The 144,179-nt window shown below is 37.1% G+C and overlaps 6 protein-coding genes and 1 long non-coding RNA gene across 8 annotated transcripts; all 7 read right to left on the reverse strand.

Annotated features, from left to right (window-relative positions):
- Nucleotides 1–2,591: 2,591 nt before the first annotated feature.
- Nucleotides 2,592–31,992, reverse strand: LOC124165575. Its single transcript, XR_006866260.1, has 2 exons — nt 31,338–31,992; nt 2,592–4,379 (listed from the first exon to the last, which is right to left on the reverse strand). It is a non-coding gene; the product is annotated as an uncharacterized LOC124165575 (long non-coding RNA).
- Nucleotides 31,993–55,285: 23,293 nt separating this feature from the next.
- LOC124165380 (pupal cuticle protein G1A-like) lies at nt 55,286–56,809 on the reverse strand. Its single transcript, XM_046542764.1, has 2 exons — nt 56,742–56,809; nt 55,286–55,993 (listed from the first exon to the last, which is right to left on the reverse strand). Exons 1-2 carry the CDS (start codon nt 56,745–56,747, stop codon nt 55,646–55,648), a joined length of 354 nt encoding a protein of 117 aa, XP_046398720.1. The 5' UTR covers nt 56,748–56,809; the 3' UTR covers nt 55,286–55,645.
- A 10,077-nt stretch (nt 56,810–66,886) lies between these two features.
- LOC124165381 (pupal cuticle protein G1A-like) lies at nt 66,887–68,427 on the reverse strand. Its single transcript, XM_046542765.1, has 2 exons — nt 68,356–68,427; nt 66,887–67,622 (listed from the first exon to the last, which is right to left on the reverse strand). The coding sequence occupies exons 1-2, from the start codon at nt 68,359–68,361 to the stop codon at nt 67,275–67,277; spliced, it is 354 nt and encodes a 117-aa protein (XP_046398721.1). The 5' UTR covers nt 68,362–68,427; the 3' UTR covers nt 66,887–67,274.
- Nucleotides 68,428–83,931: 15,504 nt separating this feature from the next.
- On the reverse strand, nt 83,932–86,266 carry LOC124165292 (pupal cuticle protein G1A-like). The gene is made up of 2 exons (XM_046542635.1): nt 86,159–86,266; nt 83,932–84,630 (listed from the first exon to the last, which is right to left on the reverse strand). The coding sequence occupies exons 1-2, from the start codon at nt 86,162–86,164 to the stop codon at nt 84,283–84,285; spliced, it is 354 nt and encodes a 117-aa protein (XP_046398591.1). The 5' UTR covers nt 86,165–86,266; the 3' UTR covers nt 83,932–84,282.
- A 10,766-nt stretch (nt 86,267–97,032) lies between these two features.
- LOC124165808 (histidine-rich protein PFHRP-III-like) lies at nt 97,033–100,449 on the reverse strand. Of its 2 annotated transcripts, XM_046543332.1 has the most exons (3): nt 100,282–100,449; nt 97,524–97,824; nt 97,033–97,481 (listed from the first exon to the last, which is right to left on the reverse strand). In XM_046543332.1, the coding sequence occupies exons 1-3, from the start codon at nt 100,423–100,425 to the stop codon at nt 97,294–97,296; spliced, it is 633 nt and encodes a 210-aa protein (XP_046399288.1). In that variant the 5' UTR covers nt 100,426–100,449; the 3' UTR covers nt 97,033–97,293. The 2 variants fall into 2 exon arrangements, with proteins under 2 accessions (XP_046399288.1, XP_046399287.1); XM_046543331.1 differs by having other exon boundaries at nt 97,033–97,824.
- A 10,065-nt stretch (nt 100,450–110,514) lies between these two features.
- LOC124165841 lies at nt 110,515–116,301 on the reverse strand. The gene is made up of 2 exons (XM_046543369.1): nt 116,136–116,301; nt 110,515–111,095 (listed from the first exon to the last, which is right to left on the reverse strand). The coding sequence occupies exons 1-2, from the start codon at nt 116,139–116,141 to the stop codon at nt 110,769–110,771; spliced, it is 333 nt and encodes a 110-aa protein (XP_046399325.1). The 5' UTR covers nt 116,142–116,301; the 3' UTR covers nt 110,515–110,768.
- Nucleotides 116,302–118,871: 2,570 nt separating this feature from the next.
- Nucleotides 118,872–121,956, reverse strand: LOC124165449. Its single transcript, XM_046542878.1, has 2 exons — nt 121,852–121,956; nt 118,872–119,309 (listed from the first exon to the last, which is right to left on the reverse strand). The coding sequence occupies exons 1-2, from the start codon at nt 121,855–121,857 to the stop codon at nt 119,079–119,081; spliced, it is 237 nt and encodes a 78-aa protein (XP_046398834.1). The 5' UTR covers nt 121,858–121,956; the 3' UTR covers nt 118,872–119,078.
- Between the last annotated feature and the right edge of the window lie 22,223 nt (nt 121,957–144,179).

Below are 144,179 nucleotides of genomic sequence, written 5' to 3' on the forward strand. Positions count from 1 at the left end.
ATTGAGTACCGGGCATCGACGAGGGCGGAGGAATGGCTGCGCGGGTGGCAGCGACCTGGAACGGCTCTTGTTGTTATCGGGAGGACCGGGGGAGGTTTTGCGTTTCCTCGCGAGAGGCGTGGCCCGGGGGAAGTGAAGGGAGAAATGCCTGCGTAAGGCTAGAGAGTGCAGGGCTGTAAGGTTCAATGCAATCGGGTGACGGGAATTTAATGCGTTGCCTTTGCCAAGGTGGGGAGTCATTCGTTCACAGCAGCCGCAGGAGTATTCAGACTCGCTCAATTCTTCGTGAGGCCATTATGAAATCTCCCTTTTGCGCCATTTTTCTAACTGTTCCCCCTGAGGAAAAAGGCGTGATGATGTTTTATTACTGACACGGTTTAAGCCTACTTGCATATGACTCGAGTTATCTCTAAGATCTCGAGTTGCGGGAAAGGCCTGTAAAAGGTTATCACTATCATCGAGTGATTCATGCTAGTCGCTTTTGCAACATTTTCTTGGAAGTCGCTCATCAATTGTCATGCAAAAATCAAAGTTGTTTATATTCAAGCTATATGGTGCAAATGTATGTACATATCTATTCTGAAGGAAAGTGAAACTGCTATGAAAATGAGGGTTGTATGGTGGCGGCATTGTTAAAAATCTTTTGTTTAGGTGTTAGGGCCCATAATAGTAATGTGTTCTTAGTCGGATTTACCAATATCTATCGCCGTATCGATATGCTAAAGAGTCATGACCAGACTTCCTTAAATACCGCTGATTTAAATTAAAAATTTTACCGAGGTGTGTTTTGCATGACCATAACCCATTACTCCCAGGTGATCTCATATGAGATCACTTAAAAATTAGATTTCAGGCGAAAGCTTTTATATCTATTAATTAAGAGAGAATTTTTTCAAAATTTCATATGGATATCAGAGAAACATATCTAATAGATATAGTAGGGAGGTTAGATATGCAATTGTACTGACAGATAATTACGAAATCTGTTAATATTTAAGTTATATCATTTGAGATCGCCGGGCGTTAATCGGTAAACTTTTGCTAAAAATTTTTACATTAAAAACCTTATTAAGCAATTTTGCATTATGTTCTAACCTAGATGGATATAGTTTTTACTAAAAGAATGAGCGTAAGAATATCACCGTGGCCATTTTGTTTCCACTCAATGGTTTTGGGTATATTATCCTCAACTCAGTGGGTGCTCACTCGAAATTATTCTCAAAAGTTCCAGAATCTGGATAATTACGGAAAAAAATCGGAAATCATCTATAAAACTCTTTAATCTCGCTCGCTGCAAAATGCAATTAGTATCTCGGTCGTAGAGCTCCTCGGAGATGCGAAGAACTTTCTTGCCCGTCGCGAGCAGTCCCAAAATTCTAATGCGCTTCTTATCATGCGGCAAAGTTTGCACCTCTAGGTCGTAATCGATTTATGGTGGAGTATTAATGGCATGGGCCTTACTAATAACCTTGACATGAGAGGGTGGACGTAAAAATATTTCGGCATAATTGCACGGAGGAAATATTACCATTCCTATAAAATTTTCCTTTAAAAATTTTATCTGCTAATTGTGTTTTCAGAGATTACTGGAATAATTAAGGGAATAATCTTGTTAGTGCAACTTCTTGTTAACGGCAGGGGTATGGGAATATGAACTTAATTTTAATGTAAGTTATATTTACTTACCCTTGTGGTCACTAATTACTCATTTGGTTTTGAGCCTCTCAGACAACCTCCCATGTCTTATGCCTTTCACAGCTCCAATTACCACTCCAAGTTTCCTCTTGCTCTTACTTGATCTCCCGAGCGGAGAATAGTCTGGTGCCCTCTTGTCTTTCTATTCACACTTATTTGATTCTCTGTTCCTTCCTTTTCATTTGCACATTATATGCACTCATGTATATAAGGTCTATTATAAGGCTTTTTATAATATATAACGTCAATTATATGGCTTTTTTTTCAGGTATATTTCGTTTAGATCCTTGTATAAATGCATAAGTTCTCTATTTTTCCGTGTTCTCGATGCCATATTTTCCCGGATTGATCCTAAAACTTTCAATATTTCATTACCAAAATCTATTTATTTTTTAATAAAGTTATCCTACTCGTATGATGCGAAACTAAACTCATACAGATATAATGTATTTAATAAGGCATGCCAAATTATATTTTACAGTGGTAATTTTGTCAGTCATATTAGTCGGTGAGAAAACTCTACTAAAAAGTTTACTTCCAAGATATTATATTTTTGAGAAAATCCACCTCAATATATCATGACGGAGTCAATTTTATTTCAGGGAAGTATATGGAGACAAATGGGTGAAAGAGTTTTACCCCGTCATTACTCCGACTTCAGCCAGTACTAGTTAGATAAAGGTGTAGTTAAAATGTTTTCAACTTTTGTGATTTTCAACTAGGGAAAATTATATTTAGTTGTCAGCTGTCAAACAAAGACATAAAAAAGTACTAATCCTTAATATTAAACGGGTTTCGCGCAGAAATAGACAATGAATTGTTTCATTTTTTCGGTCAAGGAGGCAATACAACTATTGCCACGTTTTAGGGTAAGTTGGTTCTAATGAAAGTGGAGATCACAATTAAACAGTCTTTATTGGGTGTATTGGTTAAGTTACAACACCTTTTATGCAGTCATTTAAATTTGAGGTAATGTAATTGATTGATATATAATCAATTGCAATCAAACTCACATTCACTTTTTGCGATACATATTTACAAATTGGCTTCATTCTTGGATTTTGCTTTCAAGATAAAGAATGGCGAATATTTTCTTTGAATGTATACATGTCTTTCACTTTCGCATTGATCATTCACGACTTCACAAATGTTCCATTTGCACTCGTATTCATCGGCGCCTTGAATATTTATTTCTTCTTACTGGAAAGAAATTGTTGTGATGGCACCATAATATATGAATTGATCCACACGCTAGTTACGTCATTCGTGGGTGTTTGTCTTGGCTTCCGAAATTTTATCGGCCTCAGGAACGTGATGTGGCTACTGAAGAATATAAGGATGCTCTCATCTTTCCAACGCCCCAATGTGATTCTACATTTCCCAAGCATCGAGGGTAACTTGGCTCGTGTTCAATAGTTTCTCAACCACTATTTTCATCTGACACGTGCTGAGGAACCGCTTATGTTTGGGTAAACGTACAAATAAATTCGATGAGATGGCGACCTTTTCATTAGAAAATGGCTTACAATTTGTGTATTATAGTTTATCAGACAGATGAATACCCCCATGAAAAAATTGTATAAACCTGTTTCAAATGTTTATGCATTCTTATACATTTCCATGGCAATGTATAAAAATTTGAAACAGATTTATATAATTTTTTCAAAGGGGTTCTAATAGCTGTCGGATGAATAAGGTACGGCATACATATACACACAATATTAATTTCAAACTTGGAATCCATTCCTTCGCATGCTTTCTTATATGCATCTGTCAAACACAGCCATCGACAGTCATATTAATAGAGGCATACATTGAAAACCGTTGTTTGCAAGATGTATAGTGAGAACTAAATAAGTTCTAAGGAAATTTTTCTGGCCTAATTATTTTTGGAAACTTAGAAGTACCCAGGAAATATATTATCAAAAAACAGTAGTTCACGGAAAAATTAATGCGCAAGAAATTTTAATGACAGAAGATGGAAATACAGTGCAAACTAGAATACTTAATTAATTCTATTCTGCATAAATCTGTATAAGTGGAAATTCCTGAAAATTGTTTACTTTGGCTTCACATGTCTACTACGATTGTTAAAGGCATACCTTAACCTGAAGGAAAATCATGGCACTGAGATCGCTGATATGTTAAGTCCTCCGTATTTTACTCAACCGTGAAAAAGTCACTCTTGAGTCCACTTTGCGTAAGGTTTGTTGGTAACGAGGGTGTTCGTAGCACGACTCATGATTTTTGTGGCCACCGTTTCTTGTGGGGACCTTTTACATGATAATAACCACCAGAACCTCTCCCCCTTCTCATCTGCGATGAATGTGAGCAAAGTTTTACATTGCAGTCGAAACTTTCCGTGTCATATTGATTCAATTGGTATTGCTGATATTCGTCGAATCAGAAGAATAGGAAGATTAGGGAGGCAATAGAGTATCATGAACAGGAAAATGGGAGAGAAGAGGATGATGAGAGATGTGTAGACTACAGAGAGCCATAGGGGCGTTGACAATGTCCATAAGGAGAGCAAAGCCATTTTCAAAGTCGTGACTTGTATGTGACTATTTTACAAATTTTATACGCTCTCTTCTCACTGCCAATTTGGATATGGTGTCTTCGGACAGGTATCTGGTTGATGGCAGCAAGGCAGCAAATCACGATCCTCTGAGGTGGAAGTAATTCTGAAATTGAAAGATATAGTGATTAGATATCATAGGTACCCGTATCTATCTATATATTAACCCTCCGTTGGTCGCGTGGCGTCTACCATACGACAGACTATTTTATTTTCTTGGCTCACATCGTATTTTCATAGTTAGGAAACTTAGTCCTTGTCTCTCATTAATTTATGATTCTGAAGTAGGCACCAATATGATTATATGTTTTGTCACATTTATTGAATTAACTTTGATATTTTGTTGTTTTTGGAGTCTGATAGACGCCTAGCGACAACTTGAGTTACAATTCGTTACATGCTAAAAGGTTCGTGATATTCATCGCAAAGTTTTGAAATACGTTTATAATTTAAACTAACAACTGTTAGTAATATGCATTAAATTTTGTTCATGCGTCTTATTGTTACGAATTTTTTATTGTAATCAATTTAACGCCTGAATAAACCTATGATTGCGAAGAATTTGCGATGGTTGTCTTATTATTTGAGTGATATTTTGCGTTTAAACACCGTTTTCCCCTGTGCTACATACGTTTATGGTGGCTTATTACATTGATGTAGATGCATGAATTAACCGTAAACATACACATAACAATTTTGTGTGTGCATCGAATAATAAGTTTCCAATCTGATAGGAGATATTTTGGTTCAAGTTCAACTGAACGCGCTATCAATTTGAAACGTCTCCCAAATCAATTATTCCCCCTGTAGTCAAAATCATTTGTTAGATTATTAGCAAAATCATGACTGCGAAATTGTGAAAATTGTGTTTGCATTTACTGTCCAAATTGAACATGTTCTTATAATTTCGATGACAGAAACGTCAATATAGTCAGTCAATTCAGTATTTTATTAGTACAAATATCTCCATCATTATTATGCGTGGATATGTTGTTCAGTTATGAAATTAATTATTCACTGAATGATTTATTGTAGTTCAAACAATTATTTCTTCTTTAACGCATTTTGTGTAACCATTCTAAAATGGTGTCTGTGAGACGCCGCGCGGCAAATAGCGTTCCAAAATGTGACGCGACTGACGGAGGGTCAAGTTTTTTAGCGTGCCAGTATGCCTGCATTTCGTGCAGTCACACTTTAGGGTCTATCTCAGTCGTTGCAAGTGCAACAGGGATAAGGTTTGGTGCGTTCGACGCGGAATCTCTGCACGCAGATTTTAGGCTAGGTCCCAGCGCTGTAGCTTGACAAAACGTTAAGTTGCGATCAAAATATGTGCGAAAACGGACCAAAAACGGACTTCCCACAAGACGGCAGTCAAACAGTGGTGGGCCACTATTAATTCCTGTCTCCCCACTGCAGTTCTTCTCCTTTGCAAAACTCTAGCAAATAAGAGCCAGGCACTGGCATGCCACAATTAATTCTATCCCCCCAAACCCTCTGTGACCTTTTCTGGCAATTGGCCCATGATTCTCGCGATTGGACCACGACAAGTAACACGGTAATAACCACTAGCCAGGCAACGTCAACCTGGGGCTGAGCACGCTAGTGGACTCTGCTAGTCAACTATCATTATTTTTAGTAATATTCAGCGATACACTGGAGATGAAAATTTAAACGTGTAAATCAATATATTTTTAATTTTAAACGTGGGAAATATAGCAGGTATAAATTTGAGTGGGTGAGAAGCCTAGGGGTACGAGTGATTTTGTTTTTTAGAAAGAGTTAGCTACAGTAATTGGGTATAAAAAACAAACAATATCGATTAGATGTTTAGTAGTGCATTTGATTTTCCACTCGATGTTAGCTCAAAACAGAGACTCACTCGTATCCATTGGCAACCTATTTTTTGTGTATTTATTCTAACAATTAACTTTACCTAACACCTAAACTAAAATCACTTGTACCCCTTGGCTTCTCAACCTTCAAGTCATATTTGACAATATTATTCCCATTGGTTTATCATCAAATTGCGGGAGATTGAAAAAAATGCTATTTCCTTGTGTTAATTTCCTCCTAGTGTCAAAAGTCCTGGATTTATTAAAGGGTTTAAAATTTAAATTTTGGTTCGAAGTTGCCTCACAAATAAAAAAAATATCGGTTATCACATGAAATATTGAGTTGATATTGTTTTTTGACAGTCAATTAGAAGATTTGCAAATCGTATTACTCTCTGATTATTTTTATTTTAATATATAATGAAATCGTTTTTAAATAAATATTTTCAAATATATTCGAAGCTACCATTCCAATTATGAATGTTTAATTTCATTAATATTACGTGATTTAGATGAATTTTATTGGATCCAATTAAATTTATCGCTTTATTTTAAGCCATTGATATTGCGAAAAAACATAATCGGGCTGATTTTAAAATTTAAATATCGTTAAAAATGCTATAAGGTTTAAAAAATTGATTCATAGTACATGAGAATCGCATTTTTTCTTACCAGGAAAACTGGGTGGCGTCAAGTTGTTCGATTTTGGGGGTAACTTGCGAAAGCTATGGTTAGTGAGCAATGGATTTTAATTTACGGTGATCAAATTTTATCCTCAAGCTTATTAAAAATAAAAGTATATAAGTTAAGAAATGGGAATATCAGATTTTTTCACTTTAAATTGCAGCAGCTGTGACTAATTATCGGGAAAATTTCTTTTTGCAACTCTTTCCTCTTGATGCAGCGATTTAGTTTATTGTTATTTCTCATGTATCCAATTGTAAGGATACATGAGAAAGAACAATATCAAGTTCTTCAATATCAAAGTTGGAATTGCATTTAAGTTTACGTTTTATAATTGTTGAAATGAGCCATTCCAATGTTTTAGAAGCAGGAATAAATTTTATTTCTAATTGGGTAAAAACAAAGCTTTACTCATTTATAAAATTATACAAGAGTACCTGTTTAGGCTAACGCAGGCCAGAAAGTATTTAAACCAAATCAATACTCTAAGATTCCATCATTATTGGTTTCTTAAATATTTTAACGCAACATGGCTGTTGAAGAAAATTATTTTACCCTACTTATAACTCATTATAGTGTTATACTTTTTCATTATAATTCCAATTCCTAAAGGTCCCCACATCTTTTTGAAGTATAGCAAGTACTAGTATTGCGCCAGATATGAATTAAATACTTGCTACGAAATTATTAATGTACTTCCTTGTAATCTTTCGACGCTCACGATTTTCTCGTGATACGTCACTAAGCCCAATTTTGGAGGTAAAATAATATCCCATCGGGCTTATCAGCTTACTTTAAAAGAAAGTGGGCGTGTTAAATGCTCAACTTCAAGTTGGCCTGGTCGGATGCGATTCTTATTTTTTTTAATCAGGAAGAAGGCGGCGACGAAGCGAAGGAAATAATACGCGTGAAGTTTTTGGCACCTGACGTCGGGATCGTGGGCCGCTAAGTGGAACAAGGTCGCTGTCGCGCGATTTTTATCAGTCCCTCCTTTTACGTGGGAGGGACTTTCCATTTCAAACGCATTCTTCATGGGAACAACAAAACCTGTCGTCTACTACGTTTCTTCCTCCCGCGAATCTCAAATCCAAGGGGACTACATGGAGGAGACCCCATTTCACCCCATAGGAAGTTCTTTTCTGTTGCCACTTTGGTTGCTTTTCAATCCGTTTTCAAAAATATCTGCAGCGCAGCGAGAAGTGCAGTGCGATCCTCTTTATTTCAATACTTGCAGGTCACCCGGCGTTGTTCATAGAACCCAGAGAAGTGGGTAACTTGGAACTTGGTATTCTTGGTTAAAAGGCAGAATTATTACGAAAAGGCTCGAATATTGTCAATGTTGAAACACCCGTTGTTAAGGCGATTCTGAGCTGTTTACGGGGAAGTGAGAAATAAATAAATAAATAAATAAATTACAAAAGAGGATCCTCAAGTAGGCCTCAAAATGCGTTTTCACCTACCGCGCATTTAAATTACTTCCAGAAGTCACCACTCGCGCCGCTCACGGACAAATCGATCCGAATTCTACTGGGAAATAAGATGTGATAAGGGGTGTCAACCGAAATTTAAATTCATGATGATGTGATGCATCAAATTCATATCATTTCAATGCTATTCCTCGCAATTGCAAACATTATAATGCAAAATAATGGGAAAGGGGATCGCATTGCACTCATCACCGCGCCACGGGTAATTTTGAAAGCTGATTAAAATGCGACCGAATTGGCAACAGAAATCAGCCTTCTATTGGATGGAATTGGGCCTCCTCTATGCAGTCCCCTTGGGAAAAGGAATATAGTGAGTTTCTGAGTAAATAAAAGAATAAAATAAATTTCTACGAGTCCGACAGAGTCTCTAAATTATTCAATTCAAGTACAAAAAAACGTTGAGAGTTATCATTCCACTGTAACACTCAATTTATACTTAATATCATACGATAACGAATTTATTAAATGCAATGAACTAAAGTTAACTACATTTTAATTGATGAAGCATTACATAAAGCGAGTAAGCACTGCAAAAACTATAGTTAGAAATAACAGTTTCTTATCGAACTAATCGTAATTTGTATTCATATAAGAATATAAGCATTGAATATTTCTGCCACTTTTACCAAACAAGTTTTTTAAATTAATTTCGATAAATACTGTCAACATGGCACCCACCAGTTCGATAAAACAACTAAGATCAAACGCTCAGTTAATCCGATGTAGCGTGCGCCGATGAAAGATTTTCCAACCAGAAAACCGTTGTTCTCATTGGAATTCATAAAATTAGAAGTTCAATGAAGGTTTCCTCAAAATAAATAAAAAAAAGCGGAGTGTGCCTGCACAAGGTATTGAACACGGGCCCCCCACGCGTAATAAAATACTCTATTTACCAGGCTAATCGGTTGCCATGATAAATATTATAAACACGTTTATTAATTATTTTTCACATTACTCAACCAAATGTCTCGTTCACTCCAAACATTTGTATGAGTAAGGGAGTGGTCGGGAGTTAGAAGTTGACCTATAGTACCATGTCACGAAGCTTTGATTTATTTTTCTGTCTACCCGTGGTTTCGTAAATTTTTGGCCCTTTCCGAACATTGCACCACATAGATTATGGAGTAAAGTATTTTCAATTGCGATAATAGCAGTGAAAAGCTATGAGTTGAATAGAATATATCATCAAGAATATATAAATTTTGAATTTTGATGAACAGCCCTGATTATAGCCAACTTATTCGTGAAATTCGAATCGCTTCGCCCGTCAGCGACGCGAGTGGCAATGTTTGTAAACCCATTTAAATGCGCGATGGGTGACAGCACATCTAGAGCCCTACTTGGGGATCTCTTTTGTAATATTCGTGCCCAATTCCTTCAGTCTGTGGTGCAATGTTCGGAAAGGGCCAAAAATTTACGAAACCACAGGTAGACAGAAAAATAAATCAAAGCTTCGTGACATGGTAGCCACGACATGTCACAGCTGATACCTCTGAAATGTCGCGACAGTTTTGGGGTACCAGCTGTGACAACTTTTGGGGATGTAAATTTGTAAATTTTAAACGGTCAGCGTTCTGTAAGCCTTTGAAATAACCATCTAACAAGAGATAATAGGGACATTATAGGGCAACGAGGATTTAGAGTATCATTATTTGCCATTCAGGAATGTATGATAATTCTTAAATCGTGCCGTAGTCATAGTGAGGTATGTTTTATCCTTGTCCGGAAAAATTTCATTAATTTCATTGAGTATTTCAACTGATGGCTCACAGAATTCGTCAAAAAATAATAATTGATTGCAGGAGGAAATCATCACTGGAGAGTAAATGTGGAATAGCGGTATTGGAGGAAATTAATTGAGTATTTTCAGCGTAAAAACAGTGATATGCCATCTTGTCCTCAGTTATATCACGATTCAGAGATCCACGTAAATATCTCGCAAGAATTAATTTATCGATTGGATTGTCGAGGTCTTTGGCAATACTTTTGAAAAAAATTATTTGAGCTATCAGCAAAAGTTTTTAAATGAAAGTATTGAATAATGTCGGGGCAGGATTAAAATTAACTTCAATTTGACTACTGATTGATTTTAAAGCCAACATAAATTCATTGATTAAAAATAATGATACCATAAATTGAGAATAAACTGAAATTACAACATTTTGTAAGTTTGATAATACCTTCCCTATTGTATTTCCTTAATTAGAAGCTGATGGATTAATAGATGTGGCTGACAATGAATTTAATAGTTATTAATGGCTGTTGGGTTCTGAAAGAACAAATAAAATTGTCTTGGAATTTAAGTGAAATGAAGAGAAGTGCTGTGTTTGCGTCAACTACCATGGAATACCCTGTTCATCACTACATTTTAGCTCAAAGTTATTATAAAAGTCCATCGGATGGACGAGTACATCACCTAAATAACCATTTAATAGCTGATTAAATGAAATACGTGTGAGTTATATCAGGAACCACTAAAACATTTACTAATACCCTCGGTTTTTATAAACAAGACAGGAGGCTGGCTATCTCGTTCAAACTACGCAATGATGTACTTTTTCATTTGTGTATTAAAACACAGATTTCAGTGAAGTTGCTCAGATAACTATTTCTCAAGAAATGTGCAGAAATTTGCTGGCCTAGAATTGCTTAGAATGAGCTGGAAATTACAACATTTCGCTCATTTCATCGTTCCAGCTCACTTCAAGGCCAAGTTTTTCTCGAAACTTTTTTTTTATGGAATTTGGCCAATCCATTCCATTCCGGATACAGGCGATTGCAAGTCCCTTCGAAATTATTTCCACGAAATCCGTAATGACATTCGCTATCTCGCTACCTCTCCTGATGAGGAAAAAATCACATGGTAAGGTTCATCGGTAATAATTCAAAAGTGATGGGCTGTCTCTAGAGTCGAGAGGAAAAAGTCATTCGAGAAATGCTACACTTGATGTAAAACTTAAGACTGCGGAACTTAATGTTGGGGTTTAGTTTAGAAGGTGCCATGTTTTTTTTTATTTTCAATTTTAGAGCAGCAAATATTTTTTTCATGGCCTTCCGAAACAGAGAGATGGGTGCATTTATTTCATAGCTTTGTAAAGATTAAGGCCACATGCTAAATTATTTACTGACCATTTTGGTTGAGCAGCAAAAAAAAAAGATGCAGATTTTAATGAGTAAAAATAATACAAAAATTCCACCTCAATATTCTTGAAATGTGGAAATCGAGTCCTCCGCACGCTCTTCAACGATCATGAGGAATTTTATGTGATCCGGTATTTCTTCCGTTGTATAATTCACAATATGTCTTGTACTGAATTTTTGTAAGTTTGTTACTGGCAACATTTTATTTTGGGGAATATTGCATGAGTATGATAGTAAAAGAATAAAAAAATATTATTGATGTTGGGGTCTCATATTGGTTTTAATCACAGCTTTTATTAAATCCAACTGACCTAGCCAATAAAATCTCTCTTAACGAATGTATATTTCCATTTCTCGATAAATTATTATTACTACTAAAATTGGTTTCATTGAACGATGATGATCGAACGAACTGTCTCCTACCTAACTCTGAGGAAGGTGGTAATGCGCCACCGAAAATTTAGTACTGTGACTGTTTTTTATATCTTTTTTGTGACCTGTGATTCTTCCCAACCTGGGGTATTTTTATGTTATTTACCTCGTCGAGGAACATTTCGAAGTATACTATTTTGGAAACGCCGGTTGGTCTGCCAGTATCGAATAAAAACATGACATGCCCTTGGGAGATAAAGTTTAAAGTTTATTGTCCCCATATGGATATAATGTATGGTGTGATTTTCTTCTACTAATTTATAGGTATTTGTTAAGTATGTCAATTACTAATAAAAAGATATTATTGCTTTCCATTCAATCGATTAAAATATTTAACTGACCATAAACAAAAAAATACTTTCGTGAGGAGATGTATCTCATTAGGCAAATTCAATTATGGACAGCTACTATAGCATTAAAACTCATTACTCGTCATTTGTAAAAACTCTTATGTTTTTATTGTAATTGTAATATTCATCCATTTCTCGAAAATAAATTACTATTACAACCAAAATTGGTATGATTGGACGATGATGATATCGAATAAATGACATGAAATATCTTTTGGAAGTAATTATTAAACGATTGCAAAATCTATTGCCCGTAAACAATCTTGAAATGGAGGCATAACTACTTATTTTGATATTTTTATTGATTTAACTGTAACATCATCGTAAATAAATATGCAGCCTTTAGCCGTGAACCGATATATCACCCGCAACATGCTTTTGGTTTTACTCCTCTCGATTAAGTGGACTTTCAAATTTCGTTGTTTTTTTGTTTCCGGAAGCAGTTTCGAGAGGGAATGCGATAGCTATCTTTCTTCGATGAAAGAAAAGGAAAAGAATATCCTCGGTCCAATACTAATCGATTATTCTTCGAAACTGTCGAGGAAGCTATAATAACTCTTATGCTGATACATCTCTCGAAGTCCAAGGCGTATCAGTTTCCAAAAGGTCCTTGGATATCGACCATAACTGAAGGAGAGTCAGTTCATAAAAAATCTGTTTTGCATCCATAGCTGTCAATCAGAGTATCTGACTCACGTTTATTTTCGATGAAATATTTGTACCGGAAAGAACTTGTTGGGTTAAGCTTCGTCATATTACTAATCGGTGGCCGAAGAAAAAAAAATGGAATCTTGGACTCGATACGTGTAATCGATAGCGAGAAAAAGGCCTGCGTCATTCATTATGTTTTGCCACGCCCTGTTTCGCATGAATATCTAAACGAAGATCTGTTGAGTTTTTTCTCGAGAAAATAGGTCCCGACTCTTAAATCTCACAGAAAGCTAAGTGTTTATTTAATTTTTCTCATACGCTGTTGTTTCATCGACTAGCCGTTCTACATTTTTAGTAAAATACTCTTGTTCTATTGAGTTCATCACCATCCAAGCGTCACAATTGTTTTATATTATTTTGAAAGATAATGATTTTACAATTGCCCTCCCATTAGGCAATTGTTTTTGATGAATGAAAGCTAAATATATTTTAAATTTCTAATCATGTAAAATATGATATTAAAATTAGGTGCCGCTGTATTCTTAAGCTGGAACTCAACGGGAACAGACACATAAATAATATGAAGAACGCAATTAGAACGAATTTTATCGTAAATTATTTTTTTTAAAGGTCAAGATTACAACTTGAAAGTGAAAAATGTACTAGACCAAATATGTTTTGTCATTGATTAGGAATTCGTTTAAAATACATTCTTTTCCGCCTACTTATCTGTTTTACCATAGGTCAATGCCAAGGTTTTGAACTTGTTTGTAAGCATCAGGTGTGAATAATCAGTTTGAAAACATAGCGTGCCTCTTAGATTGACGTGCGTGGCAAGCGCTTTCAGCTCCTATTCCATGGTGCCCTTATGATATCATCATCCACACTTCAATTACCGGTATAATCCGACAGTCTCCTAAGGAGAGGAGAAATTTAGTACTCATACCCATCTAATGGCATTATAAATCGTTAAAAAAGTCTAAATCGTATAAAAATACTAAAAAATACCATCAAAATTCAGGGACCTTAATCCTTTGAATTCGGGCATAAAAATGATTAAGTATCCACTTTACTTCTCAGTTATGATGTACTTATAGTGGCCTATTTTAAATTACGCTTGCTTAAGCGTCGCTAAAATATTTAAATTTTAGTTTCCTCCATTAAAACTGTCCCACTTCTTCGCCTAACGTGCAATTCCACAATAAAACATCTACACCAGAATATCTAACAAAGGAATGAATACGCCTGAGTATATGTGTATTTTCTTTGATTTTCATGGTTCTTATGGGAGAATTTCTTTCCAAAACAGGTCTTGAAGGTAGCCCTTTATTATGTATTGATTCTATGGATATTAAGCGCATCGCTGAAAAACTTCCTAAAGAAATTACTGGATACTCGTTAACGTATAATTTTGCATATTTTTAAATTCTCTGAGCGTCGAAGCATGCCATGAAAGTTTTCTTGGAACGTTGTCTTGTGGGTGAAGGATGAAATATGAATACGCCGCTTTCATTATGTCTGGTTTGTTTTAATTTTGAAATAATGAGGTATTTTCATATAGTTACTAGGGATTTATACTTACTAGGGATTCATCGAATCTTTAAAATATGATTTGGAAATGAAATTCAGTCAAACTACTGCATGACAGAGGTGACTTTATAAAAATTCACGCGCATGGGTGCAAAGTAATATACACCAAGGATTATGATGGTGACTTAGCTGGGATTGGAACCCGGATGGATATTTCTTCATGGAAAACTTCATCCTTAGTGTAAACGAAGTTTAGTCGTTGATTGGGATATTTTGAGAAACATTAACACCTGATTTTATGCCGTGAAAACGTTATGTTGGCATCGTAAAGGCGAGGTCTTTGATACGCCTTTTTGTTGCGATACCATCGATATATGGTTAATGCAGAACTATTCTTCGACTTTGGTTTCTAGTAAGTTCTTCACCATCAGGCGAACTGAACATTAATTCTCACATTGGAATGAAAATATCATCAGGAACTTCGGAATTGAATTTAAATAAGTTGAAATTATCACCTTGAACTTTTAGATCTTATGAAGTAGAACAGTGCCACCATTAGACTATTTCTCAACTGTAAAAAATAGCTGAGAAAATATTGAGATAAATGTTCATATTTAAGATGGAGGAAATGTTGATTCCTATCTAATCTTGATGCCCTAAAATTTTCAAATTGAATGCATAATTCGTTGTGTTGGGCGTGACTTCATGGAATCGACTTAACATAATGAAATGTAAAAAAACCTTGTAATTCCCCATAAATTCAATGCTGTACGAGCTAGGCTTCGACATGACATGTCAACATCTGGTACATTTGCATCCAAGTCTTGGATGGTCGTACAGTATTAAATTTATGTGGAATTACAAATTTAAAAATTATGTAATAGTATAGATTTTAAGCGATTAATACGTCAATACAAAAGACGGAATGCTGGCCGAGCGAGAGGTATGCGACCTCTTAACCTTTCGTCGGGCGCAATGGATATGACAGGCTCAGCGCGATAGTTTTTTCATGTCTTCGCGCCAATAGGCAACATAGGCCCTTTGTGCTCATTGTATTTGTTTGTTTTGGCACGCTCTTTGCAGCTTTTCTCTTTTTGCAACTATGCCGACAGATCAATGACGGATTATTTAGCATAGTTAAACGAAATATTCGTACGCTAAAGCAAAATAGGAGCATCATTAGCTAAGTAAGTTAGCAAAATAAAAAGAACTGATCTTACAGAATTCAATGCTAAAATACGCTATATATAATAATTCCTAAGAACCTAAAGAGCACGTTAAATTACGCCTTGCTGGATCCGTCTAGGGCCGTATGACGGCGTGTAACGCTGAATATGCATAGCACGCAAGACATCATTGAAGTGTTAGACTGCAATAATAATGATGCTTTAAACTTTAAAGGTGGGCCTTGCTAAGAGCTCAGAGAAATTTTTAATTTTAATCCATTTTACTTAATTGGACTGATATTACTGATAGAATAGTGTAAGGATTAATAAAATATCCTTCAGAAAGCCGTAAAACACCATTTTGAACCATTTATCTTTAAGATTCCCCAATTTATTAATCTCGCATCTACCGCATATCCTGGTGGGTATTCCATACCCCCACACACCCCGGTATTAGTTGCACCTAACCCCCCCAGCCTTAATTCCTAGCTGCGCCCCTGCCTGAACTCAGCAATTCCAATGTTGTGCCTGACGAAAGTTTAAAGAATTGGCAAGCTTTAAGGACAAGGGAAAAGTAAACGATGGTATACCGTTCATCCTATGATATGTATTTATGGAGGCGTAATCTAACCCACTAAAAGGATTAGTAAGTCTCCACCGTCTGAGACCCTCGATCAATCGGTAAACAATGGAAGACGAAGAGGAACTTTGCGGTGAGAATCATATCCCGGCGACAAAACTCCACGGAGGCGGTTGAAAGCATAACGGTATTGCTCCTGTGGCTTGCGGCGTGGTTGAAATTGATTTATCGTGAAGGGGAACGATTTCAACTCTTTTACGCCCTGATTTATTCATCAGCATACATTACGTTTCCACCACTAAGTCATCGAAGGAGAGATTTGTCCTCAAAGGTGCGATAGGTTACAAACGAGGATTCATACATGTTCGTATATACAGGGTGTGTTAAGAGGAATCTACAATACTTCAGGAGGTGGTAGGGGCGACAAAATTAAGCATATTTTGTCCTGTAAACATGGGGTCGCAACTCCTTAGTTACTGAGCCATGGCAACGCAAACATTTTGTAACTAAAGAGTTGCAATGCAACAAACAATGCTTCAAATTGTCTCCCCTATAACCCAATGAAATACCATATATTTATTTTTTCTGATTACGCGTATTAGCTATTGAATTTTAATATTTTTTCAGTTTCTAGTGGAACAACGGAGCAAATTACCGATAGGATAAATATTTTCCCCTTCGTGGTTTCCTGTCGCAAAGCCATTCATTCCTATGCAACCAACCCACTTCGCCTTAAATCGGCAAATTGGGAAAAGTCTACATGCTTTGGCATTATCTTCGCATGACTTACGATCCACTTGGAAGTATTTATTGTACCTTCACTGATTTACTCTCAGTATAGCGAGCTTTTTTGGACTCAGAGCAACGAAATTATTCATATTAATTTAAAGCGGATAAATATATATTTTCCAAGTATAGCGACGAGTAGTTGACTGGAAAAATATACTATCCATTCCACCGCGGTGGTACTAGTTGAATAGAACTAAACTGTTAGCATAGAATGTAGTTTTAGCGTCACGCATTCACTCTTAGAATTTTTATTTTCCCTGTATCACGTGAATTTTTCAACTAGATGATATTCCCCAGCATTCTATGCTTCTGAAGGGGCCCCTGGGGTACAACATAGATGCCGAGGCAGGAATATTAAAAAAAGTTTAAATCGTCACGTAAATGAGAGTCTTCAAAAGCTATAGCTCATGCGTGCAACAAATATTCTGGACCACTTTTTAATGATATGAAGGCATTTTATGGGCCTTTGGTTGATAATAAAAATAATACAAGTTAGGAGAAAGTAGTTGAAGTGCTGGTACTTTATACATTTCGGGTATAAGGACAACACCATTGACTTGGGCAGTGCCCAATGGGCACCCTTTAAAACCCATTGATCGACACCGTTGTTGGTATGATATTCTTTTTGCATGCCTTATGATCTTGACTGTAATCTTACTAGGAAAACGGTTGAATTTTCATGAATAAAAGTGTTATGTTCGGTTTTCTCGTGTCCGAAAACCTAAGAATTGTTGGTCAATGAAATTCAGACTTTTTTCTATCTCGACTTTTTAACATTGAAACCCCATAAGGCAAAATCAAATGTTTGGTTTGGACCCACATTGTGAGGTCAAAAGGTCAAAATTGTAAAATGCTTTGCTTACACTCAACAAAGTGCAGGACCTTTTCCCATAAGTATGCCAATTTTCATGAACTTTGTTCGATGCGAAGTTACTAAAATTAGAAGTCAAAAATGGCACACGACCTGTGGGACTGTCTGTATACTAGGGCAAAGTTCTATAATACTAATGAATTAAAAACAAATGGATTCTGTTTAATAGATTGCATAGATAACGATGAAAGACAGATGAAGAAAAAGCAAATAGTATTTACTGACTCATGTAAATGCTACTATTTTTGTGACTCACGAAGCCACATTCTGCTGAAGATAAATTGAAGAGTAGAAACACATTGTGTTTAATAAATCTAGAGAAATACCACGAAATTCTTATCATCCTTGGTATTTTGAACTAATATTGCGGTCAAACTAATCCTTACTCTGGTCACACAAATAAAAATTTGAAATATTTATTACATAAATTCCTAACTAGTAAAAAAGTATCGATTTATTTAATTTAAAATATATTATTTAGTTCAGTACTTCCTCCGTTTCGTGCAACTTGGATAAAACCTTCCGGTAAAGGAGTAACTCATTATTCCTTTCAATGATTGTTATCCATTGACATACATTGAAATCAATACCTAGGTTGCAACAGTAAAGTGATTAATGTTTATATTGAATATCGTCTTCTTATTGCTGTTCCTTAACGTAAATTGATACGATATGGCTTTGAATAACACATTTATTTTTCTTTAACCTAAATCTGGATAAACTATTAAAGGTGGCAATATGCACTACCGTAGGTTTTCAAAGGAAAAGTCGAATTGAGTTGTGGCCTAATTTATTATGCAGCCTTCATAATTTTCGATAATGGTTGAATAAATAACTCTGAAGTAAAACGAAATATTTCCAAGAAATTTTTCTATTTTGATTCTGATAATTTATGGTTCCTTAAACATATTCGATCTCATTATTTTGAAAGGTCGTTCAAATACCGATTATTTTTGACCTGTGTGTGCCTTTAGGCTTGGCAGTTTGCTCTACGCAATCTCTCGGATGCGTAAGCAAGGCTTAGGTGAATGACCTTTTTAAATAAATTCGTATCACATCATAACTTATCGAGCAAAATAATTATGGAGTTCCGGTTAACTGGAGTTGTGCAGCAGCATGGTCGCTGTCATACGAGCACTCGCTGAGCAAAGTGATTTCATAATCGGTACGGTGCTAGTTTTTTTTTTTACTAGCTTTCAGCTTGATATAGTAGTCGGAAGACTAGTCGCTTTACCTTTTACAGTCACAATGGGATCTTCCCGTTTTGAAATCCTTGCTTCTTAAACTTTCTTTACCTTATTGTGGATATTAGTAATTCTATCTTCGTCAGATAACAATGAAGGAGAAAGTCTCGACGTAACTGGCCGCATTTTAGAGACGGATGAAAACGTGAAGGTTTTTCCATTCACATTTAACGCTGTCGTGGGTTGATGCCCAAACCTTGTTATAACAATTCTGATCACAATTTGTGGTGGAGGGTCGAAATATTTGAGCAATATATTATTCAGAATGTGGGTGGACCTGGGACCATTTTGGCGGGAGACCCACCATTTCGAGCTGTTTCAATTTGTCACGTATTAACAGGAATGAAGTAACACAATTTTCAGCAAATTCATTTACAATGTATAAATATATAACTAATGCATTACAATCCAGGAACTTCCTTGATTTTTCGTGCTGTAAAATCGACGATGATGCCACTGAAATCCAATTCACAGAGTATGTCCGACTCAATGCTCATCAGAGCAAAAAAAAACTACTTTACTTCGAATCCCGTCGTATATGATGGGTTTTCCTATTTTGCGAGATTTGCCTCTATATTAGAAGTAGGCTCTTGCTTGGTTGATGGCCCTGGGTTGGTTGGTGGCCCAGGGCCCGGGTCCCTTGCTCCCCATTTGATGCATCTAATTATTAATGGATAGCGTGTTGGACCAGTGGACAGAGCGCTAGGAAGCAATCATCGAAAGGGTCCGGGTTGAAATCCAGGGTGTAGCCTTCGAGCACCCCTCACAAAAATCTTCGTAGTGCAAGGTGCCCCAGAAAATGGATTTGGACTCCTCAACCTGATTTTTGAAATTCTATCTCGTGTGGTTTGGTCTTGGATGAGCTCTTTCCTCACCTATCCAAATCTACCTTCAGATCAAATCACTGTATAAGTGGGTGAGGATCAATATTTTATTGGAATGGCGTATAATGTCAGCATAACCATATATTTACCACAATGAAAACACTTGTCTATTCCCACACTTCTTTATTTCTACCTACCCAGACATCGGCACATAATGCCATCGTCGAGGTAATGCCTTGAATAAGTGCTTTCATTAATTTAAGTATCAAATATTCCCTACGAATTACACAGGGAACTGTATGTTTAATCCAAAAAGCTACATAGAATATAAAATGGCGATTCCGTTTTTGAGCTTTCATATTTATCCAGTTACCCTGATAGGTAACATTTTATGCCATTTACCGGCCAGCGTACTTGATCACGTGTTCCCTTAAGTATCGTGCGATTAGACTAGCCTAAGGGGACGCATCACTCCCACTTGACCGGTCGTATTTTGTATTTTTTCGTGACGTATTAGTTATTTTAGGAGCTCTTATCTAGAAATTTTCAGGGTATACAGAGCTGACTGCGGTTATCATACGCCTCGGTGTATAGAAAATTTTGTAACGGATTGCCTGAGTATACAGACATAAGATTTTCAAATTTGAGATTAGTCAAATGTCGACTAAGGGTCTATTCCATAAAGTCTCTAAATTTGAAGATAACGGCTCAAGTTTTAATCAAGCAATAATTTATGAAAAAAAGATGAGATGAGTGGGAGTGATTGTGAAAAAATGTTACGTGAAAAAAATACGTCCCACTGAGAAAGGTTTTATTTGGGAATAAATTCAAGCTCGGTTTCCAAAGTATCAATTGCCCAAATTAAATATACACCAAGGATGAAGTTCACTTTGAAAAAGTCATTTCTTCAAGCTGAATTGTATCCTTAATATATATAACTTTTCACCCGTGCTTGTGACTGCGTACGAAGTTACTTCTTTCACGCAGTATCTTGAAAAGCTCAAATAAATTTTTATAAAAGAGTTTCTTTGGTTTATGCCAATGTACTTCTCTAAATATATGTAACTTCTTGCTGCCAAATGGAATAAATATGTATCGCAGTTAAGTTTATGAGAGCTTTTAATATAATAAGGTGTGCTATAGATTCCTTTCTTTCGCGAGTAAATTCATCTCTGCCCCTAGTGATATGTACGTACCATAATTAAAAATTTATTGTCGAAACGTAGCAAAACTGGATATATTTTCCCTTGCTATGATCGACCTTGCGTTAAAAATAATCAACGAGGCTGAGTTACAAGGTAGGTAGCAACCGTCACACTTAGCTGACTGTCATTTCTTGAGAGGAGGGCGGGGCTCGTGATGTGTGGTTTTTGAGTTATGAGATGACAGCTAATTGGAATGTCATACTAAGAACATGAAGACAATCCAGTGAGAAGCGTACAAGCCGGTTTTGAATGCATTTTTGTTGAAAACACTGTTTTTTCCCGATGGTATATCATTTGAAGTGACAATTGGAAGAAGGCAGTGTATAAAAAATAGTACTAATTTAGAAACACCACTATTTATCATTGGTGTCACGTAACTATGGAAATACTAATGAAATATCTCACAGCATATATTTCTCAGCTTCAAACTTCACCTCGTGGAAGTAGGTAATATACATATTAGAATGAATTTAATAGACTTTTTGTAATTCTGTTTTTTCTTCATTTTCTGGTGACAATTTAAATAAGTTTTAAGAATGAATTATTTTTATATATTTTGAAATACTGTTTTTCAGCGTATTTAATTTCTTTACCTTAATATATATTTTTTAATTTTTAGATGTTTCCTAATATAAAAACAGTATTCACAAAAAACGACAATTATCTGCTTCTAGCGTGTACGAAAAGGTTATCGTAATCCCCTGATAGTGCCATTAGCGGTGGAACGCGCGAGAAAATTATAAAAAAATATCGAATGCATCAAAATATATACTTATAAGAATTGATGTAACTTATTATGATATGATCACCCCATAACTAAAGTACCTGAAGAAAGAGAAAATTATAAAAAATATCGAAGGCATCAAAATATATACTTATAAGAATTTAAGTATACCGGGAGTAGCCACGGTGATAACTTTACGGGAGTCACCCGCAATGCACAATTGTGCGAAAATTCCACAGAGAAAAAATAATTCGCCTCAAAATATATACTAATAAGAATTGATGTAACCTGTTATGATGTGATCACCCCATAACTAAGGTATCTGAAGTAAGAGAAAATTTACTTCTATATATGGAGGCATAACGACTTTTGAGCGCATTAATGTTCCTCTTGCCTCCCGGTTTTGTTCTGCATGACTCCCTGTAGATAGGGAAACACTCTATAGCGCTCGCATGGAATGACCAAGAGTCTATCATTTATGAGCCATAACTCTCGGCAAATATTGCTGTGCCGTAAAGGGTTTGTTTAGAGGTAAATGAGCACAAACTATGCAACATAAAACGGTCGAGGGAGGCATTATCAACTCATAAATCAACATAGTGCCTTTCTGTAAGTCCTTTTAAGCTGTAAATCAGAGGAAACATTGAATACTACTGCAATAATTTCTGGTATATCAATGTTTTTTTTCAAATTAAAAATAATGGAAGCTGATATAATTTTAAATAGTTTAATATTAAATAATTTAATTCACATTCCGGTGCTGGAGTAAAGGCTGCAATTAATTATTTGCTTCTTCAATCACGATTAAATTTTACGGCTAAGTCAGCTAAATGCTGCATTCATACCTTTTTCTCTCTTTCGTTGTACTTTTTGAATGAATATCAATTGACTCCATTCGTGCTAAGTTTTTTCCATCATTTTTCCATCATTTATAATAGTAAAAGTTGTCTTCCTATCATACTGTCATCTCGATAATTTTTCTGTCAAAGCAGGCATATGTAAGACTTTACTTGGAAATAATCTGATGGCGACGAAAAAGAAACTTCACATCAGGGTCCTTAAAGAAAGACAACAGGGTGAGATCTACTGTCACTAGCGAACTCTTAAACCGCCGGATTAGTTAATATCCTGAATAAGCGAGAGCTCGTCAAGTAGATTTCGTATAACTGGAATTTGTTTCGTAGTGATTTGTAGCGATTCAAATTTCTTAATCACCGTTTTTGTTCTCCTTTCGTTCGTCTTAACCTGTTCATGCATGTTTCCGCTTCGTATGCAATCAATAATGTAAGAAGTTCTCTTTCTTTTTATTGATTAATATGCCCTCTAGTAGTTTTATAAAACATTGTTATGGTTACGCTACTATTTACAGTGGGTACCCATTATATTTTACATCTTTGATGTGTATTTGCTGTCCTTATGGAAATCGTAAAATGAACCAGGTCATTCTTGAAACTCAGCCCCTATTCACATTTGATGAGCACGTTAAACTGAAAAAAAAATCCTCTGAGGAAAAATAATTTGCCTCTATAGATACTGGAACCACAATTCCTAAAATTAGTGCACAGTTCGTTAGCCAGTAAGAATGTGCATACATTTTCCTGTATCGGAATTATCGGGTTCTTACTGAATTTGCTTGGGACCGCGTAATGCCTTCGTTTCCGTGGTTTATTTCTTTAATCTACACATAAATTAACAAAATATATAATTGTGACCAGCCAGGTAGCCAAATTCATTCTATTCGTCTTTTAAAAAATTGTTTGTGGTAATTCTATCGCACCATTAAGCTACCAATTAGGGGTAGGAATTGTAGCAAATTTAATTAGAGTAACCAAAAGAAAGAAAAACTGCAAATCAGAGTACATTTAAACTTTGCCCATAGTCGTTCTTTCACGGTTGCCCACGGAAGGATAAAAGTTCTCAAAATCATTTTTCCTTTAAGTTGGAACAATATGGTCAGCGTGGAAAAATTTTCAAGGATACTTAGTGTGATTTCGGAATGCCTTTTATGGTCACATAGCCTACGATGTCTTCCATGAGGCATTATAGGTATGGGTAGCTAAACGTTAAGATTGTGTCTTAAGGGTACGCTTAAGGTGGTATTTAAACTTCGACCGATTCACCTGCACAGGAAAATTGCTGATGCGTGACAAAAAATTTCCACATTTGAGCAACTCTCTCAAGTTGCAATGCGTGAGTGAAAGGCTAAGCCGAGTATTGCCTCACAAGTTGGGGGCAGGCTAAGGATAATGTCTGCGGGGCAAAATTTTTACTCTTTCTTGAGCAAGCACATTGAATGAGATAATCTACGTGCTGGCCAGAAGCCCATCGAATCAAGAGGTCAATAGAAAGACTCATTTCTTTCTTGATTACCAATCGAGCTCAAGATTGTTATAATTTGTTTGTGTAACTTTATTTCACGAAGGCGTTCTGGAATTAAAGAACAAAATCAGAAGGTTTTACGGGCTTGTTCGTTTATAATTTTGAATTACATGATAGCTAATATTCAAGTTCATTAACTAGCCATAGCTTTGTCATTGACTTTTAGCGGAGCTATTGAAATCTGTAAGCAGTTAATATTCTCCTTAGGAAACTTAATAAATCAGTGTGGATTTTCAATATTTATCCTTACCATCAGTAAGACTAAGAAAAGAATTATAGATTTCAATTTTTGATTTCGGTGCGAAATGTTCCGGCCGTTCTACCATTGTTAACTACTTTAATTCAATTGTTCTTTAGTTGATTACCTCTTTATGAAGCATGTGAGCACTCTATGGATGGGTGGGTGAAAGAATAACAGTTTGGGTTGCGGGGATGGGACCCAGATAAGAACGATTGGGTCGCAGATTTTTCTCAACCCTCCAGGAACACTCCACTTACGCTTATATATTTGCTTGCCCCCGATTAGCCTCAAACGACCGAAAAGGTCGAGCCAAAATTAAAATATAATAATGGATAATAATCGCAGGCTTTCCCGGCGTATAGAATCGTGGAAGGTTAATCGGTAATTCCACCGGGTCAGCTTCTCGAACTCCATCTCGGCCGACGTTTTGATGTACGAGTTGTCCATCGTCATTAGGGCATAACGATTTCCTCATGACGATGGACAACTCGTTCATCGAAACATCGGCCGTGATGGATTTGGAGATACTGACCCGGTGGAATGCCCCAGTACCCTTTCAAGATACTGATGGAATTCAAAAAGTTCGATTTGTGTTTTATTAACCCGCTTTATTCCTATATTTAGGAAAATTGTCACATCATTTATTTTTCTCATTCGACCATTTTCATTGCCTTGCCTATTTTGGAGTGTTTTTGGAGTATTTTCATTGCCTTGCCTATTTTGGAGTGTTTTTTATATTTTCAGGCATTTTAAAATGCATGATCGGATAACATGCATAAAGATGCAAAATGCATAATCTCTGGAATTATAAAAGGTTTGGCGTTAATTTTTGTAATTATGCCTTTCAATAAAGCTTTCCGTAATCGATTTATCAATGACAAATTGCTTAAATTGATTAGCTTTTTTAAGGAATGCCCCGGAAAATAATAAAAGATCAATTTAGACACCTAATATTTAATATCTCATGTACCTTTAACATTTATGGATTGATGAAATTCAAGTGATAAAGCCTTGAAATCGGCAATCGAACGCAGGCGAAGTGATCCTATGAAGTCTTGGCCTCTTTAAAAATACGACTCCGCACTTAGACGATCAAATATAACTTCCGTATGAGTAGGAAGTAACTATTTTTAGGATTTTTTATTTATAATCTTTCAAAAAGTTTTACTCGGTTAGAAATAGAATGTATAGAATATAACTTAATTAGTATTGTAAAGATGATTTTCTTAGGAATGAGAATCGATATTCGTTCCAAATAGTGAGGAGTAGCCGACAAAACGTTTTTATTGAGGAAGGATGACGGTGAATGCATATAAAAATTTGGATTGTTCAGTGTTTAAAAATATTTCATTGATGACAGATCTCGACTTTAAATCATTTCCACCCACGTCTCTAAGCCATAATTAACCCACGCTGGAAAAGGTCCACTTTTTTCATTTGGAAAAAGCTTTTCCGTTATTAAAAATCTCATTCCAGTGCAAAAAATGGCTCATTCGTAGTTTTGATATATCTTCATGAATGTCATTTCGTTAATGTCAGAAGTCATGAAAGTTCGAATTTCCGATACATGCGTCATTTTAATAGACGTCATGAAATCCCCATAGATTAACAGATACAGCTACGTATATATTCCTAGCGTTTTTCAGGGAGAGTTTATAGTACAAAATTTTTTCTAAGGGCTAAAAATACTTTTATCATTTTTTGATCTTAAAGTTAAATAATTATTAATGATAGAAGCAGGGAAAAATTGAGGACTTCGAAAAAAATAAGCTTACTTACACGATCGTTCAACATTGGTTTAGAAATAATAAAATTTCTATAAAATCTTTCTTTAGAAATTTTAATCAGGTGGATGTATGATCAGTTGATATAATTTGTTAATACACCCAGCATAAATTTTATTTGTGAAGTTGAGATGCAATTCATCAACTACCTCATATGTCATGGTTTTCAAGACTTTTCATGTTTACAAAAGAAAACACTCAATAAGTTGTTGCTTCAGATTTTATTTTCCTTTATATGCGTCGGAATTTATTCGTTGCTGGTCGAAGTTTTGACTTGTGTGTGTAAAAATAATCGGGGAAAATTTCCAAGAGATTTGAATGTTTGCTTTTGACGCCGCAAAGTAAAAGGAAAGCTTCTATGATAGTAGCAAAAGGGAGGGTGTAGTGGTCCAGGAATTGGTGCTAGGTATCGGTTTTGAGGGTTGAAATTCAGTTGAAGAGAAACCCATAGAAAACTTTGCAGTACCTGTATAATGTAATGCGTGTTAGAATGCTACATTGTTGGTGGCCTAGGAAGCAGAAATACTTCCATCCCTAAAGACGTTGTTAACATGTTAGTTCCTTACTTTGCGGAGAGCTTTGGCCTAGCCCTCTAAAAACCTTCAAGGTAATATACGGAGTGTATTGCAATCAGGTCTTTGGCCAGCTTGTTAGACTTGGAAACTTGCCAAAGGACCATACATTTGCTCTCAGGATAAGTAATATGTGGGAATGAACCCTAAAAGTAGCTATCTATATTTTTAAAATTATCAGAAGGAAAAGAATTATTACTCTCAGATACTTTTCCAATAGAACAGGGCATGATTTTTCGCAGTTCGAATTCTGGAATCTTTTTTTAGGTGCTACCTTTTATTATTTCATTCTTTATCTTAAAAAGTTTATTTGAAAATGCGTACAGAGGAAGGCCATGGTTCCCTGGTTTTGGAGAAAATAAAATGCCAATGAATATGAACAATTGGAGAGCGAGAGAACGGTAAAAGATAAAATATGAACTTGCATGTATTTAAGTACATTTGCATATTGCAGCCTAAACAAACTTCATGTAGAAGTAGCTGAGGGTACCACCTTTAATGGGCAAAAACTGGTCCAATATCGAAATTCTGATACAAGTACTGAAAAATAATTCCTTTATGGCGTCGAAATGTTTTGTCATCGTAGGTTGCGTAAGCTGAGGCCGAATTTCTAAAAACAAAGCCAGGAATAATTGTAATGAATACTTTTGGATGTACTACTTTCAGAGGCATGCATTAAACAGTAATTTTGCAGTATATTTTCATTCTTGTATCAGAATAGTTTTTATTAACTCGGAAGTGTCACAGTGACCGCAATGAAAACGGACGAAAAAAGGGTTTCGTTAATTTTTGATTTCACAGGCAAGCTAGAGTGGTGACCGTGGGAAGCCTAGTTGAAATGCCATTGAATTCTCTTTAAATACATTCGGCTTCTATTAAGGGGATTTTGTTTTGGTTTTGGATCCTCTGGGAAAAATAACTGGTGAATCTGCGACTCTACATCCTACAAAGGGAGTTTCATTGGCTTTCAGGGTCATAATATGTTGATACCCTCAATATTTCCGCCGATAACGGAACCTGTTGTTCAAAATTGGCTACGTATAGTATGGTATTTGGAGGAGGCGACCGACAGCTGAGGTCATTTGCGCCATGAGGGAAGGGTAGGTGAGGAAGGGTGGAGAGAAACCCGGCGTCGGCATTAGCCTGCTCTTAACAAAAGGCACCAAAGGGACCACGGCTTAACGTCCCATCCGACAGACGGAGTTTTGCACTTGAAATGTCGTCCACGCAACATTCAAGCAGGTATCGGGCAGTCTCTAAAATTCTCTGCCGCTGCTGGGATTTGAAACCGGGCCCACCGGGTGGGAAGCCAACACTGTAGCCACCACACCAACCCGATCCCCTAACTGGCTCCGTACATTTGGGTATTTGCTCCGTACGTTGGGCTCCGTATATTAGATGACAAGTAATATGTACGACTAGTTTAGTTTTTAATGAAATAGCTCAAGGAATAGCCTTTCCATTGCACTAAGTTCTGATCCCGTGGCATGCCTCATACTTTAAGAGCTATTATTTATAATATTTGCATTTATTTCGAGTCTTTGAGGAGCGAATGCAAAATAAAGTTCTAAATATTTTTCTTGTTTTCTGTTGGTGCGTATTGATATCAGTAGCATATAACACACAATAAGAAGATATAATTTTAAAGTTTGAAATATAGCAATCTATTACGATTTACTCAATTGTTGAATGCTATGGTAGTAGCCTTAGCAATTTCGGCATTCAGTATTTCTATAGTTATAATAAGATATGGTCTCGACTACGATAATGTGTATCTCTCTCGCTAAATTCTCTCATATATATAGCATGAATTATTATTCCTTACTTCAAATCCAATGTCATCATTACTATCAGAATGACACGAATTTTTTCTTCGAACCATGATGTTTTAGCTGCAAAAGTACGTGTAAGGGAGAAATACTCAAGTTAATACAAAGCTCGAGGGATGAGAAAATTGTATTGGAATACTATCAACGAATATGCGATCATTTATCCCAGTATTTAACCCATTTTGCATTTAACCCAGCTAAGCTTATTTCGATTAAGTTGGCCGTTAACGAAGAGAGCCTTTGCTATTTTAACATTAATAAGAAAAATAAATATTTTTCTTCGTGCCGATTTTAAAGAGGAAAATTACGGAAATTTACCTTCAACTTCGATTAGGAAAGCTAAAAAAGTAAATAAATATACTTGGTCCACGTGTAAATAGAAAGCAATGTTTTCGAAACAGGTGTGCCTCATTCCAAAAAAAGTTTGATTTCATCCTCACGGAGTATATATAAATACTTCATGTTAGTGATGGCTTATTTATAGTACATAAGAGAAAGTTCGTCTTCAGCGCAAAGCATGGAACTTGTGAAAGCGAGAGAATAGGATAGATGTATACATCCCATTGCTATCATGAAATCCTAAGTGACATATGTGTGCATGTGGAATAGTTCAATATCGAGAACTACGCAGCATTGTTCTACGCCATCTTTTGTACCTACTTCCTGCGCTTTCTTCCATTTTCCCCATAACCTTTAAAATGTTGTTCGTGATGATCAATCTCTTCTCTAAATGGTCAAATAAGCTGTCAACAATGTTTGATTTACTCGCGGCGTCTGAGATTCATTAGTATTCAAGGAGCAGGAAGGAAAAGTCTGCCGCAAGAGCCGTCCTTAAGCAGACAAAACTGCGGATGAAACAATTTTACTTCCGTGAATTTAAATGCACTCCTATGAAATTCAAGGTGAGCCACATTGTAGAGTAGACGGCAGTGGAGTTTGCGAAAGGAACTTCCGATTCTAACTTTATTGCAAAGATAAACAATCACACTCACATACGATAGATCCCTCCACAGCGAAAATGTATTGAAAGCAAATATTTTTTCTTTAAGGCTTATCATTCGTGAGTACGAATTGAAAATACTTGTTGCGTTTAATGATTGTCAATAACCTAATTTGAGCGTCATAATTCCACTTTTAGTTTCTAATAAAGCTTTCATAGCTTTATTAGAAACATAAAACGATGAAGTTTTTTGAGTTCATAAAATGCCATTCTTTATGACCTATACTCCAAGAGCATAAACATTACATTGTTGTTATAATAAGGAAGGTCAGGAGAAGAAACTTTATTCATATTCTTTGTTTTCTTCGGTGTTCTCCGATTCAAGAATTTTAAAAATTATAAAATTATTCATGCTCAGCACTATTTTGTGCACTTAGTGAGGATGTTTCTGGTTGAATGTTTTCTTCGAAAATTATGTCAAGGATTTCGGTTTATAAGGTACATGCTTTCAGTACAAATATGCTACTCCTCTGATATCCGAATAGAATTACAAAAAAATCCTAAAGCTTATATACGGTTGTTTTCCCTCGGCCGACCGACAGTAGTTGAAAGTAGGTCAGTAGCTCTCACTACGGGCATTTGCGGTAGCAAAATATATATAGCGAATTTGCTGAACATACATAACAAGTAAATTCTATACACTGTTTTTGTTTTTTAATGAATTGTTTTAGGTCATAAAAAAGAATCATAAAGAGTCGTGGGCTCGTTTGAAATTAATCACATCTGCCGACCTAATTGCTAAATAAAAGTGCGTAATTAAACGATCGTGCATACCGAGGGATTGTACGTGCTGATTGCTAATAGCGATTGGTGTGATTAATACCGACAAATATGTTTAAGGTAAACATTCTTAGTGACGAAACCGGTTCAGGTGTGAAACTTTTTCTTGTTTAAATCAGCGTCGCTTGATAAACTTCATTGTTGAAAAAATTGACGGGCTAAAACAAAAAAGCAGGTACTGGAATCTCTCTATGCTGCACACTAAGGAATTGTCGTTCTATCATCCGAACCAAAACGCAGTGTAGTAAATAGCCGGTATTGTAGGTAAAACTCTCAATTTCCTTTCCAAGACTGGCATTTTCTCTCCTGTTTGTACAATGGTACGTTAATTTCCTATCACATGAAATTATACACATGGTATAAAATAAGCGTTATTTGCGGCGTTCTGATTCATCGTTACGTTTCGTTGAAGGACACGATATTCTAATTGCCGTCTAAGAATCGTCCTCAAGGTCCCTCGAAGACGCAACACCGCGGAAGATTAGTGCTGGAGGCGCGTTTAAAAGAAAAGGAAGCTTGTGGTGAATTTGCATTTCTACCCTAATATCAGCCATAGAATGGATGCATTTCATTATCTTTTGAAACGCGATAAATGACACAGTAGTCCGATAATTCGTTACCCACGCGAATCCTGTATGCGGTAACCTTGACGAAATGAAATCATTGGTAGGGATATCATTTCATCGAGGAATCGCTTTGAATAATCACTAACTGACGCTTGGTAGCCTTTTGATAAGTGTTTGATTAATCCTTTCTTATAAATCCGAGGCCAAATGTTATGGAACACGTGGATGAAGCGATGTATTTCTACCGAGTCCAGAGGCCTGAGAGAGCGGTGAAAACATTGGGTAATTCTGGCTGAGGACGCGTGATCTGGCAACGTCGCACCCCATACTCTAGCGCCGCGGCTGTTTTGACTTTCCCCCACTCTGGCCCGCTGAATGTGCATCGCCGGCAAAGAAGACTCACCTTCTTAAGGTCACGATTTCCTCTTCCCTCGTCTCGATTTGATCGTCGAAGTCTTCTTCATCATCGAAATGGGCGGCGTATTCTTGTGGCAGTCCTAGTGCACTTTCCCAGCTGTGATGCCACGTTAAATTCTTCTCTTCTGCACACAAAGGGGATATTTGTGGGCGTCTCCAGGAGACGTGGTCGAAGTCCGAACGCGTCTGAAAGGTATCCTCAGGACGTCTCAGACGTTCAGGCGTCGATGTGATCCCATAGGTAGGCCGCAATACGCGACCAAAGTATCGGAAGACACAGGACACTGCATGCAACAATAGGACACGTGCGGTTTTGGGGTTGTGGACACGGTATGCGTGATGCGCCGATACCACAAGGGCCTTCGATATCACGATCACGGACACTGTTGTTGTGGGAGGAGGCCGTAGGAGAAGACTTGGCGCTGTTGCGGGTGGGAGATGTTGGGGGTGGGGGAGAGAGGGGTAACCTTACGGAGAATGGGGTGGGGGAGAAAAACGAGAGTTGGCGAAGTCACCTTTTCCTTTTCGTATGGGAGGGCCACGTGGTCAGCCGGGGTTCGTGCCCCCTTCGAACACACGACACGAAATAAAAGCCAATGGAGTCGAAATGATTCGCGTGCGGCAGGAACGCAGCCGTACGACCAAATGCTCTGCTCATAGGAGTTGGTGCTCGCGGAGGAGTCGCCTGTCCCTCCCCGCCCCCTCCTGCCCCCGCTCCCCCGTGAGCGAAGCGGTGAAAGGGAGTCGGAGAGCGCCTTCGACGGACTTCCCCCATACCACCATAGCGACTCTTTTCCCACTCACCCCACCCCTTTCACGCACTCTCCCTTTCCATATCACTCTCGCTCTCTCTCTATTTCTTTCTCAGTCTCGTGGGCCCGAACGCAATATCACTCATCACCTGGTGTTATTTTTACTCCCATGTCATCAAGTTCGCCCCATATTGCCCTCTATGTAAACTTACTCCCACCCATTAATACCCTCAAAATTACTCATCAATGATCTGCTAATCCATCATCGATTGAAATTGAGGAATGGATCCTGGTGTAGGATTAAAAAACAACACACTGAAGGAGTAAGAGTTTCATTATGTTCAATATGGGGAATGTTTTGTTACAAAACTGCATTTTCAACGGCACTTATTAAAATATGTAGTATTCATGATAAACTTATGATGAAGTAATGATAATTTGTCTTATAAGATTAATCCACCTTTAAAGTGCATATAGATTAATAGTAAAATACACATAAGAGCATAAGGGTATTAGTTAGTAAATAATCGTATGTTTACGAGTCTTGGATTTGTCTCCAAAGCTCTCATTGTAGGCATAGATCAGGGCTTTAAAATTCATAACTAGCTTGTGTTCAATATTTTAAAATCAAATGAATCGCTGGAGGATTCTATTGTTCCCTTCTAGCAATTGTTTCTTTTCTATCTCGTGGGCCCGTACGCAATACAACTCATCACCAGGTGTTATTTTTACTCCGATGTCATGAAGTTCGTCCTACATATATTGCCCAATATATCAACTTACTACCATTAAGCTGTCGCGGCTATTTCCGTTTTCACTCCCAGAAAGCTCAAGCCCGATTCTAGAACGCGTTTGGAAAGAGAGAGTAATTATTTTGTTAGTAAAGAACCCTAAATGCAGTAGAAATAATAAAATTTATTTAAGAGTGAAAAAAAATGTATATAATCTCCAGAATAAAATTGAAAATAACTAAAAATGTGGTAAAAAACGTTTTTCATGGGATTAAACACGGTCCAGATATATTGACACCTTGAGCGTCTAAGGGTCAATACTCTCTACCTCATAAATGATCTGTCAATTCATCCTACGGTCAAATATCGAGCAATGGCTAGTGGTGTAGGGTAAAATAACACACACTAGGAGTTATAGGTTCACTATTCTCAATATGTTTAGTGTTTCTGGAGCAATGACTGCACTTTCTAGGGTGCTCATTTAAAACAGGCAATATTCATCCCGAATGTAGTAATTTTAATTCATCTAATAATTGTAATCCACCTCAAAAGTATTTATAAATCTACAGTCTATGTAAAATGATATCATAACGTCATTAGTTTATAAGTAATGAAATGTTTACGAGAGAAGTTCTGGAATTATCTTTATTGAGTTATATCGATATTTCTCCCAGTATGTGACTTATTGCAGGCATAGATCAGGGCTTTAATATCCACAAGTAGCCCTGAGTTCAATGTTATGAAAGCAAATGTATCGCTGGGGTATTCAATTACTCCTTTCTCGCTCTAGTTCTTTTTATGCCACGTGTGCACGAACGCAATATCACTGATCCTCTTCATCGGGTGTCACTTTTTCCCCGATTTCAACATCGGTGGTATCCGAAAACTCGATATTTTAACTTAATCCCACCTATTAATCTCGTAAGGCTACATGAATGACGTATTAAGCCACGCAAAGCCAAAATAAAGTAACGAACGTTGGCGCAGTTGAGAACAATCACTGTAGTGAATGTATGTACTTAATTTGACAAAATATAGGCATTTTTTTATATTAACGTCTGTTCAAAATTTATGATTCATGATAATAATAAAAACTAATGATTAATGATAGGAGAAATTCAATTTTCATTGTTATATGCAGACAACATACATGTTTACGCATTAAAGGCGGGAAATAAATATTTTGATTTACATAGACTGGACGCCCATCGAGCGAATTTCCTTATAATATCTTTGTCCAACATGGCTTCAATGTTTTTAAACCCATTGTATCATTCACTGCAATTGTAGATCTTTGTACTTTTTGTACTACTTCGCAAGAAGAAGTGTAATATATTCAAGAGTTATTCCGCAACAGTTATTTTTACTCTCATGGCAACAAGGGTGGTGCCCGAAAACTCAACATTTCTACTTCATTCCGCTCTTTATTCTCGTTGCCTTCAATGATGACTTGTTGATTCATCTGCGATCCAATATTTATGGGCAATAACTAGTAATTGAGCTTAAGAAGACTATTCTGGAAGAGTTAGAGGCCGATCATCATAATTTATTTACTCTTACATTTTGATTTTACAGCTGAATAACAAAGATAACGAGCTTTAGGTGGTCTCCATGGTCATTGGACCAGAATTGTGCCACCACCAGATAACAAAAATGTATGCCAATAAAAGAAAATAATAATGCAGTAAACTATCCTTGAGTTTTTAAAGAAATAACATAAAAATAAATTTTCAATTTTTCTTGTGAGAAAAACCAGTATTTGTCAAGTTTCAACGCTATATTTGAGGATTTAATTTTTAAAATGTTAGCGGGCAGTAAATGAAATAACTTTGACTTCATGTAAAGAAAACAAAATTTATATAATGTTAACCTTGGTCTGTTTGTTACTACAATGACTCGCTCCTTAAATTATATTTATATATATCACATCCTCTCGGCATATTGCCACTTCTGGCATAAAAAGTTTTAGGAATTTGAATAAATACAATTGCCTTATTGTTAGTGGCAACAGTTTTAGGGCCACAAACCACGGAAATGAGTGTTCATAAGAATATTTGGACAATATTATCCGACTTAATTGATATTATGTTTTATGACTGGTTTGCCTGTGCTAATCGCTACTCAGTCATTGCTGCTTTTTGTGTAGAGATTATTCACCATAAAATAAAATGATTTTATATAATTACTTTAGCATTAAATATGATTATAATATGTTGGTTTTATTGATTGATAAATTTTGGTTAGTTTTAATGGTTAATCAATGCTAGAGCAGTTCTGGAATTATCTTCCGTGATTGAAAAGGATTTTATTCCCACCAAGTGCCACTCACGGTAGTGGCTAATGTTTTATTTCTGAAAATAAAATGGGATTAATGTTTCAAAATTCATTGTACGATGAAGGTGTTTTGTTAATCTTTTCTCGCTCATGTTTTTGTATCTCGTGGATTTCTGCAGAATATATTTCATCCGCATCATCAGGTGTTATTTTTACCCTGATGTCAACAAGTGTGCAATTCTATTTTTTCTACTTCTCCCGATTTTTAATCTCGCAACACCTCTTGAATGACGTTTTAATTCGCAAAAAGTCTGATATTGAGTCATGAAAATTGGTTTAAATGGAACAAAAAACCATTGTGTTGGAATTTAGGGCTTTCTATATGATAAATATGCATTTTTTATCGATCATAACCACTGAAACTTCAAGGCCGCTTTTGAAAATTTATCTCTCATGTCAAAAAATGAATAGCACTATAAAAGGAAAATTCATTTTTTTAACCATCAATTGATACATAAAATGCATGCTTTCACATTTAGTTCAGAAAATAGCTCTATCGAATCACATGGCTTGTACTCCCTCCAATCGGCTATTATTGTAAGCGCAGAACTTATAGTATATTTATTTTTATACATTTTATTTTTGCGTCTAACATATCTTAAATATTCAAAAGCCAACATTGCATCACGGGATATTATATTTATTCTCAAATTTTCAACCACGTGTGCCAGAGTATTTATGATGTTGGTTTTACACCGGTGTCAACAAGCATCACCACCGGAAAGTCGTTATTTTGCCTTACTCCTGCGTATTAATCTCGCGAACTCCATGAATGGCTTACCAATCCAAATAAAGTCCTAAATATTGCGATGAACATGGGCGTGGCTTAAAAAAATCACTTAGAAGGCGTGAGAGGTTTATTATGATCAATATTAAGCCTTTTTTGTCTCTTTCGGGGATAATAATTCAAAAATATTTAATATGTGATAATAATAAGCAATAGTATGCAAATCACCTGAGCGCTACTGTAACTGTGAAATAAAATTAAATAATTTGTGTGAATCAGCTTTTGATAGCTATCGTTTTGAGGTCAGTGATTGGTTAAATATTATATTTGTCATTGGTAATCCCATACTTAATGCATATAGCATGCCAAACTGTTTGATATATACAGCGCTACAAGATTTTTGGAATAATACTTATTTTGACAAGCATACCAGTTAGCCATTCATAACTTCTGGGGATGAATTACGAAGGATGAATTGTTGATGGAGGCTAAAATATGGAAGGACGTGAAAATTTTATGGTCAATCAAATTATATAAACATTAATTATTAGGCATTTTATTTTGACCGTAATTTTTTTCTTCCTGAAAAACAAAAAGGAAACGCAATTATTCATATGAAAACGATTATTTTTTACAGAAATATGCCATTATAATTCTAATAAGTGTTAGCAAATGATATGAAATTGAACTTCAATCGATCTGGTAACATGCTAAAGACACTGTTTAGTGTTTATATATCATCCAATGACGTTTATGAAGTCTTCGCGCAAAACGTGGCGATCGTGAAAGAAATTCATTTCGTTATCGGGCAGCTGTCTCTTTGTTGAATGGGTGGGAATCGTAAGAAATAATCGACGGGTAGTGAAAGAAAATGAGAGCGCATTCCGTCGGATGGATTACCCTAAAGTATAATTTAAAATGTAATGGGTTTAAAATGTTACACTAAGTAAAATACGCTATGCTCACCTTGCTGTTCACCGGTAGTGGTTTGTAGGATGCCTAACCCTAAAAAATTGTTCCGAGTCCCGGACTGTCTTTCTTCAATAACTATGGAAACACAATGACCATATCTATACCCTTGTCTAAGAGATAATGGAATTACATTTCCCTGCAGGGAGTAATTAATTGGCCACTCTGGCGGAGTAGTCAATTTTATCTCCACAGAAGTCATATCCTGTGACTGCCGTCGGGCTTCTCAATAATTTCCTAAGCATTCGGGGCGTTCTTAGGCATCTGTATTTGATGCCTAAGAACTCCTTTGCTTTTAAAATCACACCAAATCTCGCATCTCCTAATTCCATCGGAATTTTATACGCATCGGTGATCCAGTTTGGAGGTAACGACTGTCAGTATCCTGGCATTATTTTAAATCTCCTTATTTTAATATTATTGCTTATGAATATGGTAAACTTTCCCTTCCACACCCAATTTTGCGCTGAAATTAAATGCCATTGGTGTCACTTGATTTAGCTTTCCTTGTTCAAGCAGTCTGCGAGTTGTCTCCCTCCTAATGAAAGCGAGTTGTAAGCACATGTGGAGACCCACTTGCAGCACGATTCTTAGGAAATGCGTTACTTCGTAGTCCTGAGAGATATATTTTGAACTGCCTCATGGAATTTTTGTTTTTGCGCAACGGCTTCAATGGGATGAGCGTCTCGGATGTAGAAACTGCAGATTTGTAAATTCCCGATGATTCCCTCTTGGCTTGTCTATATATACTCAGCAAATTTAAGAGTAGAAGTCTTCGCGAGTGAAATATGTTTGAGAGAAAATACGCATAGGGGAAGCAACTCTCCTCTTAGAGTATTTCATGTCAATGCTGGGTGAATAAAGAATAGGAGCTGGTAGACCAGCTAGTTTTGGTTTCTTTAAAATGGACTAGACTTTAAAAGACTAATTAGTTTCTATCAGACTTTATTTTTTTGGTTGGTTGTCTTAATGATCTGATAAAGTATACTATTTATATATATTTCGTATTATTTAACTACCGTATCAATTGTATGACTTGCTATTTTACAGGAACTTTTAATTTTACTGAAACTTTTAGAATGATTAATTGTTTTTGCTGATGAGAGTTAAGTAATCAATTGACGACTTCACGAGCAAATTAAACGCTAATAAGGATAATTATTTCAGAATACCTCTGCATGAATGCTATACTTGGTGTCATGAGTATCTTGAGTGCTGGCATGTTTAAGGATAAATTAGAGTTGTTCTCATCATGATCAGAAAGAGAGGACAGTACAGAGCCAAAATCTTTATCAAGATTGATAATTCTCAATTTTTCGGGTTGCACCGCGTTCAGCTTGCCACAGATAACAGTTTCGTCTGATTCGTTGCCTATAGTGGGCAGATAGACAAAAAGGACTATATTAGACAAGAAAGAAACGATGAGCAGCACTTCCGACGTGAATACGCCTGGAGGATCACTGGCGATGATGTTATCTTCAGTAAAGCTGGACACAGTGCAACCCGAACTTAATGAATTTCCGCGGTAAGCTGATGGTATGGTATTTGAAGGAGGCGACTGACAGCTTAGATAATTTGCGCCATGAGGGAAGGGTAGGCATGGAAGGGTGGAGCGAAATCCAGCGTCGGCATTAGCCTAATATTAACGAAAGGCGCCAAGGGGACCATGGCTTAACGTCCAATCTGACGGACGGAGTGTTCTGCTTGAAATGTCCTCCAGACATCATTCAAGCAGGGATCGGGCAGTCTGAAAATTCTCTGACACCGCCGGAACTTAAACCTGAGCCCAGCGGGTGGGAAGCCAACACTCTAGCCACCACACCAATCCGATCCGAAGTAATCTGAGAAGCAACATTGTCAAAAATGTTTCTTTCAAATTCCAATTCCATTCAATAGGGTAGTTTCCTTCATTAAATAAAACGAAATGCATTGATTGCGATTCCTTACCCACCATTAGAGTAATCATAATATACAAATTATTTGGTTTTAGAAATTCCAGTTTAGACGAATGGCCACAGTCAATTTTAACCTCATTTGGAAAAGTCTAGATTGGCGCCCATGCGATTCCACTCCACGTGACGTCACAGGGGCCTAGTTTCTATACGAGTAAATAAATAGGAGTCTTACCTTGTCTGAGATTACTAATGCATACATGAGGCACAGAGCTCAGGGAAAAATCTCTTAATAATTACACATTAAAAATACCTAAGTTCGGAAAGTTTCCTTCGTTTGATAGGGGAATAATAATCCTTATTTTAGCAAAGCGCTACCTGCTAGCAGGGTACTCTGCTACCTGCTAGCATCCTGCGTCGTATCAGCGCTCAAGCCTCGCCCCAAGGTCACCTCACACGCCGACAGCTGGAACCAGAAATACGTCACACGGACTTTACCCATCATTCCTACTTAACCGGCGCGTTTTTGCGCGCTTGAAATTTTTCACTTTTCGTTTAATCGCGAAAAATAGATATCGTCATTCGAAAATCTAAGAGTGTGAAATGCGTACTCCAGGAGTAATAATCTTTCGATTTAGACAATAAAAAAATAATAGGAAACCACCCTACTGGTCATCTGTAAATAATTCTTTGTCGTTCCTGTGGAGGCCATAGTGCTAAAAATATGCTTGGGGTGACCCAACATGATTTGTTCTTTTGGAGAGGCTTTGCTTATACAAATATATACGGCTGTGTGTGCTAAAAGGTCTATTGTGCCAATGAAGCGTGCTTTCGCTGACTGGAAGTAAGGAGACGGAAGACCTTGACTCTCTCGGATCGCCTCGTAATACGAATTCCTCTATCGCATGCCTCTTTTCGTTGCCAGAATGTTTCGACGCGTGCTGTGTGCCATTTATTAGCAGGAACTGTTGCCTAAAGAAATGTCACAACTGCGTGCTGTGATACCGTTATAATTGGATGCCTATGCACATTATATGTACGCAGATGTAATTGAATTTATATTAAAAGTGTATTTTTAAGAATTCTAAGTATAACTTATACATAAGATTTATGTTATAAGGAGCTGGTTGAGGAAATTTAATGGGATTCTTATAGAAAGGCGGAAACTTTTTAACCCAGTTCTCGTGAAATAACTTGGGAATTAGATTTCGAAATGAATCATTAGTCGTGGGGTGGTAGAAATTCAAGATAGAGGAAAGAGGTGTTTTACAGTTAATGGTGTCGTTGAATGAGGTACTAAGTGTGTGAACGTGTGGATAGTTGAGAACTTATTTTTTATCTCTCTGGTATACTTGCGGTCATCCAGTTTAAACATCCTATCTCTTGCTGAGCTATTTCAGAGAGCTTTGTCAATAAAATTATAGTGAGCTGACGATTGACACTTAATGATTGTGGTGGTCATACAATGGTTTTATTTGTTGCTGAGGTTATATCGCCTGGAGGATTGCCTTTTCATTCTGAAACACAGGCGTTGAAATCTCCAGTCAAGGAAAAAAATAAATTTTGATTGTCAACGGGAAACGTGAATCAATTTTCGCCCTCCAGTTTTGTTGGTTTTATCATTAAGAAATGACAAAAAGTGTTTTTAATTCGTTGGTAGTGATTCTCATGGTCATACACATGGAGTGGCACTGATAGGAATCGCCTAAAGTAATTAAATTAAATCTAGCATCTTCGAGAAAATAATTGAGTTATTTTACATTTTACGCGCATAAAATTAATTTTTAACTATAAAATGACTGCTGCTTTTTATTAAAGGTTGTAATTGGTGCATATTTATTTCTACATTTTCCAAAGAATCGATATTTCGGCCCGTGGAACTTTTATGCTGAGAAGCAAAGGCCGATATATCGGCCCGCAGCAATAAGAGGGTTAAGAATACTTTTATTTGAATAAGAAAAGGATAAAAATAACTTTCTCAGAAGGAACCTGCATTGTGGTCGATGAGAAATATCTGTGAAAGTAGGGTAAGAATAACACTTGAATGTGAAGACACCAGTGAGGATTACCAGATCTTCATTACGATGACAACAAACGAAACCTTACGTCTGACATGAGGGTGCGAACGATAAAAAAAACTAGGTCTTTGCGTGGTGGGAAGAATGAGCAATAGTCCGAATCGTCCTCCGCCGTGACTGAGTAGCTCCACAGCCAGTGCGTTCGCCGCGATAATATTCCCTTTCAAGGCAGATGGCGGCTGGTATTGCACAAGATGAGACGAGACAGGTTTTGTTTGGAGTCGGGCACGGCTTGGGAAGGAGTGGACGGTGGTATGGGAAGGCCAGGAGTGTGGGAAGAGCCGAAAGAGAAATCTGTAGGCCAAGTGCCACTCGCGGTTGCGTAATCGGCCGGCGTGGTGGCGTTCCAATCGGTTTCACTTTCTTCCACGTACTCATGCTTTCGCTCTCTGCCTTGCTCATGCATTGCCTATTCCGTCCCCTCGGAGTTCTTCGCCGGCTGCCTGATTGAGGCGGGCGACCTACTGCACGCTGCTGCTCTTGCCCACCGGTCTTTAAGTACCGAGACCCCATTTCGTTAAATTGCTGGAATTCATATCGCTCGTCGTGTATCTACTGCCCCGCGTATCTCTTCCGCAAGTTTTTCTTTCACCCACGGTGGAATGTTTGCAAATGGGTCGATGATTTGCTTCTGCACCGTTCTAGATAATGACGTTTGTTCGTGAGTAGCGTTTCTCAAACTTCTTCGAGAGATCCCTCCTCGGTTTCTGTAAACCTATCGAAAACAGTATTTGAAGGTAGAATGTTTAAGTAAACGAGGGAGAGGATGAAAGAGAATGGGATTTTAATAAGAATGAAAGTGAATTGGCCTTATGATGATTTTAAGAGGGAAGTCAATGACGGGAAGTATTCATGGAATAATTAAGAAGTATTCTGACAATCCCCCCTGACTGCTAGAATTCTTCTTAAACACTCCATGAAAACCTAACTTAATCGGTTGAATCCTTTGATATTTATATTAATAGAAAAAACTCTTCCCCACCCGCAATCCTTAAAATCCGGGATGAAGTTCCAGATCTATACTATCCCCTCACAGGAACATGTATATGGAGGGTTCTATTTGGGATGAAGAACTCCCTCCCCGAAATTTGCTCAGTTTTACCAAAAGTAATTACTAAAGATAAAGTTAATTAGCGTAGGGACGTATTGATAACAAGGTTTTTGGTTAATTAATGCATATTTCAACAATTTTATTGATGAGTGGTCTATTTAAAAGCAATGGTCATCTTGTATTAGGTACCTCCCTTCCCCGAAATACATATCGTATGTCCCCCACACCCTTTCGAATTATGAATTGACGCCCCCCTTTTGCAGTGTAGCAAAGACCTACGATGCATTACAGGTAGAGGTGGTGGTGCCCTCTTAGAGAACCACTCTGCCGGAGGAATTGGTGTATAGTCAGGGCTGGGCAGTATTTCAAGTAAAAGTATTCTAAAATACACGTGTAATTTTTGCCTGGTTTTTCAAATACACGATCTGAATGTATCTTGTATATTGTTTTTCAAATACCGATTTTGTCATTTTCCCTTGATAAAGTAATAAAATACATTTCTAAAATAGCTCTGATGACACTTCTGTAACATCATATTTCACAGATTACTTTTCGATAGAATAGTTTTCTTCATGTTTGCAACTATCCATATCGTACCAAGGCAAGTTATATATTTTTTTAACTTAACTCAATTTCCACAAAAATTTATTTTGTATTTTGAAAGGTATTTCGTATACTATTTTTTATTTTGAATTTAGAATACATTTGGAGCAGCTTTTTTTATTTCAAATACTTATCGGCCTGTATTTTGCCCAGCCCTGGGTATAGTCGGGTACATACTAATAATTCGACCGCACCCACGGGTTTAGAATGAATGGGAAAGGTTTGATTGAGACGGGCAAGTATAGAATTTATCTTCTATTCTTCCAGCAACAAACTTTTCAACTTTAGAGTTGTGAAGGACGAATACTGAGTGACAAGGAGATACGCATTTTTTTCTGTGTTCAATGCCGTTGCACGCGACCAGAATGATTCGGGAAAATTGACGTCACTGAAGATTACAACATTAATGGTATCATAAGTAATCTAAACGTAACAAATGTACCCAAATCCTAAACGTGGCTAATAACCTTCAAACTGAAAAATTTCACATACTGCGTGAATGCGCAAGATGGAAAATAAAGTTTTTGACCGTGATTTATTTTCCGAAAAACCTGGATAATAATTTCATTACTGGCATTACCTTAGGATATCATATAATCTAAGGTTTTGGAATGAACTTCTTCTCTATAAGTTTTACTGGTGATAGCCCGGGCCGTAATATCTTCATTGGATGATGAAGATGAAGATCCCGCGATACCATCCGCGGCTCGTTCGATCAAACTCCATGTTTTCAGGGAAGAGGTAGTTGGTAGGGTTTACCACTTACATTACAACAGAGTTTTTTACGTGACACCATCACGTGTACTACCTTTCGTCTGGCTCCTACACTTCGACCTATCTGGCATGGGCGGCTCTACCGGGAATAATTGAGAATTAATCTCGCCAGTGCAGCTCCAGGGGTCGTAGGAACGCACAAGCTCATCCACAATTTTCTTGTGAATTGAAGAGGGAAGTACTTGATGGAATGGGAGGCTCACAAAATTCTTCTTAAGTACTTAAGTACTAATAGTATGTATTAATAGTAAATGATCGCTCTCACCTCATCGCCGCGCTGCGGAAATATGTTAAACTAATAAAAGTGCAAACAAAAGTCAAGTTTCAACGGGATGGACTGGTGCTTCCTTAATGTAGTTCTCATGGATTAAAATATGTCCTCAGAGAAAATTACAACGACCCGGTATGTTCATAACGCCTCAGTATCTTCGGCAAACTTTGAGTATTTCTTCTCGTTCACCGCTTTACATTGCTGAAAATCTAGTACTAGGAAATGTTTCTCAGTCTCCTCCAAAAGCGGTGCCGCGACCTTATCTGGGATTGCTTAGGAACCTCAATATTAAACACAAAAAAATTACCTCTACATGTGACAATTTATTTTAATTTAGCTATACTCAGTGAAGACTGAAATGCTCATTAGTACCCTGCTGTTCCGCAAGTTTTTCTTTCACCCACGGTGGAATGTTTGCAATTTTGTCGATGATTTGCTTCTGCACCGTTCTAGATAATGACGTTTGTTCGTGAGTAGCGTTTCTCAAACTTCTTCGAGAGATCCCTCCTCAGTGTTTGTAAACCTAACGAAAACAGTATTGGAAGGTAGAATGTTTTGTAAACGAGGGAGAGGATGGAAGAGAATAGGATTTTAATAAGAATGAAAGTGAATTGGCCTTATTATGATTTTAAGAGGGAAGTCAATGAAGGGAACTATTCATAGAATGATTAAGAAGTATTCTGCCGGAATCCCTGACTGCCGGAACTCTTAAAAAACACTCCATGAAAACCTACCATAATCGGTTTAATCCTTGTACCCTGTTAGTAATGCTGCTCCTTTTCCATTATACGAGGGTCGTTCGATAAGTAATGCCCCACATTTTTTTAAAAAGCCATTGATATACATAGATCAATGTACTTATCGGTGCTTCACAATTGATGTTTGTTCTCTGCGCTGATGAAGTTTGACACCGTTCTAGCAGATAGCAGAGCCGTAGTACAGCGTCAAAACGGCGTCTACATATGACTCACGTTAAGAACAGCGTGCTGTTATTGAATTTTTGCGTAGAGCAAAAGAAACCGTGGCGAACATTCATAAACGTGTGTGTTTGTGCAGTGTATGACATGGCTGCAGTTGGTAGGAGTGAAGATGGGCGATGGGTACAGAAAATTACAGCCTCAAGCAGGGACGCAGCTAGGATTTAAGGCTAGGGGGGGTTTTAGGGCTACTAATACTTACGGGTATGAGTTGTGGGGGCCCTCCTCCAGAAAAATTTTAAGAATAAAGGTTAAAAATGTCGAGTTTTACGGCTTTATGAGGAATATTTGATAAATCCTAACTCTATTCTATAAGTAATACTGATCCAAATATGTAAAATGGATTAAATTAAAAATTCTCTGAGCTCTGGGGGGGGGGGGGGGGGGTTTTTCCCCCAAACCCCCCCCCTCGCTGCGCCAATGGTCTCAAGAGATGCAGAAACAGAGCTCCATGATCAGCCACCCTCGGCATGGCAACGCCAACAACGAATACATGCTCCCCTAAAATGTTGTCGCTAGGCCTTAGAACGTAATGGGTACTTCGTAGAAAAATAGGGCAAGGGCAAGACATGTTGATGCATATTTTCACTAAATTCTGACTCTTTACAATAAATATGTTCTGAGAAGAAAAGGGGCATTACTTATTAAACGACCCTCGTATATTTAGTAGCTTCGAAAAAAAAACTGGACAGGTGTGCTACACCGCAGTGAAATCGTCATCTTTAGTCCCTTTCCAATCACGATGAGAGGAAAAGAAATTTCCCATTCTTTGAAGAGTGCAAGTCACTCGATTTTACTTGTATCCTTAAAAGGAGAAAAGGGACCTTTCACTCTCTGCATTGTCAAATTTAACCTTGTCCTGATTGATGGGACTACTCCGTATATTTTTCGAAAAAAATCAAGTTAAAATAATTTGGCATTCTTCCTTGCACATCCACGCAGCAGGTGGAATTATTCAGCTTGAACGTCGTTGCAGCCACGCTTAGGATTTAAGTTGATTTAAAAAGCTAAGATGACGATCAAGGTTGTGATCTTCAGTTCTGATCTGCAATTTTCGCGAATCATTCTTGAGGCGTGTGCCGATTTAAAGCCCAAAAAATGGAAATGCTCATCGGCGTGATATTTATTTCGCTTCACTGTCTTGCCTTCTTAAAAAATCACGAGAAGAAGATATTGTAAGGCTAAGGTTTTTGATGCAAACTAAATGTTACTATGACCAATAGAGACACGATACAAGGCCGAAATGCTCAAAGGAGGAATGCAAAAAGTTTAATGGAGTCTTTGATGAATGGAGATATTTTTAAGACCGGGGAAATTATTATTTAGGGGCTGATTTTGACACATCTTTTTATGGGAGTGATATATACATTGTTGTGAAATTGCAAATCTATTTCAGGGTTAGTTATTCGTTATTTATTTCCAGTTTGTTTTTAAGTATGGGTATTTACACAGGGTGGTTTCTGTCACGTGTTAGATTAGATATGAAGCGTAAAAGCACCGAGTTTTGATATAATTTTGGTAAGAACTCAGTACTCGTTGCTATTGCATCCATCCAACCGTACGAAAAATCCACAGAGAAAAAAATAATTTGCCTTGACCGGGATTCGAACCTGGATCCCGCGTTATCTGGTCGAATGCTTTAGCCAGATAAGCTTACGGGAGTACCCGCAATTCACAACTTGTGCATTGCGGATGACTCCGGTAAGAGATATCACCGTGGCAGTACCGGTACACTTAAAACCATCCAACCGTAACACACTGAAATCCGTCAACGAATGGCCGCGCTATGCGTATGATGCATTCATTACTGCTTCCCTGAATGTGAACTCCACCGTTTCCCTCAGAACCAGTGCCCTTTTTTTGGGTCACACTTGTGACGTTTCACCGATATGAGAACGCTACCTTTAAGAGTCAGCGACAGCATGACCAGTCTACCGTTTAAGTTCGTCGATTCAAATGACTTTTTTAATGAGAAAATGAAACTGCAATATTTTTATGCATGCTGAAACCTGTTCTGCATCGATTAAGTAAGGAAATGGCAAAAGTTATTTCTCCTTAAATAAAATTATTGTATTTATTAGCTATTTATGGAGATAAATTTTCATTAAAAAATTAAAAACATACTTTTTGTTTCTTTTTATCAATACCAAAGCCTGATTTCTTAAGTTTTTGATAGCGAGACAGGAGTATTTAATCACACGGAAATAAGGGCATGAAAACCGGTTAACGTCCTTGCTTGCGTTCACTGATTTAGCATGGGTGCTATACAACTCTCCATCTTACAATGTATCCCAGCGAATAAGATACAGAGATCGCATGGTATCATGGGTTTTTGCGAATACGGTACCTTTATCGCGTATTTTAAGTATTAATTCACCAGGAAATGGATAGTGCAATGTTATGTGCAAATGTGTATTTTTATTTTTCTGCTTTTGTGTTGTACACGGTTGTGTAAGCAAATACCGGCTTCGAAAAATCATCGTAATTAGGAGACTTATTCATTTTATGAGGCGAGTTAAGGAAGGATCTCCGAGTTTGAATTACGTAAATCATTGAGTAAGGAGTCATTCGAATATTATTTAAGTTAAAAAGTTCCGAGAAAGCCTGAGGCTTGGGATACGAGAGTTTGGAATTTTAGTTTGCGAGAGAGAGGAAGCGTGGAGTTTACGTACTCGAGCATGATCTTCGCAAAGTAGCCTTTCGAGACCAGGACACTCATCTCAGGTTGGTCATTGAATAAGGAAAGCCTTGAATCATTATTGGGGGTTTTCAATTTTTCCCGCGGATATTCACCTGTGTTACTTTTTTGCCTTTTTCTGCGAGTGTAAAAATCATCCTCATCCGCCCCTCTAATAGTCTCATCTTGCGGATGTACTTGTGTATTTGTTTGTCTACTCTTCTGGTAGTGTCAGCATCTCACATTCAAAATAAAATATTCTTCTATTCAATTCAGTCTTCTTATGCGGAATCAGTATTTCTAATTCATTAACGCGAACTTATGAATCATTCAGAGTAGGGTGGTTTCCTATTATTTTTTTATTGCCTAAATCGAAAGATTATTACTCCTGGAGTACGCATTTCACGCTTTTAGATTTTTAAATGACGATATCTATTTTTAGTGATTAAATGAATAGTAAAAATTTTCAAGCGCGCGAAAACGCGACGGCTAAGTATGAATGCTGGGAAAACGCCGTGTGACGTCATTCTGGTTCCCGCTGTCGGCGAGTGAGGTGACGTTGGGGCGAGGCTTTGAGTGCTGATACGATGCAGGCTGCTAACAGGTAGCAGATTACCCTGCTAGCAGGTAGCGCTTGGCTTGAATAAGGATTATTAATACCCTATCAAACGAAGGAAACTTTCCGACCGTAGGCAGTTTTAATAGGTGATTATTAAGACATGTTTCACTGAGCTCTGTGCCTCATGCATGCATTGGTAATCTCCAACGATGTAAAACTCCTGACTACTCTTATAGCATCTGGGTCCCTGTGACGTCACGTGGAGTGGCATCGCCTGGGCGCCAATCTGGCCCTTTTCAAATGCGGTTAAAATTGACCATTGCCATTCGTCTGAACTGGGATTTCTACAACCAAATAATTTGTATATGTATTATGAATATACTAATGGTGGGCAACGAATCGCAATCAATGCCTTTCGTTTTATTTGATGTTGTGTAAAATTGGTGAGCACGTTTCGGTATTTCTCGCTTGCTTTATACCAATTTTTCAGGGTAAAAGTTTCGGTAGATATTTCATAAAATCCACCAATTAAGAAAAAAATGAGATTGATTTCGATGAGCCACTTTGGAGAATTTTCGATGAGAAATTTTGTACTTCAATTTTATTTGGGGAGGCAATGGTTTCATTTATGGGTTGGGCCATTTTTTGTTGCATTAGTATATTTGATGGTGAATGGCTTTGCCGTGAACAGAAGCCATTAATGCTTTAGAGAAATTATATCAAATCAAAGTATTAAATTTAAAACCATAGTCTGATGAACTAATTGTAATTTTAGTGTTGTGTTAGTATTGTGTTAATAAGTTACGGAGGAATTATGGTAGTAATGATGTAATAGGTTAGTATGGAAATAAACGGCTGTTTATGAATTATTTATTGACGCACACATTAGTTTAATACCCCTTACGGACGATCTCGAACTTTGAAGGGAACTTATTGCTGCTGCGCATGTTATTAGCAAATTTTTACGGCTGAAGTGAATTCAGGTCACCTTTATTAAAAGTTAGCGGACGAAATGTAACTAAACATCGATAACGGAACTCATTCACTGCGAGGGCACTTGTAATCTAAAATGCACGAACATGCATAATGAAGCGTAACCTGACGGCATGATCTGTAAATTTCTGCGGTTGTTATTCGGTGATGTTTGTATTTTCGTGCTCCCGTGGAGTTCACTGTGAAGCCTATGGAACAATCTACATAGTGCTCATATGGATTTGCATTTCCAGCGTGTAAAAAGGGGGTGATTACACAATCAAAGCTTGCGTTGAGAGGCCTTCACTAGCCACCTAACTTACGACTAAAAAGAGTATGATTATTCAATTTTAAACGAAACAGTTTCTTTCTTACGAGGACATTATGGAAATACCAATGCGCTGGAAACACGGACAAATTTTTAGGACGACGCGAGGATAGAACGGAAAATTTTCAGATTTGAAATATGGTAAAGTATTGAAATATCGACTGATTCACATGGAATCTAATAGTTTCACTTGAGGTGGGTAAAACTGCAAATGTAGCTATTATTTTTATGAGGTTATTCTACCATTAAACAGTCAAAAATATTTCTCATATTTCTAAATTTGTTTTCGTGAGCTTAATTGAATATACTTATAAATTATTTAGACTTTTTCATGGTGTTTTAATCAATTAGAAGTGCATGCATATTGTTTTCTCTATTAATGTTTTCCAAATGTTGCGGGCATAGCTTTTATCTTTGCTTAGGGCAGAGAATAAGATAAAACCTGGGTATGAGAAATGAGAAAAATAAATTTATAGTTAAAAATAAAAAAAACAACGCATCATTAAAGTTTGTCCTGATTAATATTCTGTAATACTAAGGATTAGTTTATAGCTGCATGTACCTCTGGGCTCACCGAATGTATACGTTCCTATCTATCAGCAATTTATTATTGTCAATATATCATTGTAATGATTATATAGGTAAACTTAAAAAGTCTTCCTCCCAAATAGACAATCAAGATTTATATTGATTTCTGGCGAATTTGGTGAGTTAAAAATATGTATCTGGCATATTATTAATACGGAACTAAAATGCATGCATGAATACACTAAGTGAATCGTGAGCATATTATTTGTTGTCAACAAATTTAATTAGTCCTAATTTTTTATCGGTTTCTCTTTGCGAGAATAAAAGGCAATTTAAACTTTGCTGCGCTTTATATTCGGTGCCCGACCGATTTCTGTGCCCTCATTGTTATTCTTTCAATTTATAATTTTCCCACAATACAAAGCCATAGGCGTAGGAATGCATTGAAACTGGCCGGACAATGAATCGAGTTCTGTGGAAAATTGCAACGTTATTCATTATTTCATTATGCACTTATTCCACAAAGCGGTGCCAGAAGCAGTTGAAGTTTTGGTCTCTTTGTTTTGTAGCCGTTATGAAATGATAAAGAAAACTCCTTTGTTTAGGGCATTAGTTTTGGTGGAGGTGTAGTGTCACATGTACTAGAATTAGAAAAATTGCTGTGATCATTGAAGTGTGCCAACATTTTTCGGTGGTCTGGCCATGAAAGGTAATTATGAAGGTAAAAGGTAAATATTTTTCACCACTACATATTAACAGCCTTTTCATTCACAACAGCATGAATCGATTGCAATGTTTAGTTCCGACTACCATTTAGGAACCATTGTATAAAAGTTTACGATTTGATCAATATTTTTATAAGTGTCCTAGATTTTTCTTTAGTTGAAAACAAATCCTATGCAAGTCATTAAATCTCTCACACCATACTCGCGGTGATTTGGATATCTATGTGAAGGTCTTACCTCCTCCTATTAATTACTATCTTCTGTATCTTAATTAGTGATTTTCATATTCCATCAACATTTTCGCGAAAAAATCCTTTTCTAATTTTAATAATATATTATCAATGAAAAATCCATGCAAGAAGGAGCATAAATTTTTTTTTTGGGTTTCTTATCAAAATATTCTACCCGCAAAGCAGGCTTGCATGTAGAATTTTACTGGGTATTCTGGGATCTAACGATTTGATCGTTGGATCATTCTTCCTCATAGAATGGTTCTCCAAGATTGTTAGAACATTAATTGCGTAACCTTGGTTTCGTTAGTAGTAGGACCCGCCCGCCTCTGTGACGGTGCGGGATTCCTCGTCCCCTCCCTTCCTTTCCTATCCTTCCCCTGGAGGTGCCGTCGGGCTCTCATCGCGGCGATGCCTCCCATCCTTATCCTTCCTCTGTCCTCCCCCTCTCGAAGTGGCACGGACGTATAAGTCTCGGAACTTGGTTCCCGGCCCTCGAGAGCGTATCCTTCGCGGGGCCCGCCCTGGGACCCCCGAATCCACTGGGTATTCTAGGCTGTCTACCGGCATACTTTGGACTTCTCTCTTTAATTCATTGTAAGAATTCCCTTCCGTTCTATCTTTAAATCATATTCTCCCTCTTTCCGCTCAGTATTCTCTCAAACCAAAACCTTTGTCTTCTCAGCATCTCATTCAGCAGCATCCTCTCTTTTCCCACCATGCCTATTAGTTCGTCGTTCCGCTTCCTCTCCGTCCACTTCAACTTCTCCATTTTTCTCCAGACCCATATCTTAAACCCATCCAGTATTTTCACGTCTTCCATCCTAATTCCACTTCCACTACAGACTGGAAGGCTGCACGCTAGGCTTAGATTGCTTGAGGAATCGGGAATTAATTCTTAAACAGCGACACGGAGAAAATCATTTAAAAACCTTATTATATTTCCAGATCCGGCAGAAACGATTGAGAGATTTTTTGCCGAACGGATAGGTGTGATAATTTTTCCCCCTGGACAATAAAGAGCCTTAGTAAAAACTAAATGGAAATACGTTAAAGCATCTCCTTCTCTCTTATAAACGGCTTGTGTCCTAACACCCCCGTCGCGTCGCAAGAGGGTGGAAATCGAAAAAAGCTTGTAAAAAATAATGTCTCCGTTATTATTTAACTTAGATTCACGATTATTTTCCATTTGAAATGATCTTTACCTCTTTAATCTGACTCGAATGTTATTTTAGGTATAGGTCAATCAGGGGCTCTCTGACACCATATGGCAGTAACAGTAAAACATCTTTCTTTAAATATTAAAAGCGTTGCGAGTAAGATACTTATTATGTTCCCAGAAATATTATCAATGAGTTAGAACCATCGATACATAACCCTGAACAAGTTTTCCCGTGATGTATCGATACGCGATATCGATAAAATATCCCATATAGTAAGGATAGGAATTTTATCAGTGTATTCCACTGAAATTAATGTATTTTTTTACCGTTTTCATTAGGAAAGCAAACATATTTCTGTATCTGAAATGAACGACTAATTACATTGAAATAATACATGCATGAATCAATAAAGTTAAAGGTCATCGTCATCTGAATCAATCTCATCGCTGTTTCAGTCGGAATCTTTGTTCTCATCAATGAGAAGGAGATTCCTAGCTTTTTTGGGTACTTTCTTATTTCTCTGATTTGAATATGCTGGCGATGATATTATGGGGTCTAAAGAAAGATAAATTCGAAATATATCCTCGAATGACGCGTCGTACGCTTATTGAGACGGCTTTCCGGGAAGTATGTGGAAAAAGTTTTCTTGTTTCCGCACCGTAAAGCGCCATTCTCCAAATCAGATTTTTCATTAGACTTTTCTTTAAACTCTTACATAACGATCCTATTATAAACTCTTTATTGTTTAAAATTCGAGGAATCAAGCGAGATGGAGTGGAATTGATTCATAATGAAACACTGACTTGCAATTTTCCGCAAAAATAAAATTTAATTCGACTCGACAACTGTTGTACCTTGAAAATGATGTAGCAACATCGAAACTCGAGTCGAATTAAATTTTATTTTTGTGGAAAATTGCAAGTCAGTGTTTCATTATCTTTATTGTTTATGACTTTATAGTTTAATTGGTGCACCAGCTCGAGTTTGTGAACTAGGTGGCTTTTATCTTCAACCAGAAAATTCCTTGCTCGCGATGCTTTACGAAACTGCTTAATTTTGGTCTTCTTGTGGTAAATCCTTATTCAATATCCCTCGCAACGCTTGTCTTACGCATCTGTAAGAACCTGCGACCCTCTGGCTGACTGACTAGTCAACTAATCAACTCCGAATCCTCTGCGAACCTCACTGATTTAAACATCATTCCCCTCATTTTAAATACAGCTTCCAATTCACACTCCACGTCAGACTGTTTATTAAACTTTTCTTTAAACTCTTACATAATGATCCTCTTCTAAACTCTTTACTGATCATGAAAACATCCTTTTCCAACACAATTATCTTCCAGATATCTTTATTGCTGTATCCCCTTTCTTCCAGGGCGCTGCCCAAATATTTAAATTGCTCCATCCGCTCAAGTTTGTGAATCACGTACTTATATCATCGACTTCATATTGCTTGCTCGCGATAATTTACGAAACTGCTTCATTTTGGTTTTCTCATGGTTAATCTATCTTCATTTCATATTCCTCGCAACGCTTGGGTTACCTGCGGCCATCTCGCTGACTGGAAAATCAACTAATCAACGCCGAATAATCAGTGGACCCCATTGATTTAAAAATCATCCCGCCACTTTAACTACAGCTTCCAATTCATCCCACGCCTATCTAATATCATCTCCTCAGTATACACGTTAAAAGGAAGTGGCGACGGTGGACAGCCTGTCTCACACCTCGGCCAAATCTTGCCCACTCCGTTTCTCCGTCTCTCAATTGCGTTGTCCCTTGCTATTGTACCCTCAAATGTAGGGAATACCAAGTTGGTTATTTGTAGAGCCATTCTGTATATACAATTGACCCTTTATAACCTCCTCACCCAATCAATACCCTCTAAGCAACATCAAAAATGTTTAAACTTTCAGATCTATTTAGGAGATATCTAACCTAAATATTATTTTCTAGTGTAAATTTTAATGACGAAATATTTAGCTGCCACGATAATTATCATTTAGTGTAAAATTTACAAGTTTTCAAAATGAAAAATCTTGAAATTTGATTTCTCTCAGAAACAGCTCTGGGTTACTAAGGGTTAATCGATGTAGATTTGTCAAAGAGACTTGCAAGAATAAAATTGTTATTTCAAATTGGCTGATGCCTATTTATGCAATTTAGGCTCAAAAAAGGCTATTCGGGCTTTCAGCCGGGCTATCTCTCTCCACTTGGCCGAGTTTTCGAAATCCGAGTCGCGCTTCATGATCAGGGCTGATCGATGGAACTGATAGAACGCCACTCGGGTTCCGAAGCGTCAGCCGAATGGAGAGAAATAATCCAGTCAGAAATATTCACCAGGATCTTAATATTTAATTTATAATTTTGATGAGAATAATAACCGAGGATATTTACACACTGCGTAAATCAATTAACACATTTCAAAGGTTTGAGAAAAATTATCAAATAAAGAAGTTCAGGAAAGATAACCACACCCTTGCTCGAATGCGTAAATTAGCCCTTGATAGTTTGATATGAGAGAAGTCAAAGCAAGGAAAGGTCTCTGAGTGCTTGGAGTATCATTGAATGCTATGTTTATCAGATACATAACTAGCAATAATGTGGATGAACTATAGATTTCCTTACCTAAACGCATTTTTTTTCACAATTTCTCACTCTTTGAACCAGGAATTACTCCCAATATCCTCTTTCGCTCAACTAAATTTTATGATTTCGATCCAAGCATTCGGTATTTATATGGACTCTGAATTCAAATAAATAGATGTCCTAGATGGCAGACAAGCATGCTGGTTAAGCCTCACAGTGACGATTCAAAATTTTTAATATGGTACATATTTTCAAGGAAAATAACGAGATAACATAACGAGAGCAGTATTATGTTAGTATATGCGAAATAGACAAAGAAATGTCATCTATTATTGAATATTACAAACCTACACGATAAACGTTGACTCTCACATAAGCGAACTTAATTTTTGCGTATATTCAACTTTCAAAGAATAAAAAATGCAAGTAATCAGTGCACATCTATTTTGTATGGCTCAATCAGTTATTACATTCGGGAATAATTTTTAACTTTTTTTTCTGTTGACTCCAATTTTTGAGCTGGTTTAGGGTAAAATAGGCTTGATAATTTCAAAAATGTAGTTACTTTTCTTCTATCGCGTCGAGTTTTTTCACTATTCCTTGTGTAATTGTAACCACTGTTTGATTGAGCGTAGGTCACAAGAGGCATCATTGCTCTCCAATTTGCTGACATGAACTTTATGTGACTGTTGCTGGGTGATTGGCGCCGCAGAAGGCCATCGACAGGTGTATAATTGTGTCATTATGTAGAAGATGATTATCGGTTTCTCTGTGAGAATTTTGAGATTCCTCGGAAAATTAAGAACAGATGTTCTTTTTGTCATATTCACTGACTGAGTTGATTTTTAGCTTCATAGTATTTAGTTTAGTAGTTGTTTAAATAGGTCCTTAGGTAGTCAACAGGTGTAGCAGTAGTCTCATATTATAGGACATCGAAGGATTTTAGGGAAAATAAAATTATTAAAGGTAATAAGAATATATTAAGGGAAATAAGAACAACGATTGCAGTTAAGGAGATTTTTTTATTTGAACCCACTCCGAGGTACACAAGTCTTTAATTACTTGCGGTAGTGCAAGGTAACCAGGACTCCAGAGGCCACCGTGAGGCAGCCTTGGACTTCGAGGTGCGGAACCTCGGGTTCCAGCGCCCGTCTCCTCCGCAATCTGCGCGCTCTCTATCGGCGAGCGCGCCAATGTCAGTGGCACGGTGCGGCCGGTCATCCAGCGAGGCTATCCCACTCACACGTCTCCTACAGATCTCCGGAAGGGGGTCGGCGTTTTCATCACATTTTCTCAGTCGGGGATGATAAAGTTTTTGGAAAATATGGGGCGATTTTTTTTACAAATATAAATTAAATTGATTTAGGCGACCACGACGGAGCTGTGGAAGGGGGCGTAGGCTCCGTAGCCGTAGGAGTAAGGGGCGGCGTAGTGGGAAGCGTAGAGGGTGGGGGCTCCGACGTGAGCGGTGTAACCGGTGACGACAGGGGCATGGGCCCTGTAGGAGACGGCGACAGGGGTGGCGACGTGCTGGACGACGGGAGAGACGGCAGCGTAGGAGTGACCCTCAACAGTTGAGTAGGCGAAGTTTCCTCCGAGGCGCTCGGACTTGATGACGGCACTGTCCAGGCTGGGGGTCCTCACCAGGGTGGTGGCGGGGATGTACCCGGCGCTGGCGGCGGCAACGATGCAAAGAAGAGCGAGGAAGGCCTGTAAAAGGGGTTGGAGGGTTGGGTTAGCACATGTTATTAAAGAAAATGACGATAATAGGGTCGTTTAAAAAGGGTCTAATACAATCTTCATACATGATCTCTAATGGAGTATGAGGAACCCTTAGTGGAAAACATCTTAGCAATAAATATGGATTTTTTCAACTTAAAACATGGACCTAACGTCTAGCTGCGTTTAATCTCAGTAGAACTGCAATGGGAATTAAAGTTACTCAATGGCGTAGTGGTCTGCGCAGTGACTCGGAAACCGAAAAATCCGTGGTTCGCTTCCCGGTCGAGAGGAATTGTTTTTTTTTTCGAAACTAAGTCGATACTTGGACTCATTGTTTGCTTTGATTTTGGGAATTGAATATGTAACTCTTTTATGATTTTTATAGGACCTGGGTTTTATAATTTCGTTCTTAAAATGCAATGAGTCGAACAGAAAGTTATATTGCACCTTGTTCTTGTAGATATTGGTGCCGCTATGCACTTTTTACTGTCAATAATTTCCATCATTATGGTGTTACGCATGTTATATAACAATTTATTGTCAAGTCTACATGATATGGATCTATAGTCCTTGCAATCGGAATGAAATATTTTGAGTACGTCTACTCATCGTGAAATGGCACACGAATTTAATAAGTGTAACGGCATTAATTACTTAAAGCTCAATTTCTATCGTAATTATCCTTGATACGTTATCCATACGAACTGATTAGATATCCTATCATTTTGATAATTACCTTCATGTTGATTGGGCGTTGGAAGTCGTGGGCTTCTCCTTACTGCAGTGAAGTTCGGTTTGATGTGTGCTTTGAAATTCGACTGCCCTCTTTATATAGGTCTCCGACCATTTCCGCCCTCTCCTCCAAGGACGGGTGGAGGCCCTTATGGTCCATTTCGGATGTGGCCTACCTCTTCCGCACCGGGCGTTGACGACTGTCAGATTGACATTGACTGCGCTCAAGGACCTTGGTCACTTTCTCCACTTCCTTATGAATGAAAATTATATCGGAACGAAGGGCTACCTGTATATAATTATATAGTGATATTTGATACCTACGTCATCCCCACACCTTTTTTTCGTATTCCATGACGTACGCATGTGATGCGTATTAGTGATAGATAACGTCATCCGCGCTTGTAAAGTCCCTATTCTGGTCAGTTATACCTAAAACAATATACCCTTCAAAAATTCCCTATTTTATTTAAAAATTTATCCATCGCAAAAATGAAGGTAACCATATCAACTGAACTGTCTAGAAACTTTAGTGCATTTTGTTTAATGTTTTGCCTACTTTTTGGTAATATTTTTACACGAATCTGCCATTGAAATAATTAGCAAACGTAAGAGCTATGTAATGAATTGAATTCACATCAAAAAGAGATTAAATCCAATTTACCCGTGATAAACTAAAATATATTTTTCCGACGAATGCATAAAAAGTTGAAATGTGATTCATGTGTCTCTTTCAGAGATGTTTTGCTGGAGTGGCGCTGCGAGGGGAGTGTTTAGGGGATTAAACTCCCCCAGAGTTCTGAGAATTAAAAAAAATATTTTAATGTGGAAAAATTTGTAACTAATATTATGGGGACGGATGAATCGCAAACAAAACATCAAACTATTCACAGAACCGAGTTAGAAAGCTTGTAGGCCGAAAGGGTGGCGGATGCGTAGCCCACAGTCGTAAAATCTTCTTTCGGATTAGCAACACTGCAGCGCGGTATTAGTTGCGCCTAAAACCCCCCTAGTCTTAATTCCTTGCTGCGCTCCTGTTTCGCTACATCGCTTATGGATTTAAATAAATGTATCCATGTATTCTCTGTCACTGAGAGTAATTAAATTGTACTTGGAAATAAATTTATGGAGATCATTGGAAATAATGCTGTTAGTTCAAGTTTAATTTTTATTCTTAACATGTTATGAGTTTGAAAAGAGGATATATTTGACATAAATAATATTGTGAAAATTAATTATTTGGGTGTCGAAATAGTTTTAATTCTTTCTCTCCATGCTCATTGCCTGTATTAATATCTCTGTTTTGAAGTTTTTACAAATAAAATATCATTGAAAAAAAAAATTAAATACACGCTTGTGATTACGTATTTATCATTACATGTTTTGTCAACATTTGAAGACTTATATTTTGTTGAAATATTACATAACTATTATAATTGCTAAAAATCGAAGCTTGAAGCTTGTATGCTACGTATTATTAATAAAAGAATCTTAATTTCTTCCACGATATATTTAAAGTACATAAAATATTTTATACATTCGATTGTAGTCGATCAGCGAAAACCTTTCGGAATTAAAAAATATATTATGGATGTAACAAAATGTCATTTATTGATAATATTATAGTTAATTGCTTTTAATGAGTTCCAAATGGGAAATTGAATTACACACACGCATTAGACGCATGTTATGTTTAGTTTTTAGTTGTAATTACAGATAAAAGTAAACTATTATTGGGAAACTATTATTTTTATATCTGTGGATGTGGTGGTAATGTAATTCTATTTTCTCTGATTTTCTTTTAATTTTTTCCATTTTGTGAATAATGATGTGTTTCACATGTATCGATAAAAAAAGTTGGCTATGCATGAATACAAACAAGATGAACTCAACATGACGCTATTGAGGCATTTTTCAGCAGCCTGTAAGCATAATATTATGCGTAAGAAGTAATATTAGCTCTAATTGTGTATATTTCTCGAGTTTTTCGGCAAGGATTATGTGTCAGTATTATTATTTGAGGGAAATTTAATTAATGACCTTTCGAGCTATACAAGACGTCCATATCATGTATTTCCTTGAAGACTGAGTAGAGCAGCTTAAACACTTAATTACTCGTAATTTAATTAAAGGAAGTATTTTGTAGAAAACTCGTCAAGATTTACATGGTAACCAAGTATCGAGGAATATGGTATATTCAAATAATCGACTATACCCAAACTTCCAGATCTTCTTAAGTTAAAGCTGACTGTTACTAATCCCGGCTATCCTTTCGTATTATTTTACACCAATGTATTAAGGTGCCTGTACGATTTTATTTTGTCTATCTAAATGCTTAAGGGTATTCACGAAAACTTAAAACTTGGCACTCAGACATCTAATGAAAATTATCAGAAACCTTCCTGCCCCGCTTCAGCCATTTGTGTTGCCACCGCCCACCACTTGGGATTACCCGTTCATTTTTTTTTTATCTCGACGATGTTTCCCAGTGATCACTTGATTGGTGAGCAATTTGCTCCTCTGAATGCATCAAATCCATGCGAAGAGATCTCCTCAATTAATTAACGCTTTGTTTACGCGTATCCTCAAATTGACTGGCAACGTTCAAGCAGAATAATACGTTGAATTGTTTACAAGGGTACGTTTGTATTGGTCTCTTCGAATGCTCACTTACGGTCGACCTCTAAATGGGAACAATGAAACCAGTTCAATTATCATAAGTGATCATCGCGTAGTAGGAAGTTTATCTCTTGTCTGTTCTTTTCTCTGATACTTAAATGTTTCTGTTTTACGTTTAACCGGTGCAAATGTGTACATAAACTGAGAAAAATGAATATATTTTTCCTTCCTTATTTCATTATATTTTCTCTTTCGGATAAAACTCCTGTGATAGCGATAATAATGGATGTGTGGCAATGTGTTTTGTATTTAATACTCAAAATTTTTAAGTGGAAAATTTTCTGCCGATACACTTGTTTGGTAACATATTTACTGCACTTTATTTTGATGTTTTTCGTTCTAGATAGCATTAATCATGGATGACTCAGCAGAAACTTCTACGCAACGTGGGAGGATATGGAAAACAATGCTAGAATTACTATTAACAAACAGTAATTCATGAATATTATAATAATTGAGTTATACATGAAATCATTTATTCTAATCACTTTTATATTTTTCCAATTTTTTATCCAAGTAACACATCATCGCGTAGTGTACGCCTTGAAACATTAGTATCAGCCGTTAGCAAAAACTTAGGTCCACACTCCTTCATTAAATTTTAGGAAATAACTTTATGCCTGATTTTTCTTCGAAGTGGATAAATGAGATTCTACATTTCTTTATCTTATCGCACATAGGATAAAATTTTATGATGTATGATAGAATATGAAAAAATTACGATGGGAACTGAAAATATGAAGTTATATTTATTAATCAACGTTCTATCTGAGCACCTGGCATTTTTATTGTGCATTGATGCTTTCAAGACGAAGTCAGGTGCCTTTTATACGAAAAAATAAATTAAATACATCTAAAATACCATGTTACTACTCCAAGTTCATGGCTTGCAACCCCTGAAAGTTCCTTTTTTTGGCGATATTATTTATCAGTTTCTATGTTTGTAAATGGAGTTTTTTTTAAATCCTCTTTAACGAGCGATTCTTTCCATTGAATATTTTTATTGTGAAATTTAGGCATAATTTCTTTATACAGAATTAATCACGTCAATCTTTTCGGTATTTTCTTGTCTCTATTTAAGTTAATCTCCTCCCGGATTGAAGTAATGACAGATTTTAGCGGCGAAAATTTTTCATGGACTGCTTTGAATGTAATTTGGATATATGTATGTCCATTTTAAGGAGTTATTGTTTAAAAGTAGGGTTTTAGGTTTCGTGGCATATGAATTCCCTTTCTCTGGCTTATGAAGGATAATACAGAGAGAGAGAGCGAGAGGTTTATCCAGTTATCCCTTGATTGGAATTAGTTCCAAGGCCTTAATTTTCAACGGTTTCAACTTGTCAGTGACAAAATGTCAATCTCTTGGCTTCGCGCATGGTTTTGAACACGAATAACCGAAGGGTATGGCGATTTACACGCCGAGGAAAATTACTGAGGCGTCCAAAGGAAAGTGTGGCACAAAGGTACGTAGGAGCTTTGTGACTGTTCTCTCCGTACATTAGGGTCTTCTCTGCGTTCGTTGGGTGTGACGACAACATTTTCGCCGTATGGAACTCCAGCAAAACTGTTGTCGCAGTCAACACATGCCGTAAAGGCTCAAAAGCATGGAAAGGATAGTGTCAGTCCAACGCCGCGGAAATCTGAGGGAGGACTAGCAGGTTTAGCCGTGATTTGGAGTTTCACGAACTATAGTTCCATTCCCTTTCAAACTTCCACGTAACCCTGACCCAAGCACTGAATAGCATAGAGATGGATTCGTCATGTGGTACTGATTCTCTCAAATTGCAATATAAGGCTTAGCGTACATGAGTTTATACTTTGAAGGTCTGAGAATTATGGTAATTATCCGTTAAAGGTTCTATACTATTTCCCTCATAACCTGCCTTTCCCGTTGAAAATTTTTATATGAAGAAGTTTTTACCAGATATTATCTTCATTGGCACTTTTAATGCAGTTATCCATGTCATAATTGTGATTGACAATTACGGCTATAGAATTATTTTCGAAACTTATATTTTTGTGGGAAGGTCATGACATTTATTAAAATTTTATTTTTTCAAAATTACGGTCCTCAAAAACTAATATGATTGAGGTTACCCAAGGGACTTAGTGGTGATAGCCAATATACTACTGATCACAATATATGATTAGTCTCAAAATAAGTGTTTGACAATATTTGAGAAGTGTAAAAAATGGTCAATGAGTGTGGACTTTAACCTCTGCAAATTGTATTTGCGGTATATGAGAATAATTCTTTCTTAGGAGCAACACCTGTTTTTATTATTGCTAAACTGTAATTGAAAGTCATAAATGTAGAAGTTTGAGAGACGTATAAATCCATCCAAAGATATATTTGAAAAATATCTATCTAATTAATTAATTAAAAGATATTTATGCTCATTTCAAATAAAGGCGGAATTTATTTTTGATACATTCGATGAAATATTTGTTGCGGCGAATAGGTTTATAATTTACGCGAAGTCTAATTATATGGATTATTGAGTAGATATCTATGTGGTGACTTTTATGAAGGCATAATGCGAAATTACCGTCTATCATATCATGATATACTATGCGATGTTTGGATGGAAAATGAATCCCAAGGAATCGCATAACTTGAGGTGGGGGCCACTGTCACACAATTCTCTCATTTTCCTCTTCATCATTTTTACTGTTTCTTTCAGTGTTTTGCTGTAATGTATGCTATGCTCTACTAATATTAATGGAGAATAGAAATTCAATACTTTTATTTTATTGCGATCATTCTGTCATTTAATTATGCTCTGTTGTTGCACTTAAGTCGTTGCTTCTTGGAGATTATGGATCAGATTTCGAGTAAATATTAGTTCAACATTTTTATGTTCTTGCAATGTAATCAATTTAAAAGTGAATAGCTGTGAATGGAAAAAAATGAAGACTCATGCTCAAAAAAAGGAGCAGTTATACGCAAAAGGAGTGGTCTTAAATTTGTATGGATTTTACATATGTCTTGTTGGACGAAGTTGAGAAATATCTTGGTGAAATGCTACGAATAATGATCGCGACATGCATTTTTTTCCGTCAAGATGAACGATAAATGTTCTTAGTTCTTAAATACGCCGTAAAATAGTCACTATCACTTGCTAAGTACACATCAGTATCAGCGCACATAAAGTACGCTGTGCCGCCCCTTGCAGAATATGATTCACCTTTCCTGCTACGGTTGATTCTCTGTCGAAAACGGTCTGTGAGCGCATGCATAACATATTGTGTTTTATAAAAATTGCTTCACCCTACTTACATATTTCAATAACTTTTGCCCGTTTCAATTTTCCGTTGTTGTCAAATATGGATATGAATGTGCTCAATTTTAAATTCAATTGATTCAGGCGTCATGCATTGGAAGTTAGACACATTGAAAAACAAGGTAGTTACACTTTTCCGTAATCATTTCCACTCTTGCACCAGATGATTGGTTCCTCTTGCATGCTTCATGCTTGTGATTGATCATCTCCAGGCAAACACCCTAGAGGTGGCTCGCAGGGTATTATGTAGGTGTAGATGGTGGCTCTATGAGCCAAAATTCGACGTAAGCATAAAAAATTGATATTGGAAAAGAGCAACTACCTTTTATTTCAAATTACTAGCATTTTCCTGTCTTCGCTAATGATCAGTAATGCATTGGCAATTAATGGCAAATAGTATGACTTTCACTTCATCTGTATGAGGAGGGGGTTTATTCCGCATTTGTAACTTAGGAATAAAATTCGGATGACGTCAAATCACGACGGAGATTCTGCCAAACACGAAAATTATTTAGAAGTTCAATTAGTGACCGCCTAAGGCGTATGAGCAACGGCTCATTTCCACAGCAGCGGTTCATTTGCGTCCTATCATCGTTGTTACCTCGAGCAATCAATGACTCATTGAACGATTCATTTTAAAATCCACTAGCTCTCCGAATGTTGTCGTTTCCTTACAGAATAAAATCAGAACTAGGGCGGCGAAATGTGTGTGAGAGATGAGGGAGAGGAAAAAAGGTGGAAGTGACAAATTAACATACAGAATAACTTACATAGCCTTTCAACGGGGAGAAATGGAATTCCGAGACGTATTGGAGAGTTTGACTTGTCTTGGACAATATTATTGGCCTTTGTGGTAACTCACGTCAAGACTTCAAAGTGACCAACGTTTCCTCTCCTATGCCGGAGACCTTATGTACTACAGTCTTAACCACTGGAGATGTTACCTACTAGTCATCTAAATGTATTAAGTTTGTAGCGTGTCAGTATGCCTTAATTCGTTCAATTGTATTAGGCTCAACTATGTGGAAGTTAATACTCGAAAATGAAAAGGAAACTTCGTTGATTTCCACTAATTTATTTTGTCCGTACGACATGTACTTGATAATGACGTCTATGGTTCGAAACATGTCGTACGGACAATTAAATTAGTGGAAATCAACGAAGTTTCCTTTTCATTTTCGAGTATGTCTGAATTTTGCGTTGTCACACTTTAGGGTCTATTTCAGTCGTACCAAGTGCTACAGGGATAGGGTTTGGTGTGTTTGACGCAAAATCTCTGCATGCACATTTAAGGCTTAGCCCCAGCGGTGTTGCTCGACATTGTGTAAAGTTGCGAGAAAAAAAACGTGCGAATACGGATCGAAAACAGCCTGCCCACAAAACGGGAGACCAACCATCGGCAAGCCACAAATAATTCCACTCTCCCCACTGCAATGATTCTCCTTGGCTTCATCTAAATATATTTTTTTTCCAGGTACTGGGTGACATTTCCTCGTAATGTCTTGTATTTGTAGATACCCATGTTTAAATTAGCTCTTTTTCAGTAGGTTTTTGCAGTTACTTCACGCCCGCCTTCTTGTATGGGTGTTTTCCTGCAGTGGGTTTTTCCAACAAGGACGAAATTCAATATCCTTAGGTTTTTCCCACGTTTGCTCACATCTTGGTAAATGGTAACTTTGTTAACTTATAATTTTGTTTGTTGATTAAAAACCTTGCTTCTATGTCACTTCAGGTAATCTCTCTGCATGTAATTTCATGAGAAACTTGACAATTTATTTAACTGCAAAAATTTAATTTTTGACGAGAAGTTAGACGGAAGATGGGACTTTCTCGTCCCAATCTCGCCCAATAAAGACAATTTATTATTATCATTGCTGTACTCCAGCAAAGGAGAGTCACGCTCTGGCATGCCACAATTAATTCCCCCGAACCCCCTGGGACCATTTCTCGCAATCGGCCCCTGATTCTCGCAATTGGGCTATGATTCTCATGATTGGGCAATGATAAGCAACAAGGTAGCAACCGACCGCCCAGCTAGGTCAGGTGCAGAACACGCAGGTTGGCACTGCTAGTATTGGGTATGAATTTGAATGAAATCTAAGGGAAACAGATTTCCCTGGCCATTTTAACTCAATTGTTTATTTCTTTATGAGTTACGCATATTTCCTTCTTAATTTCAAATTTCTCAAAATATACCGGAGACCTCATCTATACTTCTCATACCAAGGGCTTATGACCGTGTTGCCGCAATCGAGCATCAATTTATAGGGGGTGGGTGCTGGCGAAGAATTTTCCGGGCGTCTTTCGTATTATAATTTAAAATTCTCTGCCAACACTTATCACGTATGAAGTGTTGGTCAATAATGGCAACACGTTTATTAGCCCCGATGAGATCACCAGCATAGGAGAGGAAACGTTGGCCATTTTAAAGTCTTGATGTGTGTTTCCTCAAAATCCATTAATATTGTAGAACATTTACCGCGAAAGGTTTAGTAATATAACTGGAAGCATTTAAATTAATTGAAGGCATAACGAATTTCAAAGTTAGCCACAAGAACCATACACATAATTCTGCCGAAGCTATCCATCCACCTGTGAAAACAGGCTTTTGGGAAATCGAACCCTGAAGTCCCAAAAATCATTTGTACAGTGCCGTAAGCTTTCGCGAGGATTTTAATCTCTATTGGTCCCAATTCTGAAGCTTTTTCCACTATCGTAATGACTGTACTTGTTTAGAATGAGTTTCTCTAACCCTACGTTGACCCAGACCTCTCTGTATTATTGATTCGTCATCTTAAGTTATTAAAAAAGTAGGTACGCGCGAATATGAACGGTCAAAATTTGACGAATATTCCTTACAGGCGTGGTCGCCTCGCGTCACCAAAGTCGGGCACTGGATTGGGTCCATATCAATGTGTGGAGTTGCTAATTTTAGTGCCCCGAGGTGCAAATATAAAGGAGGGGTATCTGCGTGCACCAGTGTGAAAGCTCAAAATCACCGCTCATGTCAAGCACTTTTGCTAAATATTTAATGATCATTCAATAAATATTTAATGAAAAAGTCACCCAAGAACCGTGTCGCAATCGAAAATTTAATCTTTTAATATTATGACTAAAAAAGATGCTTAAGCCTTCAAGATTCAATGCATATATACATAAATATTTTGATCTGGCCTTAGAATTGGTGGAAGAACTTTAAGTAGACCTTTGAAATTTTCCAGCAGATCAAAAATAATCTAAAAATATATCTAAGCATTTGATACCGTAACTTCCTAGATAAGTGCTCGCTATGCTTAATAGGTATATACATAAATCTTTTGATCTGGCCTTAGAATTGGTGGAAGATATGTTGGAAGAACTTTAAGTAAACCTGAGAAATTATTTGAATATATTTAAATTTAAGCTTCAAACCGCTAGAGAAGAGTTGAGAACAACGAATGTTTCAGAGCGAGCCCGTCAAATGAGCCTCTGTATCTCAGTAACGGGTGAGATCCATGTCAAATGAAGTACACATCAATAAAGTTGAATTATTTTTGAGTTTACAAGCGGTTTCAATTTTCTAGCTTTAAGAATTCCATTTTGTAATTTTGTCCGGCTTTTTCCGATTTCCGCCCACTGTGCGACGCGGAGGACTTCATATGAGATCCACACTACATTTTGTGGTCGTGCACAAGGAATAAAATAAGGGAGGAATTTTTCCTAACGAATTGCCATAAGATTAGTTTTTCCTCCGAATGGAATTTAAAAACTCCAGGTGAAACCCAGGCAGTCAAACCTAACAATATAGTCAGTCAGCCTCGGTGGGCGGCACGGTGGGGTGAAGTCCTAGCATGCAAGACCGATGGCCGCAGGTTCGAGTCCCGTCTGGACATTCACCTCTCTCTGGCATGGGTGTTCGTGAAAGTTTAATCGTTAGATGTTATGAAAACCCCAATATAAAGGCCTTACAAATCTATTTTCGGTGGTGTGGTAATAAATAAATATTTATTTTTGAATTTTCTCACTGCTTAACGGCTTGCATCCGAAGCCGCCCAAAAGACACCTATTTAGGCGACTTTCGGGGAATCAGATAGACTTGAAATTAATGAATGAATAATTCAGCCTTGCATGAGGTTGAATTATGTGCAGCGGCTATACAGGTGACTGTGGTTAATGCAAAGGATGGTAGAAATGAGAACAAAGATCATTGCAGGTGAGGAGAATTTTTTATTGAACCCACTCCGAGGTATACATGTCGTGCAAGGTGACCAGGACTCCAGAGGCTGCTCGCGATTTTTCCCGCCCAACCAAAGAGATCAGAAGGGCGGCGTCTGCGAGTTCAGCCTTGGACTTCGAGGTGCGGAACCTCGGGTTCCAGCGCCCGTCTCCTCCGCAATCTGCGCGCTCTCTATCGGCGAGCGCGCCAATGTCAGTTGCACGGTGCGGCCGGTCATCCAGCGAGGCTATCCCACTCACACGTCTCCTACACAGCTCCGGAAGGGTGTCGGCGTTTTCATCACATTTTCTCAGTCGGGGATGGTAAAGTTTTTGGAAAATATGGGGTGATTTTTTTTACAAATATAAATTAAATTGATTTAGGCGACCACGACGGAGCTGTGGAAGGGGGCGTAGGCTCCGTAGCCGTAGGAGTAAGGGGCGGCGTAGTGGGAAGCGTAGAGGGTGGGGGCTCCGACGTGAGCGGTGTAGCCGGTGACGACAGGGGCGTGGGCCTTGTAGGAGACGGCGACAGGGGTGGCGACGTGCTGGACGACGGGAGAGACGGCAGCATAAGAGTGGCCCTCGACGCTGGAGTAGGCGAAGTTGCCTCCAAGGCGCTCAGACTTGATGACGGCGCTGTCCAGGCTGGGGGTCCTCACCAGGGTGGTGGCGGGGATGTACCCGGCGCTGGCGGCGGCAACGATGCAAAGAAGAGCGAGGAAGGCCTGGAAGGGTTGTCAGAAAATAATGATTTCCATTAGAATGCGATTAAAATATCTCAAGTATTCTGGTAGCACGATTTTAAGGGGTGTAATTTTATGTAAAATCCACCTAGGAGCTATATAAATACTTTTGTTATTAATAATCCGAAATATGACTTTATCACTTCTAAATGTTGTTCAGAAAAAAATCGAAATTTTATTTCATATTTGCCAAACCTGCTTCAAGCAATTAAATATCTTCTTTGGAATGTTTTTGCAGTTGTTATATGCTTGTTAAAAAGATGCAGATGAACCTTATAACGCGAAACGCCTTTGAACTCTCTGGAGGTATTGGGATGTTAAAAAATTTCGTAGTTTACCTTAGAATTACTAGATTAAAGTGGAGTCTAAAAATTCATAACATAGATCTCATCAACTATGCTTCTTTGTTGTTATTCGTGAATGGAGTATGTGGCTACTTATAGGGAAGAACAATCCCAAATTACATACTATTATAATGAATAAAATTAATGTTGAATGAAGGAATTAGAAAATTAAATATTTGCTGGAGTAGTACAAAATACTTTTTCACAGGTACCTTTGCTAAGTCAGGTATTTCTTCATGAAGTGAATTGCGAAACACCATTTTCGAATCGAATATAATGTATGTACTGTATCAAACGGCATGTTCACAATTGTCAATGGTTCGTTGAAAGTCGTTCGGTGAAATAATTCGCTATGTCTGTAAAAGTATTACCTTCATGTTGATGGTAATGTTGGAGGTTGGCGTTGGAAAGTCGTGGGTATCTCCTCACTGCTTGGAGTGGATGGTTAATGCTGTCAATATCAAACCCTGCTCCTTATATATGGTCCAGATCAACCCCTTCCACAATGATTAGGGCGGATGTATGGAGTCCAAGGAATCTCAGCAAACACCCATTCCAGACGGAGGCTGACATAACACGACCTAAAAGTCTAAAATGCGGATCTTGGGCGTTAACCAAGGTCAGGTGGGGTCCTTTGCACTTCCTCTTCCCTCGTATTCCATGGCTGACATTGATGGACGATATGTTTTTTTCAGACGTGCGTCATAGGTCCTGGTCTTGTGCTCCGAATTCCATAGCCGGTCGTTATAGCTAACATATGAGAACCCTAAAAGAATAGGTATAATTTTTGATTTCAATGTTTATTTAGATTTACCTCCAAGGAAAAAGTGTGTTTTTCAATTTCATATACAGTGGAGGATTGTAAAAATTCAGGCCATAGATCTCAACAAGCATACCCCTTTGCTGTTAGCCGTGGATTGTTAAGTGGCTATTTTTACGGATAGAGCAAGCCCAAATTAGGATACTTATGATAATAAATAAAATTAATTATGAATGAAGGAAGAAGAATATTATGCATACGCCAGTACAAATAAAAATATTCCTATTTGTATAAATCAATAATTTCAAAAGTTCTCTTAGCCAAGCGTAAATTTACTGTTTTAATTGCTAATGCTAAGCTTCTTTATTGACTGAAAATCCAGAGAAGAAAGAGGGCCTTATCCTGGTTTTATTATTCCGCCTTAACAAACCCAAGAATATGTTAATTTATACACCAACGGATGAAATGCGCCATGAAAAAATATTGGACTTAACCGGTATAAGTAAAATATTTTTTCATGGGGAACTTCATCCGTTGGTGTATTTAACTTTGCACCCGTGCGCGTGACTGCGTACAAAGTCCTGCAGTTCCTGCAGTGATCTTAATTTATATTGAATTTCTGGTATGCGATCAGAATATTGCTGCAAAAACTGAACATCATATGGGAAGAAAATATGTAATCCCCATGTATCTGTAGGTTCCTTTAATAATTTTATGCTATATTCTAGGAAAATTTGTTTAACCAGTGTCGTAGGACCAAAATATATATGAGTCTCTATCAACACGTCATTCTCAATGGAATGTACTAGGATTCACTGAAAACACCTCGTTTACTTTGGAGTGGAAAAAGTGATTAGTGAAACATATATATACAGAATTTTATATTTTTTCATCCTCGACTCAGATTTTTGCTTTTTAGAAAAGAACGAAATAAATGCTTATATCACTCGGCCATTTTATTATATAACTATTCCACTGGTTAAGATAGATTTGCATGAAGCAAATGGGAATATCTTCTGCAGTCTCCTTTCCCATATTTGACTGCCGCCTTCAAAACACAATAGGCCACTTACGTAAATTGATATTACTCACTTAACGTAATTTGATATAGTATTATTACGAAATAGTGCATGTATTGGGATACCTGTGGTCTTAATTCCCTTATTTATTTTCAAAATTTTAATATTTTAGTAATAACGAGAAGGAATCTGTGAAGTATCATATAGGGGTCCCCGATGAAATAAGATCTGGATGCGGAAATATTTGCTAGTCATCTTGGCCTATTTCTCTACGTGAATTTTGAATTATATGACGTGACATACCAGGAAAAAATGAATGAGTTTCGTTACTGGTCTTGACTATGACATTGAAGCTCTCTAATTAAGGAAAGATATGCTGCTATTCTGTTTGGTGTGGTGGCTAGAGTGTTGGGTTCCCACCCCGTGGACTCGGGTTCAAATCCCGGCAGTAAAAGAGAATTTTCAGAGACTGCCCGATACCTGCTTGAATGTTGCGTGGAGAACATTTCAAGCGCAACACTCCGTCCGCCTGATGAGACGTTAAGCCGTGGTCCCCTTGGCGCCTTTCATTAAGAGCAGGCTAATGCCGACGCCGGGTTTCTCTCCACCCTTACTTACCTACCTCTTCCCTTATGGCGCAAATGACCTCAGCTGTCGGTCGCCTCCTCCAATACCATACCATCCTCTCGGGCTTTCTTCTAGCTTATCTACTTCATTTCCCCTAATGTTTTGATTTTTGACTCAGCCATCTTATTATTCTTAGATAAAACTTCTTAGAAACTTAACAGATATTCAGGGGTCAGATTAATACGTCATCTTATATTTCCGGTTTAAATAAATTGACTGGTTATCTTTCAGTTTCTATTCTTCTTCTCTGATTCGGTTCTGTACCATGTGTTGCTTAGGCTGAATCTTTAGTGTGGATTCATTTAACTGCTTTCAAGGCAAATTTCAGTAGCCTCCTTCAAGGTGGACTTAAAATGGTCCAAATGCCCCATTAAGAGGCATTGATGTTTGGTATTATCCCTACTTGTTTCTAGTGTGAGGGAAATTTCAAGCGTAAAACTCGTCAGTCCTTCTTTGTGTTAGCCGTGATCCCCTTGGCGCCTTTCGTTAAGAGCATACTGATGCCGGGTTACTCTCCAGTCTTCCTTCGATATCCTTACCCATGGCGCAAATGACTTCAGCTGTCAGTCGCCTCCTCCAATTACCATACATCAGTATGAACTCAATCTCTCACAAAATTTACCGAAGAGGATTTCTCATGCTATTCTTATGGGATACGTGTGCTCTTAAAAATAGAGGCACTCTTGCCTTCTGAGGTGAGTGGAAAAAAAAAATTGAAAAATGACGATTGATGTTGTAGACTTGTGCCATGACCGTTATTGTATTTTAACATCAAATAGCAGTAAATTTTATTAATTACTTCTATTTCATTATACCCTGAATTTGTGTTATTAATTATTTTTTGCTAAAAATTCTAAGCATTACTTACTTTTCTTATCATGGAGTAACTAAGTGTTTCATTCGGGAAAAAATATGTGACATCACGTTTTGATACGAAATCTGTAACTTATTGATATACTAGTGAGCAAATCCAATTTGAAGTCACCAAGTAATTTCACATATATCATGTGTAACCAATGTCAATGCAATCTCCCTTTTGCTCTATACACCTCTGTTAACAGTTTCTTGTGGTAATAATTCTGGCAGTTTGTTCCTTGTGTTACAGTTCCTGGGCGAAGTCAGTGGTAGTTATTAAGAAATCTCATAGACAAATTTTCCGCCTTAATAACTTGTTTTATAATGAAAGGTAATTGAAAGTCGATCACACTTGACATGCGATGGACTTGGGCGTTTCCCCATTTTTGGCCTTGGTGCCCTTGAAAAGTGGCGGTTTTAAGAAAGTGGTGAGTCCGTTGCTTTCACTTGTTATACTTGAGGATTACATTGTTATTTTCTTATTGTCTATCTTTTTTTACCGGAGTTATGAGTAATTATTGCGAAGCCCAAAGGTGAATAAGAAGGAATATTAGAGACATTCCTTTTGGCTTAAATCTGTTGATTTGTCCTTAAAGTCAATACTAGCGTGATCAGTGGTTAAAATGTTATTTCAATGGACACAAATTGAATTTGAGCAGTTTTCTTCTATTCATATACTTTTAGTTAATGTAATTTTATGAAATATTCATCATTGATTGCATGAGGTTCGAGAATGACGATGCTTGTCATAGGTTTTGGGCGGGAGTGTCATAAATACTGGGAAGGGATGGACGAATTATCTGGTTAGTGTATTTTCTAATGATTACTTTTGAGTAAAGCAGCAAAAGAATGATTCTGGTTGAATAAATAATTTTAATTTGACCGACGAGAGGTTGAAAAAAATGAATTGGGCTATATTTTATCTGAATGGGCAAGAAAGTTTAACTATAAGTGAGCAGTTAGCACTTTTCGTCGTTTTGTTTAAGCGGAGGGCTGATGAGTCAGTTCTCAATTAAAACGCCGTAATGCCATCAGTGTAAAATTCATGGAAATTTACTTCAGGACCGTTGAATATGGCAGAAATCCACTTTTGCTATGATAGGCCATTTAATATTATTTTACTGCAGAGGTCATGGTTTGTGTTTTTTCAACCAAACCATAGTTCAACTTATTGATGCAGTCTATGGTTTCAAAGTAATTATAGCACCTGAGGAAGATACAGGTTTCTGTAACTTATAGATGGGATGCGTAAAAAAATCTATACTATTTCTTTACTTAATGATCCAGGTGCAATCGTTTTTAACCTGGAAGACAAAAGCTCTTCCTATTTTAGGCCTCATCTCTAGAAATTGTACATTTGTCATTTCGGTAACTTTTCTCGGTATTTGTAGCTTTCTTCTCGAACTGTGAGTTAAAGCCATAAATAAAGAATTGGAAGATAAAGTCCTAAGCTTAATTTTTTACTTTCGAATGTTCCGTGCTGTTGATTTTCATGCTAAACTTATTGAGATAAACCAGTTCTGAGAAGTCCATTAGTTTTCTCTCGATTCCTATTTTATTTGCTAATATGGAAACATTGGCTAAACTTTACTCTTCTATTTTTATGACGGAATAAATATTTTTTTTCTGTATTGTGGCCTACTCATTCGGATTTTAGTTCCCCAAAGAGGAGAGAATATCATGCCTAGGTTTCTTCGTAATGTTATGACATGGGATCCTAATTTTTTGCTCAAATCTAATCGGCCGCCTGAACCTCTTTTTAAGGAAGCTAAATGCACCTGGTATTACGTCCAGTTTTTTGGGGCGTTTGAAAACGAATTACAATATGAGTTTGCAGTGTGGCTTTGGTTTTACTATAAAATAAAAAATGAATAAGAATTCGTTTGAACCTTTATTTTTGAAATAGGCGTGGAGGAAAAAAAAGTAAAAAGGTGTTTTGGAACAAGAAAGATCTTTATTTTAAATTTTTGCCTTTAAAGTTATTACTCGTATCTTTTACATCCGAGAGAGCAATAAAATTTTCCGAAGTTGCATCCTATCTTTAAAAGAGTTTCTTATGTTTGAAAGCTGAAAATTTTCCTAATCGTTATGTTTAATTTTTTAAAAGTTCAATAATTAAAAAGGAATTTTATGCTCGCATCTGGGACTTTGGTCTAATTTCATAAGTTTCTGATCGCAAATAACTGCAATAATTGAATGAGCCTGCTCTAGTGGGCAGTATTATCTTGCTGTTTGTTTTCCAGTTTTACAGTCCTTCTCTAGATTCTGAACTGTCATATAAGATACTAAGAGGGTTATCGGAGACGGTATTCTATGAGATATTATTTAAATTTCCCACCGTAAACGTATGAGCGATGGGGATCGGGTTGGTGTGGCGGCTAGAGTGTTGGCTTCTCACCCGGCGGGCTCGGGTTCAAATCCCGGTGGCGGCAGAGAATTTTCAGAGACTGCCCGATACCTGCTTGAATGTTGTGTGGAGGACATTTCAAGCGCAACACTTCGTCCGTCGGATGGGACGTTTAGCCGAGGTCCCCTAGGCGCCTTTCGTCAAGAACAGGCTAATGCCGACGCCAAGTTTCTCTCCACCCTTCTTTACCTACCTCTTCCCTTATGGCGCAAATGACCTCAGCTGTCGGTCGCCTCCTCCAATACCACGTATGGGCGCTTAGCATCTATTCCAAAATCGCTGGCACCAATGGCACTGAGAAATTTGGTATCACTAAATAAGTGTGTCAAAATGGAAATAATAATAATTAGCAAATGAATTATCATTTTAAAGTTTAAAAATAAATAAAGACTTTGAGACATTATTGTTCGTTAAGGAAATGCTAAGGAGAGTGGGAGAAAAGAGGTCTTCCAAAAACCTTAAGCAGGAGATGAGACAACTTAGTTGGCCACATTATGAGACATGATAGCCTGATGAAAACAATCGTAGAAGGACAGGTGGAAGGGAAGAAGGGCAAGGGACGACCCCGAATGACATAGATGAGACAGGTTATAAAGGATGTAAAAGAGAAGAAATACGTAGCTAGGTAAAGGATAGCGGATAGGAGAGAGGAATGGAGAGCTGCGTCAAACCAATCTTAGGTTTGTTGATTTATGATGATTATTGTTAGTGAATTGATAGATGATAAATGTCAATGGTGTATGACAAAACCGCTATTTCTCTGTCAAAATTAGAAGTGATCTCCAAATTCAGAACTCACAATAGGTGTAACTTGGAATAGGCTATTGATGTGGAATCCACAGGATTAATGTTCAGACAAGGCGAAATAGTCTTTATTCTCCAGACTTTATTGGTATCATATCCAAAATGGCATTCTTGTGCAACTCGAAATGCACTCTCGCGAAATTATGAAGTTATATTATCGTCTTACTCTAGTCTCTGGGCCCATTCCTAGGTTTATTTGTACCTACGCAGTTTGCAGCATCCTCGTGTTACATCTTCTAACTTTTGTGGTGCAACGTGGAAATGCATTTTTTACGTTTTTTTTAAAGTCAGTGATGTGTCAAAGTTTGCTAAAGTCTGTTTCATTCCTGGAAATTACTTTTTTTGCGATGTTTTGCGTGTAGAAGTGATTCATGCCAAAAATTTGTAAATGTGTGTCGAATTATTATAAACTGTGACGAAAGAGCTCTCAAACAGAAAACTTTGAGTCTCGCTTCAGTACAAATTTTGACTAGGGCTTCATTACGGACCGTAGAAGTAAAAATATCTCAAAGCAAGATTTTGTTGCTTTAAAATGCAGTTGTTGAATACAAAAGAGAATATATCACTCAGAGCACCTTGAAGTAGATGATTTTTTTACGATTAAACTTTTTGAATGCTCGTAGATATAAAAAAACTCATATTTTTCATGGTATATCACCAGCCTGCATAAAGGTTTGGAAGTTTAAATTTTTAAAATACTGCAAAACTCGATTTACACGTGCATGATAATATATGTGGGATGGAAATGAAGAGAGACTTTTGTTCATAAGTTCTTTTCGAGTTTGGTACCACGGCAAAGGCATCTACATGTTACTGTTATTTGAAAAGCCACGATATTTTTTTAAACTTGTTACATAATTTTTAATTAGTGCTTTGAGATAAAAATTAACTATGATTTTTTTAACGTAAGATAAATGTGGATAAGTCTAGTTTCGACCGAGCAATTCAAACATTTTAGGCTAATTAATTTTCATAAATGCTCATTTGTTAATTTTCATTGTTTCAGACAACTTATACGCCTAACATTCTTCAGATCCTTATTATTCTCAATCAGGGTTTCATGATCAAATGTAATTAATATTATTTTGTGTTTCAACAATTGGCTTTAAGTTTTATATTGGAATTGCTCTCATTATCCATTCCACTAGCTGAAGGTTGCTAGAATAAATTTTTTTCATCTTTTACCTTTGCTCACGAACTTAAATGCTGGGAAATCCTCGACTCTGAAACATGTGCTGAATATGCAAAACAAGTCCCCGATAAAAGCTTACTTTAAAAGCATAAGTTCCAAAACCGGAAAAAAACCTTTTTATTTTTTAATTTCGCTTCAAATTTTACATCAGGAATAATTTTACAAAGTGGGAAATAAAACAGGAATTGGATATCTGTTGAGACATAGTCTGGATCTTGGACTGCTTCTTCATTTCTCGGAAGAAAATATGCAGTGTTGGAAATATGATGGAAAGATCATGAAAATTATCACAACTCACATTAATTCCTAATTCCTTACAACATTAGCCGCGAATTCACAAATAGTGTTTACTAGGGAAAGTAACGGTCTTATAGAACTCTGTTGTATCCGTATTAGTAGTGTGAGCGGTTCGTGAACGATTCTCGGAACGTGTCGTAGCTGACTTGACCAAGTTGGCGCTATATTCGCAAGGTCATCGTACGGGCGGACCATGTATGTTCAGGCGGACACGATCCGCGTGATGCGTGACAAAAGCCATCTCGTCCTTCTAATCCTTTCTGTGTTCTTATTTGGCTGTTTACGCGCCTACGAAGGCGCAATGTGCCTCCTTATTTTTTAAATAGAATTTGCCACCTGACTTTTATGGTCAAGTGGAGACATGATATAAAACTCATGCCTCCGATGTTAGCTATCCTTCCTTCTAGAAAAATATAGAATGATTTTTTGTTGACCGATGTCCTCCATATCTTTTTGCGGCGTAAAAATAACTTTACGGTTTCGCTCAAAGCTTATTTTAAAAGTGGTATTTACTGGGATTTTTATGCATCAAAATTGCCACAACAGATTGTAAAATACATCAATAAGGTGATATACATCAATATGTTAATTGAAACTTGTTGTGATGAGTACTAACCTTTATTAAAAGTGGGACGGATAATAAATTTAAAAAGTCGAGAACACTTATCTGAACATTTATTTTCAGCACCATATGCAGTATTTTTAACAGTAACTAATCAAACAAAATACACAAAATTTACAAAGAAAAAATTCGAACGATGAATGAATAATGAATTTTTAAAAAATATCATTGTTTTTACAATAGTATAATTTTAATTTTGCTCCCAATTCGAACGTAGGCCTCTCGATCTTGATGCCTTATGTTGAAGCGTAGTTAGCGTCTAGGAAAATTCGGCCCTGGCTCCATCTGATCTACGGACTCCTATACTTAAAGCGCTCTACACACGGCGGGGATCAGACAATCCCTGAAAACTTTCCGCCTCCGTCGGGTATTGAATCCGGGCATTTAGAATGAAAGCTGACTGACTATCTTACCATGAAATCAACCTGATCCCTTTCGTTCGCGAGCATTGGTGTTCATTACTTGGCATGCGATGGGTGTGACCCAGCGGTATTTTCGTGTGGAGATTTTTTTTGTGTGTTTTAATCATTGCATAGAATGGAGGGGGCGAGAGAATTTCGCTAATTAGAGGCAAACAAAGCAGGGGATGGAACTGTGATAGGCGGAATGAGTGGGTGAGGTGGAATGTGTGCTGTGCTTCGATGTTAATTAACTTTTTTTCCATTTCCAACGGTAAAAACGTAAGAATAGTATGTAACCGAGCGACTAGTGATTAGAGAGGAAGCTTGATCACATTATTTTCATTATTTCGTCGTATAAAAGTTAATGGTGGGGGAGACAGGATAGGTGACATAGGTGTTGGTTTTTGATTTTTGCGAGGGCTGTTTAGGAAGTAACAGACATTTGAAATTAATTACATAATTACATAAAAAGGAGTTACTTTAGTTAGCCATTAAGGACAACCTGTTTTATGGCTACTATCATTTACATAGGGTCATGCTGACATAGAAACATTTTAGGCACCCACAGCATTTGAATTGAAGTACGTACATGATATTATATCAAAGAAAAATATCCTCCATACTTTACATTCTAAACAGCCAAGACTGTATATTTTTCATAATTGCGTTATAAATGTTTGTTTTCAGTCAAGAATCAGGTAATAAGTTATACACTTTTGGGCCTATAAACAAGAAACAACGTTTATACAGCGTAAGGATAGGTCTTGGTAAAGTAATAAGTGATCTTCGTAAATTAAAAAATAGAATAAGAACTAAAATTAGAATAGTAAAGTAATAGTAATAAAAATTAGAATAAAATTTTTTATTAGACGCCTTGGGAAGGTAAACTCTTATGGTTGGAAAGAAGGCTTTGTTCTTATGACCTGAAGAAGCAAACTGTGACGTTTGCGGAACATGTTGTCGCCCGAGATGAACAGACACGGGAGAGAACCTGAAAGCAGCCAATTATCAAAACTATTAGGTTATTTTTTATACAATATTGCCATTTAAATAAAGGCATTTATAATAACGTGGTACAAAGTTTTAAATAACCTCTCTGTAGAAATATGCCACGTACGAGTTCATCCACTGGTTTACAACCGAGTTCGGCATTTATTATCGTACTTCTTTGTAGATTTCTTGGAAAAATTCGGCGAGTGAGGAGGATAACTTGATGGATTGGCTGTAAAATTATGCAAGACAAATTGATTTTATCGGTTTGCTTATACCCCTAGACACTTATTTCCTAAAAGCTTCACTTTTACCAACCAACCCATATCAGGAGCGGAGTTAGTTAACTTTCCTATCCTTAGGAATTTATTGCGGTAGGATTATGTGTAAAAGGATACTTTAGCGAAAGAGCAATTTTTATCGTAAAATGTTTTGTTTTACTAGCACTTATAGTAAATTCTTTTTAAAATGATAAATTCCACAAATACATTTGTGCTTCTCAGCATAAGCAAGAAAAGAAAACTTAAAAATCAAGTCTTCACATCAGTATGGTTACTCTCGTATGTATCTGGTGAGTTTATGCGATTAGTCCTTTATGTTCCGGTGCCATTAAGTACTTTCAGCTGCGCTGAAGTGGAAAACTTATTTAATTTAACCATCATCCAACCATATTATTTGAAATTTACTATTAAATACGCAAAACAAAAGCAGTTTACCGAAATTCATGATTAAGGAACTGACGTTAATGGGGTAGAGGCATTTAGTTAGATTTTATACGGCGAATAGTTTTGCCTAAATTTTTCCGCGTAATATATCCTGTATCTCATCTTATTTCTGACTGGAGCAATGAGAAAAATAATGAAATTCCGGATATGAAGTCTGCTTCATTTTATATGACCATATGTATATTTTTCATGTATATTTTTGTATATTTTTAACCGTTTGGATGGATTGACTGATTGATTTGATCGTTTAAAACTACCTATGCTAAAATTTTGGTTTGCCCATTGTATTGAGGAAAAATGGTATGTAATTATGTTATTTTAGTATTTATTTATTTTAATACTCGGATATCATTTTCTATGAGTTTCCAAAGCAGGGTGCATAAGATATTATTTTTTAATCAATTAAATAATATTCAGTTTTCTTTCATAATTCATATTTTTTCGCTAATCGCGACTCCATCATACCAAACTATGTCAGGAATACTCTCAAATAGGGAAAAAAAGGCGGTGCAATTGAAAATTTAGCATTCTCGTCACTACTCTCTTGCACCTCTGACGTGACCTATTTCTTAATTTTCGGTGCCTGAGATGAAAGTTGACGACCGATTGATTCCATTGATAGCGGACCAGATCGCCTTATTCACCTGCAACTGGCCTCCATGAAGGACTTTCCTCCAGAATACGCCATCGGTGTTGAGGCCGAGTTGTGAAAAAGAAAAAAAATATCTTTCCGAGTGACCATGAATTCTTGATTAATTATTGGAATATCCGAATTTACTAGGTAAAGCTCTTATTTCTCTTATTCACGAGTTAGATTCGGCAATGAGGAGGGTACTTTGTATCATGAAGTTACGTAGATTCCGTTGTTTATTGTCGATAAGTTAAGAAAAGGATGAACTTAGTAGAGGAAGAATGAGTCAACTTTTTCTTTCCCACGTAATCAGCAGCATCTTACATTTCGATTGATGATGTTGAACGCAGATAGTTAGTACGAATCGACACAATTTTTTACCTAGCAACAACCTGCATCTGCGAGGCAGAATGCAAGCCACCATCAGGGTGTGTGGTACGGGGTAATTCCACACCAGGCATGCAGCATTTAAAAGCACTTAGCAACTAGCCGTAGTACTCTTTTACTTTATTATTTAGTATCACTTGTGCTAGCCTTAATCAGAAACGCGCTCGCTTTCCGGACACAGGCCAAAGACATTCACCGAAACAATGGTTCATTTCATAAAATAGGCCGAAGGCCTGTTGAGATAATTGAGCGAAACTTATGATATCTCGTCTTATAAAACCTCGATAAACCGTCTTATGATATTTCATTTTATCTTACACTTTGGCATTTGTTTTATGTGTATAGACGGCTGTGTTTATATAGAAAGGTGCGAATATTGTCTGTTATTGCGGTTACTATTGTGCAACCTTGACGAACCTCCATAATGAAAAATTTCCATTTATATAGGGAAACGACCTCTGATGTAGATCTTGTTTGCAAAGCTAGTTCAGGTCAAAATTTTCTGTGTACTCTGTTGGTTTTCTCCACGTGCTTTAACGATCTATCTTGTAAAAACATTGAGGCTCGGTGAAGGGGCCTAGTGTCTCTACAAGGCGGGCACATAAGATCTGGCGGGAGTGAAAATTTCTAGAAGGTAAGTATAGCCCTTATCTGTCGGCGCGACACCTTTTATAGAATGCCTCGTAAACATCACCTGTCCGCCGGAGTGTGATTTAATGGTTCAAACCGTAAGCCGCTTTAGGCTTAAATGCATACGAAAAATAGAGATTTTCCGTTTCGGCTAATATTGAAGATACTAATTTGAAATGAATACTGAAGAAAAGAGGGAAGAATGGGTATCAAAATTCCTTTTGTAGATGAGTGTTTTCGGTTAAAATGTTGGCTAAATAGGTGCATATATTTTTGTTTCTCCTTTGATGGTGACACGAATAGCAAAAACGCGTGCATGATTCCGCACGGTAGGCATGAAGTTCAGAAAATATTTGAATGGTGTCTGTATAATAGAATAAGGTAGTGAATAAATATTTGCTGAAGCCAACGAACCTTACGGTCCTTACAAACGGATGGGTTACGGATCCCTACCTTCAGTCTAAAATTACTTCGTTAATTTTAGACTGAAGGTAGGAAGTTTGGCAAACGAACTGGTGGAACTACTTTAATTTTGTGAAGATAAAACAAACACTTTTCAGGACAAAGAAAATTACTATTGAAAATAGAACCCTTTAGTAGTTACCCGTAATTACACCAGCGCATTTTTACACTTTCAATAGTAATATACCATCTGAAACTCCTACTTATTCTCACATTTTTCGCGTCTTAGTTTTATCACACATACTCTTTTCAGGTGTACGGGACTCAATAAAATTATTCCAGTAGCTGCTTGTCCTTACGTATCTCAGTTTCTAATTTTTTCATCGTATATATCCTCAATGTTCTCCTCAAACGCCTAAATTTGAAGGATTCTTTTCTGCAAAGTGTAGAAGTATATAGGTTTTTTATTATTGTTGTATCTGATCTTAAAGTGAAACTAATAAGGCGATAATTAGTCTGCACGATTTTAAATGATGTTGTTTAATGATTCGTAAAATTTTATGTGCGAATATTTTTACCTTATTCGATTTGGGATCCGTATTCAGATTTTAATTTCTTGTTTTTTAACTCGCTATAAAAAGGGAACAGGTTCTAATTCGGAGAGTACTTGGATTCGGTTGGTTTAGATCATCTTTCTTTAAGGCCATTAATGAGTTTTAAATAAAATCCTCTTCAGCGCACTGAGGAAGTTAAGGAATTATGCGAGTTCAGTGTTATCTATCAGTTAATATAGGGTAGAGTATATAATCTCTCTGATAAAAAAGGAGCAAGTCATAAGTACTATTCAATTTTTCTTACCCTCTTAGTGCTCTTTTCAAAGTCCACTCATCCGCTTGAAGTTAACACTAGAATGGGTCAGAAAATTGGTACTATTCATAATAATTGGTATTTTGCTAATGTATACTTAACTTAATATGTGACCGCCTGTGTTAAAGACTAAGATACCGGTAGAAGATTTAGTCATAACTAGTATGAACTTTATTTTTAATAGTGAAAATTAGTTGGTTATTATTTTTGGCTGCATAATGATTGAAATCGTTCGAATTGAGATAGAGTATAAAAAAATAAAATTGGAAACTTGCCAGCGGATATCATCTCTTTACGCATGTAGCCAGGGTAACTAAGCGACTAGACAAATTATTGTTTCAGAATAACCTCTTATCAATATTTGACGGACTCAAATGTATTTGGATCTTTCTCGCTGTTTCATTGAAATTGTTTTGCTTTTTGAAGGATTTTGAGATAAAAACTGATTTTTCATGTGTAATTAAGAGTTCGTACTCATCGAATCGCTACGAGTTTTACGGCTATAGCATTAAGTTATTTTGTCAAATGGATTAATCTAGTTTTATCAATAGTCTGATGCCGCTAAAAATATTTGTAATTTTTGTAAGTTATTGGAGTGCTTTCAGAGTAACTCGTTTGCGAATAGGTGGTAAGCTTTCATTGAAATATTCCGGAGGAAAAAACGTTCTCAGCACTCTGGTTCTATTTTACGAAATGGAACTTCATTACTGGTAGAAAGATTAGTCATAACTAGTATGAATTTTATTTTTAACAGTGGGAATTAGTTGTTTTTGATTTTTGGCCGAATGGTCATTGAAATCGCTGTAATTGAGGCAGAGTATTAAAAAAATTAAATTGGAAACTTGCCAGCGGATATCCTCTCTTTACCCATGTAAACTGCGAAAAATCTAGTGAAGTGAATTGGTTTTCATACATTTTGCTCCTGGAATTCTCTATGCTCTGGTGTTTCATGCAATTTAATGATACTTCTCGCGTTGAAATTGAAAACCTTATTTATACCTACTGGACTCAGTGCAAAATGATCAATATTCGCTCCGGCTGTAATTTGACATTTTGGTGATTCAGAATTGTCCAAGTTTTAAATTATCGTAAATATTTATTTTTTTCCTCTCGGATATTGTGGGAAAAATTCGTTTAAATGTCAACTACCTTTGAGAGCGAGGAGTGACTTTGATCTTCCCTTCATTTTTGGATATTTCCAAATTGGCTTTGCCAATCAACTGCGGCCTTGAAGTAGAAATGATGAAAATGTGAATCCGTCTGTGGTTTAATTTGGCTGGAAATGGTATTTTCTTCCCTATTAAGCCGTTCAAAAATAGTAATCAACACTTGAACGTATGTCCTCCAAATGTCCTCATGCGTGCGAAAAATTTAACTCTTTCCTGGGAATAAAAATGGGAAGAATTTTTCATGGAGAACTCAGTGCAATGAGTATTTTCCTGTTTGGAAGAATAACTTCCTAATTTATAAATTTATTCCTCAACGGAAATATATCCAGTGAATAGAAGCATACACATTTGCATGGAGTCAATTTGAAGTATCTTTAGTGAGGATAAAAATTGAGGTTGTATTATTTATATAATATTAAAATGGAGTGAATGTCGAAATTCGAATGAAAAAATCGAGTCGATAATCCGCGTTATTACTTACTCCTTACTGGTCGAATTTTATACACACTGTTAATGTGGTGCTTTTAGAAGTAACTATGTATTTTATTTTTGAGTGTGAGACAGTTGATGAATTGATGCACCGCTATACAGAACTAAGTTTTCGAAAAAAGAGGTAATTTTTTTTTCAAGGGTGGAATCAGGATGAATGAAGTGAAAGAAATGTTTTGCATGGGATTTGTTGCTGGAACTTCTATCCTCTCGAACGACGTGCAATTTAATAATTCTGATCTCGTTGAAATTGAAAAAATTATTATTACATACTCCACTCAGTGCTAAATGATCGATATTTGCTTTGGATGCGATTAATTTATACAAGTAATTGGGATAACTGTTTCATTTTTAAGCGTTTAACAGATGGCGAATTGATGCACTACCACACAGCGCTAAGTTTGGGAAAAAAGGGATGATGATTTTCAAGGGTGCAATCAGGATGAATGAAAAGAGAAAAATGTTTTCTCTTTGCAATTCTCCTTACTTATCGAATTTCATGCAGTTCGTAAATGTGGTTCATTTTGGAATAACTACTTCAATTTTTAGTGTGATAAAAATGGTGATTTGATACGCTACTTTTCAGAACTAACTTTTGGAAAAAAGGTATGATACTTTTCGAAGAGGGAATCAGGATGAATGACAAGAGAAAAACGTTTTTTTTTGCAGTAGGAGATTTATTTAACCCACTCCCGAGGTGTACATATCGTTGAGTAAACGTTAAACCAAGACTCCAATGCCTCCAGCGGTGTGAAGATCAAGGGACTTCGAGGTGAAGCACCTCGGTGACCATAGCCCGTCTCCGCAGCAATCTGCAACAGCCATTTTCCGGCATGCGCCAATGCCCGCGGCACGTCGGCGGGGTCCCGAACAAGGTGCCCGTGCGTCACCCACGCTCTACGCGAAAGGATATTGGGGTGGGTCAGGTGGTAATGGTTTGCTCTCCTCCGGGAAGGATGGCATTCCCTTTTAAGGGTGTAGGTTGCGGATGAGGAAAGGGTTGATCGGGATGGGGTCAATCACCTTAGGCGACCACGACGGAGCTGTGGAAGGGAGCGTAGGCTCCATAGCCGTAGGCGTATGGGGCGGCGTAGTGGGAAGCGTAGAGGGTGGGGGCTCCGACGTGAGCGGTGTAGCCGGTGACGATGGGGGCGTGGGTCTTGTAGGAGACGGCGACAGGGGTGGCGACGTGCTGGACAACAGGGGCGACGGCGGCGTAGGAGTGTCCGGTGACGCTGGAGTAAGCGAAGTTGCCTCCAAGGCGCTCAGACTTGATGACGGCGCTGTCCAGGCTGGGGGTCCTCAACAGGGTGGTGGCGGGGATGTACCCGGCGCTGGCGACGGCCACGATGGCGAGAAAAGCGAAGATGGTCTAAGGGAAGGAAAAAAGAAAATTTAGTCATTGAAATTTCTTTCGGATGCCGGCGTGTTTACAGAGCTGGGGAAATTCTGGAAGATTTACTAAAGCCTGAATCTTCAAAGCGTTACTTATTTATTCCTGCACCACTTGAAACATCATCATTGGCATTTTGCGTCGGGTTTTTTCACGTTATAATCAAACGTACACGGAAATTCATTCCCTAGATAGGGGGAGCCTACTTACGCGGGACTCGAACCCGCAACCTCCTGGGTAGTAGGCAAGGACTTTGCCCCGCCGCCACCGAGGCTGGAAAACCTATAGCTATAGCGATAGGTTTTCAGTGGTCAAAAGACTGATCACTCGACCGATCATTTTTTAAATGACACGGGAATCCCACTGTTATTTTATCCATCGCTTTTTCTGCCACTTTCCGTATTTATGCTGTCATTCAATTAAAACTTCAATGTGATCAGGGAAAGTAGTTTCTGTTTGTCTCATGTAAGCTTGAAAATAATTTAAGGCATGTGAAACTCTAAAGTAACTAAATTTGTAGAAATCGTGGATATTCATATTGTAATAACATCGCTTCCACTTTCCACACTTTTAAACTCAAATTATCGACCGAGATTTCAGCTTCCTAAGCCATCATCAGTTAAATGAGTTTTCAGAGCGTTTTCAGCGCATCACGCTGAGCTACAACGTTATTTTAATGATTTTGCGTGGGTAAGACAGTACGGTATTGCTCTGGTATTACGTGCCAGAAATAGTTTTTGATAAACCACAAATATTTAAGTAGGGAAGTAATAGAAAGAATAATAGTGTTTCATTGCAATAGCTTTTAAGCAAGTGGCCGTATATTCCTTCGAGGTTTTATTCGTGATGTTCCATGGCGCATGAAAGAAATGGTCTTACTTGTTATTGAATGACCGCATTATTTTTAATTTCATTTACAATCACGAAAATGCTTTGGCGCAATCCGATTTTGAAAGTTATCATCTGTTGTTAAAAGATGGCTTCTGCATGGAATTTAGAATTCACTGTTTCAATCAAGATTTTCATTTTTCAATCCATGCTACCTTTTCACGCACCAAATAGCTACAGAACTCAAGTGCGAACATTTCATTTAGTTTTAAGCGAAAAATGATTTTCATTAAAAATTATCCTGTGAAATCACAAAAAAGTTGATAGCTTATGGTCGAACGAAACATTAGAATAGCAGATAAAATGAGAAGATATCGTTTAGACTCGCGAATGATAATCCCATTCAAAGACTAATCAACCCTGTGATAGAAAATTAAGTCGGTAATTTCGGAGTGCAATGTTGGCACAATGCTGGAATTCCAATGGATAGCAGAGTATGGAGCACTGGTTCCGACCTCGGTGAATCTGAATGAGCCGCGGTAGTACCCAGCCTAAAAGTTTACTTTGCCAACTATCGATTTTTCTTCCCTGTCTTCACCGGAATCTCGCAAAAGAACTGCTTCGACGTACACAGCACTCATTAATCCAAGGGAGGAAGAAAATCACACGGCGTACTCACCTTCATGTTGATTGGGGCGTTGGTTTTTCGTGGGTTATCTCCTGACTGCTAACAGCGAACTGATTGTTTGCTATGCCTCTTCCCTGGCGGGTGGCTCCCTTATATACTCCCGACGGGGACGGGGCGTTGCTTCGGCCCAAACATCATCCTTCCTCCTTCAAGGACGCTCCCCATTGGACCCCACCTCTGGAGGACGGACGCGCGGGAATCGGCGGGCCCCCCACACTCTTGGGAGACGGCGGCCCACCTTCGCGGGACCGGCCACCTCGCCCATCCTTCGGCCTTGCCCTCGCCCCGGGCCAACGCTGGGCCCCACCCTTTCCTTCCTCCAACTCTCAGGCGTCCCTCTGCTTCTCACTGCTACCGGATTTGAGGGGAGTATCTTCACGGTCGGGAAGGATGATAAAAATTCACGGTGAAAAATATTTTTTTACTAACCACGCAACTGTTGCGATTACGCTGAGAGTTTTGCATTTACCTATTTTGTATTAGGAATGGACAGCCCATCATACCCTTGCATTATCTATCTACCTTCACAATATCGTCGAAAAATGATGCGTTTAGCGCATAATGATAAAAAAATTGTCACCAGCACTGAATAAAAACACATAGAAAGCTCCGGTAATCGTTTTTCCTATGTTTGGGTCTCTTTCATAATGAATTGTGTAAAAATTTTAATCACTCTGAGACACTGTGGTCGTTCTAGATTTAAGTTCCTCCTACTCTCATGCGTCCCTCGGTTTCCCTCTGCTACCGTATTTGCGGGGAGTATCTTCGCGGGCAGGAAGGATAATAAAAACTCATGGTGAAATTTGTTTTTCAATCCACTAAATTGTTTAATTTAAAGGTGGATGGCGATATTTGGACGAAATGTGTAAAAGGAAACACAATCACAGATACATTGATTTATTTTTACTAGCTTAGTTACAATCAGTAAAAAATTATTTGAAAATTAGCTGTGTCAAAATTCTTATCCCTTCTTTTTAACACTTACAGTGTTAGTGATCGCTGTCACGGTCCTGCTGAAACCCTGATCAAGGCACCTGGCAGCTGTAAACCAGGTCTTGAGCTTTAGCGGATTATATTTTTGTGATTTTTAATATGAGTAGGTACTAAGAAATTACCTGCTGCTCATGTAAACAAAATATTCAAAGCCCTGATGATACTGCAATAGCGCGAAACGCATCGGAAGAATGATAGAAATATTGCAAGGGACCACTAATCATGAACTTAATACTTCCCATTGTCAAAAAGGAAATCGTAATTTATTCTTGATATTTTTATATATGATATTTTTGGAAGCGGGCAATTTTTCTCTGAATTGTCATCCAAATCTGTATAATCGATATTAGGAAGCCATAGGAAGTTCCTTAAGAAAATAATAAAGTTCCTTAGTCGCAACTGTTGCTCAGATGGTATATTAATGACAATATTTCGCTTAATATTATGGTTAGAAGGACTGCATCCACTTTAAGATAAGATTGAATTCAAACTTCCAAGTTTTCTCCGAGAGATTTAGGAAAATTTGGGCATTGATTGAATCAATAGCATAATTTAACCATCACTGTTCAATCTGCGATTCAGGTTTCTTTGGCCTTACGACTGGAGTGTCACTGAAGAAGGAGAAATACCTTACTATTTTAATCCCTCACTCTAATTATAATGGTACCCATTGGTTTTGTTATTTTAATCATTATCGGTGTAGTAAGGGGCTTTCTCCTCTCACCGCTGTTCTGATTTTCATTATCATCGTTTACAATTTCATAATTTTGTTTACACCCAAGTTATACCCGGATTTAAGGGGAAACTGTAGGCACATCGTCCGTTCAACTAATTGTTGTTTGTTTTTCGCAGACTTATCATTGGAAAACATTGATATTTTCGTATTCTTTAGTCTGTAACAATTCTTTGAGAGACCCTTGTAAGAATACGGTTTTATTTTCTGAAAAATGCCCCACCTTCTCGGTATCGAAGAAGAAGAAGCAAGATATCAGTATCCCATTCTCCCCAGCTCTGAATACGACCAGTTAATTGTTCCAGTTTCATATATTTTTATATTTATAGAAACGATATCAAGTTTTCAAAAATTTGTCTGAATTCCATCTTCAAAAAAGAACTAAAAAAATATGGCCTTCTTTTGATGATCACATTTAATATTATTTAATTTACGGGATTTATTTATTCCTCGAAGAAAATTTTTATTGAATTTACTCTTCAAGGAGGGAAATAAGACATTAAAAAAGAGGATAATCATTGCGAGTGTAAAAATAAACCTCGAATATTTGCCAGCATCGTCATGGAAGGATGGACGCTGAGGTTGTTTTTGAATTCTGACCGAGTGCCCGGGACGCCCATTAACCGAACCAGATTTCAGTGGGACTGAGAGGGTGAGCCTTGCGGACGGGCTGGTATTTGATGACGACGTTGTTGTTTTGTCTAAAAGCTTTTTCACTTTTTATGATGCTGGGTCCGCGGAAGTGCCTCATTGAACATATTCCATTTGTAACGAAGAATTCCCATTTAATTCTGAACAAAGAATATTTTCGATTTTAGTAGTGCACCCTCGGTAAAGGCGCGCTATTAAATAGATACTTGTACTTACTCTCGGATACTATGCAAAGTTTTCTCTGATATGCGCAATGTAATTCGAAAATTAGTTTGTAAAACATTTATTGTCTACCAAATTCGTTACGTAGTGATTCATTACATATGTATCATACCGCACTCGGAAGTGATGCAATGCTTTTCGTTCCCATCACTTCCTTGCGTTTCTAACAGTCGATGGAAAGATAGAGATATGGACATAAGTAAACCAATTACTATACAGATTCGAGGTATGCGTGTGGCAGAGACTAAGCAGTTTAGGACTATGTTTTTGCCAATGTCTTTAATTGCATTCCGTCTTCATAAAGATATCTTATGGCCTTATTCGTTATGTAAAAAAATAAATGCCTTTATTTACCTTCTAGTTGTAAAAGTTAGCTAACTGGTCTTTTTTCACACTAAAAGTGAATGTTTTCTTAATTTTGATACATTTAGCCTTACTTTTCCTGAATTATCTGCATTTACTAGGACTAAAAATTTCGAAGGTAATCTCACCCTTGATTCTTTTTCTTTGTACAATTCATGAATTTAAGAGAAAAGGAACTATTTCCACTCCTTTATTTCTCCATAAAATTTGCTTTATTTTCGAGTGTAACCTGGAACCTATAATTTACACTCGGGCAAAAAATAGCGAATCATTAGTTAGATTTGACGGAGGGTTCAGACCAGGTGAATCGTCTCTGACTACAATTTCAAGGACAGTAGAATCAGAGACCAAGGTCGCAGCTGTCGAAAGCGTTCTGAGAGAACTCAACCCGTCCATAAAACTAAACCCGCCCTGGGATGGTGCTTTTTTCAAACATATTTTCTCTTCTTAGCCTCCTCTTATACCATATAATATTTGACACATATAGTTTCAGAAAGAATCTGCAATACTTCAGGAGGTGGTTGGAGAGACAATTTTAAGCATTTTTGTCCATAAACATGGGGTCGCAACTCCTTAATTACTGAGCTATAACATCACGAACATTTATTTTGAATGCATTTTGCAGTTACCATGTAAACTGTATTTTTTGGATATCTAGCCTTTTCAACATTTTATTTAATACTCTGAATTATATGGACATTAAATAATTAAGGTTGCACGAAAACGCGACATTATAATTGTCTGAAACAATTATTCTTAAAATGGGTGAGAATGCTCGTATTTTTGATACACGCTCATAGCTCTCGTTTAATTAAGCTACGAGATTGATTTTTTCAGACTAATGTAATCGCACATTTTCTTCCAGCCTTAATTATTTAATGTCCTTAACTATACAGATTATTAAAATAAAATGTCAAAAAGGCTGAGTGCCCAAGAAATATCGTTTTCATGGTAACTGCCAAGTGATCACGCTACCATAGCTTAGTAATTAACTCTTATAACCCAATGTTGCTTCTTAGCAACATCAAAAATGTTTAAACTTTCGGCTCTGTTTAGGAGATATCTAAACTAAATATTATTTTGTAGTGTAAATTTTAATGGCGAAATATTTAGCTGCCAGGATAGTTAGCATTGAGTGTACAATTTTCAAGTTTTCAGAATGAAAAATCTTGAAATTTGATTTCTCCCAGAAACAGCTCTGGGTTAGAATGGGTTAAGGAGTGCGATCTAAAATTTTGTACAAAAATACTAACAATTATCCATGTTACCACCTTCAATTGTAATTATGCAGTAGTATTAGTTAATTAGAAGTATTACAGATTCCTTCTGAAACCCCTTGAATTTCTGTTTCCCCCAGTGGCGTAGCGAGGGGGGTGTCCCAACCCCCTCCCCGAAATATTTTAACACAATTACTTCGCTTCATAAAAGAAAACAAAATATTGATATAATAAGAATAAAAGGATTTATTTGCGAAATGTAGTTTTTTCGATTGTGAAAAGTTTTTAAATTAGTTTGAAACCATCTGCTTAGTACCTTGTTTTTAAAAAAATATTCCACCCATGGTTTTGAGAACCCCACCCCGAACGAAATTCCTGGCTACGCCACTGTCTGCCCTTAATCTTTGCTTCAAAAAATTTCTTCCATAATTACGTGCCTTAGGCGTTGTTCTCATAGCTAATTCATAAATGATGAATTTACTACGCTGTTGTTAATCAAGAAATACGACATGCAATAACTTCAAGAAATTTTTTCAAAAATGTGTTATTGAAGTTTGCTTTCATACTTATGAATTGTTAACTTGGAATAATACCTCTCTTGATTAAAAACATCTAAAAATATTCACTCCCACCTTAAATTTCTCCAGATTGATGATACAATAATTTAGGAGTGGGTTCATTTGTTCATCCATTGGGTGAATTGACAGCATTAACATATAACATGATTGGAGAAATCTTTCCCTACTTTGGGTTACGATTACGTGCGGAGCAAAGGACTACTCAACGAACTACCTTGGTTGGGCGAAATAGTTCATCTTAAAATTAAGGTTGTCCGTGTTGAATGCTCGAAACTGCATTAGTCCGTCGATAAAAAAATAAAAAATGTAATCAGTACCTGCGTAATTTAGAATGGTACGCTGAATTCTTTAAGGCTAGTTTTTTCCTATGACCCTTTCACTTTTTAAGCTATCTAGGATTCACCTAGGGAATTGCTGGAGTATTTGCATATTCATCAAATACACCAACCGGGTTTATATATTTCGTCTCGCTTGTAAATTCTCTGAATGCCATACCCCTCGGGAATAGCGCTGCTAAGGCTGAACGAGGATAATTTCTTGAAAATCCAACGTCGGACCTTGTTGAAGGTGACAGTAACAGTAGAGGCACTAATGGCGTAAATAATGAAGATTGATCACGCATAAACTACTCTAGTTAAAGGAGTCAAACAGGAACAGAAACGATTCAGAACATTTTTGTTAGACAAGGGAAATACTGCTGGGCAGTTGAGAGGTTTTGGGTGTTGAACTTTGCCTTTAGAGTGGTAATGGGTTTGGTAAACTCCGTTTCAACTTACCGTTGTGGTGTTAGCATCACATATTGGAATCACAAACATTCGCGGGGAATTTATAAGTTCTTCAACGTCTTTTTTAGCATGAAGGATCGAGTAAAATACTGTAGCTTTCTTATTTATTAACCACATATTTTATTTGGTATTAGTGTAGGGCTTTCACTCCCTCCATTCCTCTGTTATACTCACTTTACCCCATCTCTTCTAAAACCCCTAACTATAGAACTGACACACCTAAAATTGGATGGTACTATAAAATATCTAAAAAAAATCAACTGTATATGTAAATGGTTTAAAAATAACATTCGGATGGAACCACTTAGTCAAGGTAATTGACATGAATTTAGCAAAGGAATACTAATAGTTGAGGAAATATTAGGCTGCATTCATCACAAAGTCAGAAAATGCAACGGTTAACTTTATAAATTCCTTTATTTATCATTTGTTATTAATTAAGTTACTCATATTTTACTTCCGCTGAAGGTTGATGAACTTCAAGAGGCTGGATAGCCAGGTAGGTCTTTAATATGGGATCCTAAATAAATGGGAAAAGGAAAAAAAAGGACTGTATTATCCGCAGGATTTATCGTCGAAGGTGACAGTAACAGTAGAGGACCTAATGGCGCAAATAATGAAGATTGATCACGCATAAACTGCTTTAGTTGGAGGAGTCAAATTAGCAGAAACGATTAGGCTGATTAGTTTGGTTGATAAACTACATTTCGCATTACCTTAGTGATGTTGACATGTTTTAAAGCCATTATTTTGAGTATTTTTAATTTAATGAAATATACAGTGAAAATGGAATGATTAAAAAAATAATAATATTCGAAGTGAATTTAGTAGTTCTCCAACGTCTTATTTGGTATCAGCGTGGGGATAAAAATGTGTGGTAACAAGTGTTTGGTTTATCAAGAAAATTTTTGACAGTTGAATCATTCTTTCTTTCGGAAATTTTCCTTGTCTTACACCTCCAAATTTACGACAAACTGAGTTTCTAAACTCTACCAAAATTAAAAATCAGGCGATTTGAATATTGAGTTGGAATGTACTTTTTGGAGTAGGATTTTAAAGTCTCTAGAATAATGAATTAGATTATGTTTGTGGTATTACTAAACCTTTATTGGACTTTTGGTTGAAAGATAGCTCTTGACGGAACAAGCTGTACGAAGTGGGGTGATTGAGAAACGGAGATTATTGCAGTAAATGAAAAATGGTTTTTGAAACATGTGGGTAATGTATGGAAAAAGTCGTGATTTGATGGATGAGGCAAGAATGGGAATGGTGAATTTTTTTGCGATAAAGTGAATCAGAAAGTTTTGGATGGGATGTTGTCATTATCATTGACGGTGAACGGGTATTGAGGTCGGAAGACAGCGATAGTATTCTTGGGAGTGAGGGTGGAGACTTGATCCTGAATGCCTTCTTAGTGACTTAATCTTGTTTCGAGAGGGACTTCATTTCAAATACATCCTCATAACGAATCATATGGTTATGACAACACGAAAAAATCTAGTATATCGGCCCGTGTCTGAATTTTGATAGTAAGTGTCGCATAAATACTCATAAATTGGCCTGAGAAAAAATTATCCTGGACCGGGAATCCAACCACGGACCTTTGGCTCAGCAAAATAAACCGATTGAAGCTCTGGGTAGTGGCTTCTTGAATCCCAGATTCCCTCGCGTTGCCATCCATGATGGACATCAAAGGCCAATGACATAGCACTGTTGATTACAGGGGCGGATCTATGGGGGAGGGAGGGATAAGCCCTAAGAAAGAGGGCTATAGCCCCCCAATCCAATATCCAATTTACACTAGATACAATGGTAATTTTGTTCGGACCCCCACTACTGATGGGAGGTTACCCCCTACTTAGCCCCTCCTTGCCCCTATCCTGGATCCACCACTGCCGATGAACCTCAGTAAAATTGCTATTGGAATTAACGAACTTGAACAGCGTAGTGGTACGGTAATATCAAAGGTCTGGGGTTCGATTCTCGACCTGGGTAACTTTTTCTCATGGCAATCAATGTATATTTCGCCGACGTTCACGCGGAAGGTTTGCCATTATATCGAAGAGGTTTTTTCGAGTCATTGAGATCATTTTTGAACTCAGAGAGGAGTTTATATTGAATGATGTGAAATATTTGATTTTGTAAAATTCAATGGAGGACCGATGAGTCGGAGATCAAGGAAAATATAGATTGTGTGAGATACCGTTTCTTTGCACCCTGTGAAATGTTTGACTATCAAATGGCATATTGATATTCGGTATCTCGCGTGAAATTTGTGAGCTAAGTACCTGAATGCACTACCCTGAAATTTTTCTTTTGCTACCAAATCTGTCTGGTGTGGCATATTATAATTTCAAAACAGTTTGAAAAATCCATTTAGTTCTTTACTTACATATTTCTATGCATTCTGAGAGTATATTTGGAAAGACTTCTGAGTTTTCGTCCTTCCTTTATGATTTAGAGTGAGTTTCACTAATTACGCGAATTTAATGGATTGAATACTTGATGGAAGTTACTTAACTTATTCATAAATATTCCTCGAAACGCAGGATTTTATTCGTCGCCTGATGATAGGACCTGTAATGGCCGCGAAAGCTCGCTTGACGAAGCGTAATACACAGCTGCTCCCTAAAGCCTCCGATACTAGTAATTTGTTGGAGGTAAAATAGGAAGTCCAGGATAATCAAGGTTTTGAATCACCACGATCAGGGAAACGCAGAATAATTTTTGTGATATATCATTGTTTCATTTATAGATTCCAAAACAGAAAATGAAATGTAAACACGAGAATAATTGAGCTAATTGTAACAAAATGACTGTAAATAGCAAATATTTCTTGTTCGTATGACGTAGGAGTGTACATCTAGAAAACAGCTTACTGTTGCAATGGCTGAACATGGAATGCGAATATAGTCGGTATGGTCATGAGATCCGGGTTAGTGACCAAGACGATCCCCCGCCGTCCGAGGATTTCTGTGGGCGGGATTAAGGATGTTAACCTTACTCGAGTACAATGACCAGGTCGCTTTTTTTAATGGACACGTCAATGCTGTGTGTTACGGCATTAATTCAATTATTTTCCAGAAATTAAAGAAATTCATCACATTCACTGTATAAAAACTGGTTACTATGTCATCTGGCTCCGTACTGTGTTAACTCATAGATTAAAAAAATATATTTTAGTTATCACAAGATGCTGCGATTATATAAGGGTAGTAATGTTTCAACTGAAAAAAATACTCCGTAAAAGGTTAAGTATCATTTAAAAAATATAATATTCCCTAATGCGTGAGATGATTGAGGCAATGATAGAAAAGAAAAAAAGCGTTCTGTTAGAATTATAGTGCTTTTTGTGAATTTGTGAGAATGGTGGTCTTGGAAGTGATTAGAGAAAAACCCGGCTCATCGTTCTTGACTCTGAAATCAAAGGTTAAGTTCAGTCGATCTTAGAGTGGGTGCCTTTGTCCACTAAGAAACGTTTCTCCACACAACTTTGCGTCACTCCCTCCATCATAACATCAAGCACTTTTCTTCGGTATATTTATTTTATTTTGCGGAAATATAGGGACAAGGGAGTAAGGCTGATGTTTTGGACGAAAGGACGATTCACCACGTTTACTGCTCCTGGCGGTTGTGTCTCAACTTTAAACGAAATTTGGACTCTGAAATGCATCTATCGTAGAGGATTAGTGATGGCAACGCGCATTGGTTTGAAGAACCAAGGGTTTGTTGGCTCAAATAACTTAGGAAAACTCTGGTTTAGCTTAAATTTGAGTTATTGGGTTTCTATGCTATGAAGAATGGATCATGTCATAAATATGATTCCAATATGAGTAATACGTTTTTTTTCCAATGTGAGGAATCCCGATGGAGATATTGAAGCTGTTTACTTCGCATGGAAAACGGCAATTAAAAAAAAAACTTATACCGCTGCAAGTTGACTGTTAACATAATTATTTAGTTAAAGTAGGACTTAAGCGTATTCCTAGTGAAAATGGATCATCGTATACTTTGTTTTCAAAGGTTTCCGAAGAAACGGAATTATTTAAAGAAATGAATTTATTTTTACGAATGCCTTTCAATTGCTCCATATTAATGTCTCTCCCGCGCAAGAGATATGGAAATTGATAAAAATGTTACAAACAGCACCTTTTTTATAATAGTTTTTGGTGGTAGACACAGTGATATATGAAAAACAACTGGGTGTTAAAAAGAGCTCAAAGTTCTCTTACCCTCCGATGAACTACTTGCTTGTGAATAGTACTTCACGGGGCCATGGAATATCGTGAATTTATATGTGATTGATAGGTGGATGATAGTAATTAGGCTATTAGTTCAATGATTATACTGTAAATGTCTATAATTAAGGCAGTTCTTTGTGTATTTAGAGTAAAAAAAGTTTTTTATAGCTTGTTACCTAAGTAACAAGTGAAACGAAATTGTTAAAAACATACTCTATTTTGAAAAATAATTTTTGGACTTAAAATTGATTGTTTGAGGCGTAACTTGGTGAAAGCGATTCATTATTAAAATTAAAATGAACTTGTGCTTTTACATTAATATTTGTTATATTGTTTTTATTTATTTGTTATTATTATATATTATTATATATAATAATATAATAATAGTATTATTATTTATTTTTTATATAATATTGTGAATAAATATTAATGTGAAAGCACAAATTCCTTTTTCTTATTTTAATTTTGGATTTTTAGTATATTTGATTGGCATTTAATATTCAGTACTTTCTCATGCGCGAGAGGACAAAACAAGGTTAGTAGGTAAGTTCTGAAAAAGTTGTAATTTGCTAGTTGTGATTCTTCTGCCGTAGGTTTTGGTATGTGCTATCATTTTACAGTTGATTAATGTGGCGGATCAATTGCGGGGGGGGGGGGGGGGGGGGGGCAGGTTAATGGGGCTATAGATCCCCTTCCATTGGGCCGAAACACACACTAGATAAAATCGAAATATTTGGATGTTGCCACTTTGTGCAAAAGTATTTAGTTATATTTTTTTATATATTTACCTACTTTAACTAATTGAAATACAAATTAGCTCTAACCTTAGGGCCTATTTTAAACGGTTTTCGTATGTTACAATCCATTGGCAGATCCAGGGAAGGAGTAAGGGGGGTCTATAACCCCCTCCTTTGGTATCCAATTCACACATAATAGAATGGTAATTTTTTGTCACTGAATGTCACAGCGATAGGTACTGGTAGTTGACTATTAATTCAGTGATTTAGTTGCCTTTGGATGAATTGGGTTATTTTTATATACTCCTTCATTTGGCTTCCCATGGTAGAAATGAAACTTAAATCTTTTACAAATTGAGTTTATTTTTACAATGACATTTTTACATGCTCAGTATTTTTTTAAATATTTGGCAATCTCTCAGGTTGGTAGACAAGTTGATAACAGCATGCTGTTACAACGCGAGAGTATTCACTATGCATGAATGGTAGGGGTGGACATGATGAGAGGGAAAACGACTTCGGCGTCGAAAATCCCGCGCCATCCGAGGAACTGTGTGGGTGAGATATTAAAGCTGGTTACTCCTATCGGCGACTCCCTTCTGGTGCTTAGCCGAGAACGACGGCTCCGTGGTGGGCGGGGTGGGCGAGGACACCGTGGTGCACGCCGTGGTGTGCGACGACGGAGTGGTGGGCGACGGCAGGGACTGCTGCGGCGACAACGCCGTGGTGTCCGGCGAGCACCGGTGCGGCGACAACGCCGTGGTGTCCGGCGACAACGCCGTGGTGTCCGGCGACAACGCCGTGGTGTCCGGCGACAACGCCGTGGTGTCCGGCGAGCACCGGTGCGGCGGCGACGACGGCAGGGCCGTGGGCGACCACGGTGTGGTGGGCCTCGACGACTGGGGCGTGGTGCACGGCGGCGGCCACATGGTGCACGGGTGCGACGTGGTGCACGACGGGTGCGGCTGCGGCGTAGGCGTGGCTCTCAGCGGTGGAGTAGGCGAAGTTGCCTCCGACGCGGGAGGAGTGCACGACGGCGCTGTCGAGGCTTGGGGTGCGGACGACGTGGGCCACAGGGTGGTGCAGGAGGCCGGCGGATGCGGCTCCGAAGAGGGCGATGCAGACGAAGAGGATGGCCTAAGGGGAAAAAATGGAAGGGTCGAGAGTTAAAATCTCCAGCGTCGTCCAATTTGGTTTTTTTAGAGACGGGATATCGATTCGGACATTCAACTCCCCTAGCAGTTCGATTGGGAGCTCATAACATGCATGGTAGACTCATAGCAGTATTTTGTGGCGTAACTATTGGAGGATGAGGGGGATAGATCCCCACCAAAGTCTCAGAGAAATGAATAAATATTTAAAATTATTATCTATATTCTACAGCAGTATTTTGTGGCGTAACCTTTGGAGGATGAGGGGGATAGATCCCCACCAAAGTCTCAGAGAAATGAATAAATATTTAAAATTATTGTCTAGTTATTACTTAAAATAACGGCATCTGCTTTACTTTAAATTTTCTGTGGCAAAAGTGACTTAAAATGTATTTCCTGGCATGTCGTTATTCAAAAATTTCAAAAATTTTCAAACAAATAAAACCCCCATTGCCTGGAGGGGGTCGTCCCCTCAGGCTGACCCATTACCTCCAAAGCATATCCCTAGTTACGCCGCGCCGCTGGCAGTAGTTATAGTACGACTTAAGTCTTCTCGAGATATTCACCGGTGTTATTCGTTTTTATTTATAACGTTTTTATTAATTCAGCGAACAGCGCGAACTCAGAACTCAGGATAACTCAGAACCAGATGGCACATCAGTATTCTTACAATTTTATAATAATTTTAACTGTATCTCGGTTGTTATTCCGGATTTAAAGTTGTATATGGCCATGAGTTCGAAAAAGGGACACCAAAACTCGATTACGATCATTAAAAGGAACGTGAGTAAGAGTCATAACAACAAATTTGTTTTCATCAATGCTCATTGAAAAATTGTTTGAACAAAACTGTACTTGTATTCTTTTAAGTTCGCGATAGAAACGTTTTTTATAAAATTTATTTTCATTTTGTATTATTTATTTAACACCAACGTTTCGATGAACGACTCTGGATTTCACCCTGACGACGATGAAGGAATTGTTTATTGAAGCGCTAGCATTAAAAAACGAATTTAACATTTATATTTAGTTATAAGAAGTATAAAATGCTCAATAGTTTTTAAAAAATCAAATATTCATTCCTATGTTTGGTCTAGATTAAGGTTTTTATGCACTTAACACATCAAAATTCTTTGCTTTTCGTTTGTCTCAGAAATGAAAAAATATTTAACACTTTTTACCTTTGACATTATGCTATTTAAGTTAAATGTTACATTCCTACATTTTAAAGACTAAATTAGTCATAGATTTGGTTCAAGAGGTTTGAAATTCTTATTCAATAGTTTGTGATTGATCCATAACGTAGAAAGTAATTAATTTTTCTCAAGGACTGCGAGTCTGCACGAGTCTGTTTAGTACGCATGACTTGACTTTTAAGAGGGAAAAGGGAAGTTCTATAAGACAGGAGACCTTTTGAAGGCTCATGCACCCACTAGAAAAATCACGCATTGAGATTTGGAATGTTGCCATCTGCTAACGTTACTCCTCCAGACCTGATGATTGTAAGGTGAGTGGCAAAAACTGGAGTGAAGGTTACGGAGTGATTGGGGTGCAATAGGCGTGTTTCGGGAATATATATTGAGCGATTTTTAAATGTATTTACTTTTAATACTGATAACCGTCGGTGCTAATAAGTAATGGGGTGAATTTATTTAATTAAATACGACGTATGACCTAAGCATGTAAAATCTGATGATATCTGTTTTATGCGGAAGATGCCAAAACCTGGGATATATTTATGGTCATGGGCATGGTATTGAAAATCGTAAACAATAATTTAATTACTGCTTTTGAAAAGTAATGCTTGGCATTTTGTAAGATTTTTTAAAGTATACGTAACTGATTAAAGTTAATTTTCATTTCAGAAAGTTTAAGATTTTCTAGCATGATCTAAAAAGGTAGACATTAATTTTGATCCAAGGAATTGAATCCCGTTGAGAAGCCTATCGAATTTAATATTACATGATCCGGAAATAGACACCGAAGTTATCGGAGCACTCGGAGGTTTTTCACACCCCAGCTGAAAATGTTGAGGATGGAATAAAATTATAGCAGAGTAAATTCGATTGGTATATGAACAGTTTAACTGAATTCTTAAATTTTGAAAATATTTTGGTTAAAAAAAAATATACGAGTGCATAGTCAAAAAGACAGGTATTTTGGATCGCGTATAGTGCGTGTGCAGTACAAGCATTTTAAAATTAACTACTTTAGGAACATAATTCTGATTAGGATTATTATTAGGATTGTCATTTGGTATTATTAAAATATCATTTTCATCACATGCATTCAGGGAAGTATAAAACGCAAAAGGAAATTACTAGCCAGTGATTACAGTATGAATTTACTTTAGAAAAGATATGGACGGCAGAGTACTATGAGGAAACCATGTGGATGCTCGACTAATTTTTAAATTGCTAATCCGGGTTTAACCGTGACTCACCTTCATGTTGAGGTGTGTTGTATTGATCTGGGAGCTGATGTCGTCTCGTGGAGAACCCGTTGGCTTGTGTGACAAAGCTACGGCACGGAGAGCGGCTTTTATAGCGGCCAACTGGTGCACAAATGGGTGCTGCAATTCCATCATTACAAGAGTTCCGGGATGGGGAGATTGGGATGGGAGGGTGGGTCGCTCACTTACGTGTGAATTGTGCATGGTGGGACTTGGAGAAAGGGCTTCGCGGGGTTCCCTAGCGAGCGGACTTGGATTGGTTCGGGCCCTGGGGGCGTGGAGGCGGTGGGGACGTTTGTCCGTTGGCCGGAGGGAAGGGAAGGTTGACTAGGAAGCTGGGGGCTGGGACGAAACCACACCCTTTCACTCCAGACGGACGCAGTACATCACTTAGACGCACTAATTCGCACCACTAGGCGGAAGGGGGTTTTTCCGGGAGTCGACGGACGGTATCCCGATGCAAATAGGCGTTGTTTGGCGTGATTTCATTGGTGAAGGTCGTGGGGATAAGGGTACTCGTGCTCCTTTGTGGTCGCAGAAGAGAATGATTGCATGCAAAGGGAGGCTAGGGGGCAGCGATCGACGGCTTTTGCTCCAGGGAAGGATATATGCTTCTATTCGATATCAACGGAGAATTCTCTGGTAGAACACCGTAAAATATTCAGAAAAAGTTTGTTATATATATTACCCGCACATATTGTCGACGAGAAAATCATGTTATCACCCCATTTGCGCTTAAATCTAAAATGCTATAACCCGCAAAACCCACGGTAGCGTTCTGCGGCCTAAGTGGGACGGATTTATATTTCCGTACGATAAAAACCGAGAATCCTCCGAAAGAACACCATAAATTATTTAGAAAAAGTTTAGTATATTGATTACCTGCATAGATAATGGATGAGAAAATTATTGTATACCTACCTGCAATTTGGTTAACCTTTGACTGCAATACCTCGCAAAACCGCTACAAATTTTTCAACTATGAGGCGCGTCTTCCAAATTTATAAACGTGTATGAAAAGCGTTTTTCTTCGCTTCAGTAGTTAAAACTATATATGCCTATATTTACTCACTATAACCTCCTTTGTATAAAAACTTGGATCAGCCCCCGGTTCCCAGATTCACAGATAAAACAGAGATTCCAAGTTCTATGGTTCCTCAATGACTCTCCTTCTTGGTCATATTCTCAATTTGACTTGAGTCCTTTTCAATGTACTGCTTTACGGATACTGAGAACTTGGTGATGATAATGTTTTCCAATTACTTAACTTTCCCATACCCATTTTTCCAACTCTTCGCTCATTGAATACAAGCCTTCTTTCTTATTTATTTGGCAAAAAAACGCCCCTAAAATATCAGCGAGCATAACAAGATATTGCATTATGTACAATATTGAACTAGTTTACCATTTGATGAAGATCGGTTGTGGTTATTATGTCTCGGTTCATATCAGGAGATTATTTATTAAACGTCGTAATGCTCGTCGTATAAATAATTTAAATCGTTCCTTTTTCTATACCGTTTCCCTATAATTTGGTTCCTTTCCTTTCGACAAGACACTCAGAAAATTTTAGTGTAGTAAAAAGAATTTGACGCTGAGTTTTTAGTTTCAGTATGGAATTTTTGACGAGCGTTTCAGGCGTAGCAGAAACAAGGGGATTGCATAGAGGAGGCTCAATTCCATCCCATAGAAGGTTGATTTCTGTCCACTTCGGTCACATTTTAATCGGATTTCAAAAATGTCGCGTCGCGGTGGTAAGTGCAATGCCATCCACTTTTTTCCAATATTTTACATTGGAATGTTTTTAATTAAGAGGAATAGCATTGAAATTTTATGAATTGATATATCACATCAACAGGCTTATAAATTACGCATAAAACCGCTCATTCTTCCTAATTTCACCGTGATACTTAGATCATTTTGTCCGTCAGTGACGCGAGTGGCGACTTTTGTAAACCCATTTAAATGCGCGGTAGTTGACGACACATTTAGAGGCCGACTTGAGTATCCTCTATTGTAATATTCGTGGGCAAGAATCTTGAAATAGATAAAGTTTCCCTACTCCAAGGAGTTTTGATGCGCGTCAACGAGGCAAAAGTTATTCAAAAACAGCTTACATGAGAACTTAAATGAAGTCTGCGAGAGACGTCCATTCTACTTGCACTCTCACTTATTCTCGACTTAACCTTACTGTTCAAAAATCTTCGCTAGCTTCCAATTAATTGTTGAGGTGTTGTTCAGGGGTGGCATCCTACCTGAAATCTATGCATGCATGTCAACAATTTTCTCAAAGTTTAACTCTAGTAATTTATGTAGCCTTTTGTCTGTACCTACCTTATGGGAAAATGTTGAAGCTGGCCAGAACGTATTTCTTGTGCGTCGAATAAAAAGAAAATTTATTCAGCATACAACCGTTTTTTTTTCGGTCAATGGCTTTGTGATCGTTGAACTTATATTTGCACATTGAAGTAAGGTAATGCTTTTGTAAAAAAAAATTCGTCACTCTTAAGAGAATGTTTTGATTGACTTAAGCACATTGGCATCGATTACCTCTGTAGTTTTTTCATTAAAGTGAAAACATTGACGTGAGCTTTCAAGAAAGATTAAATTAGAAATTTTGTTAGAAAATGACATGATAAGGTATTCAATTATCATATCGTTTTTAGCTAATAAAATTTCCAATTTACTGTGGATACATACATCTGTTCGATCGCACTGTTGTACTTAACCATTCTGTCTTTTAGCTGTTGCGTAAGAGAATTTGGCATAGAAACTTTCAGAAAATCGAGCCATGGTTTCCCAATAAATATTTTAAGTTCAATTATTTTTAACAGATAAGTCTTGCAATTTTCCTATTCTTTTCTTCTTATATTCTCAATTATCTCCTTTCACAGTAAATCTTCATTCAAACTAAAAGTAATGTCGTTTATGATCCACTCTCGGTATGGAAATTTAGCCACCTGTATTCCCAAGGTACTTGAACTTAAATAATTCTGCAGGAGTTTGCTTTGCAGCTCTTTGTTTTTGTTCAACTCATTACGTTTATTTTTCTGCCAACCTTCTTTCATCTCTTTTCTTCCACGCATAAAGGATTTCCTTTGAAATCCTAAATTTAATTTATAATGTTGTCCAGGTGAATGGTTAACTGTGGGAAAAGAGTTTTTGAAAGAATAATATTCATTCGTGAGAGGAAAATTTTCAAAATTTCCCATTCCGATACTCCGCATGTAGATCACATATTGTCATGATAAATTTGAATTTATCGCCATGAAATATCGTTTTAGTCCTCTAAATAATAAATAACGGGGGATCGGGTTGGTGTGGCGGTCAGAGTGTTTGCTTCTCACCCCGTGGGCTCGGGTTCAAATCCCGGCGGCGGCAGAGAATTTTCTGAGACTGCCCAATCCCTACTTGAATGTTGTGTGGAGAAGGTAAATGAGAATCTATCTGAAACTAGCTTCCAAGCGCAACACTCCGTCCGTCGGATGGGACGTTAAGCCGTGGTCCCCTTGGCGCCTTTCGTTAAGAGCTGGCTAATGCCGACGCCGGGTTTCTTTCCACCCTTCCTGACCTACCATTCACACATGGTTCAAATGACCTAAGCTGTCGGTCGCCTCCACCAAATACCATACCAATAATTAACGACAATTTTAATGGCATTATTTAAAAAAATAATTGGAATAAATTTTACCTGCATTCAAATTCACTGCATAATTTCAGATAATTTAGCATTAGTATCAAATAAGATATAATAAAAGTTCAAGCATTTTCCGTCCAATAAAATCCGACACTTCTTCCGGCTTTTAGGTTTTAGTTTTAGATAAATCTCATTTAACATCTCTTTTGATTCTTGTCCGCACATTCAGAAATTATTCGGTATACTGTTTAGTTATTTGATATAACGAATATCAAAATAATAATTCTATAATTAAAAAAAACTGGCTGAACCTTAACCAATGCTGTGTATATTATTCAGGGCCAATAGCAAGCGAAGCTATTTACATTAACAGTCACCGCATTTCTCTCTCGCGTGTCGCGCGTAAAAAGCGCTGTCCATTCAAGATTGGAGGAATTTCAAGGTGAAGGCGCTCTTACCCCGCAGCAGGAGCCTTGCTGTGGGTCCTTTCTCTTCGCGGGGAGCGGCCGATCTTACAATCACTTTCACAGGAAGCGTTCTCCAACAAGGAAACTAGAAACGTATTGCATGCCTTAGTTTTCTGCTGTGACTTGATATTAATGCAATGACTTTGCAGCGTCAATTGGTTTGATTTAATTGCGCAGAGGTCCGTACATTATTGTTAATATATGTCCAGTAGTATGCCTTGTCACTGTCTTTTTGCACCATTATCCTAGGTTGATTGGGTTCTTCGGCCTTGACGGTTGCACAAGCCTTTAGTTTATTAAGTGTTCCTGCTTTCATACAGTGCTTAGATCGGGGTTTTAACCTTCCTGGGCTTGGGTGTGTTTATCTAGTGTTGAAACGTTCTCTACATTAAGTTTTCTTATATATTTTCTTTAATTTATTAAACGCAAGTAATCAAGATTTTAACTAGTTTCCTTGTTCAACATGCAATAAGCGTTTATCCATGTACTAAAAAAATAAATACATTTTCTTAGTACATTTAGCGAGTCTTTTGGTGAGCAATAAATACAAAAACGCTATCCAATGGTATCCATCCCAAGTGCATAAATATATTAGCATTCTTATAATTAATTGGAGAAGGTGAATGTGGTAAAAAAATAGATAAGGGCGATACTAATGGCCTATTTATTTTTCGGGAAATACCGTTTCCTTACGGATACGATGGCTCAGGGTGTAATGCGTCATTTAAAATGACGTTAATTGGATACATTCCATAATGTATAACATGCACGAGGCCCTATATTTGAGTCCAACACCTGTCCCCGTTTGGGCAATTGTGTAACTCAAATGGTGGGGCTGTAAGTGATAATGAGCCTTAATTTTGGTTTTCAAGCCAACTTATGGCCTGTTGAATTTATGTAACTACGTTAGTTCCGACCGTAGTTATGGCCTTCAGACGAAAGTAAGGCTGGCCTTAATTACTACTCTGGTTTACGTAATAGACCTAACGGTCGTTCTGTTAGCTGTGGCTGGATCGATGCATAAAGTTCTGGTGTTCTTTGATGCAAGTCTTCCAACCTTTAGAAGTGCCACACTTTTAATGACACTGTAGAAATAGGTCAATGATGCTTTATTGCACATAAAATCGCCGCAAACCCTAAAGTGGATATTAATCCATATTTATTTTTAACTTCCCGACACGTCATTAAAATACGGAATTAATTAAATTAGCATCAAGTTGCATTTTATATCAGTCTAGGCACAATTTTTGACGGGCCTTATTTTATTTAACGTGTTGAAGCGTCAGGAACCCCCATAATAGTCTAATTTTATGCGCCAAGGAGTGAAGAAGTGAGTTTGTTTCTGTTAAACCTGAGAAAAAATTGCGGAAACGTTATTATTACGTTGAATAAATAATGGATATGATATTAGATGCCCAAATAAATTGGAGGCGGTTGCTGAAGACAAAATGAACAGATTTGGTGCGAGAAGGCATGCAGAAAAGTAGCAGAAGAAAGGGGTTTGCGAAACATACGCAAATTAGGACCCGTTTGACAGGCTGCTTGACCATTATATGCATAATAATAAGGTGAGAAATACTGGGTGCTCCAAAAAGAATATACGTACCTCAAATCCATATATTTATTAAACTTTACGACATACGAATATGAAACTTTACACACATATTTAAGAACCTCTCAAGTTTATATTACAGATGTTCAATATGTCCTCTATCAGCGATACGAGCAATATCAAATCGATATTCAAATTCCTTCTTAATACTCGGGCAAGCATGTCCTTGTCTCAAAGCATGTCACTGATGTTAATGCAGCACGGATACGGTTCTTCACCTCATTCCATGAATGTTCTGTGAGAGTGTTGGTAAATAAACGTTGTCTTTATCGAAACCCCCCTGGAGATGTCACAGGGTGTCAAATTCAGTGACTGTGGAGCCTAGCTGAGACATGCTAAGTCGCCAGCTCCTTGACGACCATTCAAACGGATCGCTTGAGTTTCATACAAATATTCACGTACTTGGCAACTAAAGTGAAAAATGAAGTTATCTTTGTGTAGCCTCGGAAAAAGTCGGGGTGAAAAGATCGATATTTTGGATAAAATAATAATTTGTAATGCGTATATTCTTTTTGAAATTCTCTCTAATGGAGGAAAACATTGCAGGAAACGTTTCTCACGGTAGTTAAAAACATTAAATTAGTTCTCGGGGAAGATCTAGATCCACATTACACACTGTCCCGCCTCAAAAGGCGTGTGGCGGTGGTGTTAGGACACTACACGTTAACTAATACAAAAGAGAATGCTCGAACGAAACTACGTCAAGCATTTGTTAAAGACCTTTATTATTCAGGTAAAAATGATTTCCCATACCTATTCGTACGGAAAAATACGAGGGTCGCTCAAAAAGTCCTTAGAATCTTCGAGAAATCGCTCTGATAGTATCGAAAATTATTGTTAACCAGAAAGCAGTACTTTTGCCTAGTCAGCTGCTGAAGTTTGAACTGTATTCATCCCATAGTTTTATTGTTGTCACCAATTGTAGTAAAAAAATTTCATTTGTTAATAAAAATGGGTAAAAGGGAGTTTTGTGCGGTGATCAAATACGTATTTTTTGAATGTGTTTACGCTCAAGGAAATCAAAGCTGGGTTGCATAAAGTTCATGGCAAATCTGCTTTTGTGTTTGGAACTATTTATAATTGGGATATAGTTTGTCGGGCCTGGAAATATAGTGGTGATCTAGAATTGAATTCTTCGTGTCGGTTTAAGATATCTATTCTCATTTGGTCAAGCAATGTAAGCTGGTGTAAAGATAGAGGGTTTCAGTGTAATAATCTTAAGATTGAAGTTGGATAATGAAAATTTATTGAGTTTTCAGGAAAATTATACAGATTATTTACATTCGAATGCTGCAAATCAGTTTATATTTTGGAAGATTTAAGCTTTCTCAAATACTGGTATCCAATCGAGGCTCATTTTTTAAAGTTTGGGCATGTTTATCTCCTTGCACACGCATTCCTCCGGGAAATCTAAAAATACCATTTCACAGTGAGTCTGAGATCTACTAATGAACGCGGAAAAAAAAATAGCGATCATTTTCTAATCGAGGTGAACATATTGGAATTAATCGTTCTTTTTTGACCTTCCTACATGGGATAAAGGTATTGTTAATGCCTTTTCTTTGAGAACTGCAATTATAACATTGGGAATTCTTCTCCTAGCTAATTCAAACCAAAAAGGTCAAATCAACACTTCTTTACGTACAAACTTATCTGAGGTTTAATAAGCAAGTAATAGAATAATTTAGGGGCAGTTATCTTTCCAACATTTTAAATCTTAAATTATGATTCCTCAAAGTAAAGAGCTAATTTTGCTATCTTAATTCGTAATACCATTTTCGTAGGAATCCAATGCTCGATAGTTATGGAGCAACTTTCACACTCATCCTTTTATCGCAATTATCTACTGATATATCTTTTTTTTAGAAATTTGTATCATTCCTTACTGCTGCCAAATTTTTTTACTTATGAAGAAATTAGCGGATAGAAAGGGAATCATTTTTTTATTTAATTCCAATGTATTATGCTAAACTTAGTAATTTAGTAAAAAACTTAGTATGCCAGCTTCACGTCGAATTTTTGTTTTCAATGGCTAGTAAATTTTTATTCCTGTATTTCTTTACAATTCAAAAAGCTCGATAAATATTCTATGGGCAATGAATCGAAGTGTCACTAAAGTCATCCGAGTATCCTTAGAGTGAATTTTTTCAGATAAATGGGTTTCACTTTCAGAATTATTTTCTATAAAACACTTTTTTTAATTAGAGACACGATAAAAATAAACTATTTTATATGTATTCTCAGCTTGACTGAATAAGCCATTCCTCTCCTCATGTCGATATCATTTTTTGAGTATGGAAGTGTGAAATCCAACAATGGTACATATGATAAGAAGATCTGATGAAATTGATCATTTTGTCTTCACTCCTACTTCTAGTCCCATTGGCGGATTAAGGGGAGGGGGGTAGGGTAGGCTGTCCCAAAAAAACACTTTTTTGGAAATTCCAAAATCGTCACTCGGATTTCGATGACCCTCGGGTATACAAGGATAGGCAAAAAAATATTTTCGAAAAAGTTTAAATAATTAGGTAGCGAGGGGCGCCTAAATACCAACACCCTTAATTTATCATACGATTTCCCAAACAATGTGAAATTAAGGGTAATCAGGGTAAATTGTGGCCCTTTGGGCTAAAATTTCGTCGGTTTTTGCGTATCTTTCACCGTTTAGGCTTTGCGGCCCGCGTAGCCTGGCGCCAAGAGTGGCGCTAAGCGATGCGGCTCGCGCGACGCGGCGCAACTGACGGCTGAGGCGGTCCCCCTCCCCTCCCACACCCCTCCTCCTCACCTGCCGTCGCCCGCCATGTTCGCATGCTTCAGTGACTCTGTCTCTCTCTCAAATTCAGATTTTGAACTCCTTTCGTAGACCAAATCATGTCGGCACGTATGGTAATAATCAATCTTATCCTTATTTTGGAAAATCGTTATAAATTTGTTAGCCTACTGAGAAAATTATTCAACAAAACCAGGTTTCAGTTGAACAAGCTCTTTCCTCGTACCCCCATTTAGCATTTACCGAAGTTGGGAAGCAATCTGCAGTAAATATTGCTTTTGTTCTTCGTCGTTTGAGATACTGATATTAAATTCTGTTATTAGGACCACCACGGCTGAGACCGTCTCCCTTCGCACCCTATCCTCCTCACTTATCCAATCCTACTCATGTCCAGAAGCTCTTTCTCCGTTATTTGTCCTGCCATTTTTCGAGACTGAGATACAAACTGCAACAGATTATGCTTTTGGTCCTCACGGCGCATTTCCTCACCTTTTGCGAATTCAATGTAACAACACGGACCTCTGGTAGATATGAATCATGGAATTTACTGAGGCGCTAGGGTTAGCAGCAACTATTAAGGGTTCTCTCATTGACCCTCCATAGTTTATAACCTTCCTGCCCCGCCAGACAGGGTTTTGAAAGTTCTGATGTCCAAGCCATAAAATCATTTTTCTGCGAAAGGACAGAAGCTAATACCACTGCTGTAATTGGCTAGGGGTAGGGGCACGTACCCACTTTACGTTCGTTATGTTTTGTGTATTACAGAGGCTCAATCATTTAATTTCATATTAAATACTTTAGTATTGAAATAAAGAGAATATTTCGTATATTAATTGCTGTACGTTGTTCTTAATCTCAAATATGAGAAGACCATTTGCCTGTTAGAGCTTTGTGCCCCCCAAGAAAATCCTGGACTCGCCCTTGTCAGGTCCCGTTCTTTAATGGACTTATGGAAATATTTAGATAGCAATGTATGCGGTTTTACCCTCTTCATATTGTGATACTTGGTTTACGTAGTTACGAAACCGCGCACGTATGACCGAGCTCCGACACGAGCTTAAGTCAGTGGAACGAAATATGAGCGGTAATAATTTTAGTGCTGGTGAGAAATAAAAAAATTAAAAAAATAAAAATCTCACATGGCATTAGATAGAGTTTGTATTATTTAACAACCGGCCTCCCTCGGCATGCGCAGCATTATAATCTTAGCAGCAAGTCTGTTTCACGAAACGTAAAGATTGACGAACATTTGGAATACATTCGGAAAAGATGATTTAGAATTCCAAATATTTACGTTGAATTGCAAGCGCATCTTATCTCGGAATCAACATTGATTGTGGCTATTAAATTCCTTGGTTGGCTATGTTGAAAGAATGAATTAAACTTGGCCAATACCATTCCACCGCATTAAAGTTTATCCTCACACCGTACTCCTTTGTAGTCAATGACCTCATTCTAGTCGAAGATTTTTAAAGGCGTCAGTAAATTTAGCTGCTTCCAGGCAAGCCAATAATATCATTATCCTCTGAGAGGTGTTTTATTCTCTCGCTGTCTGTGAACTGTTGATGCTGAAGTGACTCATTGGAAGACTCAAGTTCAATGTCAAGTTACGAATTTTCATAATTTCTGAGTCTGAGGGATTACGATGATTATCTGAAAATAGGCTTTTGGGATTCATGATTAACGTACCGAAGTAGCAGCGATTGAGTCGTGATTCTAGGTCTCAATAAAATATAAGTTTAAATAATAATATTTATTAACAAAATCATAGTTGATACATATATATATATCTCGTGTTAACAAACTTGGCATTCAGGAGAGATATCATTGTTTATGCTGGTAATCCGATTGGGATCAATGAGTGTTGCCAACATTCCTGCACCGGAGAGATTTTTTTTGCCCAATGACGTTGGTGTTGAGTGGTTAAATGCCCTCCATATCGTTAACGGAGAGTATAGTTCAACAAAGAGCCGTTCGATAGCGTGAGTGTTCTTAACCATGATGAACTGCGAGGTGGTGAGCCAATGGGTGGTAGGCTAATCCATGGTGCAGTCCGTAGGCTGCGACGCCGTGGTGAAGGAGACCAGCGTGGTGCACGCCAGCGAGCCCGTGGTGTAGACCTACGACTCCGTGGTGCACTCCGAGCACTCCGTGGTGCACGACTGGGTGGGCGGCGACCACTGCGCCCTCAACAGTCGAGTAGGCGAAGTTTCCTCCGACTCTTGAGGAGTGTGTCACGGCTCCAGGGATGACCACTGGGTGATGAAGTAGACCGGCGGATGCGGCGCCGACCACGGCCAAACAGACGAAGAGGAATGCCTGCGGGCAAGGAATAGAAATTATCAGCCGAGGAGATCGAAGTAAGATTATGCTCTAGTAAAAAATAGTTATTCAATTTAAAGAGAAAATTTTTAGTGACTTACGCACGTTAGTGTCAACTACTGCCATTGAATTTTTACTTAAGCGCAGGGATGCCGACTTACAAAAAATATTGGGGGGGCCCAAACCGGGGATCTTGCCCCAGGAAATTTTATAAGTAGTCAGTTTTAAGTTTTTTAAGCATATTAGAAGAGTCATATGATCAACATTAGAACACTTGATATCTGGACACTGCGGGGAAAATCAACAAGCCTGACACAATTTTTCCTCACACCCATAACGAATTTTGAGGGAGCTCGGGCCCCCTCAAGCCCCATGGATTCGGCGCCACTGCTTAAACGAAAACATTGAAATCAGCATCTAGATAAGTTGAAATTTAGTTAGAAAAAAGAAAAACAGAATAATGTATTTCATTATCTAATATTTTTTTACCAATCAAAAATTAGAATTTACTGCTAATGCATGAGTTCGATCGTATTTTTTTAGTGTAGCCTTCCTTCGTTCAGCTGTTACCTTAGCTTGGAAACTTATTGCAATTCAAGTCATGGTTAACCTAGGAATAGTTTTTGTTCAACTGCTATTAACAGATAAAACTTCCAATGAGCATTCGATCGAAGCCCGTTCGGCATCCAAATGCTATAAAACCCATTCCCAAACACTGACTCTCTCACTAATTATTTGGGTGAAGGATGCGGGTTAAAACAAAAAGTCATATGAAGAACCCCTACTAAAATACTCAAAATATCCTTCTCTTCCATACGCAAAGTATAAAGGAATATTATGATCGGAAAATGAGGAATCACTTCAAAATGACTCAAACATTTAAACAAGATGAGCTGCTCAAAATAAAAATCTTTTATTGTATTTATTGCTGATCCTTCGATTTCAGTGGACTCAAACTCGGAGTTCATAAATATCCATATGCTGAGGTCCTTTTGAGTTCTTATTGCTGAAGCCATTGATCTCCAGTCACGGATAGACAACAAACCACGTCAATTGGCCAGGCCATCTTTCCGTTGGTTGTCACATTCCCATAAAATGTAAAAGCTATGTAACCCACGTCTGACCAATGACTGACCTCTCCCCTCTAAAATCATCTGAAACCCTAGAAAAACAAAACACAAAATACCAAAATTACTGAGGTTACGAGAAATAACAACTTTTCTTTTCTATAAACACACTTGTACTGTCGTCAACTAGTTGTACGGTGAAATAAAATATTCAACATCCATTGGAAGGAATATAATGATAGCTGTATTCTCGATATTATTACGGAAAGAGATGATTATGAAGTTCGTGAACAATTGGGAATAGTAATAACTTTTTATTTCACTACGTTGAATAAAAACAGCAAAATGTCATATCATTATCTACCATTCCATTTAAAAAGTACCATTGAAAAAATAAATTGAGGATAGAAACACGACATTGAGAAAATAAATTGAAGTGGAAGGGGTTGAGGAACAGACGGCCGATAAAAATTATAAGAACAGGGAGAGTGTTCATAAAAGGCCACAGGCCTTTTCCGTTGGCCGACCCTCCACGGGTGAGCGAAAGCGAGTATATGTTTAGGTACCAATTCTTTCACTCACAAACTCTTAAAACAATAGATATATTTGTAACAAATGGGTAAAATTATTACTTCCTTTTTTAAAAATAACCTGGTCTTTATCATTGAAAAATTGAAAAATGAGACCCCTATTTAATCTAAAAATGGTTTATAAAATTCATCTTGGTGAATTTTTTTCTCCTCTTGAGTTCGTGAATTTATTTTTCACGTATCCTATCCACGGTCATAATTTTTTAAAGAACAGGAGAGCTTTCAATAGGGGGATAGGAGCCTTTGGTTCACCTCTTGTTTAACGGATGATCTACAAAGTAATGCCTAATGTTTCATGGATATGCTTCAATTGACCTAGATTGATTTAAAATTTAACAGTTGTTATTGAACTCGGTGTCTCGACGAAACGATAATAACTTTCCTTACCAAATTTCTTTGATAAATGAACTTCCAAAAATAGCGATAGTACTGAAATATTTCAAATAAATTACCAAGTGGGTCTAAATTATGTTGATTATCTTTTCATAGACACGCATTCCTTAGAATACCCTAGAGCAAAGCTAATTCATTCGGGCTTCGAGCAAAACTACAAGGAATCTGCAAAGCAAATTTTTATTCACAGTTTCAATTCCAGTGTATGGGAGTTATTTTACCTTATGGATGTTTTGCAAGATGCATAAAGTTTGATTAAAAACATTAAGTTGGAGTCTATCTAATTCTCTATCTATTTCTCTATCTATCTAATCTATGGAGTTAATCTAATCCTCTATTCGAGCTGACATTTCTCTGAGTTCTATAAATTGAATAGAAATTAGAAAAGATACAACCAGAGTTTCTCGAATAATATTTCATTTGGGATGACAAAAAAATATTTTGAATGCATATAAAAACCAATTACCTGCTGAGAGACCCGAAATATGTGTGGGAAAGTCATAAGTAAAAGAGAATTAAGTTTGAAACTTCATTGTTGTTTGCGGAGCTGCGAATAAATATTACCTCATCAAAAACGGTAAAAAATGAAATCATTTCTTCCTTATAGTATACGAGAATGAAAGAATTAGATTTTCCCAGAAAAAGACGTCCCGTTATTAATAAAAAATCTCCCAGATTGACAATCTAGTACGGTAGCGTAAGAAATTTTTAACCTTTAATACGCGAATATTGGTGATTTGGAAAATTTAATATAACAGTGAAATAGAAATTAAATATTGAAAATTAGTCTTAGCAGCTTTAGCCGTGGATTCTGTGAGTATTATTAATGTAATTTTTATGATTTTTTAGCAATAATGTAATTTTACCTCACCATGAAAAAGTATGTATTTCTTAAATCACATAGTATTGACTTGAAGGCTTTGTCGAAATTAGCTTTTGCAAAGCGATTGGATAACTGTGGTCAAAGACTGGTATTGCACTTAATTTTTTAACGCTATTATTGATTTGAATGTATGTAATAGCCATTTTAGGTGTCACATGAAGTCTTATTGGTAACTGCGTGTAAAAGGTAGCTGCTAATTACTTGATATTTTGAGTCTGAGTTGCAGTTTTTCCTATGGTTCATAGGATTCGGCTCGGCTAAACTGAACCGATTTGTATTCACTCCTATCGTGTTGGGGAACTATGGAATTTTCATTAGAATCGAGTTTCAGTTGTATACTTTGAAATTTACGTTTCATATTTGCTGAAGTTAGGCGATATACTACTCCATAGATCGAGTGCCCAGCGCGATCGGGTATTGAGATCATCCTTTTTATATCCCGGGGCATGGTTCGCCATGAAAGGTCCATCAGAATTCATGATATGAGGTAATTTAAATTTCTGAAAAGGGATATTGGACTTAACGCCAATATTTGGCAGCTCGTTAATTACTTCATTCCGCGTATGGCTTCAAATAGAATCCATGATATGAGGCAATTATGTAACCCAGCTGCTAAACGTAAGGTATATTTTTGAATGTGCTACTAGATTCCCCATTTTGGCTTTAAAATATGCCAGCACACTAGTTCCAGGGGGGAAAATAAACGCTTTTCATCATAGAATTTACTGTAATTGGCTGCGGTTTTGTATTTACAGAGAGAGAGCTGGCCTTCACGAAATCCTAATTTTATAACACTTTCGGAAGCCGATTTTGAATAAATATTTGTTAGAAACGTTTCAAATTAATGGTAAAAAGGTTGCAAAAAAGCTGGATAATATTTATTGATTGTTCCATTATTTTCCGTGCTATTGAGGATCAAATTATTTAACACGTCCAAGCTGGATGCGATGTTTGATTAACGCTGTTAATTACTATAGCAAAAAATATTCCACAAAGTTGAACAAAGAAATAAGTAACAATTAGCGCTAACTTAACCGGTAAATCACTGTAGGATGAAAATATTTATAACCTCAGTCTTTTTGCCAATCTGCATTATTAGTGCCGTGTTTATCGTGATTTTCAGCTCTGCTTACGCTTCCCAAATCAACGGGTGTGAAAAATTCACCATTTGTGATTTAATTGGGACATATTGGCATCGAAAATTAGGCCACGAAGGGAGCTCTCGTTTTAAATTTTGAATAGCATATTGCTAAATTTGCCTTCCTGATGGCAAAGAGAGCTCTAATCCATTTAAAGTGATTATTGCAGTGTCAAATGTATTAGCTACGGCGACTATTTTCCTGTTTAGAATTTTTTTTCCATCGTCACAACATTCTCTGATTGAATTATAGTAGCAATGTCCATAGATAAGCAGAAGAAATAATATTCGAAATATTTCCATTCGAGTGAGTTTTTGAATGTTGATAAATTTCGCAATTGCATAACGAAGTACCGGAGACAAAATTAGTTGAAGCTACCGAAACCATTTTGTCATTTCATGATGTAAAAATTAAAAATTAGTAACTGCTGCCATCGCGCTAAGCAATTTATATTTTGTCTCTTAGAGATACGTTTTTATGTATGCCTGTGTATATTAGTAAATTTAAATTTTCTTATAGTTTTCCAAGTTATAGTGCTGGTTACTTTGGAACGTTGAACTAAATTTCACAAGAAAAGTCAGATCATCTTCATACCTCAGTCCGTGCAACTACTGTATGATTACGACAAATTAATTTGATTCGATCGACATCAGCAAGTTTTGGTTATTCTCTGTGTCTGACATAATGTTTCTCTAAAAATATTAAATATAGAAATTATAATTTACTAAGATTGCTCATAAGCATAAAAAGGATTATTATTATTAGATTCTTGAATATAATTGAAATGTTCGAAACAGATTGAGTCATAATTATGGTAAAATATGGGATATACCTTAAGTCCTAATTTCGAAACAGCACTAAGATATTTCGCCGCTCGTGGAGTGTATAGTGCAATGCTGGTATGACAGTGAACTCACTTAAGATCGCCACATGAGAAAATGTTTTCTAACGTGAACGCCACTTACCTTCATGGTGCACTGTTGAGAGAATGAGACCTTGCCCTTGCTTGATCGAGAAACTAATCAGCCTCGTCGAGCGAGATGTCACGGCCTTATATAAGGTCTGGTACTATCGCTCAATGCTCACCCGTGGTTCAAATTCCGGACTCACACCTAAGCTTGGAGTTGTATCCTATGATAGCCACGCCCCGTGGGTCTCTGCCGCAATCAATGGATGCACGCAGTGTCCTGTCAGTATACTAGAACCATATCTAGCAACTGCTTCAGAATAATTCGCCTCGAAGGACAGGCATGGGCGTATGCTCCAGGCGAAAAGGGGCGGTACTTGGCCAACGTCCTAATACTACCTGAGGGACATGCTCGGTTTTCAAGTCAACAAGAATGCATTTGAAATCCCTGTTGCTCATTGCATCATAGCGTAAACCTTCTCATTTCCACTGCTATTATTATTTAGTCATACTCAAGGTCTAAGAAAAATTGCGTTTAAACTGAAATTTAAGGGTAGATTGCGATATTTGGTAGAACTGTGTAACAGGAAACATAATCACAGATACGCTAATATTGTACAAATGTTCTGCAAATATTTGATGGTGCATCCAGGTTTCAACACTACATACTCTGCCAATCTCAAAGGTGCGCCTTTACAATTTTATTAATTTAATTGTAAAAATAATCTTAATTAATTTATTTATAAAATATAAATGTTATTAGCTTATTCCAGATTTTTAATAATTAAATAATTCGTGGAAGATAAAATATTATTGTGTCTGTGATTACGGTTAATTAAAACTGAAGTACTTGTGTATGGGTTATTCATTCAATGTAAAATTATAATAGTAAGCCATGCCACTTCCGTTATAAGTTGCTTTCCGCGTGCAAGAAATCTTATAAGAAAACAGATAAGGCCCAACATATTGAATGAGAAGAAATTAAGAAATGGAGTGTTAAAAGTGTCATCTCACATTCTATTACCTGCTTCAAATTATTTTTACTTAAATTACGATTCCGCAGATAGAATTAGTTTTTTTTCATGTTGTTTATGAATATTGTAAGCTATTACTATGCGTTCCTCTCAAATTTAATTCATTCACTTATCCTTCAATCCGCTATTTCGCCAGCTGTATCGAAATTATCTCATTTGCACTTCATTTCTTTTGCCCGAGTCTTCTGTTTAACGTATCATCAAATACTGGAATAAAGTTACAGTTGTTTAAAAGTTGGTCCTGTGCTTCTTTGATGATTTTATTTTCTTAACGGCTATTCTTTCGTAGAGGTACAAAAAGGAAATTCTGCTTTATTTTAATTTTTCGTTATAATTTATTAAGAAACATTAATTCAATATTGGTAGGTAGGTATCCTATAAAGTGATATTTCATATACATTTTTTGCCAATTTACTTTGTGGGCACAACTCGTGTCAATCTAAAATGAATGGCAAGTAAGCTATATCTGTCATTTGGAGATATTTTTATTTCTTATTTATTTTTTAAAAACATTTTATTTTGTGAATCCGTGTGTGTTGTTATTATTTTAATTAACAGCGCTCATGATTTTTCAGCGAAGTCATGCTACCTCTCGATATTGCATAAATATCCTTGAAAGTAATGCATCATCAAAAGATTCCATCAAAATTAGGCGCAAATAGAAAAAATAGCAAAATGTAATTCGCCTCTGATAATTCGTATTTATTGAAGCGACTTTAAAACACGACCTTTTCCTCTGCTGTCGCATCACTTTTATATCCTCATTCATTAAACTTGCTCATGCCAAACATTGAAGTCATTAAAAAATACTTGAATGAATTTATGACGAATACCTAGTGAATAACAGAACTGAAAAATATTTTTTCATTCTAATAAATAAAAGGAGAAATTTGTTTCCGTGAACAGCAGGCTGAAATTTTAGCATAGGTGTGACAACCATATAATTTTGTTTACATTGTGCTTCATTTGTAACAGAAAATAGCTAAATATGTACACGCATTTTCCCTAATATGTATGGCTTACGGCTGGCCATATATATTTGGCTGGTGTCGTTAGGAAACTATTGAACTTAGATTTTATAACCTTTCGTTTATATGCATATTTAACTGAGCCCCACCTAGTGGTTTTCAGATCTATTAAATCGTTTGTATAATAAAATAAATTCATTCAAGATAGTGGAGTGGATTCATTTCTCTGGGCCATCTGTTATTAAATAATGTCATACAGAACAATGAATCACGCGGAATTTGGTTGTTGTTAAGATACAACAAAGCTGCAAGTACCCTTGAATTAGGCATGTGATTCCACGAAAATATTAGTAATTAGTTCACACATGGTTAATATTGAAAAAATATTTTTTTGGGAATAGTATTGGACTGCAGCTGATTGATTGTAGCTGTCGTGGGAGGCGCATCTAATAATGTCTAATTCAACCTTTTTCGCCATTTGGAGTTATAGCATGTAAATGTATGTATAATTATGTGCATGAATATTGGAATGCAGAAATAATTGTAACACTTGACATTTACTTCACACATCTGGATTGAAATATTCTTTATAAATGTTATAAATGTTGATGAAAAAATATATTTCTTTGGAAAATCGACAGCAACAAAAACCCAGGTCTAATTTTTTATTAGCCTAATGGCAGGACTGAATCGGAATCTTCTACCAAGCGCCTGAGCTTTTAAAACGGCGTGTACAATATGTATTTTGAACGTTTATTTCATTAGTTTTTTGGAATAAAAATGCTTGTAAAATTATCGATCATTTTTTTTATTACTTTGCAGTTTATTGAGCAGCTTGTGGAGAGGAAGAGAGAAGGGATGAAGGTTGAAGAAAGTGGTAGGCTTGGAGATCGGGCGAGTTTGGTCTGGGTTGTTGCGTACTTCGTGGTGCCGCATAATCCCAGTGAGGGTACAATTAAAGCTTTTCACCGAAGAGCTCGAGGTTCAAGTGGAATCCTCTCAGCCGTGGACGATGACTCCGTGGTGCACACCGTGCAGAGGGGCGAGGTGCACGCCGTGGGCAACTACTCCGTGGTGCACGCCGACGACCGCTGCGGGCGCCACGACTGCAGCGTGGTGCACGACTGGTGCGTGGTGCACGACCGGGACCACGGGTGCGTGGATGAGTGGGTGCAGGATGCCGGCAGAGGCGACTCCAAGGAGGGCCAGGGCGCAAACGAACATGACGGCCTGTGGAGGAGCAGAAGAGAGAAGTTACTTGGTTAGTGATGGAAAAATTTTGGTTCGATATCGATTTTTCAAGCCATCGATATGGAGAGCAATATGTATTCGAGAAATCGATTTTTATTTGTTTTAAATAGAAATGCAAAGCTCGAATTTTGAACATGAAGCGAAATATGATCCAAATGATCGATTAATAGAAAAACAATTGACGTTTCTTTTAAAAAACATTTTGCACATAAACACATTTGTTGTTAATTCGAAAATATTTCAATATTGTACTCATTTGAGAAGTTGAAAAAAATCATGTAAAATATAAATCATACATGCTTGAATTACTCGTATTAGTGGTAAACATTTACAAGTTTAAGCAAATTTCACTTTTGGGATCGCCGCTTTATATCAGCCGGATTTACCAACGTTTTTAAGAAAGATCAACTGAATGAGATGCTTCCTTGATGATCCATGACTTTGCTTTTTAATTTTACCGGCCTTATGGAAAAATATTTCGCATGGGACGGATGGCGTTATCGTAGGCCGGTAGCGACACTGCTGAGATTAAACGAAATGGTCGAGATCATTCGTTATCGTAGAAACATCGAGTTTGGATTGGAACATGAAGATCTTGGCTCGATCGATTTCCTCGATTTTTTCTATTTGCTGTTTAAATTCGATTTTAGATTGTTATTAAAATCGATTTTTCCATCACCATGCTCGGTGACCAAGTAGAGCCTCAAGGAAATCCATTTAAAGTCCACTTTACGGAGAAATTGGGGGAAGTAGACGTTAATGAATAGGAAGGAGCTTATGAGAGGATCGTTATGTAAGAGTTTAAAGACAAGGTTAGTGAAAAAAGGTTAGTGAAGAGTCTGGAAGAAGGAGGATCAGAGAAGACTGGAGGCGTTCGAGATTTGGGTAAGGATGAGAATGGAGAAGGATAAGTGGAGGGAGGGTAGAAGGAACGACGAAGTGCTGGAAATGGTGGGCGAGGGGAGTGAATGAAAGGGAGTAGGACTTATTGTGAATAGAAAAGGGAAGTACATGACGGAAGGGGAGGCTGCCAGAATCCTTTGATTTTAACTAATGACCAAGCACCTACCTAATGAAACCTACCTTTATCGTTAGAATACTTTAATAATAATAAGTGCTCCCCACGGGTAATTATCACCTATTATTTCTTTGAAATGGTCTTAATCCAAAAAATAGTTGTTCAAGTATAACATAAAATAATTCACCCGAGTATCAGCATGCCAATTTAGATAATTTAATGAGAGTATGTCTTCGGCACTGTGTATGTATTTTAACTAGGGAATAAAATTGAAGTTAAGTAAAAAATAAGTAAGAAACTAGTCGGCGGTGATAAGTAATTGTGCAGCATTGGATGCCCCCTCTAAAATTAGCTTCGCGTGTTTGAGAGGATGTACAAGTTTTGAAGCGTTGCAGAAGGCGTTACTTTGGGGTCGAAAGTGGTATCGTACTATCTACAACACTTGTGACCGATATCCTGGAACTTATCCGGCGCCTTCCCCGAGGAAAGTTTTCTTCTTCATTACATATGCAGCCGAGTCCAATAAAACTTTTGCCACGGGCAAGCGTATCGGAGAAAATAAGGTTTTGGTACTTTATGCATGAGAGCATTTTGTTTTATACCAATTTCCGATCCTCTTCTAAATTTGATTCTTTAATTAAAATTATTTCTATGCCACCCGCAGTTATTTTTTTACATATAAACTTTTAAATGTTAAATAATAATATTATAACTACAATTTAGGCTTCATCTCACATATACTAATGGTCCATTTGTTTGAAAAATCATTATTTTCTTAAAAATATTGCTATGAAACGTAGCACGTGAATGATTTTCATATGATATTATTTTTCAATCAATAATGAGCTAGACTACAAAAGTTGCTAGTGGAACCATCCAGAATTTTTGTAGTGTTATGCATTCATGATTCATCTTACTCCAAACAAGTACGATCTTTCCATGTTTGCCAGCGTTTGTTCTATCGACCTCTAGTTTAATATGCAAATGTAAATATAAGGGGTCGAGAGGATAAGGATATACATTCGATATTTAAATTTCCATATTACTATTGCATTGTTATGTCTTTAGTGTATATGTATCCGTTGGTTTTACAATGCTAGAATGCGTCCTATTTTCTGGTTAACCCTGTGTAACCATGATCTGCTTCTAAGAGAAATTAAATTTCAAGAATTCACATTTTTAAAATGTGAAAATTTCTGCTCAATCATAATTATTTCGGTATCTACATACGTCGCCATTAAACTTTAAAGTACGAAAGAACACGTAGAAATCTTTCCTGAATAGAGCTAAAATTGTGTACATTTTTGATGCTACTTAGAAGTAACATTGGCGTTAACAGGTGAAGTTATAATGGCTTAACTACGGCGTTTTTTTAATTCGAGAGAAATATTTCGCCAATTATAAGTACTAAGGCTACAATATTACTTAGGAACAGAACCACCAACTAGTTAAAAAAGACTCTTACTTAGAATATTGTCTAAGTTCTGTAACTCCTTCACTTACCTTCATGGTTGTTTTGTTAGGTGGCTGGACTGGGAGATGTTGAGTTGAACTGTTCGAGCTTATTGATGCAAACACCACCGGTTGGATCGTCTTTTATAGTGCGGCACACTCGATGTTAAAGGCGGGGGAGTTTAGCCCTTCCGGGTGCAGGCCGAGGGGGAGGGAATAGAACGGGTGGGTGATCGTAGTGAGTGGAAGGGTGGTAGGAATTCATTTCAACCCCCCACCACACTTTGCAAGGGCGATAATCACCGTGGTGATCACCAACAGAATCGAACGCGAATCCTTCGATGGGACATAATTTCCCGCGTTCTGACAAGAGCTACGACCTCGCTTTGCAGGGAGGTGAGAATGGCCGCTGGATCAGTTTTAATTATGCGGGTAATCTATGGGAACTAGTGGAGGTCACTTCATTTCCCATTAAATTCTCGTGATTTCTTACGAAAAAGTAATGTAAATTTCAAACTATCGTGTGCGGAAATCAATGGATAATTTAGTCTTAAAACTATTCGGAACGGTATCTTAAGAACGTGGATGGTTCATATAAATTAGGTCTGTACCTACCTCTATCCATAAATTTATAATGAATGGGAACCACTGAAAATTTTTATTCTGATAAATATAAATACATTGACCAAATTTTCCTCTTATATTACATTATGTAATGATCGATCGTGGTTGCGTTACCAACGTAATTTATCCATATGATGTTTAGTCATCCCGTTATATTCCGGTGGAATTACTTTCAATCTAGATATTCTGGCAGTCAATGAGTAGTAATTACTAAAAATTTATTGATTCGGTTAGTTTTTATGTGGAATATTTTCATTTTTAAATGTATTTAAATGTATAAATATTTTTGGTCGATTAAATTTTTGAGATATGAAAATATTATAATGTAAATGCATGCATAATTACTCTGTACTTACATTAAAACCATCCCCCAATGAGATCAGTCGTTAAAAGAAGTGGTGGTTGGAGATATAAAAAAGGTATGATACACAAATAAGGATCAAGGATTGAATGGTTATTGTAATTTAATATCTCATAAAATATATTTTATTTATTTTATTGGCTTATTATTGTGATTAAGGTAAAAGTTAAATATAAAATATAAATTCATTACTTTTTATTTAATGTAACTGTTCATGTTATCAAGGATATTGCATTCAAATTAATTTTCTATAAATTCTTTGTGAAGCATAATTGATAGCGCTATATTATAAGCTGCACTCGTAAAGGGAGGGATTTTATCTTCCATGAATATTTTACAATGTATATACACTCTATCTCTGTTTAGGCCAAGGCAGGCTATTAGCCTTCTCAGTTGCCCAGTTGCAGGATGTGGTTTCCGCCCCGCAACGATAGAGAATTCGCCGCCCAAATATAGGCATTTGGTAGTGATGGGTGATCTTTCAACATTGGCTCATCTTAATCACACTGTAAATTCATTAAAATTGTCCTATAACGAGATCGGTCTTGAGAGGTAGGTGTTCGATGGAAGTAAACTATGAAAAAGTCTTTAGTGTGTAGAAATGTGCCCTTCTATTATCTTTTTTTATGTGCACGTTTCATTATATAACGATATAATTATTGCGATTTAGGCTGAAGCATTTCCGATCATGATGTCTTTATATTCACGAACGTTTCTTGAGGGCATATAGCACCAAAAAGGAATGACCAAGGATTGCACAGTTGTTGGTGCTTCAAATAAGATATTATATTTTTTCAAATCGTATTGAACATGAAAGCTGATTGAATGGGTTAGACGTCATTGGTAGTGGCTTATTTATGCATTTGATTAAACGATGTACTATGATATTAAAACTGAAGATTATATTGCTGAATTGCTGAAAAATAAAATCTGAAAAATGTATGCTGTTATATTTTTTAAAGCCTTTCGGGTTTTATTTTTTCCTGTCATTGATGAACTCAATTTAAGAGAGGATATTGAAATATTGGAAACATTAGCAAGTGTATTCATTGAGTAAATATTAATGTTTACCTCCCGAAATGTGTTGATTTAACTAAGAATGAGAATATATATTTGCATGGTCATGAATATAGCTGGAGAAGTTGAGTGAAATTGGTGGTAATTTGTCCCTTCAGGTCATCGATAGTTGTTCTCAAATTAATTTAATCATCAGTGTAAATATGTTTATGTGTTTATTCAGCATCATCGTATTGTGTTTACGTGAAAGTTAAATTTCAGAATTTCATCGTGCACAAAGTTTACATTGAATTAATTGTGATGAGGTATTGTGATTGTTAGTTCAAGGTATTTGCATTGTAATGGGTTTTATCAATGAATGGAGACTGAAATTTAAACAGAGTTCCATGACCTTAGATTAAGTTTTGGCTTGACTATAGAGAAGAAAACGTCTCTTTATTTACATAAATTAAGGTAATGGCTGCGGCATAATTGTCCCATTGAAGTTTTAACGTAGATATTAAGATAGACTTCGAATTTCGAATTTTTAAATCACCTAAAAGTCGGAAGGGAATGTCATCAAAAAGCAAAAATTATTTCGATGTGTATATTGTAAACCTCTACATTATGTAGCGTAATAGGTGTATCATCCAGTAAATTATTTAATTTGGTACGGGTATTATTTCCAATTACAATTAATTTTTATTTACATGATACGTTTATTTGAAGAATAGAATTCAGAATGATACTGGCAAATAGTAGTCATAACCAAAGGGGGGATTATAACATATAAATGCATCATATCTGAGAGTTATTAGTCTACTACGTGGCTAGTTTAATCAGCATTATTTGTTTAGGCTAATCCATCCTTTCTCTGTTTGATGTTTTGGTCGCTTTGGCTTGATCTGATCGACCGAGTGAAGGGTAGTTTACGTAACGTTATTAAAAACCCACCGTACACGCTTTTTTTTTCTGTTTTTTTCATCTCGAACTGGAACTAAATATTTAAATTCTCCGTTTCACCGGGTGGTACGGAGGGTGGGTGATACTGGGAGTTAGGAGGCCAAGTGATATCGACAGCGCGGGCGGTCACTTTGAGGCCTAAACCAATCACACCTCTGAATTAAGCCTGATCCCATGTGTGTTTGTCTGTCCGCGCTTAGAGTGTGATGTTGCATAATATTTGCAACTCAATGGCTCACCCATGGTATATTCAAACCCTTCCCCTGCCCACTACCTTCATTTTTCCAATTGGTAAAGAGATGCGTGTTAATGTTAGAATATAGTATGAATAGTGAAAGAGATTTTACAATATAAATAAGTACTTAATTCATATTCCAGCACTTCACTCTTCAGTAGATACTCCGGTTTTGTTCTCATGCCATGTTCCATCAAGCTCTTTAATAGTGATATAATATTCTTACATCGTTGTATGTGTTATTAGTTACGAATAAGTGGGGTATTGCCATTTTGTATGTCTAGTGTATATACATATGTGTAGATTTTACTCTGTAGAACACCTTTATTCTATCCTTTACTCAATGGTTTATTTATTTCCGAATTTTAGTCTCTGTTTTACACAAGTTGTAATGGCTCAAATTACATTTTTCTTCATTAAAATGAATATTCTATTTTAATTTGACGTATATTTTCCTCAGCAGGGGGCCGCATGAATTTTTAAGCATTGGTATCCAATGGAAAGTGATTACTCTGATTTTCATCTATTTAATTGTTGAAATGTCTCGTCCAATTCCACTATTTTCTTTCTACGCCTCCTACTTCCAATAATAAATGGAGAAAATGATTCTACTTCAGGGAAGTATCTTCCGTCGCCCCTCGGAATTATTTCGTAGTCCTTATGGTACCGAAGGAGGAATACAATGAATCAAACTGCTTGAAGAAGCAAATGGTTTAGAAGGAGGTGTACTTAGGTCTGGTTCATTCAATCCAATCATCTTGGAGGCTTAACCTCAGTGAAGGAACCCGCTTGTAGTGGAAACGAATCGGCGATATGTGCTCAATGAGGCTTGTGAAATTCACAATGTGAGTTCCACGTGTCCTTCCTCCTACTAATACCTAATCCATATAGATATATATACGTCTTAAGCAAAGGTAATTTGCTGGTGTTCGTCCAATAGGAATTGAACGGGAGCATTGGAAAATTATAGAGATGAAAGTTTTAGTTCTGGAGTTGGGAAGACTTTGGTGCCAGTGTAATCCATGAAAAAAAGCGCGGAAAACATTGTCCGGGATTGCCAGGAATGAGGAAATTTTGGAAAAATTTGCTATGGCGGTGACGCGGGGAAGCGAAAGGGATATGGAAAGGGATTGTTTGCGCAGCAGTAAAACAAAAGGTAGTGCAAAAGGAATAGTGTAAAAACAACGAAGTCCGGCGTCCTTGGACTGTAATCCAAAGTTCTTTTTTCCCGTACGCGATCGCAGTTACGTTTCCATCACTTTTGTGTCTTGTTATATCCATCCTTTGTTTTTGTACCCCCTTAGCCTATCCTCATCTCCAACCGGCAATAGCAAACATTGTCGACCCACCCTCTTTGTTGACACTGTTTACTGAGCCGGAGCTTCGACACGGGAACCCCAATAGCTACCGGGGAATGAGACCGTGGGTGGAGGCGGTAGGAAGAATTGCCCCGGGGAATAGAAGGAAACAATGTGCAAGAATAGGAATCCTAGCAGTGGAACGGGAAAGAGACGGTGTACATATGTCTGGCCCGTGCAGTTAGTTGTGTAAAGAGTGCGAAGGCCAGTGGACCGGTGCGCGAGAGGTACAAGATGGGAGCTCAAGTAGACCGGCGTAGGGTAAAACGAACTGGACGACAGAGGCGCTGCACAGATAGATCACAGGGAGAGCGATGGGGATGAAAGAAAAAAATGAAGCGCGAAAAAAAAGGAGGCGAAGCGATCGTCGTCTTTGGGTGTGTGTGGGCGAGTGGAATTCATGAGGACACCGTCGAGTGATTTGTGATGAAGCCGTTGCCGCGTGCTGTTATTTACATCGCGCGGCGTTCCTTCGTTGTTTTTTTTTGCTCGTGTGTGTCGCGGAGCTTCGTCGATCTCGCAGTCAGACAATGCAACGGATGCGCTTGGAAACGGTTAGCCGTGGGCCTGCGTACACATTGTGGTTTCACAATTTTTTGTTCCGCCAAAGCTAGCGACGGGAAATCGAAGTGTTAATTAGGACGGAGCGCAGGGATAAATCAAAAATTTTATGTGAATTTAAAAAATATTGTGTTAACGCGGGGATAAACACAGGATATGGTGAAATAAGTACCTTTAAAGCATCGGATATCAAGGAAAAACACAGTAAAAATTCATGTCGACCGTGCAGTTAGATTTCCTCATCAAAAAAGGCAGAAAAATACAGTAAGATTTTAATCTTGTATAGCAATACGCTCTTTCAAAGCACTGTTAGCATATTTGACCGGAAATTAAGAGATCCGTGTTTGAATCCAAGCTTAGCCAAATGATTATTTCATAGTGAAATCCATCGTCGCTGCAGAAAAAGGTTGTTGATTATTTAACTTTGAAATTTGGTGTCCAAAGAAATGACATTATTTGAATTTGGAGAAACTGTTTATAATGTTTGGGATGGATGATGAAATATATTGTTCATTATCTAGTGCATTCGATACTTTTGATGAAATCGTCATGCAACTAAGCACAGGTAATTTTTAAACGATTGCCCTGCAATGTAAAAGCTTCGTCAAAATTTTACTCCTTTTTTATCATTACTTGAAGCTAAATCTGTTTTTGAAAGAATAACGCATTTGTTTGTTAAATTCATTGGAATGCAATACTTGAGTGTATTGCTAATTCTTTGGTGCATTTATTTAAAAATATAACTATCCCATAACTAGGACGCTACCCAAATGCCGTTTCTCTGCAATGAAAAATTAGCTTCAAATGGAGTATTTTGATGACCTTATTTTAGCCATATTCTGGTTGGACATATTAATGAGTATCCTGAAAGTGTTGAGAATAAATGCGGTTTTAGCCAAAGAACGAAGGAATAATGATTGGGTTGAAATGCATGGGAGAGAATTTATTTAAAATCTTTTGCGAATATATGCTTATGATAATTCAGAAACAGCTAAATTAAAATGTACAGAGACAGATAAAAAAACTAGAATTGATAGCTTAGTGAACACCAATAAAAATAGCGTAAAATAGCGAAAAAAATGCTAGCATATAAGTAATTACTTGAATATCTTGAGATGTGGAAGATAACCATTAGGCCTATTTGCATTTCATTACTTATGTCGTTTATAATTTTTGTAAGTTTTTTATTCTCATTATCGTTATATATTATTGTGTATTAATGGATAAATAAGCTGGATTTATAAATATTTATAAACATTTTTAATGTGTGGATGACATTTTCGACGGGTATTTTGGCGGACTCACTTTTTTACAATTCTTTGAATGGAAGGTTAAACCGAGTATCTTTGATGAAAAATGGAAAAAATATCAAGATTATTGGTTTGAGAATGGTTTATTAATTTTACGGCCATTATTTCGGCCTTCTAACTGAATTTGACAGCAAAATTTCGTTTTCATGGAGATTCCGAGAATCGATCCAAAATTATTGGGAATATTCATTAACTATTGTGTGGCAATAATGTATGTCAGCAAATCAACTAACTTAATTGGTTCTCAATCAAAAACAACAGACATTGCTCGCACATGCAGATGAATCACTTCCAATTACCATTTTTCCGCGTGGATGTTTCCTGAACAACACTTGGTGAGCATACTCCGCAAATTTTCATTATTTAATAATAGGACTCAAGGAATTAATCAATAACTACGCCAAATAATCATTGTCAGAATTCAGCGATCGAAAAATGTTTGACGCAGCTCTCCACTCATACTGAAATCTCCTGAAATTATTTTTCAATATTAAGCCGGAGCTATTGACATAGGTAAATTGATCGGACACTTTTTAGAACTAAAAACAATGGATTCATCTAATAATTATTTAAAAGCCCACACGTAATTTAATGATGTTAATCTTTTATAAAACACAAAATGGATGGGAAAGCTTCATTTATTTGGCCTAGATAAAACGTAAGAGCTGACCGCACCCACATTTATTTGTATTTTTACTGCCTTTCATTTAAGTTTTGAGGTCGTAACACCAAGATTTCATACAAATTTCAATGACATTTGTGAAGCTGAATTTTTAAAACCTATAAAATAATAATTAATGACAAAAATGTATGTGTATCGTGCCTCTGAATAGCTCCTGCAACATTTTATGCCCCCGCTCAAGTACAGCGCGCACCAATCCTTCACAGAATGTGGAATATTATTCATCAAATGCTTTCATGGTTTCATTGATATCAGGCACTCAGTATTTATTCTACTTTTACAATATACCCTCTGTGATTTTAATCTAATCTTCCATTTGGCATTATCTGTATATAAATTGTGTAATGATGCCATATTTTTTCTCAGATTTAATTTTTTTAAAGAACATTGAAATATGTTTCAACCCGAAAATCCTCTTTGTTAACTGACGCGAAAGCATAAAATGCCTACTACTAAAACTATGCAAATCAAATTGAAGCGTACATAAGAAACTAAATTGGTTGGGTAAAAATTAAAAATAGTAATAATTCAGCTGGTGACCCTTCAGTTTAACTTATAGAAGATTTATTTTAATGCTATCGTGAACAGCTCTTCGCATAATATCCAAATTTGGGTGACTAGGCTTATTAGAATTTCAAACTATGCTGTGACATTTTTAAATACGATTCTTAAGAATTAGAATTGATGCGGGGGAAACGTTATCATTAAGTGAGGAGGTTATTTTTCGAGAACAATAATATGTAGGGTTTCCTATAGACAAGGCTTGAAGACCCTCTAATAAAATCAATGGGTTTAGTAGTCTTTCTATTTAATCAAGCTTGTGCGAACAAATAATACTACAAACAACAAATAACAAAGTATACTAAAGTATAATTGAGAACCCCAGAAGCCAATGCGTACAAATACAAATTTTATAGTTTTGGAGATAAGTGCAGAAAATTGTAGGTAGGGGACACAATATCAGTAGTTCACTTGCATCCCTCTACCACAACAATAATGTGTACCCCAGCAACTATTATCTGTACTGATCTCCAAAATGATAAAAATTGCACCTGTACCTCTTGGCTTCTTGGGACCTCAATTTTAAGGTTGAAAAAATGAAATCAATTCGTCAACACTTGAGATGATGTGCTTTCTTAGTGAGATGATTTACCTCAACATCACTATGGTCTTTTCCCTTTATTTTATCCAGCTTTGTACGTTCCATGTCTTACTAACTCATCTTATTGCAATTTACTACACCATTGTGATTTTTGAAACGCGATTCGTTAGTATGAGAAGTGTTCTGGGCGAATTGTTGACCCTCGATGAGGAGGATATTTTCTCTGAGGAATAAAAACCTCAAGCGAACCTAATGGACATGGTTTGAGGAGCCTCGAGAAAGACGAATGTGTTCTGAAGAAGAAAAGGCAGGAGGAGGAGGAGTTTTAGCGCTAGTCGACCGGTGATGATGAATTGAATCTAGGCGGTGGTGGACGGGTGCTGGGGTTCGCGAAGGGAGCTGAGACTGGGGAGGTCAGGGTACCTCGTCCCCTCGGCAGGACCCCGCTTTCTCACCCTCTCTGGAAGAATGAGGGGGGGGAGCAATTGCCTCCATTTCCGACCTATTTCTCGGTTGCACCACATTCTGCCCCACTACAAAACTCCTTACCCTCTCCTCGCTCATATATTTCTTCTCCGAGGAGAGAGAAAAAAAGAAGAGGAAACCCCTTCAAGGCAATCTCTTTGGCTCGCGGCGTTTCTCAGACGGCAGATGTATCTATCTGCCGAGGGTGGCGTGGAAACTGCTCAGGCTCCTCCCTTGTGGAAGGAGGTCTTCTTTTGCCCCCACTGGACTGGGGTGTTGTTTTGCTGTGGCCCAAAGGGTTGAGGAAGTGGGCAAGAACTAAGGAAATGGCAGATAGAGTCGTAGTATTTTTATTTAGCGCGTCTGATACGCCCCTCCTCGGACCATTTATCAAGCGCTTTGCAAAGGGATCTAGTTCACCCTGGAAATTTATTGCGATGGTAAAATGAACGCATTTTGCTCATTATGCTGGTGATTTTGAGGGTGAATTCGGCGTTTAATTTTTTTGGGCTTTGTTCAGACCTCTGTCTCCCATTCTGATTGGTAATTTATTTCTCTCAAATGCAAAATAACTTAATAAATCGCTGGGATAGCTCCATGGATTTGAATCGATGTTGATTCGTGATGCATCGATCATCACAATGAATGAATGATTTATCATAATTGACTGAATGTCCTCTTGGTAATAGTATCATAAGTTGGTATGATACTAGTGCCATGGATTTCCAACATAATCATAGTTCATCATATCATACGTTGTATCGTACGTTGGTATGATACTAATGATATGGTGAACTATGATTATGCTGGAAATTGCATTTCTTGTTTATATCCATTCATATTATTGTTCTAAGAGCAGCAGAGGTGCAAAGATTCCAGTACTCCATATGTGTACATATCGATAGGAATCGGAGAGCGGCGTAATCAACCTCTCAATAACAAACAGTTTTGGAATTTAGACACTGATTGAATGAATACATTTAGTATATTATCATAATTCTTCGTAAAATTGTGCAAGTAGAATGATAACTGTTTCCTGAAGGAAGTTCGTTTGAGAGGGTGTTGCATTTTAAATACTTCGCGTCTTTCAGTCTGAATTGACTATGTAACGACAGAATTAACCTTTAATGATTAATCCATTTTTTTATTTTGAAAACCCTTCAACCATTTCGGAAATGACACCTGTCTCCTTTAAATTAAAAAAAACTTCTCAGAATGTCTCTGAGACGTAACATGTGATATTTGAGACGTCTCAGAGACGTATCCGAGACATATTTCTGCTATGTGGGAACGAAGGAATAATGAATGAGTTGAAATTCATGGGAGAGTAATTTATTTAAAATTTTTGCGAATATATTCTTATGATAATTCAGAAACAGCTAAACTAAAATGTACATAGACAGATCCAAAAACCAGAATTGATTGCTTAGTGAACACCAATAAAAATAGCGAAAATAAATGCTAGCATATAAGTAATTACTTTACTATCTTAAGATGTGGAATATACGTATTACGCCTATTTGCATTTCATTACTTATGTCGGTTATAATTTTTGTAAGTTTTGTGTCTTTCAGTCTGAATTGAACGTAAATTGAATCTAGTCTAATTGAATCTGAATGTAACGACAGAATTAACCTTTAATGATTAATCCATTTTTTAAATTTGGAAACCCTTCAACCATTTCGGAAATGACACCTGTCTCCTTTAAATTAAAAAAAAACTTCGAGATATTGGAGAACTAGTGTTTATCAAGTTGTTCCTTCGTAATAGAAATTGCAGAAGCGACTATCAAAATGTTTGAGGACCAGAAAGCCTGAGACGTACATTTGATGAGTTATTTAATGAGCCTATGGCATTATTGTTTGTCAAGATCATTTAGTGAATCAAGAATGAAAGCCGAGAAGGAAAAAGTTCGCTGCTGAGATAAGTCATTTATTGCGGCTAATGCCTTTTTTATTTTGTCTACCCAAAGGGTGGGACGTATGTAGTACAACTATTTTTCGTGACTGCTGGTTCGCAAACTTGAGGTTTTAATCAAATAATCCCCTTATATACCTAGTAAGCACCAAATAAGGGTGTTATGGCCTAATCTCTTAATAGTCTAGGTTTAGCTTAGATAGCTTAATCTCGTGATAGCCTAGGGTTGCATAAAAATAGTGTAGGATTCATCGTAGGAAATCTGTAATGTGTTTTGCTTCGAAAAGGTGGACCACCAAGTGTATAAGTCGAGTGGTAATGAATTGCCACCTGACCTCAATTGGATCTGAAGGCGCTAGTTTAATTGCTCGGGCACTCACATTCAGTAAGGCTCGCAACAAATTACCGACTATTGATTGACGCTTCGCAATATCTTCCGCTCCAAGTCCCAGTTTGTGCGACATAATTCATTTTAAATTAATTTTTTTACTTTGGTCTCCAGTAAATCTATAATTACGTCATCAAGCCTCGCCATTTGTGGTGTTTCTGTTCGACCTCTTCGACTTCCTTTTTGTACTCCGTGCGATGCACAGGTCTATCCATCTGAAGTGTTCCTTGGTATATTTCGTACGCGGTGTGCGGATCTCCGGAGAATGCATATAGCTCAGGCCTTTGTTCGCAATGCTTATCCCTCTAAAATCCCTAAAGCGCTGCATGTGGGAATGGATAGTTAAAAATATGATTTAGATGTTCTAATTATTTATTCTGGTGCTTCTGTGGGTGCCATCGTTGGGTTGGGGGGAGAAACGAAGAGTCAGACAATTTCATAAGGACCTAATTAGATGCTCTTCTTAAAATACTTCGTCGACTGGCGACAAAAAAATGGGCTTTCTATGCTTTATATTCAAGAAATTGTATTTTAAAATCTAGCTTTCTGTACAGGGACTTCCGCAAGTACACAGTTTGTCTAACTAGGGGAAAAATTTAATGTACTGCTTGACGGCATACATCTTTTTGTTTAAAACTGATACAATGTTCATTATACAATGCGAGTCATGCCAAAACGGTACTTAAATTCAAAATGATTTTTTTAACTATTGGCAAAATAATGCTGTGATTCAAATCAAAGCAAGTTAGTTGCACCAATATGGCGTTGCGGTCAGGTTAAATAGCTGTAAATATTATTGTCGAAAACATAAAAAAGTATTTTGTGCCTTACTTTTCCTTTTTGATCTCGATGATCTAAAATCTTGTCCTTTATGGTGGTTATAATTACTATTTGAGTTAATGTGCGAGAAAATTATTGGTTTTGAATGGCGCAGTCATCGGCTTTGCTCGTAAACTTTAATCTCAGAAGTGAGTAATTCCCGATACTGGATGTGAGGCATGCGTGCCTTCTCAAAACCAACAGATTAGTCGGAGGATAGGAGGGGGGTTGGGGACATGATCCTATCCAAGTGTGAGTTGATAAGCCTGACGCAGGAATGGGACACGTCCATGGAGGCGGGTTTTTAGAATGTCACTCGTCCACATCACCGCTCCGTCATCGGCCTACATCCCTCCCACCCTCTGCATTGATATCTCATCTGAGCTTCAACATTTAGCACGTACCCGGAAATTCGACGGCTCTCTCCGTTATGACAACTGCAAAGAGCTAGCTCCTCATCCTCATATCCTGCTAAGCTCTCAAGGAATTCTCACGCGTTGAGTTGAAGTGGATTGTTCCCCCAGGGGCACCAGGATTGGATTTTATTTTCATTTATTTCTCTTTTATCAAGACTTATTTTTGATAGCGTAGCCACACGGCGGAAAGAATTCTCTCACCTCGATAGAAAAAAAATTCTGCCAGTAGTGCGTTAAAAACTTTGGCCAGTATTTTTTTCGTAGTTAAATATCTTATCGACTCTAGGAAAGTGAGCTGCTGATTGTTTTAAGACCCATGCAAATGGTCTTCATATTCTTATTCTGTATCTGGTGAAAGTCTATCACACATAATAAACACTGACTTCAACTCCCTATGATTCATAAAAAAATTATTTACCTATGACAAAAGAAATGAAATATAACTTAAGTTCTTTATTGAATCATTAATAATATTTTAATATGACCTCAGCTTTCTTTTTCAATCGAACCGTAGTGTGATATCTCGATAGAAAACAAATTCATTTTTTACCTTTATCAACCCTATATTTGGCCACTATAAAATGGCAAGTATATGCTGTATGTGGTTATATTTCTTTAAAATAAAAAAAATAAAAAAAACCATTAGTAGCCATCCATTTTGGCTATATGATGGTAAATTGAACACCTAGATATTCTTCTTGGAAGGTAATTATTGTTTTCTCGATTTAATTTTTCACTCTCAAAATATAGAGTCACAGTAATCTTTGGATTCGCCTGAGCATTTCGAATACTATAAGAGAAATCTTTGCGGAAGGCTGAAGTTAATTTATTAACAACGTTCAGGGCCTCAGGGGCCAGGAAAGAATGTTTGATGAGAGGAGACAGGGTAGCTTATGGATGTTATAGTGGGATGGATTAATACGTGCGCTTTTTCAAGTACAAATTGTGTTTTTATATGCATGCTATTGTGAAATTGAAGCGCGCGAAATAGTGGTTGACGAAAAGCTCAGGGATAAATTCAACGATAGTGGGGAATCTTACTTTCCATTCTTAAGACAGAAAAGAGGTTGGCCTAATGGTGTTACAGCGTGCTATAACCATTATTGGTGATAATGGCGCAAATAGAAAACAATAAAGGTATTCTAACGCAATAAAGGTATAACGATAATGACAGTGCGTACATTGTTTAGCTCGATTGAGGTTAATGATGAGGAGAGGACTTTCAATGTAACTATCTTGGATGTGTATAAAATATAGGTTCTATATTTTCTAAACCAACTCATAAAGCTGAAAAAATATCTGAGAGAATTATTACGTTTACCAGTAACAAATTATCATTTACAGTTGATTGAGTAGGGAATGAATAATACTCGCGTAGAGGTTACGATATCATAGATGGCGTCTTTTATTTAGGTAAATGGCTAGACGCCTAGAATAATTAACCAGTCTTGTGTGGTAGCATTTATATAATGAAAATATTTTGTTATTTGTACGACTCTTGTCACCTCTAGGATGTAGAGCAGCTGGATTATTTTCAAATGTATCATGTGAATGGCCTTCAGCCTATTCTATGCCTCATGGAAGTCAATACTTGCGTCCTTGATATTTCCATTTTCTCTCCAGAAATGAAAAATCGACGTCTGGTGTTCTGCGGGTTGTTTGCCACCGATGGTCTTTTGCCTGGGGTTCTCTCTGATGATTCCTGAATGCTTCCGCAGCTCGATGATAGCGTCACATTTATCAGTGTTTTTTTTCCAGAGAGCGAGAAAATTTTCTACTCGTGGAAGGGAAGTGGAAAGATCCACTTACGGTGGGCGGGGAGACCAAGATAAGCGTCTGTATTTACATGATTTATCGTAATATACCTAATGGCCTCATGACTTCCGGTTTGGAATACAGCCACGTAAAGGGTATTGATGGGAAGATTTGAATAGGGAAAGTAGTGTGGTTGGGCGAGAATATGCCACCATTAGGATGTTTTGGACGACTTGCTAATAGGACTTTTTTTGTTGACCGCTAACAACTCTGGCGTAAGTCGAAAATTTAATAATGGTAGTGATATTATAAATTTGAATAATGCAATTTGGCTCCAAAAGTACTCACCGTGGGAAAATATCTCAGAGCTATAGAGGAAAGACCGATTGATTGTGGAGTTAAAGCCGAAGTACCATCAATAATGTTTTTATTATTAAATCAGACTAATTCATCTTCTCGTGTTTGAATTTGGAATCATCTACGCCATATCAATACCCATAATGGAACGAGAGTTCTTTAAAGTATGGCTGAGGTGTATGCATGATCTTAGGTTTTCCCGGCGTGTCAGGTGCAGAAAAGTTTCTTGGGGTTTCCCACCGGTTGATGTTTTCCATGTCTCTCGACGTTTCGAGCAGTGACTCGCTGTTCATCCTCAGGGGATATTCCGTATGATCTCTCAGGGGATCTTTTGTAGATCCCCTGAGGATGAACAGTAAGTCACTGCTCGAAACGTCGAGAGACATGGAAAACATCAACCGGTGGAAAATCCGAGAAACTTTTCTGCATATGACTGAGGTCGTTTTTGTTTTTCTTTTATTTAGCATTTAGTACTACCACAAAAAAGGCTAGACGACGTTTATAGAATCATTTCCTCTGGCATAACCTAAATAGTCATTCCTTTTGCTGGATTTAAGGGCGGAAATTGAACGGGATTTGCATGAAATAAATCAAAATTAGTCATTGCAGAAATTTTAGTGCAAAAAAATGTAAATTAATACCTTCATGAAGAATTGCTGCTGATGAACGTGAAAGAAATCCACTCTTCCTTGAGCGATAAAAAGAATCTCAACCAACCACTAACATTTTGCAAACAGATGATTCAAGTATAATTTTTCCAACATCTGGTAGATTTAAAGAAAGCTGACCAGCATTCGTGCTCCTTTTATCTAGTGAACCGCTTTCAGGAATAAAAAAAACATAAGAAAGATTTTAAGTATTGATATTTTCCTGAGGATCATTTTAGGATAGACGCAATAAGCATATTGACCGTATTTAGTAACTGAAGCGTTATGTCATTGTTTCTGAAGCTTCATGGTTTTTTTACGTAATTTTAGTTCTTGCCATATCGTAAACGCCGTCACAGACAAATACCACTCTCAGTTACGAGCTTAATGCGTCAATGATGCCACTAAGGTGATAAAATATGCCCTAACAGGTACATTATTGCTTCTAGCAGCTTCCATCTTAGGTATAATTTAGCTCTTGCCAACGACGTCACTTACATAAGCTAACACCCATTTTAAGGTAACGTTATATAGGGCTATTGAACAATTATAATGAGATGAAGGTGCTTTGAAATCCATAGAAATTTTATTATTATAATTGATAGAAGTGCTGCTAATTTATGACCCGAATTAATCCAAAATAAAGTTCTACACCAGCAAGCAGTGGTGGATCCAGGATTGGGCTAAGTGGCAGTTAAAATTCCTGCAGTAGTAGGGGTCGAAAAAAATTACCATTCTATCTAGTGTAAATTGGATACCCAAGGGGGGCCTCCTCAGCCCCCCCATGGATCTGCCACTGCCAACAAGTAAAGTTAAAGTAGACCATGATGAAGGTTTGGTAGAAAAAAATCGAAGAAAATATATATAGCTATCAATTACGTAGTGTGTGAAGATAACAAAACGATATTCCGTTAGAGTTGATTCGTGCTGCCAAACCTTCATATAGATGGCATAAATGGGACCGGAAAAATTGTCCGAAATTGTAATTGAAAAATTACGTGCCCGTTATTAGAAGTGATGCGTCCTTTATTAAGAGTATCCGCTCTATAGAGACGTTTGTTACGAAAGGTTTGACTGTAGTAATAATTTCAGCGGAATTGTTGCATCAACACTAATTTTTGTTCCGACGGACGGTTATGAGAATGAAAGTAGAATTCATAGCTTTAACTCTCCCATATTACAATTTTAAACTTAGTGAAATTTTTATTTCCCTTAAGAACTTATGTATAAAATTCATTACTCCGGGCAATAACCCTATGTAATGGTTCACGGAAAAACTTGTGGCTTAAGGATGCAAACAAAGAAGGATAAATTTAGGTAAGTATCAAAAATAGAAGAATTGGAATGGTGGCTTTTGGAGAAGGCTGAACGGATGGGAAGGGTTGAGATTGGTAGAGGGGAATGAGAAAGCGTACGGGTTGTGGGAAGAGGAATAGGAGGGTTTAGCGGGGCTATTGATGGATGTAGGCGCCGGAAGCGGCGGAGAGGGGCGGGTGCCAACCCTATGCCCAGGCGGCGTCGAACAGTCAAGAGCGTAGCGAACTAACAAGTCCCGGTTATCGACAAGCACGGTGGGAACAGTGAAAAAGAGGAGGAAAGGAGTATTTTTTCACATATATGTATTTGGGATCGAAGAAATGTATGATATCTATTGATTTTGGAGGATATTTTATGGTTTATTCTGGTTTGACTTTTCCTAACATAATTCATATAAAAGAAATCTCCTGAAATGTCATATTCAATAGTATGTCGTAGGTATTTACATAAGTTAATTGATTACCGTCGCTAAGGTGATAAAAAAATGACGTGATGGATATATTATCCCTTTTTGTAGCTTCCGTCTTTGGTATCATTTAGTTCTTTTGGGTATATGTTGTAATTTACACCAGAAAACACTCTGGTGTAAATTTCTTTTTTTTACTTTCTTTTCACTGCAAAGTTATTTAGGCTAGGGTTATTGGCCGATTAGTAAGGCTGAGATGCTTTGGAATATAGAGTAGTTTAGTTAGTGCTGCTTATTTCAATTGGGAATGAATAAAATAATTAAGGTCTAGGTCAGCAAGAAAAATTTAAAGTGGACAGCAATGAAGAAGGATCGGTTGGAGAACTTCGAAGAAAAGTGTCGCTATCAATGACAAGATGGGTGAAGATAACAAAAAGCTATGCTGTACGATTTGATATATGTAGCCAACCCTTCATATAGAGGGCATTAATGTATTCGGGATCTAAGAAATGTGGTATTTCATTCGTTATTAGCGCCATACTTTAAATGTAGATCGTGCTTGAACTCTTGAAGATATAATTGAGTTTGTGTTTTGATGTTACTTTGTTTTATTTTTGTAAATATTTGTCTTTAATTAATTTTGTAAAATATTTTTTATAGTTATACCTTTCAAGAGCGTACCCAGGATCAAAACTAGGGAGGGGGGCAAGCTTAAAGTCTTAAAATTTTTGCACGGAAAAGGTGAATTAAACCAATATTTCAAGAAAATTATAACAGCGCATATTTTATAAAATTATTTCCTTGAAAAAAAATATTTTACTAACATACCTTATTACAATATTATCTTTCATGGGTTAAAAGAAAATTTGATGAAAACTTTCGTTTCAATCCAGTTCTGATTTTCGTTAAAGACTTCTGCGATATTTGCTTCTGGGGGGCAGCTGCCTCCTACTGACCCCCGCTGGGTACGCCGATGATACCTTAGCATAGTTTTAGAGGTGAAATTTTCGTGATTAATTGACTTTCTAGTGAGTGCGCATCGTAGCTAGTTTTTATGTGGTAATGAATTTGGGTAACTGTGTCATTCATGTGTGATATGTTTCTGAAGCAGCACCTTGCAGGTGTTTTTTTTTATGAAAAATGTATTTCTAGTTGGCTTGGTTTGCGACATTTTGTATTTTTTTTCTGTTTATGTTATCAGACTATTTATAATTTAGGTTTAGGATTAACTTTAGCCTAGCGGTATTCTTGTCTTAGAAATTTCGCTATGTTTTACTTCGAGATACTTATCAAAGAGATGGGCGGTAATTATAAACATATTTCTGAGAGGCTGGTTTAATGTTTTAACTTAAATATTTAAGTCTTCAAACGCTGTATACGCGCAGACATATTCCTGTGTTTTCGTAAAATTCTTTTTTGATTTAAATGTGTTCGTCCTCCAACGGATCAATAACTCGTGTCATTTTGCTCGAGGATCAGGCTCAGGTTAAGCCTTGAATTATGGACCAAAATGAGAGTGTAGCATTCGGGGCAATCGGGTCGGCCAGGAAGAGACCACAATCCACCCACGACTGTCAGGCTGAGGATCATCCCTGATTACGCGCGTGCGAAACATCATGTGAAATTGGGAACGGTGACCATTGCGCTGATTAAGTTGGATTAAAACGATGATGAAGAGATCAAAAACGTCGAATTCGAGCTTTAATTCCAGTGTAATGTGACGGGATGAAAAAATAAATATAACAAATAAAGATAATGTATGTATAATAATAATTATTATTCTCATTTATATTATGCTACTCTGTCAAATATTTCAGTTTCTATCAAAAATTATTCAAATAATCCGTAAACTAATAACTTAATGATAATAAGCAAAGCTATTTTTAAATTAAAAAAATATGGACTTATATCATAGAAGTTAACCATGGGTATTTTAAACAATATATATCTTAAATATATATGTTGTTCAAAAGTTCGATAGGCTGTCTCCTTTAGCTGATAAAACGTGATTAAAATTTTCCATAAAATTAGAATTGATAAACGCATTCTAATATCGCTGTAATTCGTTGACTTCCTCAGTTTTTACATTATTTAAGAGCTCAAACGACTGTTAAATTTATTTTTTTTTGGCAATTTTCTTGTGGTTATGTTTGTCTTTCAGTTCAGCCAGATATTGTTATTTTTCGAAGATTTCTTTCCATTTCAAAGTGTAAGAGGTTACGATTTTAAAACTATATGATGCCGAAGTATCAATTACGATTTTTTGTGCTGTGTGGAATTTTTTAATGTTTTTTTTTGGAATTGATATTTCTTGAATCAATATATTGACATTTTCTTGAATCTTATTTTTCTTCCCTTTATCTGTTCAGTATTAATATCTGAAATCTAAAGGATTCTCCTTTTAACATTACCTTGCTAGCTGCCACTATGGTAAAAGGAGAGCTCAAATATGATCGAAATAAAGTAAATTTTTAATTGTACCACGTCTGAAATTCGAAAGGAAATATAAAACACTCCGTCCTCTCCCCTCACTTAGCTATGCCAATTAATCCCTCTCTGAAGGAACGAATTTGTAAAGCGCGCATCCCGAGCTGTCCCACCAAAACCGAATTAAAGAAGGGTTTATCCCTTCGCTTTGTTATTTTCCACAATACCTCGAAGAAGCACTGAAGAGATGTAGCTCAAAGAACGGCAGGTGCGGAAAAATGAGAGACGAAAAAAATGGCCGGAACGTGAAGGGAAAAATGTAAGCTTTCGCAACGCAGCGGGCATACGCACTCATGAATTTGAGATGGATTCATGAATAACAAAAATGTGTGGCACCTTCGGCTTGTGCCGAAAGGGTTGGATACGCGAAGTGTTGCAGGGGGAAATATGGCATGTGGGAAGGGGTAGAGCGTGGACGTGGGACGGAGGAGGGGAAGGCAGTGGTGGATCCAGGATAAGGGCAAGGGGGGGGGGGGCATTGTGGGGGAGTAACCTCCCATCAATTAGTGAGGGTCCGAACAAAATGACCATTTTATCTAGTGTAAAAATGGATACCCCTCTCTGGATTGTAGCATGCCAAAATCGTGTAAAATAGGCCCTAAGTTTAGAGCTAATTTGTGTTTCAATACGTTAAGATATGTAGCGGAAAATATAACTAAATATTTTTGTACAAAATGGCAGCCTCCAAAAATTTCGATTTTACCTATAGTGTGTTTCAAGCCAATGGTGGCGGATATAGCTCCTCTCTGGATTGTAACATACCAAAAGCGTGTAAAACAGGCCGTTAGTTTAGAGTTAATTTCTGTTTTAATTCGTTAAAGTTGGTAAGTATAACGGAAAATATAACTGAATACTTCGGTACAAAATGGCAACCTCCAAAATTTTCGATTTTATCTAGTGTGTGTTTCGACCCAATCGGGTTGGGGTAAGCTATACCCAGGGCTGGGCAGTATTTCGAATACAAGTATTTTAAAATGCGAGTTTGAAATACATTTTGGCATTTCAAATACACCACCTGAATGTATCTTGTTTTTTTTGTATTTAAAATACCGATTTTTGGTGTTTTCCCAGTCTAAAAAATGTCGAGACGAGTCGAATAGTTTCGTTTACAGAGCTGTCGAAGTCAGTTAGTTCAGAAATCTGTCATCAGGTGGCGCTATCATGAACCTCATTTGTTAGTATCGTTTTTAAAGTCGATAAGTCGTTCCAATGCCTTGGCTTAGGAGTTTCAGGTTTTGTATACATAGCAGTTAAGCAATATAGTAATCACCTGTTCGTCAGCCGCGGCGGCCGACCATCTTCCGACCCGGAGTCGTATTAATATCAAATATTACATGATTTATTTACTTACATAATATTTTTTACAATTGTAAAAATGCTTTACTGAGAGCTATTGTGAGCAGTTTACATACATGCATACATTAATTAAATTGACCACATAGGGGTAAATTCATTTCATTGGTGCTTATAGAACTGATTGAGACATCAATTTTCATTCATCTCCAAATTGTGGCACAATTACTATCAAAGTTCCTCATTATATTATCTTTTTTCGATCAAGCTAAGCATTCACAAGAGGATAGGAAAAATTAGAATATATCGGAGAATGCATTGATGCATTGCCTAGTCCAGGGATTGCAAAACTCGACTCGACTCGATATTCGCGGGTAGTTTTTCAACTCGACTCGATACTCGACTCGAGATCAAAAAGTACTACTCGCACATCCCTAACATTTCGTATTTCAACTACATTTTCAGCGGTATTTTGTATTTCAAATAATTCTCGGGCTGTATTTTGCCTCGAATAGGCCATCATTAGCCATAGATTAGCTACTGGGGGAAGGAGATGTGGAAAGAGAGTTTTAAGGGCCACTGTGGGGAAGGGGAAATGTAGGGGTGTGACGTAGGGACGTGGTGTGGGTGATAGGGGGAAATGGGGGTGGGGGTTAGAAGATCGGGATGAGGCATTAATTAACTGGAGCTGAAAATTGTGATGCGGTCATGCATGAAATATTTTCCGGAAATTATTACATCGGCGTGTTTTCTGTCCTTTCGTAAGGCGAAAATTGAATAATTTCCCCTCCACCGTCCTAAAAAAAAATTTCCCTGCGAAATAAATCAAATATTGGCGAGTTTTTCAGGTAGCGGTACAATCGTCCGCGGAGAAAATAAAAGTGCTTACGTGACGGGAAGTGCAATTAAAAATGCTTTGTCGACCGAAAGAGAGGAGGGTAAAAAAACTACTGTAGTTTTCGGATTATAAATAATGCCTACATTTATTTATGACTGCAAAAAACTCGTTAATCATTGAGTGGCTCCTCAATAATTTGGTTTCGGAGTTGATCCCGCTGAACGCCCATATCTGCTTCGTTTGTCGTGTCTATCTCTCTCTCTCTCTTTAAATTTTAAAATTAGGTATTTGATCCCTCATTATCTGTGTGGAATGGGGATAGCAAACCAGAACTCACTCACATAGTTCTATTCCGTCCTATTTGCTCAACATTAATTTCGGTATCATCATTTGGATTCATTTTCCCGTCATCATTTAGGTGTAATTAGTTTTGCCGTAATTAGCAGCAGAAAAAAAAATATTCTTCCTGTTTGGAAAAACTATTTATGGAAAAAATTCAGGATTTTGATTGATAGATACTCGCTCATTGCATACTTAATTTGTCAAAAGATACTGTTGAATAAAATAATGTTTTCCTGAAGAGGAACATGCATAACTAGTAAAACATGGACTCATCTTTATCATTACGTTATAATAATGTTAATAAATATTCCGTTAAACTAATAATTGGCTGCATATTCACAGTTTTTTGTGTTAATTATGGGGATTATTTGTCGAAATAATGGGCTTGAAATAGTAATACTCCTTAATTACAGAGGAAGTCAGGCGGAATGAAATAGAAATTAATTTTCTTCTAATATATCGTATCTCATTGGATAATTATTATGAATGTAAATTAATTGCAGGTTTAGTTACATGAATGAGCATTGTTGCTTGCAAACAGTGATCTCTACGATTCCCCATGAATATTAACCGTGGGTGCGTTTGCTACTGGTCATGGAGGTGGGGGGGCTTAGGAAACCGATTGCAAATCTTATACGGCTGGCCGTATGAGCCCAATCACGTTACGTCAATATGGCCCGCTGGCGGAATCTGTATGGCTGATTGGAAAGCAAGCGGCGTGAGGATTAGGGATTCAATTA

The sequence above is a fragment of the Ischnura elegans genome, chromosome 9 (assembly GCF_921293095.1).
Source record: "Ischnura elegans chromosome 9, ioIscEleg1.1, whole genome shotgun sequence".
Classification (NCBI taxonomy): domain Eukaryota; kingdom Metazoa; phylum Arthropoda; class Insecta; order Odonata; family Coenagrionidae; genus Ischnura; species Ischnura elegans.

Bases quoted from the DNA above. Each gene is read 5' to 3' on its own strand.
- LOC124165808 (XM_046543331.1), bottom strand. From the start codon at position 100,425: ATGATGGAATTGCAGCACCCATTTGTGCACCAGTTGGCCGCTATAAAA. The intron at 97,825-100,281 runs GTGAGTCACGGT...TTTTCCCCTTAG, and splicing joins CAACACACCTCAACATGAAG to GCCATCCTCTTCGTCTGCAT.